Here is a 144,179-nt window from a genome sequence, read left to right on the forward strand (position 1 = left end):
TTACACTTATTATAAATTTGGCCATAATTTGGATTAAATTAATCAAATAAAACCCATTAAAAAAACATGACAAATTAAAATACAACACTGACAGTTTCAAAATGTGTGACATTCTCTTTACAGAATCTATAGTCTCAACCGATTTTGTAAGATAGTGACATTTGTATATTTATTCAGAAAAACTTTGGAGGGAATTCTTGTAGAAAGTGGCATACATAAGTGTGCATGAATTACTCTGTTGTTTTTATGGATTGTAGATGTTTTACCTGGTTGGTGAGTCCAGCGAGGGAGAGTCATTACAAGGAATAGTTTCACATTCTGACAAAGATCATTATTATTATTCACTTTCTTGCAGAGTGCTGGATGACAAGATTGACAACCTACCACTCTAGTTTTGTTTGTTAAATGTGAAGCTACAGCCAGGACACAGTAAGCCAGGGCTATACTGGGACAAAAAATCGGCCCTGGCATTTTTGGCCGAAGCGGCCCACCAAAATCGGTCGGATACCCCTCACCAATAGCCTACATCATTGATCCATTTAGGGGGTCAGATTAGAGGTGTGATGAAACACTGAAACATTTGCACAAATGGCAGTGGCGTCCACAGCTCTTTTACGCCTTCAGGTGCCTGTGCCTGCTCTATGCAGGGTACCGCAGCTGTTGAAGCTACTGCAGCCCCTGCAGCAAACATATTGCTTATTTTCGCACATCTGAAGAATGGGGCCTAATATTAGGTATGCAAAAGTCTTTTTTACCCTAAACAAAGTGTTGTAGTATAACCAGCAGTATATCATTAATGTGTAAGGTGATTTTGGGGGCGAGTTGGAGTTATTGAATATCTCTGCAGAATGTGTTTTCGGTCCCTGCGCACTCGTCTCACAGCCGGCTGCACGTAGAGACCAATGTCATTTGTTCTGCTCCTAGGAAGACTCATTTATGTGAAAATGTACTTGTAGCTCGTTGTCTACTTAACTACGATAATAAAGAGGCGTCGTTTGTGTTTTAAACACGTTTTGCTTACGAGTTATTGATCCCGGAAGCTCAAATCTGTGAATCTATTTCCAACTTTACTGAACTCAGTAATAAATGGCACCTTCCCAGTCATCTCTAATTACGAGATCTTTTCTCATAATTAGGAGATCCGGATCTCATAATTACGGGATCTCATAATTATGACATCTTATCTCGTAATTATGACATCTTATCTCGTTATTATGACATCTTTTCTCGTAATTACGACATCCTGATCTCGTAATTATGAGATAAGGCTTCCAATTTTTTTTTCTTTGGTGAATGCAATGCGCTTCCGTAGATTAGTATCTTTGTCCCTACTAGTTACTTTATTAACTACGATAATAAAGAGGCGTCGTTTGTGTTTTAAACACGTTTTCATTACGAGTTATTGATCCCGGAAGCTCAAATCTGTGAATCTATTTCCAACTTTACTGAACTCAGTAATAAATGGCACCTTTCCAGTCATCTCTAATTACGAGATCTTTTCTCATAATTACGAGATCCGGATCTCATAATTACGGGATCTCGTAATTATGACATCTTATCTCGTTATTACGACATCTTATCTCGTTATTATGACATCTTTTCTCGTAATTACGACATCTTTTCTCGTTATTATGACATCTTTTCTCGTAATTACGACATCTTTTCTCGTAATTACGACATCCTCATCTCGTAATTATGAGATAAGGCTTACAACTTTTTTTTCTTTGGTGAATGAAATGCGCTTCCGTACTAATCAATGTTTGCATACAATAATAATTCGAACCAGTGCAAGGACTCATTTTTTGTATGGTATGCTATAGCCTGTAACGATTCTTCCAAATTTAACGCAGAGGGAAGGTTGCAATTATTTGTGTGAAAAACGTCCTCTGGCATTAAATCATCAGACGCACCTGTTTGTGAACATCTGAGAAATCCGAGTTTATGACGAGTCCCTGAAAGCGGCAGGAGCGTCAAACCTCCACCCCTCGAGGAAGCCGAGCAACATCCATCAGACCCGTTGGACTCTCAGAGGTACGATCGAGCACTCCCCACACTGCACCCCATCAAACAGTCCGCCGGGTCGTCACACCGACCTCCAGGCACGTTTGGAGATCTCTGCGCTGATTTCCCTCTCCATAAGGACTGTGGAAGAGATGCGACGTCTCGGAGGAGGAGGAGGAGACGAACTGGCCAGGCAGCAGCAGCAGCAACAGCAGCAGCAGCAGACACCTGAGTGGAGGATCTGAGTTTGTTTCTATAACGTCAAAGAAAGGTAAGTGCCAAAGAGAAAAGAAGGAGACGTTAATCTTCCAGGCTCGGGTCGTGCCTGATGCAGATGATTGTTTGGTTGTTGTTTATTGGTGCGTTAGCGTGTTACTTGTCGTTTCCAGAGAAGGCAGGCGGTATGAGTCATAGCCCCGACGCAGGGCTGCTGGAAGATCTGCTGAGAAGTAAAGTGTCTGCAGCCACTAAAGCCACAGTCGTTTATCTGCACATGCAATGCGCTGCACCGTTGGCACTTTAGGCAAATTACTGCGTTATATGTCTGTGTGTGTGTGTGGACGTGATCTGCCATGCATTTTCTCTGTAGAGTTGGCATACAGTGTGTTTGTAGCTGGTGTCTGTGTGGGTGTGCATGCACGTGTGTGTATGAGCCTGCAATTCACGGGGGAATGTAAGAGATAAGGTGTTACTTGTCAGGTGGACATTCCTGTCTACTTTAGGTCTGGAGTGGTTTTTGATGGTTTAGTGTAGGCCCCTAAGTTCTAATGAATAGAATTCTATGATGCTACAACATACAGTGATATTTTAGACAACAGTGTTTCCAACTTTGTGTTAACAGTTTGTGTTTGAGCCTTCCCTCTTTCAACATGACAATGCCCCCCCGTGCACAAAGCCGGGTCCATAAAGACATTTTTCCACCTGTTGGTTGTGGGAGAACTTGACTGGACTGCACAGAGCCCTGACGTCAATCCCATCCGACACCTTTGGGATGAACCTTTTGGGAGCAAACCCCTGCAGCCAGGTTCAAAAATCTTGTGGAAAGCCGGAAATCAGAAGAGCGGAGGCTGTCATAGCAGCAGATTATATCACATATGGGTGTATATTTAAAGGCCCCGGAAACCTATTTTCTCACTCAGCTTCTTACTATGATTGATAGATTCCTACACGAAAACACAAGTCATAACAGTGTTGAGTATTTCATAGAGAATTCTCTTTTTTTGCTCTTCTAGGTAGTTTGAAGTGGCTGGGGATTAGTAGGAAAAAGGTGATGTCACATACTTCATGCATGAGTAGAATCAGAACACCCGCACAATCCCGATGAAGGAGATTAGCTGTTTAGCCGTTTCTAGAGAAATACTTAAGATTTGAAGCCAAGCTTTAGGCTACTGCACTTTGTTTGTGTGTCCACATTATTTCGCCCACGTAGTTGTATTTCCTGTTTTTAAAAGTCTGGCTGAAATATTTTTGGGAGTTTTAATGTTAGACCGGAAAATAACTTGAACCAACTATCTTTTTTCAGTTCTCATACTTTAAGCAGAATGTATTTAACTGTGGCCAGACTCAACCACAGAAATGCCATTCTGGGAGTAAAAGTCGAGAGAGAATGGCGTTCCTGCTCAGATTTGGAAAATCTATTCAATGTTTTTGGAAAAATTGCTCTTAAATCAAATATAATTTGTCTGTGCATGCACCACAAATCCAGATTCTGCCCATACAGCCAATGGTAAGGCGTGACATCCAGGGTCCCTGGAACCAGTCCCCAAAGTAGGGTTTCTTTGTCAGAGCATATATTTACTTTGCTATTGTAAACATTACTGTTGCTGCTCTAGAAACAACATTTAATTCTATTTACAATATTCAGTCCTAATTATGTACTGAATTTATTGTTTTTTAAAGTATACTTTTTTAAAAGCACTTTCAGTAATGAAAACGTATTGATGAAGAAGTGAACCGATAACCGTATTAAAAATCCTAATTAGACCCATCCTTAAACACTACTACAATTTGTCAAAAAAATGTGTCTTTAATGGGTACCCACTTAATTTCCCTGGGACCCAGTCAAATGACCACCTGTGGGTGCTGGGGACTAAATTGAAAACCTATGAACATCACTGAAGCTGTCGAGAAAGTCATTAAAATCGATGGTGGTCGTTTGCTTTCTTCGAACATTGGTGGCACCTTTGACATATCTTGTCTCGTTAATGTTATGTTAATCTTGATTATTTGACAATACATGTGTTTATTGTTGTTGTTGGACAGGAGAGGAAACAATGCAGTGTGTGAGGAGAGCAGAGTTAAATCAATAAGAATTGATTTTACTCACCACCGACACCCACCCAAGTATAGTTCCCCCAGTAAAATGTGGCCATTTCCACCACTGGATAGCCTGTTTCCCTACTGAAATGCACCATGGGAGTCATCGTTTACCTCCCCTTACAGTTTTTATGTTCACAGCTTTTACCTTTCACTTTTGATCAAAGAGGAAAAGTGTGCTGTTGGTCATCTAACATTGTCAATGGAAAAAAAACAAAACAGGAGTGTTGCTGAGAGGTAACACAAAGCTTCTATCTGTGTCTGATTATGTCTCAAAAATATCTGTTTTTAGATTATATAGGAAGTGGGCGTGGCTCATTCTGGAGGTTTTTAGATAGTCTGCTTGATTTTCTGCATTAAATCAATTTCAAAACTGCCATTTATGCTCTTGATACATATATCTATAAGTTAAGCTGCCAACAAAGTAACATAATATTCTGAACATGTGCCTGAATTAATCACATAATAAAACATTGTTTGTATTTGAATGCCACCTTGAGTCTAAATAAAAGCTGAGTAACTGTTAATGATCTGGGTGGAAGCCTAGATGAATGTAAAGTCTGCTATAGACAAAATATTGTCCATAATAATCCTTTTGCCTGAATGCGTATTCTCTTAAAAATAATAGGAGATTGTGCATGCAGTGGGAGGAAATCCAAAAAAATCTATTTTGTTTGAAAATGTCTTTTAAAAAATGAAAAAGATATTGACAAAACATTTTCGCCCATTAGCATGCACTTTTGAGATAGTCCCTAACTTCAGCTCGTCCGTTTCCTGTCTTCTGTCAAGTCACGCACAGCCTCAGGCTTCATTATTGTATCATGAGGTAAAAATAACACCTGTGGAACATCAGCCAAGCTTTAAGTGTTTCTGCAAAAATTCAAGTGTTTTTCGAACCTGTTCAGAGCGCATTATCTGTCTGAATAATGTCTTTGCAGAGACTACACATGTTCTCAGCCTGTAAATGTGATAGGAAGCTTTGTGTCTGTATAATAGTTTGCAGCTTCTGTCACAAATCAACCAGTACTTTGTCTGCACTCGTTGCTTGTTTTGACTTCACCGTAAACTGTTCAGGTAGGTGTTTCCCTGAATGAGAGACGATACTTCAGATAAACACACGAGGAGCTCCCCTGCCACTGTGACAGTAATGGAGTATCTCTCTCCGTCCCATAGGCAGACTCTGGGTATTTGTTGACTCATAAATCAGTTTGTAAACAAAGATGGAAGGAGCAGAGGTAATTAGTGGAAGCAGCCTTTATTGGTTTGGTAATGCACTCTACGTCCCTTGAGCTGCTGGCAGCTTTATTGTTTTGTGTCTCCAGTATCAATCCAAGTTGATGGACTCGTAATGGAAATAACAGATTACATTTGGCTCGTGGGGTTGTTATCTCTGCTTGTATTATTGTACACTGAAGGCCTCGGCTTCCTCAAAATCGCTATTCATTTGTTAAAATTTCATAAACAGATGAATTAATCAACAAAACAGCGCAAAAGTATGCCAGCAAGTTGCGAGGTTGCAGCAGATTGACATGCGTTTCATCCAGGGAGTGAGTGATGGTGTGTGAATGCAGTGAATGGTTATTTCTCCCCTATTTCAGTGACATTTTGCGTTCACACCTCTGAAGTGCCGCTGTTTGTTGAAAATGTTTGCTAATGCTGAGGAGTGTCTAAACAACATCCAGACCTTTCTGCAAAAGATTGACACTGATATTCTCTCTCAGATATAATTATGGGACATTATAGCAGTTTTGTTTTCATTTAAATGCAGAGCTATAGAATAAAAATGAATATTGGACACTGAGTGCTCAGTACAGAAATGACAGACTGTCTGCGATGTGGAGCCATCAACGCGGCCTTAATAGTAATTAACATTTCCCTTTCCAATCATGCAGACTTTATTGTTCCCATGTCTTCTCAGCCAAATTCTCCTCCTCCTTTTCCATTCACCCCTCCTTCCTGCTCTGTCTGCCACATCATCTGACGGAGATAACAATAATCTGGAGTCACAGTCAAACTATTTGTACATGTTCCATCATGTAGACCTTTCATGCCATTATCATTTAGTTTTCATGAGGTGTATCAGCAGTTTCCATGGTAATGTTTAAAAATTCTGGTTTATGACATTCATCCAGAGAGAGTTATAGCTGGCAAGAATACAGGTTAGGTGTTTTGCTGTGATGATTCTCTGTGACCTTTTAACTCTGGGATGGCTCTCCCTAACCACTATGCCCTTTTCCTCCCGCTCTCTGTCTTTCCCTCTCTGGCACAGCTTCTCTCACCTCCTCCTGCCGCCTACCTGCAGTGTATTGGCCAGAACCAGCGGGATTCAGCCTTCCTAAGATGATTAATGCATAGATAAGATTTCTACCTGATAACGAGGGCCTGCTTGCACTAACACTCCTCTCCAACTCAAGCGTGGTGTGTGTGCTTTTCTGATTGGCTGTCAGCAGAATTGAGTTTCAGTGATAGAAATGTTTCTTGGCAGCAATAATCGGGTTAATTAATAATTCTCTGGGGTTTTTTTTTCTTAGAACTAATGAGCTAAATTACAAACCAGAGCTGTAATGAATAAATGCTGGTCAATATAAACCCGCTGGAGCCAGGAATAATCACAAGACGAGACAAAACAGTCTGTTTTTGGTTCTATTGCTGCCTTGACTGTCACTTGCTTTTATATCCTGCCAGTCCTCACAAGAAAAATGGCTTATTTCCACCCATTTATGTTTTTTGAAGTCGTCAGGTATAAAGAGCGAGAAAGTCCATGTAGGGAGGTCGGTGGGATGGAAGGATGAGTGACTTATTGAGTGAGTGACACATTGAGGAGACTGTGTGGAAGAAGATAAGTTGACATGTTTTAAGGTACATAACATTTTGTAGATGATTTACTTCACGTGACTTGCATAGTGTGACTTACATAGGGTACTTAATTTGAACCCAAACCACAATCTTTTCCTAAACCTAACCAAGTAGTCTTGTTGTCTGAACATCACCAAACAACAAACTTTTTGACATTTTTCCATGGCTTAAACTTCATGCGACTTAGCAAGCACCAGTCCAGCTTGCCAAAACTCGTACATGTGGTTTTGGGAAACCTTCATATATGTCGTATTTTCCAAGCTGCATATGTTGTGTTGGAAAATTGTCTTGTATGTCATTTTGGGCGTGTTGTTTATACTCCACACTACAGAGTAGAGCTGAACGATTAATTGCATTTGCGATATTATCGTGATGTAATAAAACGAGATTTACTAATCGCAAAGGCTGCAATTACACTCTGGTCTGACGAAAGCAGTCTGACGAAGTACCTTGCCTTCTTGTTGTACACTGGCCTTAAGCTTGACAGAAGCTGACACTACATAATCCTTAGTTAAGTAGCACCAGCCACCCGCGGGTAACTTGGTGGTGGGTGAAATCGTCGGGTCATCCGCGGCTTTGACAGACAGGAAAAATGCACAACAGAAAGACACGTGTAGTGAGGTAAGGGCATTGTGGCGATCAGCGCCTGCGTCATACACACAGCCACTGTCAGCTCAGGAAATATCTGTGTAACTGCGTTTCAAACCAGTCTGTCCCGAGTTACAGCCTGGTTACAGCCAGTGCGCTGCTTACCCGCATCGGAGGCTGCGGGGGAACTCCGGTGTTGTCGGAGAATTACTAAGCTTGTCTATTAAACACAAGAGGCGTCACTTGGTTTTATTTTCGTTGGCCAACTTTTGAACTGAACCTCACACTGAGTATTTTTTGTTTGCTTATTGGGATACAGAAAGATGGACTGGATGGAGGAGATTTGAACTGAGATAAGGACTCATTAATTGGTGGTTGAACTGTGGGTTTATCTCTGGGATTAAAAAAATCGCAATTAGATTATTTTCCAAAACTGTTCAGTCTAGAGCCTCCAAATTCTCAAGAGATTGTATTATTTTAATAATTTTAAAAAGCCTTAGACCATGTCATTCATGAACCGTCACATGTGCAAGGAAGATGTATAATAATAGATGGCTGTCTATAAAATATAAGAAAATGCTAACAAAAGTAAGAAGAGTCATATTAGCTGAGCTGCATCTTGAGCACTTAGCACACAGACTTTAACAACTTGAATGTGAAAGGAGTCGCTCGTAGTGATGAACCCACAGAGAATTCTGCAATGTTGTGGTTCCCCTCAGCTCTCTGCAGCAGACGGACACAGTTAGACTAGCTGGTGAACATAGCAGAGCATTTAGCTTAAGTGCCTGACATTTGTCCCAGGAGTTGGTGGTGACCAAACCAGAGCTAAAAGGAGAGTAAATGCTGGACTTATATTCATCAGTTAGACAAAAGTCTAAGGCTGCTGTTGCTCTATATCTGCTGAATGTGTAAATAAACAACTGTTAGCTAATGTGTTTGTGTTTAAAGCTTGTGTTCACTGCCCTGGAGTGGCCAAAAAATCAGTTCATGTTTAAAATCAAGCAATTGGTGTTCGATTAAAAAAAAACAGACTGATAGACCAGTTAATAATGAAAATAGGCAGCAGCCATATTTGCAACCAGTCCAACCTCGTGTATTGTTTAAAGCTCTCTGTAACATTTGTAGTCTTTTGGTGGGAGGATGGAGATGGTGTGACACATTTAGGTTAACAATTTGATCTCAAGTGTCTCGCTCAGTCCAGCCAGTCAGTCTGCATAATTTACAGCTGGATAAACCGGAAAGGGGGTTAGGGAGAGAGCAAATTTAAAGGAACTTGGGATGACAAAGACAGAAGTGCATTGAAATTGAAGTGCATTTGTATGTGGTGAGCTCAAACAAACAACTCAGTGTAGCAGAAGAAGAACTTGATAAGAGTTTCAGAATCATCAGTCATAATGACTTAAACAGACTCCATGTTTGCTTAGAGGCGGACAAACTATGTAATGTATATGTGGTTTCTAGATTAGTTCAAATATATATCTGACATTTCTGTACATCACATGTTATTTATTGGCAGGCATATCTGCTGATACCCATGTATTGGCCAGAAGCAGAATTAGCCATGCAAATTTATTAGTCTAGCTCTATTCCTGAGACTATTAGATAGAAAAATCATTCCTAAAAGTTTGCTATGCCACAGAGAGAGACAGAGACTTTGACTGAGAAATGGACTGATTGAAAGAGTGAGAACAGAAATCTGGGTCTGAGTGGAGGATCAATAATGTTCTTCTTGAACTGACTGTTCTTCTGGACAGTAAATCAGCTTGGCAGTACATTCTCTCCCCTCAACCTTTATCCTCACTCATAAATATTACTACTTCTCATGACGGGGAACTCATCGCTGTGCAGTGCTGTTTTAATGATGGAGCCTAATGTTGATTTATATACAGCAGAGGCACATTGTTCTCTGAGGGATCTGTGAGATAGATAGATGCTGTTTCTCCATCCTTATGCTGTGTTCTCTGAGCATCACATCAAGCTGCACTACTGGATAATATGAAACTGTGCGGTTCATTTTAAACAAATTAAAGGTTTGTTTATTTATAAATGAATGATTAACACTTTCCCCCAGTGATTGTTATCTGTGGACTGCCTTTTCATGCGTGAGCTAAATGAAATGCTGTTTTAAAATGTTACTTCTCAAATGCTTTTTACTCATTCCAGTTCCCTGTAAGCCATATTTACACAACTGGTATTAAATATCTGCTTTCTTACTCATTGATAGTAACTAGGGTTGGGTAATGTTTCAAATTTTACAATACCAAAACCATTACCCTTAAATTGATACCGATACCAATAGAGTGCTTCAATCGATACCTTGCCACCTGTTGAAGCCATAATAGTTCTTTGGTATTATTTTATCAAATAATTGTTGTATAAAAATTGTTAAAAATGTTTGGCTGCAAACAAAACCATACAAATAGTAATTTATCACCCCAATTTGGTTACAAAAAGGATCAAATGCAGTACTCATTTGACTGGAGACGTTTCGATACTACTCCATTTTCGGCTGTTTGGTATTGAGTCGCAATGACCATCCCTGATAGTAACTGAAAATAATGACATAATATAATACTTTCAGGGCAACTTTCAGCATGTCTGCTAATGCCACTGTTTTCCCCACATATTTCACAAGCTTGTGGTAAGGTCAAAGGTCAGACGAACCAACAAACATTCACTGTATGTCCAGGAAGCATTTACTAAAATCCTGTTTATATTAAAGCAAAAGATTGTTTTCTTAGATCCATATTAGTTGTTACCTTGGCTACTCGACCTGGGGTCCATAGTATGTTTTCACAGCCAACATCGAAACACACAGATTGAAACACAGCAATATACAGAAAAGGGCAATACATAGAGTCCCTATAACTACATTCATATATTCCTGCACACAACATCGTAAGCAACGCAGTTTGTTTAATGCGGCAGTGGCAGAGGGGACAAAACTCCTGCTGAAGCGTAGTGTCCTCAATTTTAACGTCCTGAATCTCCGTCCAGATGGCAGTAATGTGAAGTGATGATTGCGGGGGTGATCTGTGTTATTTGCTGTTGTGAGGACTAGGTGTGTGATGGCTCTGCCGTTCATGTCTAAGTTTGGGTGTGGGAAGGGACATGATTTTATGTGATGCTGGTAAGTTTGTTTTTGTTGGGGATGGTGGAAATGGTGTAGAAGCAGGGCCAACAGTACAAGAGGATGGGTTGGAGTATGCTTTCAGTTTTAAAGCAACAACAGGAGGTTGGGGGGCAACAGACAGTGAGTTTACTGATAACTTAGATTAGAATGAATGCACCGATTGCATTTTTCCTGGCCGATTCCAATATCTGATTTATTTGTTTTTTTTAAAAAACCTTTTCATCAATGGAAAATCTTTTTCTTTATTAGGATCCCTATTAGCACCAGCATACGCATTGTCTATTCTTCCATTAATTTGTATTTTCATAATAACAGCAGCAGGTGAGCCATGTGGAGGAGGCTTGTTTTTAAGGACATCGCGTATTGAAACGATCAAAACCACGGTGGTTCCGAATGACATCGGCACCAACAGGTTTGTTTACTGTTTTTACCAATATTGAGATTTAATATGCGATTAATTTTTAAGCTCTTTACCTTCTGTATTATTCAAAACGGACAAGGTGTAAATCGGTGTATAATATGACCAACACAATATTAGATAGATTAAACATACACTTTCTTGTGGGTCAGGCCTGTGTTATGATGAAATTAGGTGATGGATGAATTATTATTATGAGCAATGGTGGAGACGAAATGTCAAATTTTAATAATATGAGAAAGATAATTTGAGTAAAGTCCTGGCATTAAATAATATGATATAATATCATCAGGTTGGCCTACCTACAGACAACAAGACCCGCGGGTGGCGTGTGCTACTTTCATTCCCTGTGAGACACTAAAGTTTCTGTCATGTCAGCTTCTGCCAAGCTTAAGGCCGTTGTACAACAAGTCAAGGAACAGCGTAACGTGCAAAGTTGATGCTTCGTCTGCAGACTGGTTTACTCTTGCGTGTCGCGTGACTAGAGTGTAATCGCAGTCTTTGCGATTAGAAAATCTCGTTTCATCACATCGCGATAATATCACAAATGCAATTAATCATTCAGCCCTACACGTAATATCAGAGAAAATATCTCTTTCTCTGTCAAATATACGTTTATAATATAATATTTTAATGTACATTTATACATAACTGAGTTTTGGAGGTGCTGATGTAGGCAAATATGTCAAGTTTGTTGGTCTGTTGTTGTGGTTGGTGGTAAGGTTGGCTAGAGCATCAGCAAAGTCCAATAGAGCTAAAGCTGCCTGATCAAGGTCCAGTGAATGTCTCTGGGTTTACCTGCTGTGGTGTGAGCCAGTCTTTGGTGAGAAGAGGATCAATGAGGATGCAGCCTTGTCTCACTCCAGACTAAACAGGGAACCACTGAAAGATGGTTTGGATTCCGACAATGAGATGAGACAAAGAGGATTACCAAAATAAAAGGGACCTATTTGAAAATGGGTAAGAGTATTTATTTTACAGAAACCTTGTTTGCAATATCACAGTATCACAGAAACCATTTTGCAGCACGGCATGACAGATGAAAATCTGACTAGCATGAAGTTGTTATTCAGTCCCATTTTATTTCAGTACCCTCTAACACTTGGTGAAAAAAGAGTCACAGACAACACTACAGTACTCAAAAAACAATATTACAAAATTAAATTTTAGACATTTACTGTGCATTATCATTTATCTATCTGCTTTTCCTTGTTACATTATAGTTAATTGACTGTCTTTCAGGTTTTGTACTGTTGGTCAGACAAAACATTTGAGAACGTATGTAAATTGGAAATTGTGATGGGCATTTTCTCTGTTTTATAAACCAATTTTTTGGGGAAATAATCATTAGTTGCAGCTAGGGCTGGGCGATATGGCCAAAAATGTTATCACGATAAAAACATTTCATATCATTCGATATCGATAATTATCACGATAAATGTCAAATCATTATTTCTTCCAAGTTTAAAGGCTGATTTTTGCTCCTGAGTGAAAATTGAAGAAACCAGGCCCGTATTCATAAAGATTCCTCTCAGAAAACTCTTAATTTAGAAACGTTTAAAAACGTTTATGTAACAGTCTGAGCTTAAGAGCGATCAGGGACTGATCTGAGGGCAACTCTGAGCAAGGAAATGTTCTTTATTTACCATGCTGTTAATTTCCTTAAGGTATTTGATTGGCTTAGAATGATAAAAAATATTCCACTCTTTCCAATTACACCTATTGCTGCCATGTCTATTTAATTGGTGGTTTGAATGTTGGTTTTGCGGGTGATCAAAACCAAGAAGGGCCAGAAAGCCCAACTGGACAGAGGAACAGTGTTTACTGTTAGCCCAGTTAGTGGATGAACACAAGGCCATTCTAAAAGGAAAATTCGGGCTGGGTGTCACAGCACATGGCAAGAAGCAGACGTGGGAGTGTATAGCACAATCTATTAACGGTTCAGTTTTTTAAGCCTGCAAGGTGGGAATGTCCAGTGGAAACGAAATGAACAATAAGAGGTTCTGAAAGTGCTGTAATTGTTTGTGTGATCACTCTGCTTACAGAAGGTTGTGACAGACCCAAATCATCACTGCTGCATTGTTGCATTTTCCCAGTTGCCAAATATCGTAATGTAGTGATTACTTTCATTTCTGGCGCTACGGCATTCCTGCGCTGTGTCGGAGATGTTAGCGCGTCTCTAATAAGATCAGTCACAAACATGATCCCTGCACGATCTAATCTATAGCGTCCGATTAACTCACTGTCATCCGTTGTCTGCAACACATTTCTTCTCCCTCTTCGTCTTTCTGCCATTTTCTCCTCTACTAAAGAAACTCTTAAGCCTCTTAAAAGTCCTCGTCCGTGCTCCTAACAATTTTGACTTTAAAACCTATTTTAAGGGTTAAGATGCTTTCTGAATTACTTTTTGCTTTACTAGGATTTTTTCTTTAATTGTAAGAGTAAACGCCCACATTTCTAAGAATTTTCTTAGAATTTTGTCACTAGGAGCTACTCTTTGCAATAAGAGTTTTTATGAATACGGGCCCAGATGGTTAATTATGTGGTTAAACTTTTCTTTATGGTCAGAATGTGACAAACACTTGATGCCAAACAGTGGATCACTTCAGAAGTCTGAGTTAGAACATTTAAATCTTTTTCAACAAATATGATTAGTTCATCTTTTTTCAAAAAAATAAATATTTTAATAGGAAATGTAGGTGCCAATTTGTTTGTGATTGTGGGTAAATGATTTAGAGCAAATATGTATTGACGATATATTGAAAATTATATTGTGATAATTATTATTATTGTTTTATTGCCCAGCCCTAGTTGCAGCCCTAATAAAAAGATACAAGAGCCCAGGCATAAGCATAATCTCATGATGTAAATGATGAGGGAATGCAAGGCAATGACTTTTAAAAACTTCAATCACACTGAAATGGTCCTTGAGGCAGTACTAATAATCCTTGTAACTAAGCACATTATTAAATTATTGACAACCAGGGATCCAGAGATCATTTTTAGACAAACTGACCATAAAAACTAATGAGATCTATATGTCACTGCCAAGAATGCACCATGGGATTGAATGCCATCTCTACAAGCTGTCGCTTTCTCTCATCTTTCATTCATTATTTCACTTTGGCTTTCTATCTATCTGTCTTCCGTGTGGTAGGCTAGATTTCTTTTATTTGCAGCTAGAAAGAAGCATAAGGATAAATTATTTCCCGCCCATTTTTTCTGTTTTAGTTTAGTTTTACTTTTTCTCTCTGCTCTCTCCACTTTGACAGACAGGAGTCGGGCGAGGGCAGAGTGATCCTCTATTAAACTGCTACCTTGTCATTTAGTGATTTATTTAAAAACAGTTTTGCCACCCTTACTTTTTTTTTTCTTGCCGCACTATGGGAGGAAAAGGTGTAGCATTTCTGCAGAATTGGATTGATAGTTTCTTTTACCACAGAGCTAAATGAGCTTGGTAGACGAAAGTTAGCAAAAAGTGTAAAATGTTACTTTATTCAAGAATTAACTTGAAGTTGTAACTAGAACCCACTTTCTTTGATGTGCTTGATTTGAACGCAGGAGATACATCACAGCGGTATATTATCAATCCCCTGGTTGGAGGTTTTATCCCCTTGATTAAGGCAGTAATGTGGCCAGTGTTGAAAATTCAGTTCTATAAAGCCAGGCAACAACCTAACTGGGATTAGAGATTTAATCCTCTAATGCAAGGCACAAACACCACCAGTACGGAAATTCAGTTCTCTAGAGAAGGCACGTAGTGCAAACCAACAACATTGTCGTGGTTAGAAATACAGTTCCCTAAGAAATTGACAGTTATGGAGGTTAAAACATCCAAAAACAAAGCACTAAAATTGCCAGTGTTTAAATTTTTAATCCACTGAGTAAGGCACCAACACCGCTATGTTTTTGAAGTCCCCTAGAACAAGGCACCAACTGCAATGGTTGAAAGTTCAAGTCAAGGCACAAACACCAGTTTAGTTTAGTCCCTTAGAGCAGGCAGTAACATCCAGAGATGGAATCAGTGACAATTTTCAGTACATTTGGTTGGGATTTGAGTATTTGCTAAAAAGATTTAGATATATTTTTGTGCAGGGTTGGCCAAACCTTTTTGATTATGGGCCATATACTGAAAAATAGAAGAAGTCACGGGCCACATTCTCAAATTTTGAACATTCACTCGCTATCGTAGTTTTGGTTCCACCATGTATTAATTAACTCATCATTTCATCATTGTAGTTGTTCAAAATAACAGCGCCTCTTGAGTGCAAACTAATGCCTTGATTCCACTGGACACAGCTGTATAATGTTTTGCCTGCCTGATTTTGTTGACTTGCTCAGATTGTGTTGATTTTGGTCATTTTTTTGGAGCATCTGGTGGAATCAAGCAGGTAGTTGTTCAAGATGACAGCAACATCTAAACTAGTGTTTAACCTAGGATGTGCCATGTACATACAAGATCATGCAATATTCAAGTTTATTTATTTATTTAATTACCAAAAGATTAACAGCGGGCCATTTAAAATCGGGCGGTGGGCCATAGTTGGCACACAGGCCATGATTTTTGCCACGCCTGACTTTGTGCTTTGGGTACTTTTGACAGGCATCGTATAGGTCACTGTGTTGACCAAAATTGTGCACAGTATGTCTGTGCTGTAAAAGGAAGCAGCAGATTAGAAACTAATGGCAGCTTATTAATAATGAATGCAACCAGCAGCACTGGATGTACTATATTCACAGAAAGGCCACTCTGGGGATTGCGGGGTGTGTGTGTGTGTGAGTGTGTGTATGTTTTGTTTTTGTCTAAAATGTTGGATCTTCCTCTTTTTGTGTGCTTTTGATCAAGTGCGTGTGTATAAGACTGTTTTTGAGGCATATATGGATATCAGTGTTTCAGAATAGTAAATATCAGATAATTATAAATCGGCTAATGTTAATTTTTTAAATAATGAAACAGACAATGTAGCTCATGGCTTTCAACAGGTGTTATAAATATGATTTTAGAGGGAGTTTACTTCTCTGAAAAGTAGGCTGATTCCTGAATTTTTATATCTACTATTTATGGGTAGAATTTTTGTTCTGACAGGTCTTTAATGTCTCTAATTATATGAAAAATTCAGACAGAATTCTGGGGTTACTTTGACTCATGATCTCCGTCAGTATTTCTAAAATCCTGGCTATGGCCCTAAATGTGGCCTACTTTGCATTAAAATAAAACTGAGACCATCATAATAGATTAAAAATCACCAAACCACTTTCCATAAAATGAATACTGGATGTAATTGACTATTATTCTAAGTAAAAGCCAAGCTGAAAGAAGTATGTTAAATTGGGTAACTCATCCACAACTGCCTCAATAACCCTTCAGAGCTATAAGTGGTTTTATGTCTCAGTAATCTAATAAGAATTTTTGTTAGTATACAACTGTAAACTCATTAGGAAAAAAAACCTTTTCAACCCTGACTTATTTTCCTTTTAAAGTTCTAAGGGCTGTGAGGTTTGTATATTACTTGTGTTGATCCCTCATCTCCCCTCTCTAGCTGTGAGGAGTTTGCTTGATGTACGTCAGTAGTCTCTGCATGCCTCATTGTAGCAACGGCTTCAAGGGAAAACTGTGCTACTTTGGATACAAGCGATCCCAAAGACAGATGAGTGAGAGAGGGGTGGAAAGGGAGAAGCTGCAGGAGAAGCGAGTCAAGGATGAGTGAGATTCAAAGAGAAAGAGAGGAGTAAAAGGCTGCGAGAGAGAGATAAAGTGAAAGAAAGGATGAGAGTAACATATTAAGTTGAAACGCACTGCAAACCAAAGAGTCAGAAAGAACAAACACTGCCGCTTTAGACATCCAGTCACATCCAGTCAGTTATTACATACTAGTTAGCAGAGTTTTAATCAAGACCACCTGAACCAAGACTCAGTGAGTCCCAAACTGTTTGACACACTTAAATGTGGAACATGCAAACTATAGGCTCTCCTCCAATTGATCTGAAAGATCCATATTCCCATATAAACACCCATAGAAAACAAGACTCCTCTTCCTCGACCTACCGTGAGAAATGTCTTGATAAAATAATCAAAGGAGAATGCAGAGGTGTATTTTATGTTGTATTTTATGACTTCCTTTTGTTTTCTATGAGCAAACGCATTTAAACACTAAGGAGCTGATATCAACGTAACCATCTTTATTTAACACTCCTTCTCCATGTTTTGCTATCCACCTAACTCTATACATTTTTGTGTACTAAGTACAGAATGTATCAAACAACTGTTCAATACTCAAGTCTTCACTTTTCCTAAACAATATAGTACGTCTTTTTGTTATTTTTGAACCAACAAGCCTTGTTTAAATGTGTGCAATTTGCCAACAACATAGCTAAATCTAGAAAATAGAACATATAATGCCAGAAATTCAAAATTGAAAACTTACAGAAGCTGTAAATACCCAAGATATACTGAAGTCTGCGGTTTCTCATTTTAAATTTATTCTCATCATGTTGACTCTATTCTTGACATTTCGGCTTTATTCTCGAAATACAAAATAAATAAAAATTTCTTCATCCTTAATTTGTTCTTAATGTGGCCTTAATTCTCTGTTGTAGTAATGAATCTAACAGTTGGCCTACTTTTTTGACAGTGACAATGACAGGCAAATATAAAGTGAGGACCGGGTTCACGACCTGCTTGTGATTAGGTGTAGGCTACTTGGTTAATCCTCAAAGACCTAGAACAATTTTTAGCGTGCCTGACTGTATTTATTTTATAACACCATTGGCCTGTATAGTTATTTGTATACATACATGTATACACCTCGCAAAGAATTCTGCAGTACATTTTTTGACTTTGTGTCTCAGAGAATATAAACAGCAGTAACAAGATAGTGATGATAATTTGGTTTTCATTACATAAAAAGTTCAACGTTGAGTGCTTAATCCGGGATGTTGATGAAGCAGATCTCGCAACAGTCTCTGAACTCCCATTGCTTGGTCAGCCTGAATCTCATTTTGTCCAGACCGGAAATCCGCCAGGAGCAGACTCAAGTCCAAGCTGGGCCAGCAGCGCTCCTGTCCCAGCTCGCTTTCCTTTAAGCACTGTGCCCCTCTGGGTGTTATGTCCCTGCCTTTTAAGGGTCCACACAACTCTGCCGACAGCTCTTCCATGAACTAGCTGTGAGATATGGGCATAGACTCTCACTGCAGACCCACCTCTGCGCAAAATATAGCTGTTGGTTGTAACTTTGTCGATGAAGTGGTAGAGCAGTGTCCTGTGCCAACTGTTGGCATGGAGTAATACTGGAGGAGCTGGTTGCTGTAGTCCACCACTCAACAATGTGCTATGATGCTTTTTTTCTGCCATTTCTCAGTTTCTTTGTTGTGCCTGGTGACAGTGTCTCCATCAAAGGATGGCATTTGCATTTGTTTTTGTTATAGGTACCTTCCTGCATGAGTTACGAAACCTACCACATGAACACCATTATTTCATTAATGGCAATGTGCTTCCTAGGCTGCCAAGATGCTTTGCATGCCTGTTTTATGGTGGTGTAAAGTGGCTGGTGACTGTGGAGACGATTGGAGAGTCTGGGGTGCCCTTTTCCCTGACATTCTCAATGTCACGTTCTGGATTGCTCATGTGTATGGTTTGGCTAATTGCCAAGGACTTGTCTGTGGTCATGACAGAAACAGGATAGTGTACACTTCTTCCTGTAGTCTCTAAACCCATGGCTGTTTCAGAAGTGCCATGTAAATCATAAGGCCCGCATACAGCAGGAATTTGAATCAGAAAATTTGTGATCCAGCGGCTCTTTTGGGGGGAAAAGTGTGGAAGCTACTGGACCACGTCTGTCACCTAAGGTCCATTCTACCCAGCTCCTGGCTTCTCCTGGCCTGAGGTGTTGTATCTCCCTGCCCACCTTCTGCTTCATGACCTCTCAGGCGCGCTGGTATGAAGGAAGGGTATGGTGTGGACCTCTGTCTCCTCTGCTGGCAACACAGACCCTCCTGGACACATTCTTCAGTCTGTCTGCAGGAGGCATCCTGGTGGCTACAAGGGATCATTGCATCCCCTCTTTAATCCTCTGGACTAAAATAAAAAGGGAAGAAAATACACAGATATCAATGTGCCTATAATGTCTTTTCATGCCTTTATTTCTCCAGTGGATTTGTCAACCTACCTCACACACACACACACACACACACACACACACACACACACACACACACACACACACACACAGATTTCTAAACCTTTGATTTGACGTGCACTCTATGTGCCTGCTAAGATTACTAGCTAATTTGACGGTATAAGCATACAAAGCACCTAAAATTAGCAACCTTATAACAAACTACAAAAAGGCAAGCCTGATGAAGCAATACGTGAAACGCGTTGCTTGCCATGTCTTTTGAAAATAAATTGTACATTAATCTAACGGTAGTGGGTCTTGAGCTTCGTTTGTGGGTTGCAAGATGTTTTTTTACTTGACCTTACAACAAACTTATAATGAATGGCCATCCATTAGATAACTTCAAGGATTAATGTGTTATTAATTAATAACAAACAAGATACATACATATATATTGTTCCCTGGCAGTACTACTCCACGCTGTATCAGGTATGTGCGTTGGAATCTGAGGATTCCACCACCACATCGTCTAGTGACTCAGAAAGAATTCATTCCAAAGCTTCGTCAACTGTGTACCATTGTTTTGCCATCTTGGTTTTGTTTTAGTCTGTGATCAGTCGTGCAAATTTGTTTGTTTCCATACAAGCAAACACGAACCTACTTGGTCTTGGTTTCCATCTCTGCATATTGAAGTTTCCAAAAAAATACAGTTTGATTGTTGAAGTAGATGATGGACAAACATAAGCTGTGGGGGTGGGACTGAGCATCTGCAACCATTGCTAACTGTTTCAGAGGAGGAAACTACATGGGTTTCCTTGATGAATCAATGCTGCTGAACTTGATAAAACGTTCTCTCCGTTCTCCAAATGAGACATCTGCTTTACCTGACTTTTTAAAGCATATGGATAGGATTAGAGGTTCACAAGTTATTTAACAGAACAATAGCTAGTTTTAGCTGTGAGCGGTATATGAAGGATGGTGATTATGGGAAAAAGTCAACATATCCTGTGTCGTGCTTCAAGTTAGCATTGTCAGTATTTAACTAAAGTGACATCTTTACCAAACCTTAACCGAATGCTTTGAGTTAAGTTTTTTTTTTGACACATATTATAGCAATTTTATGTAATATAATACATTTCAGGAAGAAATAGCAGAGAAAACTTGTGACGAAGAACCTCACCCCTGGAGTTATTAAACAGAACCATATAAATGTTCGTCATGCCTTAGTTGCCAGGGCAGATATTGTAGCAAACAAATAAATTACATTGGCAGAGAGGGTTATGCACACATGATGACTATGAAAGCATTATTATAGTTTACATATTCATACAGCATTTATTTCACTATAAATGTTTCCTGGTCATATTGACAGAGTATAAACTCTACATCTAGCCAGGGAAGGAGGGAGTTTTAATTTATGAGGAACAGGGGGAGTGACAAAGAGAAAGAAAGAGAAAAAGCAAAGAGAGGGAGGAAAGGCTAGTTGCCTGGTGACGGAGGCAGAAGGAGAGAGAAGATGAAGAAGGGAGAGAAAAGAGGAGGAGGAGAGGTATGGAGTTGTTTTCCAAGTGCAAAGAGTTACTGGTCACGATGTTACATCTGCTGCTTCCATCCCTCCCACTGCGCTCTCTCTGGCGCTCTCAGAGGATGAAGAAGAGGTGTTGGCTCTTAATTTTAAGTTGTGTCTTAGTCAATGATTAATGGTTTTAATTGTTGTAATGGGGGTGCATTTTCAAACTGGTAAATCAGATTTGCATCATTGCATTTTTCAGACTGCAGCCAGATAGCTTTTACAAAGGCTGGCTCAGGATATCCAACTTTATTCAAATAAAGCATTCACAGACGGTGTGAGCCAATCAAAATGCTTATCTCTCTCTGGCCCCCAATGTTCTATTTCAACATGAAATACATCACATGCAAGATAATCATTTGCAGTTAAAGTTCCTCTGATTTTCTATAGCAACAGTAAATCAAATCACTACCTGTTATATTTAAGCAAAGCAAGAGCTAAAATCGGAGACTGGACTGCATGCATAAGGTGGACACACACACGTCTGTAATGGAAAGATAATGAAGCTCGGTCTCTGCTGGATGTGGAAAAAGGCTGTTACTATTTGCTGTCATGCTATGCCAAGAAACATACAAATAATGCAGTCATAATGCTTAAATCTGTATAATAATTGGGCAGTAGAAGCTGTGAACCCAACATAGAATACCATTGCAATATCATTGCAACATTATTATTCATTTGGAGTTGCGCTTCTGGGCATCTCCCAACCCCTGAGGGAAATATCTGGGTCTTTACCTGCTAAATGCTCCAGTTTGTTCAACAGCTAGTCTCTTAACTGTGTCTGTCTGTTGTTTGGTGCTGAGCAGGTAGTGTGCAGTGGGTTTTTATAGACCATTTTTACTGAAAACAGCTACCTGCTGCGACTGAAAACAACACTATGAGAGCGGCGAGAGTGAACCAAAACAGTAAAGTTGTGGTCTGGACAGCTAGTCAGTGAGCTGAAACTCACTACAAAGCTCTGTAAAGCCAAGCGTCAGATTCAGGTGATAATTCTCTGTGGGTTGGTCACTACGAGCGACCTCATTAACATTGTCATTTGATATGTTGTATTATAAAATGATGGATTACATCCTCAGTTCTTGGTGTGTGTGTGTGTGATTGTGTCTGGATTTAGCCTCTATACTTTTCTTTTCTCTGTACTATCGTCAGTCTGGTTTTTCATCTACTGGGTTTTTTGTTTGTTTGTTTGTTTTCTCATGTCCTTTTATTATTTTTTCATGATCTCTCTTACATGGTATCCCTCCTGTTCTCTACTCTACTGCAGTTCACTCCTTTTTCTCTCTCCTTCTGGTCTTTTCGCAGCAGAGATTCAAACTCGTCATAGTCTGTAAAGCACCGGTGTTAAAAAAACATTAACGATGACTCTGTTCAATTCATGCATCCCAGGAACACCATGAACTATACCAGCACCCTGAAACTTTAAGGTGATAAGCTTAACAACAACAATACAATCTGCTTTAAAGGAGATTCCAAGGGCCTCCTCCAAATGCCTGCCTTTAATACTTCACAATGACTTCAAACAGCTGTCTGAAAGTTGACGCAATTCGGGTTTGTAGATCTTTTATTTCGACCACCACTTCTCCCATAAACCCTCAGGATTTTTTAAAGAACAAACAACAGTGGTATTTCTTCCTCAACAACAGTATCTTTGGCTGCGCATAAATGGTACAGACACTGGCATGCAGAGAGCATATTCACCAGACACCAGCCAAGAGTTTTGCAGTTTGGCCCACTCACAGAGTTAATGTTAATTAGCTACAGCTGATTAAATTTGTCAGCGATGGTTCTCATTACAGTATAGCTTGTGAAGTCAACAGTTATCAACTAAAACGTTCACCCCCTACAGTTGAGCAGCTAAGAAACTGTTGTAGAAACTGTTGTAAGTCAGTGTTTTCCAACCTGGGGGATGGGACCCCTCCAAGGGGCCACAAGATAAATGTGAGGGGGTTGATTGCAAGACAAAGATTAACAGGACAGGGAAAAAAAATGTGGTTTGTATGTTTATTTGTCCCCAATCTTTGTTTTTTGTTTTTCTTGTGGAAAGGAAACTCTCCTCACCATTGACTGACTTATGTAAGCAATCATAATGCATGTTGGGGTCCACTGATGTACATTATAGTTCAAGTTGTGATTTTGAAAAATGAAACTGATTAATCATTTAGTTTTGTCCTGCTCTTTCTCCCTCTCCTCCTCCTGTGTCCTGTTCATCCCTTTTTATTAACTCTTCCTCCATCCACATTATCATCCTCTGTTTTTTCTCCAATGTATTTTCTTTCCTTTCCTTCATCACATACTTATGAAAGATGAGGAGGTATTCACTTTCAGATGAGTTGAAATTCAGAAGCCTAAGGAATGCAGTCAGACACATTTCCCTCTCTGAGTGGTTTGGAGGAGGAATTAACCATAAACTATTTATGGCTGAGCTTGTTATAGACCTGAATCAACTGGGAGTCACTGTGGTTTCCATCTATACATCCACACTTTAGTTGCTCTTAAGTCATTTTCTAGAGCATGGATATATATAATATTTTAATGCCTTTTGAACAAGTTGACAAGCATTAAATTTTTCTTATATTGCATGTGGAGAAAGTGAATAGATATTTCAAAAAAATTTGAAAATCTAACAAATATTATCTGTTAAATGGAGAGATACTTTTAATGCTTTAAAATAGAGATCAATCATTACAAACTAATTCATTCAAATTAGTTGTGTGCCCTCACATTAAAAGTGGTACTTATTTTGTTAGCTTAATGTAGTAATTTTTACCCAAATTACTTAATTTGTTCGCTCAGATTATTAAATTGTGCTCTCCTTGATATAATACTGTGCTCATTTGAAACTGTGGGGATGCAAAACCTGCAATCTGCAATTTGTTTTTAGCTTGTTATATCAACCCCTTAGTATCTAATTTTGTCTTGCTGGTATTTCTTTTTTTTGTTTCATTTAATAAAAGAAGCCACGTTTCTCAAATGTATTTTGTGGAATACTATTGAAATTTCCAACAGTAACTCATGATATTTCTCTGCCTCATAAAGGTGGGGTAACTTGTGCGATTCTGGAGAAATCCAGTACCAGAACAAATACCATGATAACAGAGTGAACAACGACACAGCAAGTAATGTAACTAACGTTAGCTAAGTTAGCTAACACGAGAGGATGAGATGGTCCCAGAGCAGCACAGCTGCTCCACTACAACTCTCCTGCTGCTATAGCTAACATCACAACAACAGCATTTTTTAGTAAACTAGAAAGTAAGCTGAATGTCCGGGGATAAGTCATTAAACATTACCTGTCCAGCACATCATGCCAGGAGCTAGTGTCATGTGGCTCAACAGACTTCTCTCTTTGGTATGAGCTCCTTGTTTTTGCTCGCATGCTCTGATTCCTCCTGTTCAGTATTACCCAGTTCTGAGTAAGTTTTTTCCTCTCCTCCACGTTTGTTTATTCTAAATGCAAATTTCTTTTCCGCAACACCAGCATATTTGTAAGAGAGGACCGTGGTGAAGTTTGAAGTTGTGTATTAGTTTTACATCGGACATTTGGCAGACGTCTGTCGACAATCCAACGTAAAACTAACTTCACCGCGGGGCAAAGGGGGCAAAGCCCCCTTTCGTCCACTGACGAAAATATGACGATAAAGTGTGTCAAACAATATCATCATATTGCACAGCCCTACTTGAGTATGTGTGTATCCCCACGGGGGCCATGTGAAGATGCATCTGCATAATGCAATGTTTCATAAATGTAAGGAGAGTAGAAGAGAAAGGATAGAGACAGAAGTGTCTGGTGACTTCTGAGATCACTGAACACAAACACAGGTCATTTGTCAGTGGTCACATGGTCAGCGCGTCTGTTGCTAGCATTCTTGCAACTAATATCGGCACAGTTGGTACAGTACATTGTTTGGAGCAAATAAACACAGCGAACCTTGTGTCCATTTGTGTGTAGTTGCCTCAAACCACTCCATTTGCCAGCTGTTTTCTTCTCCTCTTCCTCATTTTTTTGCCATTTTTCCCCCTTCTCTTGGTCTAATTTTCCTCTTGCTACATCTTCTGTATCCTTCTCTTCTTCTATCCTTTCCTTTATTTTCTTTTCTTCCCTTTATTCCCTAATCATCCTCTGTATTCTCTCTGTTGTTTCCCTCCTCTTCCTCTTTTTTTCATCTCCTCCTGCTCCCTCGCCTCTTCCTTACACCCCCTCTTGCCCACTTGTTACATCTTCTTATCTTTCCTCCCCTGTTCCTCTAACTCCTTACCCTCCTTCTCTCCTTGTTCCCCCTTTCATCCTCCTTGGTCACCTCCTCTAACTTATGTCTTTCCCCCCCAACTTGGCTGTGTTTTGTTTTCCTCTTCCTCCACATTTGGGGACTCGTGACTCTTGCACTGAGCTTCAGCTGACAGGGGCATCTCTTTCTCTATCACGTACATAAATATTATCAGCAGGAAGTGTGTGAAATGCGAGAAACAATAAAATCCTCTGGTAAATCATTAAATGGCGCGCACACACACACACACACACACACACACACACACACACACACACAGCGATAATAGCACCTTATGCAAGATGTCCTCAAGCAGCTGAATAAAATTATCACTACATCGCTTATGTTTACTTCATCCTTAACTTTTTGTTTTTTATTATATTTTGTTCTTTAGTCTGACTGTTAAATGCTAACACACACACACACACACACACACACACACACACACACACACACACACACACACACACACACACACACACACACACAGAGAGAGAGGCAGTCTGCAGTTTAAAAATGTATGCGTCTCCAGCCTATAGCAGAGTTGTCATCAGCCTGTTGTTCCTCTCTTCAGCATTCAAAGTTCCTAAGTTAAAGGTCATGTGTTGTCTTTTGGACTGATGATTTGATGCTAATGAATAAAGGAGACTGCCATTCCAAGAAACAAGACCTCATCAATTGTTAGTGAAATTGCCTGGAAATGACCTATATTTACAGTTATGACTTCTAGTGGCCGTGGAAATGGCTCTTGTCAGTTGGAGAATGACAGAGTTTGTGTAGGGTGGAGGTTGCGGTGCTTGGATTGGTTTGAAAGAGCGTTGGACATTGGAGACCGCTCTTTGTTTTCCATTTCCTCTGTACAACCAACGTTGACTCCTTTTTAATCATGGCCAAAATTATTTCCTAACCTTAAAATCATACACGTTAATGGGGATTTGTCTGATTTAGTAAATGGAATTGCCATTAATCCGTTTTTCACTTCACACGTCAAAGTGCTGAAATCAGCAGAAATATTAAGCTCAATAGTACAGCATACGATATTTCTCACGCCTTTGTTCAAGGGGGTCTTAATTCCTCCAAATTGCTGTTCTCTTGCTTTGGAAAGAAACTTTTCAACAGCTAATTTGAATCTGAGTTAATTAAAAGTCCTATCTGTTGCTGACATTATCCTCACAGACTGCCTTAATCAATAAATAAAAATTCTTACATTCGTCTCCATGAATGGATTTGCTATTGACTGTTGCTGCGGCATTAATCCAAAAGAAGACAAGAAGAATGTGGTCATTAGATCCGCATCTGCCGTTTCTGCTGACTTGTCAACATCACGGCGGCCTGTGAAGAGAGTGACATTATTACACGATGATCAGGAGTCGAGCTACAACATACTCCATTGTGCTGACAACAACAACCATGGGAGCGTTCGCTGAGTCACATTTTGCCCCGGTGTGTCTAAACAGTAAATACCTGTTCTCAGTTTGTGAGAGGCTTCTCTGTTCAGACTCGGCACGTCAATGTAATGCAGAATGTCTCATTTCAGAGGTGGTGTAACCAAGCTTTCGCAACAAATGTGAAGTTCTATGTTTTTTTTCATACTTAATGTTACATTTCACTTCTGAGGGGGAAAAAAAACCCCATCTTGTCCAAATCTAAGCTCAAATAGCTTTCTAAATATTTTGAGAAACAGATAATAGGGATGTACTGAAATGAAAATCTTGTCCGAAGCCAAAACGGAATAAAATTAAAAATTCCAGAATGCTGAACAAATGAATTTTTCACACTTTTTCCCCATTTATTTGGCCTTTTAGTTTTTTACCACTGCATAAATTAAATAGCAAAAATGTTTTGCTAATTAATTTATGCAGTGGTAAAAAAAAAAGTCTTTTTACTCAATGTTTCCCACAGGATTTGGAGAGACTATGGTGGGTGGGTCTGAGGCCCGAGAGGGTCTGGTAAAGTAAATTACATGTTTCCATTTACATTTAATGTAAACATGTAATATGTTTTATACTTTCCATCCTGTATAGACAGCTTATTTCAAAAACCGGACGTTGTCACGTGTATCCTTGTGCTATATTCATGAAGTCCGACCCAATTTGATGTGGGTTTGATGATAATGTTGTAATAATGTTGTATGTGTTTCTCGTATGGCGTAACATGAAGACTTTAGAACTTCTCTTCAGGTAGGACTGTCATCCTGCAACACTTGTCTTTGTAAAGAGAGAAGCTGACAGGATAAAGCCTTTAACCTGCCTGTCAGCTCGCACTGGTCTGTTTCAGTGGATTTACCATAAAGGCTTGAATACGTGTGCACTCCAAATGTAGGTGTGGCTAGCTTAATCACCTTCTCAGCAACACTCAAAGCAGGTCAGACCGTTTGTTGCCTTTTCTCAACCACAGATGGAATGTATGCGCTAGTAGACAATTCACCACAACAGAGTCCGCGAACGGCGATTTTTGCGTCTTTCTTAGACACTTTAAAATGCTTCCACGCTGCCGACATGTCAACGTAATTGTTCGGTAAAATTTCTTCGGCCTTTTGACCACCGAAAGTGCTATATTTGCTATTTTCGGCTGATTAATTTTGGTTGCCGAACATTCAGTGCATCCCTAACAGATAACATCCAACAATATACTTGACTTTCTTCCTTGACTAACTTTTCTAATATTAATGACCTCAAGATATGTTAGATTTTGTGACTAGATAGCAAACTTTATATTTTACCACCTCATGATAACACTTTATATTTGCTGTACAACTGCTTGAACGACATCTATCAACTCTGCATGTCACAAATGCCTTGTTGTTGAACAGAAAAAATGATTCTTGTGTGGGATCCAGGATTAGATACAGCAGATACGTATATACAATACAGTAAAAGGAATCCCAATCCCAGGCCCAGGTAACAAGTAACAGGGTTAAAGAGTTTATAGCCATGCTAGCACCTCTGTGAGGCGTTCGCAGTGAAATGCTAACCATGCAATGTTAACGTAATGATGTTTAGAAGGTAATGTTCACCATATTTACTGTTTTAGTTGTGCGTGTTAGCATGTTAATATTAGTAAATTAGCACAAAAGACAGATCACGGTAGAGCTGTGGTCAGCCTCATGGAATGCCATTAGTTTTGCAGAAATTAGCTCAGAAACTTTGGTGGGGGGGGGTTGACCTCATCGCGCCGCCAAATGAAAAGGCAGGTGTTCACGTTCTGAAGGAGCATGAGTGTGTGTGTGTGTGTGTGTGTGTGTGTAAAACATTTAATTGCATATAACCAAATTATCCGTTAGTTGTGGAGACATTTCACTTTAAACCAAAAATGTCAGCCTCATGGTGGCGACAGGAAAAGTAATTAAAATTCATCTTCATACCAGTCAGATTCTCAAACATCACCACTGGCTACCTCTTCATTACAGAACTGACTTCAAGATCCTCTCTGACATGCTGCAGGCAGATTGTTCTGGTCACAGGAGAGCTTCTCCAAAGTGTGTGTGTTGTTGTATTAGGGTCAGCCAACGACCACTGAGCCCTCTACCAACCGAACATTGTGATTTAAAAGCCATCAATACAAAAGACTTCACAGACAATATATAAAAAGACTATAGTACCTTTTTTATACGAGTAGTTCACTTCACAGTCCAAACAAAAGTACCAAATATTTTATGAACCTTTATAACATTTCGTTTTTGTCTCCTCACTGTTAATGGACAGGTTTTGTGAAAATTAATGATTCACAAGGGCACATCCCCACTGCAGCACATGACATGCAACACCTGCATCCATTGTTTTATTTGCAAGCTGTGCACTCTGGAGTTGCATTGCCAATTGATGCAAATGAATGTGCTTCTAAATAACACTACCTGACCTGACTGGTGGTGTCATGCATATTTATAAGAAGATAATAAATGAAATATCCCTGCTTTCTCTCTATATAGTAAGGAGCAGCTTTGTCTTCGTGCTGGGATTTGCACTGGTGACCTTTCACTTACAAGCTGTCGACTTTTCTCCTCTTAGAAATAGTTGTTGTGTTCTGCTGAGTGTCTATCCCTGGGTAAACAGTTTTAAATAGGAGGGGACATTCCTTCAGTGTTTTTAACTCGGCTGTAATAGAAACTGCATGACTGACTGGTTGTTTTCCACCTTCAGCTCAGCTGAGACCTTAGTGGTGGTACTGCAGATGTGTTTAGATGAATCAAGAGGACATTCTTAAATTTAGAACTACAACATCTTTGGGGCCCATGTCTACCAAAGCGTTTTTTAACCAGCTGAAAATGCCAGCTGCTCTTCTGAAAACGCCTAGTTGGGAACACTAGGGTTCGCTTTGGAGGCGCAGCGTTGTTTTCAGCTGAGACGGCCTACTTGCTCCGGCCCTTGCTCTGCATGAAGAGAAGCTTGAAAAATGTAGAGCGAGGACTTGCCATATGTGGGTTCATGAGCTTTTGCGGTTCAAAAGCTGAGATGGCTCGGTGTGGTGTTTGTCCCGCCTCTCCTGCACTGTAACTGGACGGCCGGGTACAAAGTGACAGTGACGAGCGCTGCGTTTCAACTCTCGACGACCAGAAAAACACACTCAGCGCCTCGTCACGCTAAATGGACAAAAGTACTGGGACACCCACACATTAATTCCATGTCCATTCCAGCTTCTGCTCTTCTAAAAAAGGCTTTCTACAGGATTTTTGTCTGTGGACAATTTTTGCCCATTCATCCAGAAGAGCATTTGTGAGGCCTGGCTCAAAATCTCCGTTCATCTTCATCCATAAGGTTTTGGATGGGGTTGAGGTCAGGGCTCTTTCTTTATGGAGCTGGCTTCGTGCATGGGAGCATTGTCATATTGAAACAGGAAAAGACCAAACACTAATCAGTATGTATCCTGAGTGGCGCAACCCAGGCCAAAAAATGTCCCTCCTGCTTGTCTTGTTTACATGCCCTCTGGAATGACACATGAAGCCTTTCCTATCGGCAGGACGATATCATCAGAAGTTGTTCTTCTGAAGCCAAATGCTCTCTGGAGGGCCAATTTGTGATCTGACCTACAGAGATAAATTTGTGTGGTTAAGTGGAAATGAAAGAGTCTCCAGTATCATCTAGATTTTATCTGAGGGGACATCACATCTGACAGAAATGTGTGAGATAAATTGTAACAGGCACATAAAGACTAGAGGAAATGTCTCTACTGCTAGTTACAGTTTGTCTCCTGTGTCGGGCTGTTTTTACTACCGGCAGTCATGGAATATTGTAAGAGACACACACCCAGAAAGACACACAGCATTCCCACTATTCACATTCAACCTTGATAGCAGCAATTACTGTTGTATGACAAGTGGACCCTGTTAAACTCATGCTAGCTGTCTGTGTGTTGTTATTGTGAGAGGTAGCATTCACCCTGAACTAATCCACGTCACCATGTCCGTTGAATTTTGTATTTTTCTGTGCCAGTGAGACCCAGCCAATATATTAACACAGTTCATTTTAAGGCGCTCTCTGTTTCTCCCTGGTTTACTGGGAATTGTGGGAATTGCTGTCCCCGATTCAGAGCATGTTAATGCTTAATGTCAAAGTCTTAGCAGATTGGATTGGACCCCGTTGCCCTTTCACACACAACCAATAGGAGTTGAGGGATTTTACGTTTTTTTTAAAGCAATGTCTTTGGGGGCAGAGTTCGCTGCCAGTACGTGCATGTATAACGTCTGTGTACGGAAGAAAGAAAGAAGCAGTAGTCAAACCACAGTGATGTGAGTGGTTGTGTTGTCTCAGTAGATCCATTGTTTGGTCCAGTGGCCTTTCTTGTCTCTGCCTGCCCTCAGTGCATTTTCCTATTAAGCAAATCATGTGGAACGGAATGAAAGGCTGAACTAACCATGGAGTGATGTCACTGTACTGCCGATGCCTCCATGTTGGCCCCAACTGTATTCATCCAGTGAAACACTGACCGGACTGCTGCTATTTGAATAAGGGATGCTATTTACTTACAAACCTTCTGCTTTCAGTTTCAAGTCATGCAAAGATTGAATGGGAAACATTTAAAGTCTACAAATTATTAGTTAATCACTGTAATGTTAGAATGCATGCCTGCAAGTCAAAGCTACAATTAGCTTCATAAAAAAACCAACTTGAACTAAGTATATTTTCACAGTTGATTAATCTGTAGATTTCCCAACACATGGTCCAATTTCTTTGTATTTCCAAAGCTTTCCGTCTCATGGACTTTCTCTGTGGATGGAGTTGGCATTATGTGACCTGATGTGTCATGATAACAGGTGATCGTATCGCCATTGTCGCCCTTGTCTCTGCTCTGTTACACACTTAGGTCATGTTATTCAAGAATCAAGGATTTATTTTTCTCATACTCATATTTCTCAGTATGTTCAGTGAAGTGTGGGATTGGCATACTTACTAAAAGGTTTGTATACAATAATGACACTACTTTGTATTCCTACACAACTCTTACAGCCAGTCCTGAGCTGCAGGCTTTCTGGTTCAGAAATGACCTTACCGTAGGGATGATATTGTTGGCCAGTGTTGCAATGAAGCTTGTCATTACTTCAGCCAATTTGCTGATAACCATATAGCTACTAAACCAAGGGTTTTCTGTCTGAGACTGTGCCTCCCCTCAGACAAAGCTTCGGCAAACTACTGAATCCCTGAACTATCTCTCTTACCAAATCTCACAAATTTAGGCTATTCTATGTTATCTACTTTTGATAACTAATAACAATGTGATGAGAAATATTTTTTCACTTCTATTCACTTAGCCTCCGCTGAAACAGTTTGGAGCCCCCCTGCCCCCCCACTTGAAAAACCTGAAAACCTCTGAACTAAACCACTTCCGTGATAACTAAGCAAATACAAACACACAAGATGTGGCTTAAAGCTTCGGAAACATCTAGTAAGTTTACTATGTATTGAGAATGTGCTATTTTCAATGTCAAGAATTAGGTTTTGATGAATTTTCAGACTCAAGGTGACATCTTCTAATTTCTTATCAGTCCAAAAACCAAGATATTCAATTTATTATATCAAACAGACAAAATCAGTCTATCAGTAAATCAATCAATCAATGCAATGATGTTCTACAAACAGGTTGTACCTCACTTTGAATTCCAGCTTTCATATTGTGGTAGAAGATTTAGGGTTCCTTGATCTAAGCTAAATCACTATAAACCTTCATTTATTCCCATTGCAATGAAGCTTCCCATCATCTAAACATAATGTGTTGTTGGCTGCAGATGTTGTGCAGTATGTCTTCAGTGGGCAGATGGGATGTGCAAGAGTTTCCCCATGGGAAACACAATGGACAATAAAGTATATCTATGGTGGCCGGTCAATAGATGTGTGGCGCCCCACCAGCCACAAAGTTTGATTTAGAGTCAGCAGGCTTAATAAATTATTAAACATTTTAAATATGGCCTCAAATTAAGTTATAATGTATGAAAACCGCAAAATAATTTCTATTTTATATTCTCTTTCCTAATGGATGCGCTCCCAGCCATGCAGTATGCACTAATTCAATGCTAGCTTCCTATTTTATACTGTATATACCAATATTTTTATGTTTATGACAAACCGTAAAGAATGTAGATTCAGCTTTTATGTTAAATTAAATGTTTTAAATTACATAACCTTAAAGTCTTAAAGGTTTGTTTTGTTTTCATGGAGAATCTTTGAATCTCCTTGTTGGGAAAGAAGACAGTCAGATGAAGTAAGAAGCAGAGCTGAGCTGTTGGATTGTGTCTGCTTTTCTGATTCAGTTGTTGAGTAAATGTAATGGTCTCCTGCAGTTGAAGTCAAAGCTTAATGCACCAAGATAGACAACCAGGTAGTGTGTAAGCAGAAGCTCTCTCTTCCTGTAGCCCCACCAGCTCGCTCTGGACAGGATAACCAGTGCAAAATAGTCAGACGATCATGGATAATGGGAGAAAATCTTTGTTTGTGTAGTTCAGCCACATCGAGCCTGGTATCATGAAAATGAAAAGGAAAAAAAGAGAGAGAAATGAATAAAGTCTGATTTATATTGTCTCCTGCTTGCAGAGCCAGTGATAGATCTTGTTTGTAACTGTGTTGTTGTTAGGTGGCCTTTAACGTCGCCTAAAGGTCACCAACATGAGCTGCATGATGCTTTCCTGCCTGGACACAAATAGACTCCAAACCAGATGAGAGAGGACAAGAGATATTTTCACTTTATTTATTTTGTAACTCAGGAAGCAATAATATCTGTCCAGTCACACATTTATAATTTATCTTATGACATTTAAAAAATGCATGTAAGTCAGAGGTATCTGGGAAGGCACAAATAAAATTTACAGTATGTGTGAGAGACAACATGTGCAGTAAATCCGCACAAATGTTTAGTGTCGAGTTCCAATTAGGTGAATTTAATAACAATTTGTGCAGTTGACCAATAGCAAGCTCTCTTGAAAGTGCTGAAAAGTAAAATGGAGGAAGCTGTCGTGCCTGATTAGCGGTGTTGCACCATCCACTATTTCTTTCCTCTGTCATGGAAAACTGCTCCACAACTGCAGACATTTTTGAGACAGGAGTTGATGGTGTGTGGAAGGAACTATCCTAACTAAACGGAGCTTGTCAACTGACAGCTTACAATGCTGAAAACAAAAGGTAAAATGCAGAGAAAATAGGAACACGCTTGGACAGCTATTGTGACTCACTAGCGCTAGGATGTCCCTAGCTGGCTGGAGAGTTAGCTGCTAGCTTGCTAGCTACAGTAGTTTACGAACTACTCCTGCCGGTATTCTCTTTGTCACCAAGCTTCTAAAATCAAATGTTTCACAAAAACTTGCAGATGAATTTCGCTGTGCCACTTTCTGGTCTGACCAGGCCACATAGCATAATGAAATCACAAAAATGGTACAATGAAGAAGTTGACCTGTCAGCCATCTTAGTTTGTTTGTCAGTGTGAACCAAAAACTGACTAGACTTTTATCCCATGTCCAGGCCAAATGAACCGAACTACAGGTGTGAAAGGGACCACTTTTACAAACATTCATTTAAAGCTGCCTTATTGTATCCTCCCCCTGTATCCTTTTATCCTCCTGCCATCTGCTCGTCATCAGTGTTGGGCAAATAACTTAGGAGGTTGGTTTTGGAATTGGCTTAAAAGTAATATTACTTTACTTATTACTTGGTATAGAAAGTTATTAGTTACACTTTATTTTACTATATTACTTTGTCCTCCCCCCCTCCCCTTCCGAAAAGGTGACAGACAACCCGTTTAGCCTGCTCCTTTTAGAACTGAATCCATAATAATTTACCTGACAGGAAGAGTCAACAATCAGCCAAACTGCATAACTGCAGTGTATGTATATATTTATACTTTCTTTTTAAAGCAAGCAAGAGTCTCTCTCAACTTGACATATTAAGAAAGGCCCTAATGTTCAGAAAAGAAACAATGAGTGCATCTCATTAGCAGAAGCTTCTGAAACCTCATATCAGACAGTCAAGAGGTGAGCGCCACGCCGACTAAACTAAAAGCCGCTCCACAGAGAGTCTCAACCTCATACCCCCCTGACCTCAAATGATCCATTATATCTTTTTCTGCTGAGAAGCTGTCCTCGGGCTCTATCTCAAATATAAAAAAAAAACATTTCATCATGGCTGGCTGACGTCATGGACACAGAGGCAGGGGTCCTCTGCACGAGCAGCTGTGCGAGACTGCGGTCAGAATCTCCCTCACAAGCTCTCTCCTGCCCTTATCTCCAAGCCATCGGGGTTTAAACTTCAAACAACTCGCAGCTGCAAGAAGTGAGAGTATGGATGGCCTGAAAAATACAATTTGATTTATTGATTTTATACTTTTTATTTTCCCACAGGAATTGCCACTCCTTGTCGTTTCAGCACATATTTCCCAGTTTAAAGCACAAGTTGTTCAGCTCGTTCATGGGGATTTATGTTTTTCTGGCCTTGTAAAAGGAGTTCCAACTTGTGGATGACGGCACCGGCAGCTTTCTGTGGTTGACTTTCTCCACTTATTGTGATGCAACTTGACTTGCCTTGGCCAAAGGAGCTGTGTATTTTGTAATGCTACTCCTATACGCTGCCTTGGTGTCTGCACAGGAAGTTAAGTATTTCTCAACAACACTCCTGGAAAGTAGGTTAATTGTATGCGACGCATACACAGGGGAAGAGGAAACTGACCATCAGTAAGGAGAGGGCTTCTGTGAAATCTGTAAAATCATCTTCGTCTCGTCACGGTCTTCTTCCAGTTCAGAATCAGACTCTGTATTGACAGGCTGATATATTTTGAACACCTTGGAAAAATTTTATGCACTGTTTGTCACAGTGGCTCCAACTTAGCAAGCAGTTCATATGATGAATGAATTAGTTCTATCTTGGCAGCTAGAACATCAAATGTGTGCCTGCCTCTGATTCTTTTACATGCTGGCATGGTGGCAACGTTGCGATCTAAAGTGGAACTGCTGACTCAGAGAAGCTTTTATTGTTATCTGTTCTGATGTCAGCTTTCTCTGTGGCAGCTTAGCATTGCTCTTTGTGGGCAATTTTTCTATAATCCTCTAAAACATCTCCTCTGCAATATACCCAGTGAGAAGTTTCTTCAGATTTGGTCCACTTAACGTCTCTCCACCACCGTGTCCTGCTCTGAAATCCAATCTTTGTTTAGCTGGAGTGTGACAACAAAGTTCTTTGCATCTTTGCCTGAGACAAACTTAGGACAAAAGCAAATTGCATTCTGGCAACAAAGTAACGCAGCATTACTTGGATTAATAACTGTAATATAATTACTGTGTGGGAAATTGTAATCCCTTACACTACTTGTTACTTGGCATAGTGATAATGCTCACTGTTATTAATTATTGGATGATTGACGTTTTGTTATGAAGCTGTGATGGCTACCGGCCAGCTGAAGACACACAGCTGCTACGATGTTGCTCAGGGCAGACTGACAGAAGTTCAGGACTTAAAGAGGTGCTATTATGCTTTTAGGCTTTTCCCTCTCCTTTATTGAGTTATATACCTTTTTGTGCATGTAATAGGTTCCCATCTCCCACAGAAAACTCTGCTCTGAACTGCCTGAAAACAGCTTGATTGTTGTCCGGACACTTTCCTTTCATCCTTGTGACGTCACAGGGATGAAAGCTAAATGCGCCTCATATAACGCTCGCCAAGCGGCTACTCCGACACGCCCTCAAAAACACCAGTGGAAAAACACTGAGCTGCAGCACACAGCTCTCCTCTCCCTTCCAAACACTAGCTACCCTCCAGGCAGTCAGTGGACATAAAGTTGTTACTGTGATGTAGAGACAGAGCTCAGTTAAAACTTTATGGATGAAAGATACTTTTGTTACAGATTAATAACTCACCCCTCTGAAACTCTTGCTCCAGTCTATGTTGCTAAGCTGGTCGGCAACATGTACAGCTGAACCCAAGCCGTGTTTACCGGCTTCTCACTGACCTGCCCTTTTCTGCTTCTGATTGGCTAGTAGTCCTTTTTTTTTTTTTTTTTTTTTAAACCTGTCCTGCCCAGCAGCCTGGTATAGAGTATAATGACCTGGATACCATATTGTGCCAGACAGATTTTACTTTAACAAGAGAGTATTAAAATACTCCTTTGTCTGTTTTATTATTTATTTAATTATGTATTGATTTGTCACCGGGCCGGACAGGGGGGCAGACACGGGGATGGGGGGGCACAAACAGACAGCACAGAGAAAGGACAACACCTGCAAGAGAAGGGGGAAAGGGGGATGGAGGGTGGGGACAACAGGGAAAAGCTGTGGGAAACACCAATTGCAGAAAGCAACGAAACCTGCAAGAGAACAGAGAGGGGGCTTGGGGAGGAGAAAAACAACAACAAACAAACACAAACAAAAAAAAATAAAAATAATAATAATAGTAAAAGAAAACCAGCCGAACAGCAGCAATAAACAGCTGACATATTAATGACATATTAAGACAACTAAGAGAACAATGAAAACAAGAAACAGTCACACACACTAAATAAGCAACACAACACAGCCACGAGAGCTGGAATAATAATTAATTTAAATAAGTAACTGAAAGAAAGGCATCAGGAATAATTCTACCAGGGACAACCTAAGTTTGTTTGTGTCTGTGTGGGTGAATGTGTCTGTATGTGTGTGTATGTACATGTGTGTGCGCATAAGCCTGTTAAAGAATGTAGTTGTTAGAGAGAGTGGGACGCCACGACTGTAACAGGCAGGCAAGAACCCCAGTAGCCAATAGGGGTGGAAGAAAGAAAAAGAATAAATCAAATCAAAAAAAAACAAAGACTCCCAGATGCACCGCGATGCAAACGCAGAAGACCCCGACCCAAATGCCAGTTGACAACGTAATGCCGACGGAACGCAAAAGAGGAAGAGCAGCGCCCGGACCGACCGCGTCGCAGACACAACATAGACCAGTGGCCTCCCCCATCCAGCACCCCACCGCCGCGCAGCAAACAACCACAATGCCCAAATGCCACGCAATCATCAACACCAATGCACAAGTGACGAGCCCAACGCGCACACTGCGCGAGCACGGCGACACCCATGCCCAGCAGCCCCCCGCGAATCCCGCGTGCGAGGTCGGGCAAATGAGAGAGAGCAAACGGAACAACACGACAGCGAAAGCCAGCGGAGAGAGACACCAGCAGCAAGCCCCAGCCCGGCAGCAAACGCGCCGCACAGGTCACCGTGCACCCGCCAATAAAAGTCCACCGTCCCCCCAACTGCCGGAAAAAACTAAGGCCGCCGGCGCCAGCCGACATCCCCCATGCCCAGCGCGCCCCCCGGCCGCCATGCAACACCAGCCAAACCAGCAACGAGGCAAAATCAACTTGCTCAGCTGCATGCCACCAACAACCCACCCATCCATCAAGGGCCGAGAACTCCAGGCACAAACCCAGAACAAACCGGAGCACAGCCCTGCCCCGCACCCACACTGCACATCCCGAAAACTAACTATATACCTCAGTATCCAGAGGGGTCCAACAACTGGCCGACAGAGAAATGGGCAAGCACGGATCCGAGGCCAACGAAGCAAAAACAGGAACGCAAACAGGTCCCTCCAAGCCAACGAGGAGATGGCTAGTAGTCCTTAACTACTGCACATGTGCAACTCCCAACAAAAATCATGTAGAGGCAAGATGCATCACTCATAGCTAAAACGAAGCCTTCAACACAGGGTGAAAAGAGGAGCTGCAGCAATGTGCAGTATGAAAAAAAAAAAGTGGTGTTAAACCATGTAAACCTGTTCTGGTACAAACCCTAAATAGGATTTTGAACCTGAAAATGAGCATAATACCGCCTCTTTAAATGTTTGTTCCAGTTTGAAACAAACCCCCCCAGGGCGGCTGTGGCTCAGGAGGTAGAGCGGGTTGGCAAAAATTTCCGTTTGAGGCTCAGTGTATGAATGTGTTTGACTGGTGAATGCAGATGTAGTGTAAAAGCGCTTTGAGTGGTCGAAAAGACTAGAAAGGCGCTATACAAGTACGGAGCATTTACATTTGCATTTACATTTTACCAGGGTAGAACTGCTTTGGAAGTTGAATTATTCTCATTGGGTGTGGTAAATATCAGTGTGGAGCCAAAGAACTATGATCTACGTCTAAGTCTAAAACTGGCAGAAGCACAATCACAAATTATCTGAAACAAAATAAGCAAGTAGTACATTCATTTAAACTGTAAGTAGGCTAATGTAAATATAAAACAAATTGTAAAAAATGCAAAATGAAAATATATGTTGTGTATGGTGGATTGAGTACTGTATCCTTTAGGAGACATATTAGACTATATCTTACATAACCCTGTAGCAAATTACAGTTATTTAGTGAAACTGTCTTGTAGCAGTTGAATCATTCAGGAGTCTTTTGTTTTTCTGTGATGAGAAATATGGAGTCTTCATGAAAAGTAAACTCAGTTTGACATAGAATACTACAGTGAGAAAACCAGCAGCTCCGCCCACTGCTCCACTGAGTAAACATTAATTAATATCTCCTATTTGTTTTAGTATATTCTCAATCCACTCTGAAGTTGCTGTCCGTTGCGCAACCTGTGGTAGACTAGTTGTGTTTGGGCTTTGGATGACAGATAATAAACAGAATGCATTTCCTCTATTCACTTATCTGGGGCTTGTATTGCATCATTTCATACAAACTTCCTGTTTTACTGTTGCTAACTAAACACACACACATAGTTTCCTCCACCAGTATGACCTGAGGCTACCCTGTTCTGCCCTTACTAACTGATAAGGGTGGGTGGGTGTGTGTGTGTGTGTGTGTGTGTGTGTGTGTGTCATAGACTGTATATAGCTAGCTTACGGTAGCTTGGCCACACCCACCCATTACACAGAGACTGAGAGAAGCAGAAAATAGCAGAGAAGGAAGAGGGGAAAGCTAGTCTACTTTCATAGTTGGTCATGAAATCTTTTAGTCAGTTAATCAGTTAGTCGTCCGTTTGGATAGTCAGTCAGTTATTTAGTTGGTAAGAGAATAGTTTGCCAGTTAGTCAGTTGATCATTTAGCCAGTTATTCAGTTTGCCGATTATTTTGTGAGTCAGCCTTTTGAGTAAGTTGGCCAGTTGGTCTGTCAGTCAATTAGTTGGTTAGTTGGTCAGTTAATGAGTCGGTCCGCTGGGCTGTTACTCCTGCAGCAGTTCAGTCAGCAAGATGACCGCCAAGAAAGTAAGCAAGTTAAACCAGTGATCCATCCCTCCAGCCAGGCAGCGAGTCAGCTGGTCGGTGAGGGAGTGGCTTCCTGCTCTGCTGCCTCCAGCTGAATGGTATTCAGCAATCCAGCGACCCAGCCTCCCGCTCAGTCACTCCATCCGTCAGTCAGTCTCTCAGTGGGTGTAGATGCAGGGCTGCTGGTCAGCTGTTCCGGACGGCTCGTATCACCCTCAGGATCTCACACTGTTGAATCAGCTGAGGAGCCACTGAGAGGTAAGGAGCTCAGACGTTCAGCAGGATGTTTGTTTGGCTAGTATTTGGCAAGTACATTTCAGAGCTGTTTGCTGACTTTTTTTGTAGGCATGTGACTGGCTGCAGGGTGACCTGGGAGCGACATGGAGGGTTTGTGTTCATTTGTAAGGGAAAAATGAGCAACAAAAAATCTTTTTAACAGGGAAATGTGATTGGTACATAGGTGGCCGTTTTTACAAATCGATAAGCAACATGGGGGCTGTGGCTCTGGTGTTAGAGCAGGGATCACAGAGTTGGCGGTTCGATCCCCACCTCCTCCTGTTCACCTGCTGGAGTGTCTTTTCGCAAGACACTGAGTGTGTGTAAATGGGTGAATGAGCTGCAGGAACCTTATAACCCTGGATAAATGTAGCCGTTTACCATTCAACTGTTACGGTGGTGTGTTGCAACTCATCGGCATCATCCAGGCAGCTTGGTTTCTGGGGGGACAAAAGCTGGTCATAAATTGTCTGTCATGCTCAGTCTCATGATAGTAGTGATGGTATGTAGGCTCACGGCAGTTGTTTTCTGCTAAAACCTTCTAAAACAGTAGCTCTACAGAGAAAAAGACCAAACCAAAACCAACAATGGATTTATTCTACCAACAAGTATTTGTGTATAGTCAGAATTAGATGGCTTCTTCCACTCCACTGTACCATAGAGCTCCTTTGTTGAGGCTCATCTTCGCAATGGATGACATGTTGAGCCATTTAAAAACACTTATGTTTTAGGTAGGAACTGATGGTCCTGGGACTGAGAGCAACAAGCAAGGTTCTCATAGTATTGTATCGTTGGTTTTGTTTTTTGTCATTTGATTTGTTGACAATGGAAAAAAATACAGAATTCGTTAACCATATCCTGTGGGAAACTAATGTGATGTCTGTTTTTCATTCAGTCCTCTCCTTTAACTTTCTCTTCTCATTCAACCAGACACAACATATAACACACTCATTTGCTAGTGCAGAGATGCCATCCTATGCTGTGGCTGCCCAATAAATTAAACAACATTTACATATAAATGTGTAGGTTTCTTTGATGTTTGGTGTTTTTAATTTTCATCCAGGGTGCGGTTCACAACATTTCATTTCACTGGACACTTTTTGAATGTGTGGTGACCTCAGCTGGAAGTCTAAACACAGTGATAGGATCACTGGATGTGACTGAAAGTTTTGATGTGAAATTTTATGTGTGGAGATAACAGTCTCTTCCTCCTGCTCACGTATCAGGCATTTCCTCTTTCATGATTTATGACATGCATCCGTATTGGTGAAAATATTGACGTTATTTAGAAAAATAAAAATTATATGAGCGTGTTTGTTTCTAGGATGCAAACCCCCCTGTTGTTATCTTGCTCTTGACCAAACTTTGAGGCACCAAAAGAAAAGAAAAAACTTTATGAGAAGACCTAAAATGCACTGTTAATGTATTCTCTCAGTACTTACCAACCTAAAACGCCACTTTACGATTTACAGCTGAAATAATTCATCTTGTGTCCTTGGGCAAGACACTGAACCCCGGGTTGCTCTGCAGCCACTAGGTGCACAAGCCAGTGCATTCCTAACTGCCAGTCCCAAGCCTGGATAAATGGGGAGGGTTGCACCAGGAAGGGCATCCAGAGCAAAAAGCCAAAAATGCAGATCATCACAAGATTTATTGCACTCATACCCCCACCTCTCCTATCCTCTCTTTATCTGTGTTTAACGAGTTAGGCATGTGACATATTAGAAGTGTAAAACTCCCGTCTGTCTATTCATAGCAGAGGACAGAGACGTGTGTGTTTGTGCATGATAGCGGCATTGTAACGTGGAGTATTTTGATTAATTTCACCTTTCCCGAATGTAAACAGCCCTGACAGGACTACAAAAGATATAAACAAACATGCAGCAAATTACAAAAACAGGAAATGCAGCAGGCTGCTGAACTAGACGGAGACTAAATAGAATGAAAATTAAGAGATTTTAGTCTGTGCTGAAATCTCATGAACAACAAGTTCCATCTGGAGAGTTTTCTTCTTCTTAAAGAATTAAATGAATATGGTAGAATTATCTACATTGTCAGTATTTAAACTATGGCCAGGTTTTCACTGACGTTGTAGACGGTATAGTATGTAAACCATTTCCTGTTGGTAGTGAATGTAGCATAGATGAGGCCACAAAGCAGGACGTCACTATCAACCTCAAAGAAACCTGGTTTAGATCCCTCCCTCCCACATAATTTTAGACCAATTTCAAAACTGCCTTATTGCAAAGATTCTAGAAAGAATTGTGTCCAAACAGCTGGTCACTGTGCTGGAAAATAACAAATTATTTGAAAAGTTTCAGTCTGGTTTTAGGAAGTACCACAGCACTGAGACTTCCCTGCTTAAAGTCACCAATGACCTTTTAATGTCTGCTGATGAAGGTATGTGCTCAGTCCTTGTACTCCTGGACCTTAGCGCTGCTTTTGACACCACTGATCACAACATCATGTTAGACAGACTGAGGCACTGGGTGGGGATCTCTGGTACTGCTCTAGAATGGTTTTCATCCTACCTGTCAAATAGGAAGTTTTGCGTGTCTGTAAACAACTATGTCTCTTCATTCTGTCCAGTTAAATATGGTGTGCCTCAGGGGTCGGTCTTAGGACCCATTTTGTTTTCCTTGTATCTGCTTCCCCTTGGACATATTATCCATAAACATGGCATTTCTTTTCATATTTATGCTGATGACACACAAATATACTTGCCCGTCAGATCCACAGACCCTGGAATGCTGAGTTCACTTAACTGCCTTTGTGAAGTTAAAAAATGGATGTCAAATAATTTCCACCAGCTGAACTCAGACAAAACAGAAATCCTGGTCATCGGGTCTCAGCAGATGGCAAATCAAATACTGCCATCTGCTGGTTCCCTAGTAAATCACATTAAGCCTGTGGCAAAGAACCTTGGTGTTTGGTTTGATAGTAATTTAAATTTCGAGCAGCACACCACAAAGCTTGTTCAATCATGTTTTTATCAACTTAGAAATATAGCTAAAATTCGATCTATGTTATCTTTTAAGGACACCGAGACCATTTTACACGCCTTCATCTCATCACGCCTGGATTATTGCAACAGCCTTTTCACCTGTTTAACCCAAAAATCTATTGATCGACTCCAGACTGTCAAGAACTCAGCTGCCAGGCTTTTAACCAGAACAAAGAAATATGACCACATTACTCCTATTTTAGCTTCATTACACTGGCTCCCAGTATGTTTTAGAATTGACTTTAAAATTCTATTGATCACTTTTAAAGCTCTTCATGGCCTCTCGCCTTGTTATATTTCTGACCTTTTAGTCCCATACGCACCAGCACGTACCTTGAGATCCTCGGGCAGAGGTCTGTTGTCTGTTCCAGAGTCTCGACTGAAAACTAAAGGGGACAGAGCGTTTGCTGTCAGGGCCCCGAGGCTCTGGAACAGCCTGCCCGAGGAAATCAGGTCGGCTGAGTCAGTGAACTCTTTTAAGTCCCTTCTTAAAACATACTTTTATAGGAGAGCTTTTCCCGATCTTATTTGACTTTATTTTATCTCTTTTATTTTATTGTATTTTACTAATTTTATATTAAATTTTCATGCTCTTATCTTTTTTTGTATTATTCTTTACACTTGTTAAAGCACTTTGTAACTTGTTTTTGAAAAGTGCTCTACAAATAAGGATTATTATTATTATTATTATCACCAACTTCACATCTGCCACACAACTCTCACTGATGAAAATGTGTGACCTATCAGATTCTGTGACCCAAATGCGTCAGAGGCTTTGTTGACGTTGTGAACCAGATGCAGTTTGGTTAGGTTTAGGCACTAAAAGTACTTGGTTAGGTTTAGGTACCAATGGACAATGGCATCGTCTATCGGCTCAACCGTAGTTGTTGTCTGGGCCAAATTACTCTTAGAATGATCCAGTTACTCTGAAGGAAGGTCAAAGGTGAAAAGATTTCCAATCCCAAGTCCCAAACCCTTAATTAGATTGAGAAGCAGCAAACCAGAATTGAAGTGATTATTAGATTTTGTACTTGAGTGTACTTAGTATACAGACTATCCATGGTCAAAAGGCAAAAAACACTTTCTCTGCTTGTTTCCATCTGTTAGTTACTGAAACACATGACAACAGGCAGTTATTGCTGGACCTAAATATAGTGGAAAAGGAGAAAGCGACTCAAGTCCAATAATGGAGCATATGATAAGCCACTAAACAGTGTAACAAATATTAAAAACACTGAATGTGCATATTTTGTAGCAGTGAGCCTAATAATTTTGCTTTAAGATGCAGCAGACACCGGAGAGCAGGGCGGGCGCTCCAGCTAATCATGATGCTGTTTTTTTCCTGTCCTGGGGCGAACAACAGGACCACAAATTCACTCAGCAGACTGATCACATGTCCTGTATCTCAATAAGCAATATAAACAGAGTACATTCAAGGAAGAGAAGTGAACAGCTGTGCACAATACAGGAGAGAATAGTCCAATAAGCGTGAAATACAGGAGAAATGTGATGTGTAAAACAGAAGTGAAAAGAGTGGTTGGTCAGAAAGGAGCGGAGTAAAGTAGAAACCGAGATGAATAGATTATAGATGTTTCTCACAGGGGACATACTGTTAATAATAACTAATTCTATTCTATAAGCTGTGCCTGTTCCAGGCTCACTGGAACAGACAAATGGAAAGGACCCATTGTTATTAGTTTTTTGAATTTGCATCTGGGGTGAATGTAAACGGCAGCAACCAGATGATAATATGAAAGTTTCATCTTTACAATTAGCAGTCTGACATTTGGGAAACAGAGTCCATCTTGAGTGAGTTTGTGCAACAAACCAATCCTCATCAGTCCACCTCCTCTCATCTCGTCAGAGTCTTGCGCTGACAGCTCGGAACATGGACCACCTGCCAAGTGCTTGATCTGGGATGTAGATGGGCCAGGTCTCTGGAACGATGTGGCCACAACATGAGTCCCATTTTGTCCACACCGGATCTTTAGGAGCAGAATTAGGTCCAAGCTGGGCCAGCATCACTGTGCTATCATCAATGTGATTAGTTATACCTAGGGTTAGACTTGGAAAGCCGATCCCATTTAGCATCCTGTTCTAGGATGACAAAATACACACATTTACTAAACTCCAAGGCTAATTTATTATTTTGTTCCTTTATCCTGCCAAAGATGGCTTGTTGGAGAAAGAGCTTTACTATTTAACACCACTCTAGGACCATGAGTGGACTGTGTGTACTTGTAACTCAACAAGATCAATAATGGGTATATGGTAGCCATAATGCACTCTGAGGCTTGCTGAAAAATAATAGAATCAGAAGCTCTTTGTCTAAACCTCCAGATTACAGCTATCCCACACTTGCAGCAGACAGTTCTTGCACAGTGGTTTGTTTTTTAGCAGCTTGTTGTGTACAAATCTACAGCTGTAAAACGAAATCAGGTTAAACTAAAAACATCAGGACTATTGGAGTCATGAGACATGCAGATTGCAGCACAATGCACAACACTTATGTCTGTCCACATGAGTTTGAATTCCACAATAACAGTATTCTGTTTGATTGTATTTGATCAGGTTTCATGTGCCTAGATTTAGTAGAATTTAGGTCCTGCACTTGAAATGGTTTGTTTATTTCTATCGGGATAGGAGGAGCTTGGCAGTTGGAGTTTAAAGATTGCTGGTTCCTTTTGCACTGCACCGGCCAAAATCTCTATTCAGTCAAACAAACTTTTCTGCAACATTTGCCTTTTCTCTTGTGCAGTTGGAGTTTCATTAGCTATAACTGTCACGGCTAATGAGAACTACAGAATTATTCTTTCGTATCACAAAGAAACCATTAAATGCTAAAAACCATCACTTCCTGGGCAGCAGCAGAGAATGACCAGATGGTGAATAAATGGAATTGCTTTTATGAATTGGATATGCTGTGAGCTGGGTCACTGCTGTGTTAAAGCAACCACTGACAGAGAACAGCAGAACATATGGTTTAGATGAAAATGTCACAGGTTTTTACTGCAGCACTGTAAACACAATCTGTTCAGTCACTGATCCCTATTTGTAGTTGTTCAGAGTGGAGATAGAAAAGTAAGACATGAGTAGGCCGTTTTATTGCTTTATTAAATCATCTAATACAGCATGGGTTCACACCTAAAAGTCCGGTTCCTGAATCGAACTAATATGAGGATGATACATTGTTTCAGTTCTCCAACTGGTCCGGTTTGTATTCATAAAGTCCTTATAGGCAGGTCATGCCACTCGGCAGCCCTTCTGGCAACGCCTCCGGGCAGCTATTTCGGACTAACAAGACCAGGCTCCTATCTGAATGAATGAGGAGAGAGCCAGAACTGCACTTTTACTGGTCACGTGAACATAAAAACTACATGAAGAGAATCAGCAGTAATAAAAATCGCTAAAAAAGTTTTACAACTTTCCCCCAAAATAAGTTTTAAAAAGCGTTTATCCCTACCAGTTATATGCATCACTACTATGATGCATGCACAGTAGAAGTATAACAGACCCATACGTCAGTGGAACCACATGATTGGCTGAAATGTGTTTCCCGCTTTGGCTGTTAAAAGCAGACGATTGGCTTTCTAGCGGGAGGTGCGAGATAATCGCCATCTTTGCTGTTACGGGCTTTCCCCATAGACATGTACTGAGGATGTGATTGAGTGGCATGTTTCCTCTATAAAAGTCTCTGCAAAAACTCAAAACGGTCCAGAAATTGTTAACTTTCACATCATACTGCACAACTCTGCCCTGGAATCCAATCTCCTTCATTTAATTGCTGATTATTTTGAATACCTCAGTGTTCTTATGCAACTTCTCTAGTAACTGAGGAACTTTCTCTTTAGCACAAATATTCAGGAGGCATCTCACTACGTCCTGAGTCCAGGTTTGCCCCCTGCAATTGCTAATTTGGTAATGTTAGTAAACGCACTACTAGTTCACCTATCACGAAAACAGGAAGAGGACATTTTTTTTAACAAAAATGACAAATCCAATACTACACTTCCTTGTATTGGTTCGAGTGGTGTTCACACCAGAAATGAACTACTCCAGAGTTCATAGTTCTTGACAGCAGTCTGAAACCACCACTTTGAGGCTGACCAGAGAGTGGTTGTTTGGTTCGCACCAGAGTTCGAGTCCTAAGTATTGTATTAGTCGATTATCCAAAAAAGTGGTCCACCAGAGTAGCACTAGAGTAAAGTTTATGTAGTGCTCAAAATCAAACGGTTCATCCATTGAGTTTGAATGTGCTCAGTATATTTTTATGAAAATACTTGAGACCTTTTATAAAACATTTGGCCTGATGGTTGCACTAGTTGAAATGTCAGGGGGGCATCACAATCATTAGGATTCATCCTCTGAGACCAAGAATATCCACATGAAATGTTATGTCAATCTAGACTAAAATAACAAACTTTAAATAACTACCACTTTTTCACAATATCCTGGTCACCTCCAGATTTGAACAATCAACCTGCCAATGCTAATTTCTTGCAGTTGACCTGCAGCACAAGCCAGACCCATCTTCCTCCTCCATCCTCTTCCGCCTCCCAGTATTCCTACATCCATGCTGACCTTTCTGATCCAGCTGTGTGGGCTGTCTGTACAGATGTTAGCCCACCTCCTGCTGTGGGATTAGGGAGGGATTGAGGGCGCCCTGCTGGGACTCGCTGATGGATAAATACATTGATACAGTACACCTGAGTCCTGTCTGTCATATTCTGTCTGATCCGGGCCAGAAGCTACTGGACTCATGAATGTAGTCAGATTCTGTTGTACCACTTTAAAACCAGTTTTATATTCTGGATAAAAGGCAGAGCCAGCAGATAAGTTCTTTTGTCATCAGTCACACTCTATACATGTACCGAACTACCTGTGGATAAATCTTTTTCTGTTTGATTGGCTTGGCTATATAAGAATAGCCACAAGGAATAGTAGTAATTGCAGTTTTTCTGGGGATACGCGGTACACCAGGCCGCCCAGCTGCTGTTTAGGTTCACGTCCTCGATCTTTCCATTGTGTCGTCTCAAACGTGGTCACTGTTTTGCCAAGTGGATCTGAAATGCTAAAAGGTTTGAGAGGGTATACCTGTAGGATGTTTGGACAAATTTGATAATCAAGGGTCAATCTTCATCGATGTTAGCGGTTATTGATCGTTGACTCTGGATAATAGATTGGTAACGAGATCAAAGAGCCTCAGCAGAGTCTTCAGAGCAGATGGAAAACAAATCAGTTGTCTGATCTGTTTAAAGTGATTTAGTGGCCACAACATTCAAACATAAAGGTCTGACCTTTTTATACATTTATAGATTATTAGGAACAGAGGATGTATCTGAAATACAAGTGATTATCTAACCGTTTATCCTTCTTTGGTACTGAGCAAAATTGGTCTTTATTATTGTTTATCTGTGAAGTAGTGACAGCCGTCATCAAATATCTGGTTTGATTAGTAATCTTTACTGCTTCTTTGTTCAAATTGTGTCTGATTTGTATCATAATTTAGCCAATTCAGACTATTTTATTTGCGCAAAGTCCTTGTTCAACTGCTTTTTTCTAGACATTTACCATTTGAGAACTGTGGCTTCATATGTTTAAAGTTATAATCCTTCAGATGTTCATTATTTCAGACCCCAGTTTTTCTGTAATAGAAGAAGAAGAAGAAAAGAAACTCATTATATAGTTTTCCTCAATGTCAGTGGCATGCCATTCAAGTGCTTACATTGCATGTACATGCAATGTTGCTGTTATTTTATCTCATTGATAAAAGCCTCAGTCCTCCGTGAAGTGCTTTCCTACAGCCATAACATAGCTGTATTCATTTCTGCTAATGCAAACCAAAATTTCCTCCTGCTGCTGTTTCACATTAAATGGGTTCAACTGACAAACCTTGCTGTGGCCTTTATTGTGAAGCAGCCACTGAAAAAGGCAGCAATAGGTCTTCTCTTTTCCTTTTGTTCTGTTGTATTTCTGATAGTGAACGCTCAAAGCTGTCACCATTGTAATGAAAAGTAAGCAATCAAAAAAACTAACAAATAAACCTACAGAAATTTAATATATCTGCACTAGTATCCAAGATTTTCAAAAACTTGTGTTTTAAGATTAAATTTCTCATTCAGGAAAGGATCATTCAACAATGATTTTACGTGACAGTTTGACTTGTCTTGCACTTGAAATTAGATTTAAATTGAAAACTAGCTGTTTTGAGAAGTCTTTGTGATTTTAGTGTTAAAACTATTTTACTTCTCCGTTGGGAGCTCCTTTGGAAGAGACAGATTAATCCTGGCGGTGTTGATCAATAATTAAAATAGAAAAGGTCAAGCTACCATCACTCCTCTGCTGCTGTCAGTAATAGAATGGAAATCTTTAAAATAAAAATCCATCCACAGCTTTGCCTGGGATGTTTCTCTCTAAAAACTAGTGTTGTTAGATTTGAAAACTCACTTAAAATACATTTTGCTGATTATGTTTAAACCTTTAATTGATGTGTTGTTGGTGGACTCTCCTCAAAATCCTACAAATCTGTTGGCCTCCTGTCATTTAAGCTCTGAAAACTAACACGTTGTCATGCAGCTATAAACTCTACAAGACGTCCTTTGTTCAGAGCCATCTGGTCTTATGAGAATACATTTAATTTGGAAATCCAACTTGGTTTTGGACAAAACCGTATTCAACTGATTTGAATTATTTATTGATTTAATTAAAGGATCAAGGTTGCATTATGTATAAAGATCTAATGAACAGCCTCTTTTATCATCAGCAGTAATTTGTAGATATTGAGCAATAGAGGTTAACAGGGTAACTACAGTCTGTTGTTTCTGTCTAACTCTCGCTAGTATAGAATATCCAGTACCAGATTAAAAAAACATTTCATGAAAAGCAATGAATAATCATCTTTCTTCCTCTGTCCTTTTCCACTTTCTTTTTCCAACCTGAATTATTTGGGGTTGAGAAATCTCTCTTCAAACCAGATTACTGTTCATTCATAACAATTAGAAAGCATTTTTTAATTAAGGATGTTTTATGCAGTTAGGAAAATAAATGACAGACAAAACATAGGCAGCATCCAAACTGCTACATCGCTACAACAAGGAAAAAGAAGTTGTAAAAAGACTTGCATTCACAGTAAAGTAAGTAATAAAACATACAGAAATTCAGAAATTAGCTATGTAAAAAAAATATCTTAATAAAGGAAAGAAAATGCATTAATGAGAAGAGAAAGAAAGGCATTACTGTAATAAAGGTGCAAAGATTTGAAAGCATGCATAACTCTCACTGTGTTACTGAATGATAGAAATTATGTAATGTTGTATTAGGGCTGTCGCGGTGAAGTAATTTCCCCCAAGGTACTATGTTGGGGCTCAACATAATGTATGCGGTATTATCGCATTTTACATAAATATAGTCATTTGGTGCCATATAGCATAGTAAGAAGAGTGTCTGTGGATCTCACCTCACTGCACAGCGAGCCGCTGTTGTGAGCAAGCTAGCTGCTGGGTGCTAGTCAACATTGCCAAGCAAACTCATTTTTGTATTTTGACCGTGTCTTTTTGCACACGTAACGTTAGCTATATCGTTGTCTTCAGGGCATGTCTATTAAGTCAGTGTAGATACTGCAGCAACGCACATTATTAATGTCATCGACTGTCCCTCTGGATTACAACGTTAGTCCAAAATCGCAGAGCCTGCTAGCCACATTAGCCGCGCAATATGCTAACACCAAGTTAGCAAACCTACTAAAAAAAACAGTAAAACAACACAAAACAACACAGCTTTCAAGTTTGAAGTCAGGTCATGAACTGCCCATGGCGATCTGTCCTTGAACCATTACAGATCTTGTTATGGTTGTGGAACTTTTGAAGCACTAATTCATTAATTTAACATGCAGTGCTTGTCATCCTACGCGGTAAGCTTGACCAATAGTGCGCTATCTCAATTTTTCGGTTATCGCGACAACCCCAATGTGTACGCACAAAAATATTCTTGAAATGTGGTGTATGTGAGGGAGCGCCTTGTCTGACCCTTTAACGCCCATAGTTGCCTATAAATGGTCAGCGAAATGCCCCTCATTTACATTAATACGTACTGACTGCATGAAGAAGGAGGCAAATTCTGCCAGAAAAGCTGCAAAAAGAAATTTAACTCGGTGACATACTGATGTTCGTTTTTGTGAAGTCGAAGCATGTTGTTTGGTGGGTAAAACATGCACATACGCATGGTGAGGAAAGGGGGCACTGGAGCTCCATCCCCTTATAACCGGTCTGCAGGAAGGCGCACCACTCCTGAGTAGTGACAGTGGTGGAGAGGGACACATACATGCAAGATGCTCCCAGGTACATAATTTGGATTCCTTTGTTTGAAAATAAAAGTAAAGCAAATGCATTCCACTTGTGTTTAAACATTTATTTAGGCTACACAAACACAGCCAATGAGTTAAAAGAAATATGACTTTTTTTTTTTGACACAAGCGGTACACTGAAAGATTTACTTAATAAATAGTGTTATATTTCCATACCGTGTTTTTACAAGCAACGCATCACATCCACACGCTGGCGCACAGCGTTTGGCTCAAATAACATAAGGCAATGAACAACTGATAACTATGCACACCTATTTGCTCGACGGAGGTAACGAAAACGGCATCAATTTAAATGTTAGGGTTTTTTGTGCGCGACAAATGATTTTAAATTATGTTTTTTATTCCGCACTTCAGGGAAAATCAATCAAACGGGTGTTTGTTCAGTCTGGAAAGGCTTTAATCTGTTTGGCAAATGAGCAGCCAAGTTTTCTTGGCCTTTAATACTCAGTTATTTTGAATTTATGTTAGGAGTGAGATGTCAGAGTGGCTGTATTTGCTTTGAAAGGTGCTCAGGATCAATGACCAGGACATCTGCGTTGTCAAAATGAAATTACAAAAGTACAGGTACATCCAGTCTTTAACATTATCTATGCAGTTAAACCAGATTGCTAAAGTCTGAATTCTCCTCTTATAACGGAATCTTGTTTGTACAACATTGCTAGAAACATGCTGTAGGACTCGCCCACAATCTACACTTCTTCTTCTTGCTTCATTCAGATTGAATGTACAGTGTATAATAAACCTCTGTGTGAGCAGCACAGCACTGAATGGTGGAAATTACACTCAGGGTCCGTCAGGTGGATTTATGTTTCTTCATGGGGGTGCAGATTCCTCTGGTGTTGGAACTGATTTATACAGTAGTTTGTTGTGTGTAGTGTGCGATTTAACCTGTTGATTGTGACAGCAATAACACAATACAAGATGGATGTGTTGTACATTATCAGGCCATGTTGTGCATCCATTATATTTCTTAAGTGCTGTAATGGAGAGTAATGAAATGGTTTTATAAGATTGGAGAAAATACACTTGTAGCCTCTGTGGAGAAATGCCGTCGAACAAGATCAATTTCCATAAACACAATACACGAGCCTTTGTATAACTGTGCTATATTCAGATTTACCAGATAAACAATTCGATGTTAACATAAGCACCATAACGGCACTGCAACAGCAGGGCTATTATTATCTACAACTAGAAGGCTGTTAACCCAACAGATTGAAATTTTGTTGTTTAATTCCAACTGGTGGAATGGTTAACTTGAAGGTTAACATGTGACGGCTGGCGCCAGACGAAGCTGATATTTGGCATGACTCTAAAATGAGTCGTGCGGCTCAAAAATCTGGTCAGAAACGGGCTCAAATTGTTCAGTTTGCCCAGCTTTAGTCTTGTTTGCTACCTACTTTGTTTTTCTGTCATGTTATTATCAGCTTGCTAGATAAACGTGTGAGCTGAATGGACTCAATTTTCAAGGACAGAAAGTCAGTATTTTGATGTGTCCTGATGCTCTGAGGTCAATCATCATAAAGATGAAGGTATGGAGGAACATGCTGTTTTGTATCCGATCTGATGCTTTAGATATGAAAGTAGAGTTTTTGCTACATGCTAATCCTGTACTTAAAAGCTGCATTACCATTAGTGCAAATAATACAAGTGACAGTCCCGATTTTAAGACTTTACTTAAGTGATGGTGTGAAAAGTAGACACGTTCTGACACATTTTACACAAAACAACACAGGCCTTTACTGGATAACCCAAAACTATACAACTTTTTATGAATCTGCAGACTGTCTGTGTATTAGAGTCTGACTGAAAGCAATGTTTTTATCTCACAGATGTAAAGGATAACAGAGGAGGAAGAAACACAACTTCCTGATAGATGTTCTGATTGAGAATGATGAGCTGTCCTCATACAAGCTCTCAAGTCCTCTCTTCTCTTTGCTGCAGGACTGGACTACACAGTTGCGTTCCCTCTCGCCTACTGTGTGTGATGGTTCATACATTTTTAATGTCTTAATGTGTTTTATGGTTTTGTTCTTTCTTGTTATTGGGATACTGTTTAGTAGTCACCGGGGAAAACCTTTTCTCCACAACCTGTAGCAAAGCTGTAAAACACTTTTTCTTTTAGTTGGTATAGATTTCTGTCACTAGGTACACCTAGCCAAAAAGTATTGCAGTCTAATTGAATATCCCTACAATAGATATATCAGTAAGAGTAGGCTGAAGATTAGAAATCTGCAGTTCACCACTATCTTTCATATTTAAATAAAGGGTTAGTTGAGTCTAACAGTTAGATATATTTTCAGATAAAAATTTTACATAGAAGACCTATAATGGGAATATACAATTATATATTGTCAAGTAGTAGCATCTATAAAGTGTGGAATTGAAAGTAAGCTGAACCTCAACCAGCTACAACATTAATAGTAATGTTATAGTAAAAATAATCTCTAAAAAAAATTATACTTTTACTTAAGTTCACTTGGAGGTTATTCTGTATAAACTTCAAGCTTTGTTTCGAAATGTAAAAATTGCTGCTTTGGACAAGGGTTAGGGGGATTTTTTTTTTAAAGGCGATTTGCAATGACTTCCCCAATCCATACGCATAAGATAGCTACAGTGGCCGACACAGGACAAAAGAGAGTAGGCAGTCAAGACGCAGGTTTCTTTAGATGGATATATCAAGAAATTATATTATCAAATACGTTTTTAAATAGGCCTAGGGGTGGAAAAACGATCAATATGTGGCGGTCAGCGTTGATATTGTGGCAGGCCACCACAAATAAACGTATGGGGAAACACTGGTCTTGTTATAACGCTGTTAGCAGTAAAGTGTTTTCCACCATGGCAGTAAAATGTGTAGTTTAGCTGGCTGATCTGAACTTCCATACTGGATCATTTTATTTCCAATAAAAATCAGCTGATTGTCTCACAAACTAACCGACACCCACGTAGCAAAAGCAAGACACAGTTAAAAATTACAATCCAACTAACTAGTGTTTCTAGGGCAGTAAAAGTTTAGCTGGCTTATCTGAGCTTCCATCTACAATGTTAGGTTACAGTTTTATTGCCAATTAATCAGCTTATTATCTCACAGACATAACTGACATATTTATGTCCACGCAAAGCCAAAGCCTAGAGAATAACTAACGTTACATGACATTACAATCCAACTACATAGTGTTTCTACCAGGGCACTAAAATATGAAGTTTAGCTTCTATGCTGTAAGTTATATTACCATTTTATTGCCAATTAATCAGCTAATTGTCTCACGAATGCGGCACATTTCTGTCGACAGCAAAGCCAAAACACACAGTGAAGAATAATCTGAATGAAATTACAATCCAAGTATATATTTCACACCACTGACAGGGGAAATGCATCACTTCTCTTGATGATTATGGCCAGCTTCTAACATTAGCTGAAGCTATCGAACAACAGCTTTCATTTGCATAGCTAACATTGGACTAACCTGTCCAGCAGAAAACAAACAACTTCAGCGCCACTTAAGATCGAAGATCCACAGGCTGCCGGCTTGTGCTAAATAATAGGTGTAGTCCTTCATTTGTTCAAATTTCACTTCTCTTCTTACTTCTAATAAACCAGAAGACCATCAGAGACTGTGTATTATTATTATTATTATTATTATGTCCTCTTCTTCTTCTTCGTACACATTCAATGTAGTGACAAGCGTCTACCGGTGTCTATTCTACCAGAATTATACAAGCAGAAGAAGAACACCGTGCTGACGAAATGCGCTTTGTTGCGCTGTTTCTGTTTTCGGCTACTGTAGAAAAATGACAACATGGTGATGTCCATGGAAGGGGGGACCCGCGGTTATGTAGATAGAAATGTCTCATTCTAAGGTATAAGGTTTTTATACACCACTGAAAACATAGTTATGGATCTTATATTGCATTTCTGTCAATAAATCCTCAGAAATATTACACACTTGACCTTTAAGGTAAATCCAAAAGTAAAAGGCAGTTCAGTAGAATCCAAAAGCTTGTGCTTGAGCTCAAACAGCCTGTGCACATCTTCCTGAAATGAAAGACGTTCTTATTAGTCAGGTATTTTCCATGTATATCCATTATGTCTTTCATAGAGCTGGATCTCATCTTCTTTACACCCACGGAGCGATTAGCAGCATAAACAAGGCAGAGATGGGGGCTTTTCCATGTTTGTTCAGAGGGGTGTAGCTGGAGTAGGAATAGCTCACAGATTATAGTGAACATAATACATTTATAGCGATCGCTAAAATGCTGTGGTGGAGCCAGTACAGATACGATTTACCCTTACAACCGTCTACACTAATTACTGGATGAAGAAAATGTATAGGTTAGTATCATAACTTCAGACACAGAGGAATTGGCAGCCGGATGTGACAGGGGAGATGTTGAATACATTATCTTTCCTATGAAATATTATTAATGAATAAGAATCTATTTTATCAATTCAGAATCAAACCGCCTTTTAAAATAATCCCTCCACCACCACTACTATGAATGTGAAAACACGTTTTAAAATAAATCCTTTCTTTATTCTACTGTATTTTGTTCTCCTGTTTGTTGTTGCGGCGACTGTGGGTCGTGCTGTTCTCTGCTGTCAGCTGACTGGGCTGCTGTTAACTATACTGTACCCTCAGGGAGTCAGGGTATCGCACTACAGACATTCCTGGTTTTCCACCAATGATGTCAGACCAATAAGCTCGACCTTCTCCCCCTTGTGTCACCCCTATCCCCAGAGGGCTTCATCAGTCTCAGGACTGACAGATGCTAAATGTGTGAAAGCAAGAGAAGAAAGGAAAATCATTCAGTTTACTGTCATGTGGCCAGTGTCTCCTCAAATAAGAGAAGTTAGTAGAGGAGTTATAAGGAGTTTTTTCCAAACTAAATTAAAAGACCAGATAAGAGAAGAGCTGAAAATGTGTGGCTGCTATTGCTCTTTACATACCAGAAAACAGATAGTGGTGCCGGAGGAAAGGCCATGTTGGTATTGAAATCAAAGAGGGCTTCCCTCTGTACAGTGGCAATTTTTAGGACATCTTACTATATATTCAGCTTGTCAGGCTCAGCTCTACACTGTCAAACTAGCTCTAATTTCACCAATCTAAGATGGATTTTATTAGCCTCAGCTGTAATTTAAGCTAAATTAAAGAATGAATGGATATTAAAATGTTTGCATGTAACCATGCAAACATTAGAAGTGGTAGTGGAATGTGTACAGAAGAAATGTGAAATATATTTTGTTTGTATGTGTTAGTGGAACATGCTAATAATTAGGATGTCAGCACATTTTCCCTTTATCATGACATGTTATGATTAATCTCTACAATCCATGCTGAAATCCTGATGTCACCTCAGGGCAAGCCTCTCTTCCACTTGCCTCTGTAACTCAATAAAATATATTATTTATTCATTCATTACATTTTTTGATGTTGTTTAAGTGAAATGTTCCAGGGGTTTACAATCCATATTCTAAGAGAAATTAATATCTGTACCAGCACTTGCTATTAAAAGTTTAAACCATTAGTAATATTACCAAAAAAAAAATTAAATTTATCACTGCAGCGACCATTGAAATTTCGGTTTAATGTCCACAAGTGATCAATTTTAATCTCGTTTTCCCAATGTTTAAAGTGTAATCCCTGCTGCTGACAAAATGTCTACTCTGTTGGGTCCCGTCTCTCTTGTTGTTGTCTCTGTCCTGCTGTAGTCGAGTAGTCATGGCTCAATTCCATAGACTCGCCTCTCCTGCCAAGCTGGTGAGGGTTAACCTGTGATGGTAGACTGGTGTTTGTTAAAGGGAGCTATATCATATAAACTATAATATCACTCATTTTTTGTTTTTTTTAAAAGTGCTCCCCTTGGTGGGAAACATACTGTTGAGTGAGGCTATGTTCCAAGGCTGAAATTCAATTCATCAATGTTGATGTGAGTCTGAATGTAGGGCATAAAAGTCAAATGTGTCTGCAAAAATGATTGAATGTAATGTTGTATTTGTGCACACTATAGTTGCACTAGCATGCACATCAATCTTTCTGTTCTATATGACGGGAAATAAATGTATACATACATGTATACAAACCTAATTGGGAATAGTGAGATGTAATAAGGACTGAGCGCTTGTTAAGTGTAGTACTTTCTTTGCTTCAGTCTGGTTGGTGAATAGCATTACCCTGATTCTCAGCGTACTGTCTGAGTTACAGAGAGGTTATTGTGGGGCGATCCGAGCTCCTGGTTAATCACCATACTCACTGTAATAAAGCACAGTGTTATAAATGCTTCTTCTCAGCTGAGTGAATTAGAGTCTTATGATCCTCTCTCTAAATATACCACATTTAGCCATGACGCAAACAGACCCCAGTTTACAACTCGTTGGAGACATGAACAGTCAGGAATTTTTCGTGGAGACTGCCTTACTTTGCCAAAATAAATGGACGCCACTGATAATGCACTTTCTCTGCACAAACATTCCTCCAGCACCACTGGTGATCAGAAACGCCACAGGATACCTTTGAGGACAATTACTGATCACTTGTTGCTGCTCAGATATGGATAAAAATCATAAACGGCAAAGTGTATCTGTCAAATAATAGTGCAGTAAAAAGATCATTCTCTTCTGAAATGAAGTCAGGTAGAGGTGTAAAGTAGCATAAAATTGTATCTTGAAATTGTACCTGTATTAGAGTAAATGTGCATTATTTTCCACCACTAGTTTTTTCACGTGACTTATATTTGTTTTTACTATTTAAAATAAATACAAACTCCTCAATTTCTATTGTGATTACATTTGCTGTATGAGTTTGTCTATATGCTGCCTATTTTTCTTTCAGTACACTATATTTTTACATGTTTTTGCACTGTCTGTGCCCCCCCCCCCCCCCCTCCCACACACACACACACACACACATAAATATATTTTCCCAGAAACTTGTGTTCTAGTCTGGACGATCCTCTGACCACACTCCCATAATTCAGCAGTAGTTCAACAGCAGAAACACACATGTAGTATGTTTTCTTTTCATTGGCTTTTTCATCGTCTTTTCTTCTGTTTTGTTCATGTCACATTCTACTGCTCACCCACTCACACACCCACCATGTCTATGGAAACTTGAGCTATGAATTGTTCTCTTTTTTTAATGCGTGTCCGTATGCTAAAATACATCTCTGTTTGTTGTCCACAGGGTTACTGTGGTCATCACTATGACTGATGGGGATTATGACTACCTTATAAAGCTCCTTGCCCTGGGGGACTCCGGCGTGGGGAAGACCACCTTCCTGTACCGATACACAGACAACAAGTTCAACCCCAAGTTCATCACCACAGTTGGCATCGATTTCAGGGAAAAGAGAGTAGTGAGTTCTGATCTCTTATATTTTGGGGGGAAAAAAGCAGGGAAATGAATGAAAGTCTCTGGTTTAAGATATTTCTTTTGGTCTTTCTAGTTTTTGAATCTTAAGCTTCATCTCAACTAGACATCTGTTTTCTGATACGCAGACTTCCACGCACAGGTGATACAGACTTGGTTACCATAGTTACTGTGACATTTGCCTAGGCATTTTCTTTGGGCTGTACTTATCAAAGAACAAACACTGGGTCAGGTCAGGTCGGGATTTTCTGCTGCTTTTCTCACTGAGCTCCCACTGCTGAGCTGAGCCACGATCATTATTTTAACTTGTACAGGGACGTCAAACCTGGCTCAAACCAGGATCAGTTATGTGTGAAAAGATGGTTTCAGTGCTTAAAGTGAGCTCTGTAAAGTATGATAATATGCTATGTTGGTTGGGGTTAAAGATGAAACATTAAAAAGTGTGTGAGCTTACCAGACCACTGTAGCCAACTCCTCATCTTTGCTTCAAGCTATTGCTGCTTTAAGCTAGCCTCCAACTAAACTGTCGGTGGTAGAGTTGCATTGTGGGTATAGTAGGTGCCAGGTTTTGACAATAAAGAAGAATGTGTGAAATCAATTTTTTTTTTAACTGTCATTGTGAGTCTGCGGTGTGCTAAATCAGTGGAGAAATCTTCTATCCCCAAATCTTTTTGAGTACTGAAACCAACAAGTCGTCCAAACTAAACGTCAAAGTAGTTTGTTTGTCATTGGCCTTTGATAATGACCCATATGAGTCAAACACCCTTCCAGTGTTTCCCACAGGATCTTAAGAGACTATGGTGGGTGGGCTTTGAACCCTGTTGGGGGATCTGGGGGCATGCCACCTCGGAAGAAAAATTTTCTAAATGTCAAAGTTAAATGCATTAATTTGGTGCAAAATTAAATGCACACTTGTAAACAATGTTGTGCTCTAATAAATTATTTAACCATAAACCCATTGTATAGCTATAAATAGTGATGAAACAGCAACAAAAGTCAACAAATTTATTTTTATTTTATTATGTTTTTCCAAAAACCCTAAATCAAAGAATAGAAAATATAATAAGTAACTTCCCTAACATTTTATTGTTGTTGTTGTTGTTGTTGAGAGAATATATGCGCTTCGCTCAGCTCTGTGATCAAATACGATTCTTACCAATTTTAATCTATATGTGGCGGTCAGCGTTAATATTGCCGGCCGCCACAAATAAATCAATGTGTAGGACATAAATAATTCACATGACCATTTTCTTACCTGCTACTGTTATGGTTATGTTTTGTAAATGCACAACAACTACTTGATGAAGGTTACACTGACAGCATCATACAGACTTAATTAGTCAAGGTATAGTAGCCGGGATGTCCTCATCCAGGGACTAAATGTGATGAAACAGCTGATTTTCTGAAAAGCTGATGTGCATGACCACTGAAATATGAACGTGACTTAAGGCAAGAGTGCCTGTCAGCATAAGTGGCAAGAAATAGTTAAAACATTTAACTCCCAGTGAAATCCAAAAGTCTCATTGTTTAACATTTCTGTTTGAGCATGGATTAAACAAACGAGATATGGCACGTTAAATAGTGAGCTTTAGAGTCGCTCGTAGGTGGAAAGCCAGGCTAGCTGTTTGCTGACTATAGCTCCATAATGATGGTATCTCATCTCACTCTCAGTAAGAAAGCAGTGTCAAATTATTCCTTTAAGAGGCTTTGGTGGATGTTATTTTTCCAGTGTAATAACTTGCCAATATTAGAATGATGTAGAATGATAAATCCAAGCCTACTGCTGCTGTAGTTCTCAACAAATGTTTTACAGCTACCTTTCTATTTGTGAGTCTAGAGAGGAGTTTATGATGAAAAAATTGATTTTGAGTGGAGTAGCACTTCAAACTGTCACTAAGACCTGAAAACATTTACTACGCTGTTGCTAGAATCTCATCAGGATAAATGCACCCAGATATCCAAGTGTAAGATGCAGTTATCTGAATCAGAGGCTTGGTTTGGTCAGCGGTTTGGCTGCTCTGCCTTCGCATGTCGGAAATACAGACGATGCTGCTTTAATCCCAGAGCTCCGGGTGACTCATAGTATTCATTATTGTTCCTCGCCTCCTTCGTGTGTGAGATCACACCCCTATTTCAAAGAGTCAAACAGGAGCAGACATGTGTGATCACAGCTGTAGTTCAGTGCTGTCAGTAGCTCCTCGTCAGGGTCTCTATGGAACCTGAACACTGAATGTAGACTACTTTTACGTTTATTGTTTGAACCACTGAACTAGAATTTGTAGACAAAAGTCACATGACTCCCATTTGGGTCATTTATTGGATAGTTTTGGTAAGATGTGGTGAAGTCAAGTCTCTGTTTTTTGGTGCTCACGCGTGAAAAAACTGTGAAAACGACCATGCTTAGTTTGTTCTGTTGGGTTTTACCAGCATAAATACCTATAGCTTATTGTCGCTAATGTTAGCAACATTTAAATCGCTAACTGTTGTGTAACTCACATTACTGAGTCAATTCACCCGACTTCATTGACTTCTCTTTGCTTACGCTACTATTAGGGCTGCCCGATTTAATTTTAAATTGCAATCGCGATGTTGTCATGTGCGATTTCATAACAGCAAAAAGTGTGTGATTTAAGCAGAAAGTGTGCTATTTGTGTGAGACTCTCCTCTCAGTTTGCACTGCGGTCTGCTCATTATCTCCGCCCACACCGGGCTCTTGCATGTCCCCCTAAAACAGATAAGTTTGAACCACAAAAAGTAATTAATGGGCAGTGAGCGAGTAACGTTAAGACAACAACCTACCAAACCCCTCCCCTCTCCGCCCGGCCGCTAATGGTTCAAAATATATCCGGACTCGCCGGTGGGCCGGTGTCGATTTATGCTACCTATTGAGATGTGCTACATAGCTGTTCTGCGCATGCGTATGACCCACAAGCGTGGAAAGTGGCTGATCATCAGTAACATCAAAAATCATTATTAGTCTATCAGAATACGCTACCCCTGATATCTTAAATAAAGATGTCATAATATAGTATTTCAACATGCTCCCCATCTCTGTACAGTACACATGGAGTGAGTAGTGGTGCAATATAAAATGATTCTGTAATGTGAGCATTATTTGATAGGGGATATTAGTCATATTATCAGAATACGCTACCCATGAAATTATGTTATAATATAATCAAAAAACAGAATATGTCATAATGCTGTGACAATTATAACTTTATGGGATTGGAAAAGGGAACACATAAGGTAGCATTTTTCGATAAGGCAGAGTGACTCGATAGACTAGATAGATAGAATTTTTCGACAAGGCAGCATAGATCGTCAGACACACCGGTGTTATGCCGAGTTTTGCATGCCTGCGAAGAATTGCATGCAAAACTCTGCTACTGCTTTTAAACGCTATAATATCCTTCGTGGGGTTCATCAATGGTGGTAAATTGAGACAGAGACAGTTACAGTAATGTTACGTGTCGTCGGCAGCTAAAGCGGTAAGACCGAAGAAGAGAGGGATAAGATAAAAAAAGTTTGGCTTTGGATCGCTGGTCAGTTAACGTTAGCTGTGTTGCTGCCTTTTGTTTTTCAACTTTTCATAAATCTATAAAGCCGATGTCAGTCACTTCTCGTCAACTGACCAATCAGCCTGGATGGGCCGGGACATAATAAAAAGTTTGATGTACTACAGCAAATCATTAAATCAATCGCAATATGACTTTTTCTCCAAATCGTGCAGCTGTAGCTATTATTAGCCAATGATATAGCACACACCATTGTGTTGTAATTACCATTTGTGGCCACAGTGGGCACTTTTCACAACTTGCATGGGCGCACAGTAATCTCTCTCTCTCTCTCTCTCTCTCTCTCTCTCTCTCTCTCTCTCTCTCTCTCTCTCTCTCTCTCTCTCTCTCTCTATGAGGCTGGCTGTTTTTAAGACTGTGGGATGGGCATCGAAAACTAGTTCCAAAATTCTGATACCAAAGGAATAATCAATTCCTAAAAAAATTTCACTCTCAAGCACAGTTTTCTGCAAACACCTACCGTGCTTCTACAAGGACCTTGCTATCTGTGGGCACATCTCATCTCCCATCCCATCTGGGCTGGGAATAAGATTGCTGAGGGCTGCATTTGGGAAAGTGCTCCACTCAGGTTTAGCATTACATTCTCCAGCATACTGCTCATGTAAACTGTAAACTAATTTGTTTTTAGACTCATTTGAAGCGGGTTTCAGTGTTACAGTTGCAGTACAGTGAGTGAAAAATTTACAGATTTTTGTTGAATCATATTATTTAAGGGCATATTTAGTGGCATTTATGACACAATCCAGAAATCCAATCCAATAACAAACTGCACCACAGGTCTCGCTAGAGACGACCGGTACTGTCAAATGTTCAAGTGTCATAATTTGGCACCTGACGTGAAACTCAGTTATCACCTTGAAACCATGCTAGAATTCAAACTACCTGCTATATGACTATGATTGGTGTGAACTACGCCTGAAACCAGTGTCAGAGAAAGTGTCTCATCTGGGAGAGTAAGAGGTGTGAATGACACCTGAGACCCAAGCAGCTGCAGCACACAAGAGTTCATCATAACAGAGACAGGATCACTGTTAGTCTGTTGGTTAGACCATGCTGAGATATTACAGTAAAGCAGTGGAGAGGTGAGAAATGGACATACGGGCATTCCGTCTGAAAACAGCATTGTGTTAAAAAACACAAGGAGCCGTGGTGGTGGTGTGTCACTTAAGATACAAGTGAGATCAGAATAACAATCAGCTTTATTGGCTAAGTATGTACATATACGGAGATGATGAAATATGATCCTGGTCAATGTCAGTAACACATCCTTGACTTTTAAGGCTTAGAAGACGCTAAAATGCTACACAGCTGTTTAATACTATGTAGAAGGATTTTACAACTGTGGAAACTCACACGAACAATCTTCGTCGCCAGGGAAAGAGTTGAATTACACCATTCACCTTACAATTACAATTTACCAGGAAAGTGTCTTTGCTTTTAGGGCTGGGCAATATGATTCATCTGCTTTTGCTGTTTGTGTTTCATCAGCCTGATATCTGCAGACAGCTGGATTTTTTAGCATTAGTCACCCAGCAGGTAGGATAGACTAGACTTGCATGTCTGCTGGTCAGGGCAAGTTAGCCTTAATAAGGTGGCATGTTTTTTGCAGAACTGTAGAAAGTGTGACAACAAGCCTGTCAATATTTAAATATAGTATGTATTGAAGCAAAATACTTTTCTTAGCCAAAGTCTAAGCCATGAAATATATTGTATGTTGTGGTAGGATTACCGCTAGTAACTTCAACAGTAACGAACATTAAACAAACATCATCAGTAAAAAACTAGCGAGAGTTATTTGAAATTGTTTTTACAAAAGCACAGTGACTGACGAGTCACAATATGTTTGTATCAGATGCAAAGCAAACAAGGAACTTAATGCCTCCGGTAACATTTCGCAACATTACATAACTTGTATTTTTAGGTCTTCACGGACAAATACTGTCATAAAACAAACACAAAGCAAATAATGTAACTACTCTTAGCCAGTAATGCTGCGGCAAAGCTAACAAAGCTAACCAGTTGGTATCAGCTATCACAAACCTTAGCAAACGGATAAGACAGTACTGACCTATCGTTTGTGTGAAACAGCAATGCTAACATTGCTGAACTGTCGAGCATTGAAACACCTTGCCGATGTTAACACGGGTCTTCGCCCTTGCCTGGTCATACAACTTGTTTCACAATGTGCATTCTTCAGACATTTTCCTCTTTGATTGTACAAGGTATAGGTTTTTGTGCAAAGAGTTAATAGGATTTAATAGTTTTTTGCTGGTTTTAAGTCTAAAATGGGTCTTCCTCCATTGAGGAGTCATCAACACAGATGTGTTTATTGTATCTGATGGATAAAAACTAAACTAGTGTTTCTTCCTCCTCAGGTGTACACCGCATCCAACCCCAATGGCACGACCGCAGGGAAAACCTTCAAGGTTCACCTTCAGTTGTGGGACACAGCTGGACAGGAGAGGTGCGCTGCTTCTCCCAGTCAGACAGTTTTTTATTACACACATTTCTTGCTAATATCCTCTCCTAATGACCACTAGATGTTGTCCAAGATTTTGTCTGATTTTAAATAGAACTACCAGTTGTCTCCCAATAAGTTAATATACAGCCTATTACAATATAAATTTCAACATTTAATGCTGTAAATAAACATGTAAAAAGAATAAAATGTTAAATGTTAAAATAAATGTTTTTAAAGTGCTAAACCCTAACCCTGGGTTGTCAGTGCGCATATGTAGGCGTAGCGTGTTGCAGAAGAGGAACACTTGGTGAAGAGACAAAGCCCCGGCTTCACTGGTGTTGTGCCGAGGTGTCCGCATCTCGCGGGATTTCAGATCATTTATCACTGTTGATAAGCCACACAAAGAATATTTTATGGTTTTTCAATAGCCGGCTACTTGAAATAGACACGAGGAACTGCGGCTTGCGTGAAGTTGTCGGCAGCACGGAATACATGCAAAACTCTGCACAAGACCGGTGAATGACGGGCAAGAGAGAGAAAGAAAAGGGTCTTCAAAAAGCCTCAGTTTGCTGGAGTTAAAATACTGCACACCACTTACTGGTCAGAGGGAGTGGTCACTAGACTCGTCACCTGAGGGACATCCTGCACAAACCTGCCATTTTGCAAGACCACAAAACCACGGCAATTGACGAAGTGCAGATGTTCCTCGGTATGGTTGCCGATGGAAGGGTCCAGGAATGGGAAGATGATGATGATATCACCGCCGTCCATGAGGTGGAAATCCAACACTCCTGACTCGTCCCACATTGTGTCTTGCTTGTGCTGTAAAGCGTCTTGACTTGTTGGATTTAGCTTGAAACTAAGTAGAAGATGCCTTTCACTTCATTCTTAAAGACTTTAATGTGATAAAGCTCATTGCTGAAATTGAGCAGGTATCATTACACTGGATGGTTCGAGGGAGAAACAACAGAACAGTATCTCTGATTGTGTGTGTGTATGTGTGTCTATGTGCCTTCTTGCCTGTATACACAGTATGTGTCAGTCATGTCAGTACTGTATGTGTCAGTGTTTGTGTGGTCTTTAAATGGACCTTGCCTCGATCTGGTGACTCACTGCAGGATGAGTCAGTGTTTGTTACATCATTTTAACTTCATTTTTTTCAGCTCAGCGTCACGGAACAATTTCTATTTTCACAAACTGATCTTTGTGATTTAGTCGAGCACCCAGTCATCATTCCACCTGTGTGATCAGTTTGTCACACTGTTTGCTCTAGATACACCTTTGATAGCTGATGCTTTATCCTGATTGTTTGCATGTTACATATTTGCTCATCAAGCTTCATCAGTAATGTTTACACAGAATTATGTTCCTCGCTGCTATCACACCCAGAAGCCCAGCATGCCACAGAAAATACAAATTAACTGGGGAACTCCCATTACTAACTGTTGTGCATTCAAATGGCAGCACACAACATGTACCCTTTGTAGCCAGTCACAGCTAAGCATTATTCTCTTTGTGAGAGAATTCAGTTTTATCAGTCATACAAAAAGCAGGTATAATAAGCAGACACTGTTCTGCATAGAACCATAGTCATAGTTTCTCTGTCTGTAAAACATAGGAAGGTCTTTTAAACATACAGTAACAGATTACACTTCGGGCGGGTGGAAACAAGCTATAAACACAATACAGATTTTTTGTTTATGTGGCAAACTTGTTATGACAACAGTTGCCAATGTACAAATCCTGTAAACACAGAGCAACATTGTTATTCATTTTGTTGTGTTTCTGAATGCTGTGTCTATGAGTCCAATGTTCCCTCCTTTTAGCTCTGTTTTGGTGTCACCACTAACTTCTGAGAAAAATATCTACATCTTCAGATGATTAATGCTCCACTGTGTTAGCCTCTGGTGTCTTAACTGTGTCTGTCTGCTGGGTGGTGCTGAGCAGGTAGCATGCAGTGGGTTTTTTTAGAGCTTTTCTCTGGAAATAGTAGCCTGCTGGAAACAACTCTTGCGAAACTGCAGTCGGATGATACTCTGTTCAAAAAAATAAAGGGAACACTAAAATAACACATCCTAGATCTGAATGAATGAAATAATCTCATTAAATACTCCTTTCTTTACATAGTTGAATGTGCTTACAACAAAGTCACACAAAAACTATCATGGGAAATCAAATTTATCAACCCATGGAGGTCTGGATTTGGAGTCACACTCAAAATCAAAGTGGAAAACCACACTACAGGCCGATCCAGCTTTGATGTAATGTCCTTAAAACAAGTCAAAATGAGGCTCAGTAGTGTGTGTGGCCTCCACGTGCCTGTATGACCTCCCTACAACGCCTGGGCATGCTCCTGATGAGGTGGCGGATGGTCTCCTGAGGGATCTCCTCCCAGACCTGGACTAAAGCATCCGCCAACTCCTGGACAGCATCAATGCCTTCCTCTTGCAGGAACTGCTGACACACTCCAGCCACATGAGGTCTAGCATTGTGTTGCATTAAGAGGAACCCAGGGCCAACCGCACCAGCATATGGTCTCACAAGGGGTCTGAGGATCTCATCTCGGTACCTAATGGCAGTCAGGCTACCTCTGGCGAGCACATGGAGGGCTGTGCGGCCCCCCAAAGAAATGCCACCCCACACCATTACTGACCCACCGCCAAACCGATCATGCTGGAGGATGTTGCAGGCAGCAGAACGTTCTCCACAGCGTCTCCAGACTCTGTCACATCTGTCACATGTGCTCAGTGTGAACCTGCTTTCATCTGTGAAGAGCACAGGGCGCCAGTGGCGAATTTGCCAATCTTGGTGTTCTCATCCTGCACGGTGTTGGGCTGTAAGCACAACCCCCACCTGTGGACGTCGGGCCCTCATACCACCCTCATGGAGTCGTTTTCTGACCGTTTGTGGCCTGCTGGAGGTCATTTTGCAGGGCTCTGGCAGTGCTCCTCCTGTTCCTCCTTGCACAAAGGCGGAGGTAGCGGTCCTGCTGCTGGGTTGTTGCCCTCCTACGGCCTCCTCCACGTCTCCTGATGTACTGGCCTGTCACATTGATGTGCCATCCTGGATGAGCTGCACTACCTGAGCCACTTGTGTGGGTTGTAGACTCTATCTCATGTTACCACTAGAGTGAAAGCACCGCCAGCATTCAAAAGTGACCAAAACATCAGCCAGGAAGCATAGGAACTGAGAAGTGGTCTGTGGTCACCACCTGCAGAACCACTCCTTTATTGGGGGTGTCTTGCTAATTGCCTATAATTTCCACCTGTTGTCTATTCCATTTGCACAACAGCGTGTGAAATTGATTGTCAATCAGTGTTGCTTCCTAAGTGGACAGTTTGATTTCACAGGAGTGTGATTGACTTGGAGTTACATTGTGTTGTTTAAGTATTCCCTTTATTTTTTTGAGCAGTGTAATTCTCTGTGGGTTCCTCACTATGAGTGAGCCTGTTCACAAACACATGAAAATATGTCATTTTTATTATAAAACTATTATTATTATTGCAGCTTTAAGCTGAAAAGTAGTCCCCCTCCAATTATCGCTGATCGTTACTTTACTTAGATGTTGAGCTTTACTGTGCAGAATAATGACTCTCTAATAATGATTCTTTACTCTTTATGGACTGTTTTCACATTCATCTACTGAAGGTAGAAAGTTTCCTGCGATCACCTTAAATCTGAGTGCAACAATGATTTTGTGACATCAGTTTGGAAGCCAATCATGGTCCAATCATCGTCAAGTGAAGAGCTGAAATCTCTGCCATCTCTAACATACCGTTGTTTGTGGCCTTTCTGCCTTAATATCCTCATGTTCAAAATCATCACTTGGAAAATCATTATAAGAAGTGAACTATTCTGACCAGACCCTCTAGTAGAAATAATAAATTAATTTCATATTCCTACAGAAAAATTAGTTGTTTTTCTTTTCTTTGCTTCTATATTGTGAGTTTTCCTGCAGCACCATTAGAGGAACTGCAACTTCAGACACTCAGCTTTTTCTGCGGTGTGTTCCAGGTTCCGCAGCCTGACCACGGCATTCTTCAGGGACGCCATGGGGTTCCTGCTGATGTTTGATCTCACCAGCCAGCAGAGCTTCCTCAACGTCAGAAACTGGATGAGTATGTTGTTAACGTCACATTTTCTTTACACATTGTGTTCTTTTAGCCTTCATCTTCTGATTATGCTATCAAAAATTACTCTACAGTGCCACCAGTGGCCAAAAACTGTACAAGGGACAAGTTTATTATATTTGCACATAAATGAATATTTTTATGCCCAATGAAGTTTATCTGAAAAAAGCATGAAATAAAACGCAGTGGGCTAAACAATTTTTCTCTGTCCCTGTCACACATTCACGTATGCAAAGAGACAGTTTTTCTTTATTACATTCGCTTTTCTCATTTGTTTTTTTATTTGTATTCATTTTCAGGCCAACTACAGGCCAATGCCTACTGTGAGAATCCAGATATTGTGTTGGTAGGAAACAAGGCGGACCTGGCCGACCAGCGGGAGGTTCAGGAGAAACAGGCCAAGGAGCTGGCTGATAAATACGGGTAAGTTTGAATTTCATGTACAGTATTCAGTGCATGTATTTTATTTGGAGTCGGGATTACTGGAATATTAAGAATATTGGAAGGAGTGAACATAATGCTTGTCAATGCTTCAACAAACATGGATTGCATGCACTATTGCTGATCATTTTCCAAACCATCCATCAGTTTATACTGTAAATAGATTTTCTGACTCGCAGGCAGCCATTGGTTTCAGTAAAGATTATTTCAGTGTGCTGTGACCTCAGTTAGTCAAATTTAAAAAAGTTAATTATCATAGCTACATTAAAATCATGTGCATGAGCAGAGAATGTTTAGAAAACTCACTGTTATCTCATTGACGAGAACCCTAAACCTGCTAGTCCTTGCTAGTCCTTGCTAGACAAAGCTTCTTCAGCCGCACACAAAATATTGATTTGGAAATCTGTGCGGGCTAATTGCTCAACTGAGTAAATGGAAGGGATCAATGTGGCAGTCTTTGTTCACAGATTAAGGGGGGAAAATGTGGAGGAGCGCTCAGGATGTGTTAACGGTGAAAGATACAGCTCTGATCTTCAGAATTAAAGGTGTGGGAGGTTAGACAGTGGCCCGACTGGCTCTATAAGCAAGTGATTCACCGAGTCCAATTGAAATTCATCTAAAAATTGATGGAATTATTTGCAAAACAGTCTTAGTGTAATTTGCTAAAACATTCTACTGTTGTTGCTGCTCACAGGATCCCGTACTTTGAGACAAGTGCAGCGACAGGAGTGGAGGTGGACAAGGCGGTGATAACGTTGTTGGACCTGGTCATGAAAAGGATGGAGCAGTGCGTTGACAAACCGCCCGCCGAGCCAGCCAATGGGAACGGGGCCACAAAGCTTGCCGACGCGCAGCTCAATGAGAAGAAATGTGCATGCTAGATCACAAGGCGATTCAGGAAACGACCTCAGTCGTCTGTCCTTTCTACTCAGCACATTCCCTCCTTCTTTTACCTTCTCTGTCATCTTTGATTGCATGTTTCTTAATCTACTTCTGTTCACACTCTTCTCTTCAAGAGTAACCTTTAACTACCTTCGGCTCCTCTTTTCATTCTCTTCCTCCCTTTATGCTTCCTTCTCCTCCCAAAGGGTCTGCCACTTTGGCAATTAAACAACCCTGTCCCCCTCTGGTGGATATTTAAGGTATTACAGTGTCAACGTGTCAACCTTTGAGGAAATTAAAACAGGAGGGGACAGTTTCACCACTGTCAGACAAATAATGTGCCTCGTTTAAAACATGCAGCCTGGGAATAAAGCTCTGAACACTCCCAATTTCTCCACTTGCAAGTGGTTTGAATAATTTGAATAGATCTAAACAGACAAAAAGAGATGTTACATTTTTACTCTTTAAAGTATGATTTGTTTATCACTTTGAACACAAGGGAAAGATTTTGCTTCCTGTTTAGGCTGTCACTGGATGACAGCCTATTCGGGGCCATTAAGAGTTTAACACCAGGCTGTGTCTGTGTAAATTAAGTCATCTCCTCTCCTGAAACTTTTCCTCCAGGGCCGGGCTGAGCAACTGCGTGACCGCTTTTTTCTTCCCCCCCCCCCCCCCCCCCCCCCCCCCCCGTTTCACACTGTTTTTGATGCTGTATCCTTATTGGCCACATATGGTGATTTTTCAGTGTTTGAAGCTGTTTTGTTTGGAATTTTGCTAGAAATGCAACAAATTGTGTTGTAGTTGTTGGAGGTCTACCATGGTATCTCTTTCTGATTCAGATTAATCAGTGATTGATTTTTATTGTCAAGCCAATGTCAGCTTTTTAGCTTCTATAGCTAATTTTAGGATATGGAATAATAGCTTAATCCACAATGAGCTGGGCAGATAAATATTGGACCTATATTAAACTTTATATTCCTAACAATAAACAAACCAACCCAAGGCGGAGTACATTATTTTTCGTAACTAAAAACAGGTCAGGGTAGATTATTCTGCTTATGGCCACCTGATAGAGAGTATTCATATTTTGGATCAACAACCTTGATAAATGTAAGATTTGTGGTGAGACTGCCTTGATATTAGGAGAACGTGTAGCAACCTTCCATCTTTAGCAGTGGCTAAATGTGCTAATATTAACAAAAGCGGCTGATGAGTTTTTTGGAGTAAAGAAAAATTGCAGTGTTTCAGTAGCTTTTATATGTAAACAACTCAAATTGAGAAAAACATATCAGTAGCCTATACCTCGTAGTATCAGTCCTCACCTACTTTAAAATTTTCTCTGAATTCTGTCTTTCTATCTGACCTTTGATTCCAAAACAAAAGCATGCGGTAAGTTAAGCTAACGTAACCTACCATGCTGTCCTTTTTTTGCTGTTTAGACTGCCATGTGATTGATTAGGAGTAACATTGTTTGAATAATCTGGATACTTTTACATTACGGTAGTAACACTGAATTGTGATTGTAATTTTGCTAAGTATATATACTGTTTTTATTTCCCAGTTCTACTTTGGACTGAACAGATTAGCAGACACAACAGTGCTTCAGCTAGCTTTCTGTTAGAAGCCCAGTTTTTTTATACTTTGCTATTGTACAGCTGACTCTCATTAGTCCTCCATAATGGTGCCAGACTTGGCTGACTACAGATTTGCATATAATATACCATTCATATTGTAGGACAAATATGGGTACAGCATGACACATGTGCAATGGAGAAAAAAAGCCTACATTGTACATCATTAGTAGAGTGTCCCAGATCAGGATAGATGTATTGGTCCACACTGATCTACTGCCTTGGCTTTTAAAGCTTTATTCCACTGTAGTGGAACAGAGTTTAATCTCTGTGGGAGTTTGAGATAAGTCAGAGATAAGAGGATGCAATGTCACCGCAATTTGCTAATATTTACAGAAAATGAAATGATGCTAATCAATAGCCTAAAAAAGACAATGGCTGTTTTAGAAATAGAACAAACACTGGTTTTAAGTCAGTATAAATGCATTTAAAAAGTTAAATTAATTTGTGAGTGGAGAGGATAATTATATCTAATCAGCATCATTATTTGCCCTAACCTTAAGATCGGAAAAAACTCCAAATGTCAGTTAGGTGACGTCAGTTTTTCGGGGCAGCTTTCAGATGTTGACCTCTTATCTCTTTATAACAGATTATCAGGCAAAGTGAAATATTGCTTTAAGGCCCCATACATGACCAATGTTGTTAGACCAATTATTTATATTAAAAGAAATGTAAAACATGATTATTATTTCTGTTGTCATATTTTTGTTATATTCTTTATATGTCATACACCTTCTTTTTTTAAGTTTCAGGTCTGTCAAGAGAAAATTGTCTCAACTGCATTTGCATTTTTTATTGCAGTAGTGCTCTTACTTGTCAAATTAACCCAAAAATTACAACTCTAGCAACACAATGCGTCTTTAACATAAAGAAAACACACTATTATAAGCGCTTGAAGAGGAATAGTAGAAGTTGTTTAAGGCTTTTTTACCTTTGTTATGAACTTGACTTTTTTAGTTCAACACTTGAAGATACTGTGGATCAACTTTTTGTTGTGTTTTGTTGCTTAACAATTTTTTTTCATTGGATAACTGACCATTTAAAAAGTTGCTGGTGCAGAAAACCTAATGAAATCATGTTTTAATGAAACTGAAGTCAACTGAGTGCTGTGTGATATGTACCACGATGCTATGCGTGAGCACAACAAGAAACATCTGTATTTCGAAGTCTTTTAGACATAAACTTACTAACAGTCTATTTCAATGTCAAAAATCAGATGATCTTCTGAGATGAACTCTTTTGTTTAAAGTGCAACTCAATAATTTTCCTAACATCAAGTAACACCTTGATCTGCCTTACTTTTTCTTTAGCCCAGTTGAGGTGCACCAGAAACAAGTGAAATTGTCTATTTGCTTGCCACCTGCTGGCAGCTAAGTCCTTACTTCATCCTTCAGTGAGCCAAGGGGAGGGTTTACATAGCAGTCCCAACTCACAGCTGCATAATTTTAGGATTACTGCAGGTTGGTTTTCAAAGTATAAGTGAAACCTGTGGCTGCCAAATTATTTGTTGTTGTGCTCCATTAAAAATCCGTAGTTAAATGGTCATAGAGCTTTGGCATCACCTTGTTGTCACCTACAGTATATTAAATATGCCAGTTTGCCAAATAAAAAAAGGAAATGTCACAAACAACTGTTTGTTTTTAAACGTAAACCTCATTCTGCTGTTCACTCAGAAAACAACTGCCTTCACATACACACACACAGAATGTGTTTTTATTTTGTGTGTTCTTAATTTGTTCAAAAGCCAAGCAGAGTCGTCTGCCAACAGCTGATCTCAGTGCCATATTAAACACCCATTGCTGTTTTAATTTATCAGAACATTTATTTGGGGATTATAAAGACATAAGGAGATGGCTCACATTGTAACATTCTCCCCTGGTTACTCCCCTGGCTGCATTATTGTGATAATGTTCCCAGAAAACACTGTATCTCTATAGATTTGTTGCAGCTGATCATCTGCTTACTACTTTTGGTCCAATCTGTAATTAATTTTGGTCTAATAGTATATCATGTAATGATAATGTACGGTTTACATATTTCCAAACACTTACAGAAGCAGCCTACTGAAATCCTCTTAACAAAGGGATTATTTTTATTTTGTGTATTTCCTTTGTTCTAACTTTCGTTAATGTCCTGTTACTGTTAAGCAAGTGATATTTCAGCGGAATTGTATCTTTAAGACCTTTAAAGATAGTTAACACTGCAGTAACTGAACTTTTTTGACCACTTGGGGACAGTGGAACAAGCTGACACCTTATAAAATTGTTGAACGTGAAAGTAAACCGCTGCAGACACAGTAACATTTTGTTTGTGTCAATCTGAAAAATCTAATTACGATATTTACTATCATTTTAGTTCTGCTTTGGTCTCCACCAACTCCCTAGCTGCTAGATGTTCCATTCTTTGTCTGTCTGTTGTCTGGTGCTGGACAGGTGGTGTACAGTGAGTTTATGAAAGCTTGTTTGCTGAAAAGAAAAAACCCAGCTGCCTGCTGCTGCTGGAAAGGGGGTTGAAGAACTTAATCATACACTAAATGTGCCAAAAAACCAAATCAATATGCTAAAAGAGGCTAAAATGCTCTGTATTGTGCTGCATAATTCTCTGTGGGTTCACAAGGAGTGTCACCGTTCATATTACACAATAGATTGTTACTATAAAGATAGAGCAGCTTTAAAATGTCTCTAAAAGTCTTTTAAAAAGTTTACCAAGTGTTCATTTCGTTAAAGCCAATAATCAAGTGTATAACTTTTTCTCAGTTCTCGAAAAATCTACATGTTTTTGGTAAATGTTTGGTGAAACATTTCAATTATGGCTTTGATTTCTCTGTAATGCACCTTTATTGATCACAGAAAACAAATTTGGATTCAATTGCTGCAAAATGTTTTTTTATTTTAATTTGATTCTATTTTAATCTTAATTTATTGATTTTGCATTGACACAAAAAGATTAAACACGGAAATTAATATTTAAGATCGACCTAACACTCCAGATCAAATAAAGCAAGATGAAAAACTTTGCTCATAAAAAGAATCAACAGGTGGTTGTGTTGAGTATTTGAGTCCAGATTCCAGATTGCCTCACCTCTAGATGGACAACCTTTTTCCTTCACACGTAGAACCAATTGCTTTTAATTATGACAATCTTCAGAACCATTTTGTCAGCTTTTATCTGAACCTTTCTTCTTAAGTTGCTCATATTTTCTATGTAAAATTTCAATTTTGTTTATATAGTGCCAAATCACAACATAAGTTATCTCAGAGCGCTTTTCATAAAAGAGCAGGTCTAGACCGTACTCTGTGATGATATTTACAGAAGCCAAACAGTTCCCACCAAGAGCAAACAAATGTTATTGAAATTTTAAGAATATTTTTGTCTTCTTGTGCCCTTTTGCATCATGTTTTCTTCAAGCTTCTCTTTCATAAGTCTTAAATGGTTTTGCTAGTTTTTTAATTCACTTTCAAAGTTTACACTGTTTGAAGAGTCATGTTGTGCCTGTTATTAACTTTTCTGTCTGATCCTCTGTAAAGTTTGTGAGCTACTTAATATTTCAAAGCATTATTGATTATAGATTACAAAGCAGAGGCATAAGCGACCAGAAGTCATGATGTTGTTTTTGTGCCCGATATATCAAAACAATTATTTAATCCAAGTACCTCTAAGAGCTTTTATTTTTGGAAATCCTCTGTGTGTGAATTCTCTCTGATGCCTGCGGTTTGTACACGTTTCTTCAGTTTTCACCGTGTGTATCAATGGCTGTGTGTTTGTTGGGTTTGTTGCACTGTCAGCATGTTTGACACAATGAGAATGAAATGACCTGTGATGCGTTTAATGTTTCTGATGTCAGAGCTGCAAATAAATCTATGTGTTTGTTTTATGCTGTGGGTTTATTTTACTTCCAGAAGTGTCTGCTTTGGTTTTGGTAAAATTAAATTGCTTAAAGGAGACCTATTATGCTTTTCCATATGATTTTCCTTATCTACAATGTTACAATGTTTGATGTTTATGTTAATGTAGCATTTCTATGTATGATTTTTAATCCAAATTATGAATATTAATATTTCGCCCAAGGACTCCCTGGTAATGTTATGGGTTTAATAACTACACAATTATTCCTAGTGATCAGTAAGTAGTAATTGCTTAATCATTTTAATAAAATCAGTCAATCTCATATTGTTCACAGTGACCTGGAGTTAAACAATACACACACAGTTCCTTTTATTTAGGAGAAATTTATTAGCTAACTAAAGGGTGGATATAAATGTGGTTAAATATACATCAAAGAAGTAAACAATGGCTAAACAGACAGAATGCAAACAATGAGAATGTTGTGGAGTTCAATGTAAACTGAGTTGTTCTATTGTGGGGAGAATTTGATTCATAGGGAGAAAGAGAACTAATAAGCGCACATTATATGACACTAACTCGGTTAAATTTGTCTAGCAGTTTTAGGCTGGAATGATTAAGGATTAAAGCTAATGGATTAAAAGACTATTGGACATCAACTCAAGCACAAATGCCGTTTGTTTCTTACTGCTTGTTGTTTCTCTCAGCCGGGATGATGGTCGGCGGCCTCACGCTGGCTGAGTTTCGTGCGTTCTCGGTTGAGACGGCTTAACAGGCCGTCGGCCGGTCGCTTCCTCTGCCAGGGAATTGCTCCGGGAGGTCCCCCTTGGTCGGCTTATTGAAGAAAACTTGCAGGGATAGGCTGCTAACCTTGGCTTGGGTAGTCGGTTTGATTGTCCTTTGATACTGCTCGCGTAACTAACCACGTGGCTGGCCTCCCGACTTCATTGTCGTGGGGAGGAGTGACATAATAACGAAACAAAGCTTAAAAAGAACTTGGTCATTCTTGAATAAAATTGCGTGACTTAACACTCAACAAAAGAAAATAAGATGACTTTACAAACAAAAGAACATGATAAATTCAACGAAAGTTTGCTGGAAGACAAACAGAACTTTAGAAATCATGGCGCCACGGTTTCTAGGAGATGGGAAAACGCTGAGCGCGTGCCGAGAGCTGCTGAAGAACCGAAGTAGCTTACAAGAGAAGAGAGCGAGCGACAAAGGAGGAGGCTTCGGTGTATTCATTTTTAATATGGTCCTAAAGACTATATACGAGTATTTTAATCAAATATCTTCCCACAATCAAACCTTTAATGTCAAACAGTTATACCGTTCTTAGTTTTAAGCATTTGATAAAAGGGAAAGGAAAGTTACTTAATTGTTGTAATATTAGAATGGTTACCAGTTAAACACATTTTCAGGATTTCAGAATGAAAGAGTCTTAACTCAATATTTCCTGGATAATATTGGCTGTTACACATTCTTACTTAGAGAATATAAGCCAGTTACACGAACATGGCATCAGATTACGAACAAATAAGTACAGAGTAATGCAATTATACAGCAGAAGCAGCATTTCAGAACGATGGCATGTAATACTTAGTTTGTCCTCTTGGGGGACACTGGTTCCATGAAATAATTAAATAATTGAACACTGGCTGATCCACTACATTAAACATTGCCAAACCTTCGAATAATGAGGTAAAAGTATTTAAAAGAAACCCCTGTAAGCCAAAACCTCAGATTTCCTCCTGTTCTTAACGTTCGGTTTTGAACAGCTTTTTCTACCAACGGCTCCGTTCTATGACACATGGAGCTACACGGAGTCGGTATTACAAATACGGTCATTTACTCCGAACAGCAGCACTCAGCAGCATCAACAGCCTGGTAATGTGCAGGTCTTGGCCAATCAGAAGACAGAGGAGGGGCCTTAAAGAGACAGGAGCATCTATTGCTTGTTTCAGACAGAGGCTGAAATGAAGACCTACACGAAGAGCCAGTATAAGATAGAAAATTATTTTTTTGAACTTTAAATCACGCAAAGCTGCCATACAGAAGTCACAGAACAACAATATAGGACTGGAAATGCAGTATAATAGGTCTCCTTTGACAGGGAATCAGAATCAGAAATACTTTATTGATCCCCAAGGGGAAATTCTTTTGTCACAATTGCACTTGTCATAGGTAGAGTACATAAATATAATAGTATAACAAGTATAAGACAAATATGTATATATTGTACAATAATGTATGTATAGTATGTACAATATTTATATTATTAAGAATTATTATGGTGAACCAAAAAGGACTAGTGAATAAATAGCAGCAGAGAATATTGCACATAATTATTAAACAGGTAATATTGGACAGAAAATAGATAATGTGGTCTAGTTTAGTAACTGACTAAGTGTCAGACACTTAAAGGGAGGAGTTATAAAGTTTGATGGCCACAGGCAGGAATGACTTCCTGTGGCGCTCTGTGGTGCATTTTGGGGGAATGAGTCTTGCACTGAAAGTGCTCCTGTGTTTGAGCAGCAAGTCATGGAGTGGGTGGGAGACATTGTCCAAGATGACATGTAGCTTGGACAGCGTCCTCCTCTTTGACATCACCGACAGAGAATCTAGCTCCACCCCCACAACGTGACTGGCTTTGCGGATCAGTTTGTTGAGTCTGTTAGCATCCGCTACCCTCAACCTGTTGCCCCAGCATGCAACAGCAAACTGGATAGCACTGGCCACCACAGACTCATAAAACATCCTCAGCATCGTCCTGCAGATGTTGAAGGACCTCAGCCTCCTCAGAAAATAGAGACAGCTTCGGCCCTTCCTGTTGAGGGCCTCAGTGTTCTCCCAGGTATTTGTAATCCTCCACAATGTCAACAGGGACCCCCTGGATGTAAACAGGGGTCACTGGTGTCTTGGCTCTCCTTAGATCCACAACCAGCTCTTTAGTCTTTGTCACGTTGAGCTGCAGATGGTTCTGCTCACACCATGTGACAAAGTCTCCCACCACAGCTCTGTACTCAGCCTCGTCACCCTTGCTAATACATCCAACCACAGCAGCGTCATCAGAAAACTTGGCAGGACTCTGTGTGGTAGTTGAAGTCTGTGGTGTAGATGGTGAAGAGGAAGGGAGAGAGGACAGTCCCCTGCGGGGCCCTGGTGTTGCTGACCATGCTGTCTGATACAGTGTTGCAGGTGCACATACTGTGGTCTGCCAGTCAGGTAGTCAACAATCCAGGACACGAGGGGGGCATCCACCTGCATCGCTGTCAGCTTCTTACCCAGCAGGGCCGGCCGGATGGTGTTGAAAGCACTGGAGAAGTCAAAAAACATGACCCTCACAGTGCTCGTCGGCTTGTCCAGGTGGGCGTAGATGCAGTTGAGCAGGAAGATGATGGCGTCCTCAAGTCCCAGTCGGTGCTGGTAGGCGAACTGTAGTGGGTCCAGAAAAGGGCCGACCATGGGCCGCAGCTGATCCAGAACCTGTCTCTCCAGGGTCTTCATGATGTGGGAGGTCAGTGCCACGGGTCTGTACTCCTTGGAGTCACTGGGATGTGGCGTCTTTGGCACAGGAACGAGGCAAGATGTCTTCCACAGCACAGGGACCCTACGGACACTCAGGCTCAGGTTGAAGATGTGTTGAAGGACTCCACATAGCTGGGGGGCACAGGCTTTGAGCACCCTGGGACCGTCAGGGCCTGCAGCCTTGTCAGAGTAGAGTCTCCTCATCTGTCTTCTCACCTGGTCAGCAGTGAGGCACACAGAGGTTACAGGTGGGGGGGGGGGAGAGGAGGAGTCGTCAGGCTGGTGAGAGCTGTTAACCTGAGAGCCAGAGGAGGGGGAGGTTGGTGTCTCACAGGAGAGTGGGGGATAGTGAGGAGGAGGAGGGTGGGGTTGGAGGTGTTTGAGGTGAGACAGCAGCTGAGTTAGTGGGGGAATGGGCGGGAGCCATTGAGTCAAATCTGTTAAAGAACAGATTAAGTTTGTTGGCCCTGTCCAAGCTGCCTTCAACTCCTCTGCTGCCAGTCGGTCTGAAGCCAGTGATGTTCCTCATGCCGCTCCAGACCTCCCTCATGTTGTTCTGCTGATGTTTGGGTAACAATGGACAGTCTTTGCTGGGACAGTGCAGTCCACACAGAAGTTGATGTAATCTGAGATGCTTTCAGTAAACCCATCTATGTCCTCTCCATGTGGCTCACAGAGTGTATCCCAGTCTATCACTTCAAAACATCCCTGAAGTGTCTCATAGGCCTCCTCCGACCATCTCCTCACTGTCCTTGTGATCGCAGGCTGCCTTTTCACCAGAGGCACATAGCAGGGATTGATGTGAACCAGGTTGTGGTCTGACCTGCCCAGTGGGGGGAGGGGGGAAGAGCTGTATGCATCCTTAACGTTAGCATACAGCAGGTCCATGGTCCTCTCCTCTCTAGTATGGCAGCTCACATACTGGGTGAAGTTAGTAAGTGTGGTGGTCATGGTGACGTGGTTGAAGTCACCCAAGATCACTATGAGGGAACTCGGGTGTTGGAGTCTGGAGTTCAGCAATGGCGGTGTGGATGAAGTTACACACCGACGTCGGGTTGGCAGAGGGCGGAATGTGAACAGCTACAGCGATGGCATGTGAAATTTCCCGTGGCAGATGATATGGCCGGAGTCCCACAGCAAGCAGAGCTAGGGCTACAGATACGCTGTTTCACCGTAATGTGACCAGGATTACATCATCTGTTGTTAACTAGAACGGCAAGCCCCCCACCTTTACGCTTACCGCTCTCGGTGCAGTCTCTGTCGGCCCAAACAGTCTGACGTTGTGGTCAGGAATATCCAAATGTAGCCAAGTCTCCGTGAAGCACATTAAAATACACTAAACCACTCTCTTTCCACGCTGTTTTGTTCCTCCTCTGCAACCCCTGTGTGTCCTCCTCCAGATCTCAGTGGGGATGTCTGTGGGCCTGGGCGCCCAGTCGTTTCTGTGCAACGGTACCGTGGCTTACCAAAACATGCATGATTAGAGGGCTTATATCCTAACATTTAAACAAACATTACACAGCTAATGTTTTATAGAAATAGTCATAGATTTAATACATATTGTATTAACATGTTAGCTAGCAGTCAGGGTGTCTTAAAAATGCCTGGAAACCTTGCTGCTTTGAGGAAAAATAAATAGTCAAGTCACTGTTTGTCAGGACCTTAATCAAAATGTTCTGACAGCAACCCCCCGACAATCTGGCACCTGCTGAATGTGGGATCAAATGAACCATTGAAGTATTTGGAAAATTGCTTAAAATGTAGATTCAGCTTCTACTACTTGTAGAGTTAGGTGTTTGCACTTTTATAGTAAATTTATCATTGTGGGACCGGACAGTTGCTTAAAGATGACTTAGTACTACAATAACTTTGGAATCAGTTGTATTTGTTCTTCACCCTTTCACTCTTTGTGTGTGAACACAGCTGGTTAGTCACATTGGTTGAAATAAATAGTTGTTTAGCTCAAGTCTTGTCCTGAACACCGCGTTTAGTGTTCCTCTAAGTCAGAACTTGAATATCCCCAGCCTGGCGAGCGAGTTTACACTGGTTGTAATTAGAAACATAAACACCATGATGATTGCCTTTGAGTCACAAAATGAGCAGCAATTTTCTGTTGGTGCAGTGGATAAGACGCATGCCTTTGGTGTGAGAGACCCAGGTTCAACTTCCCACCGTGACACATCCACCAATGTGTCCCTGAGCAAGACACATAACCCCTTGTTGCTCCAGAGGCGTGCGATCTCTGACATGTATAGCAATTGTAAGTCACTGAATAAAAGTGTGCTAAATGTAAAAACAACAGTAAAGGTGGTAGTGGTACAGACATCAATGAAAATGAATAATAGTACAAATAATGATGGTGATATTAATGATAAAAATAGGAGTAATAATATAATAATAATTGTAGCAGCTGGTGTCGAGTACGGAACAGGGAAGGCAGGTGGCCCACAACCACAGATCCAGACTCTAAACCTCTGGAGGCAGAAACACCTGCAGAAAGTGACAGAAGGAGAGAGAGAAGAGAAAGAAATCTACTGGACAGTTAAGAAATTCAATTAGTAACATGTAACATTTTCTTGCCCTAAATCATTTCAAATCATTTTCTGTGAGTAAACATGTCCTGCACGCCATCTCATCTCAACAGAAAATCTAAATATTAACATGAAGGCATAATAGTGTAATAGTAATAGTAATAGTAGTTTTAAGTATTTGTTTGTAAAATTAATTTTCCTCACAAAAAACACACACAAGACACACAGAATTCACATTATAGAAGAATTTATTTGCGTATTGTAGGAACTTCTCACCAAAAGAGAGAATATGAAAAACAAAAATAAATACCCGAGAACAGCAGAACCAGTAGAATGTGTAGTTACAAAAATAAGTCAGTGTATTCTATTTCTTTTTACATATATGTAGGCGCCATCTCTTTCTTTTGTTATGAGAAAAGATAAACCAAAATACACAGTGGCACAGCTGAAATAGGAAACTCTTTCATGGACAAAACCTTATGCTCTTGTTTCCAAAAAAAGCAAAATACACCAACAAATGTAAACAGAGAATCCAAACTGCATATGTTGTAACATGGCTGGGTTCAATTTAATCACAACTCAATCAATAGAAGGAAGTGAGATTTCCTTAAGTATTGATGAACTTTGGTCATAGTTAATATTTGAGAATCAAACCAGTGAATATTCTACAGATTATTTGAACAACCCAGCCGTGTTTGCTCCAGTCTGTGCACTTAGTTTTCTTTTGAAAAACAAAAAAGTTATTTCCTCCAAAATATGAGCATACAGAACATCAGACATGTTTTTGTCTGCCTCTTCCATACTTTGCATGAACACATATTTTGGATCTGAACTGTATTTAGACATTTATTTTACTTCTGAGAGCTAAAACGTCTCAGCTGTCCTTTTTTGTCTGGTTTGAGTGAATTTGAATAAAATACATTTAACAAGAAGCAGATTAACGCCAAGTGTCTAGTTTTTTTTAGGGAGCAAACCCCCTGAAAAACATAAATCATGCAAAATTACATTCTCTAAATAAAATTTGGTAATCTGCAAATCATAAAAACAACAAACACAAAAAGGTTTCAGTATAAATAATCTAGTAATTGTGTGAATCAAAACATTTGCTACAAGCACATCCAAAGATCCCTGCTCCGCAGTTAAACCATGTTGTGTGTCATTACTCTAAACATATTCCATAGTGGTTGCTGACATATTACAAACACTGTAGATGAATGTGTTGTGATGCCTCCTTATTAAAGAACTGTCAGCAAAGCTCACTCTGATAATAAAAAACTTGTCAAAGCTTGTCAAATTTAGGAGGAACCAGTGATTCTTTGAGTTTGCGCTTTCTTTCAAAGTTCAAAGTGTGCGTTTAGACTTTAAGGCCATAAAGCTTTTGTGAAACTGCATGATATATAAAATGGACACTCTAAAATCTACTTCTGGCTGTTTAAAGCTCATTTGAACAGACGCCAGCTGTTGTAGCAACTATAAGAAGTGATTACAAACTACAAGGCGGATCCTTGTTACCTCATTATTGTCACTATTAAGTTTTCCCTTTATGTATATCAACATCGCTCTATAGCAAACTCATGTACATTTAATTTATTTGGCAAACAAGCAAACCATGTTATTCTGTGTAATAGAAAAGGAGAAAAGGGGAATATGACTTCATTGTTGAAAGGTGTTTCGATCTGTTGAGTCTGTCACGCTGACAGCGATGCTGTACATCTACCAGGAGCATCTCTCTACAGAGCTCTGTGATTTGTTATGTAGGTACCTTTTGAAATTCATGCTGGTCACCAGGAGAGGGCGTTTCTTGGACTTCAATTGGTACACTTCCAATTCATTTCAATTCATTGCACTTTTTTAGTCAGTGTATAGGAGGTCTGCTAAACATGCAAACAATCCAAATTTGTCGACAAGCAGGCTTACTATTCAACATATGAAATTAAGTTTCCAATAATAAATGCATAATGAATTTAGCCTTGAGTTTAAATAGAGAAAATCTCTATTTTCCCTATAATTAGTACCAGACTGCATTGTTCTTTTCAGATCACCTTCTAGGAGATTATAAGGGAATAACAAGATCTGTGAAAAGTGGGAAGAAACATTTGAACCAAGATCCTGGTGGGTTTGGTCATATTTTTTTTTTTTCTTAGAAGACTGGACTTTGTGTTGTGCACCCTGCAGATGCCTCCTGCCTACTGTGATAAAGTGGCAGGGCAGGTTGAAAACATGTCACGTCAACACACCCTAGTGTAAAGATGTAGCCGGTTTTATGCTTTTAAAAATGTACATATACACACTTGTTTTGTAATGAGAGAATGTGGAGTGCGATGATTTAGACTTTGGTGAAGTTGTTTGGTCGTTGCTGCAGCAGCCGATCGTCATCTTCGTCACTCAGGTCATACTTCAGGTTGTCCAGAGTCTGACGAATCGCCAGAGTCTCCTTACGCCTGTTAGAGAGGCAGTGACAAGAAAGACATGGGGTTTTATTTTGTGCCATGAAAACAACAACATCACTGTGACATACTGTAAAAACGCAAGTTTCAGAGAGGTTGGCAGGTGTCTGGACATTTAAACAACTGTTAAACCACTGTTAACCCTAGTAATCACACTAATGATTCACGCCATGTCACCAAATGATACATCACTAAAACAAAACCACTGAGTATCCAAAATAAGCATATGTTCACAGCTACTTTAACACCTGTTGGTAAGATGAATGTGTGGGTGTAACAAGATTTTAACCAACAGAATGAGGACATTTTGGTCGGTCTTCACAACTTAAAAGGGCTGTTTGAATGTTAAGACTTGGTTTTAAAGGTTGGGTCAGAATTAGGTTTAGGGTAAGGGTTAGGATTAGTATTGTATTTGTGATAGTTAAGTTTAATGTAAGGGTCCAGGGAATGCATTATGTCTATAAGGATGTGTGTGTGTGTGTGTATATTAGAGTATGTACTTTGTCTGCATGTGTTGGTCGAGCAGCTGCTTCTGCAGCCGGCCGCTCGTCTCCCTCTCCTCTGCCAGCTCTCTCTGGGTGTGGCGGTACTGCGTGTCCTTCCTGCTCGCCTCCTCCTCTGCTTCATTCAGCTGACGCTTCAGAGAGCGGATCCTCTGGTTCATCTGGAGGACATATTACAGAGCTGTTAGTTTGGACAGACAGGACTAAACAATTATTATAATATTATTAACAGTAGCGACTGAGACATAAAAACCACTAAGGTGGTTGCTGACAAATGAACACCCTATTTGCTTTTGTACTAAAGACACTGGCCATGTTTTTATAGGACAGATGTTTACTAAAAAGAGCAGACGACTATACAAAAACAGATAATGTCCAAAACAAAAAGGAATTTCCTTGAAAGAGAAAAGAGACCTGGGCTCTCAGAGGAACTTAATATTTTAAATCTCATTGGTTGGCATGAATAACAAATGTCAAAAATATCACATCTGTTCCAAAGTATTATATTAAAAAAGAAAAATATAACATGTAGTATCTTTAACTGTCAAATATGTCCACTACTACGCTAATATATAGGCACTGCGTGCGTTTGTGTATGTGTGTGAGTGTTTGTTACCAGTTCTTTCTGTTCAGTAGCTATCCTGTGTTCCTCTTCCATCTGATCACTCAGCTCGTTGATCTTCCTCTCCAGTTTACTGATGGTGTTTGCCAGAACTGACTTGTTCCTACACAGAACACAAACACATTAGCCAACAACTAGATACAGCAACAGGACCAGAATTAGATTGATACTGTAGCATGTTTCAGCAAATCCACTGCTTACAGCTACAGGTACATATGGTTTATATCACAGCTAAACTACACTGCTGTGTTTTGCACATTTGGATGTGTTTTTCTACCATTCTCGGCAGCCACTCTGTGCAATTAGAAATTAAAACCAATTAGCAGACCTTTGAAATTTACTAATCCATCGCACTCCACAATATTACATTATTGTATGTGTGGTGTTCGGTAAAGTAGTTCAAGTGCTGATTGATGTTGGCTCTAAATTATTACACAACTTAGGCAAGTTTCAATAGTCTGCTTATTCATTTTCATATTGTACAGAACTGAAGGGAAACTAGTGGCTGCTTGGAAACGGAAAGCTACAAACCAAAATGTCAAATCTGCTGTACAGCTAGCATTTGAAAGTGATCAACAACAATGTAAAAGTATACATGATTTGTAGTTACAGAGCTAAAATCTGCAGAAACAAAGCAGCCAGTTTAACCCTCCTGGACTAAAATGTGGGTAAAATCACCTCTGGTTATATCAGTTTCTTGCCTATTTGAATTGTATTGGTTTGCCTTGTAATATGTTGTAAAATGCCAAGCGGACCAACCACAGAATTTTCTCAGAATAGATGAATGACTGAATGCATGAATTCAAGTACTGAACGACTTTTTAATCCATCTGTAAAAGCAATGTATAGGCTATATCTATGCAACATATCATTTGGTAACCATTGTAACACCTAAGTGCATCAGTGTGGGAATTTTTTCATAATTGAAAAGCAGCTCTTGTGTTTATGTTGAGTCTGTGTCCTACTTTGTGTATTTTAGCAGTTCCAGAACTAAATAATTTTTGCCAGACCAAATGATCTGAAAGTGACCTTAGAATACTGACAGAAAACCTCAGGTTTTCAGAAATTCTGAGAAAAAATGCTTGGTGACAAAATACACTTTGTTTAAAAAGTGATTTGACTGACCTCTCCTCGGTCCTCAGAGCGTTCTCCAGCTCTTTGACTCTGCTCTCCGTCCTGGAGATGACATCCTCCTGAACTCTGGAACTGTGAAGCTCCTCCACCTCCAGACGCAGCTCACGCAGCTATAGGCCGGGAGAGCGAGAAATATTTTCATTAGAGATAAGGTATTACTAGCACTTTGCTCACTTTTCTTTTGTTCCTGTATTGTTAATTACTTACTACTTGAATGTACAGTATCTTTAAACCATGTTCTTGACTGTAATTTGACAGTAACCTACTGTATCTCCATTATAATCTGTTTAGAATTTGTCCACCAAAGAGTATGTTACCCCATCAGAATTCCTTAATAATCCCATTTACAGGATCCTCCTCCAAAAAATCTTTTCCTTAAAAAAAACAACAACTCTTAAATATCATAATCAGTTCAGAGCACACCAGTGCACTGAGACCGCCCTCATCAAAATCAATAATGACCTTCTCATTGCTGCTGATTCTGGACATAGTATCCTCATTCTTCTAGATCTCTCAGCAGCCTTTGACAGTTTCTCACTGTCCTTCTCAGCCATCTATTTGAATGTGTTGGCCTCACCGGTTCAGCAGTCTCCTGGCTCCAGTCATCTCTCTCCAATAGGGAACAGGTTTATCACCTTTAGAGAGTATAGCCCCCCCCCCCCCGGCCCCAGTCAAACAAGATGTGTCTCAAGGCTCAGAGCTTGGACCCCTCCTTTTCACCATTTACATGCTCCCCCTCGGTCAGATAATACGTCACCATGGTCTCAGTTTCCACTGCTATGCTGATGACACACAGCTGTATATCAGCACCAAACCATCCACTCGGCTTCCCCCTCTGTCACTTGTTGACACTGTCTGAATGACATAAAAACCTGGATGTCATCCAATCTACTCGAGCTAAACAGCAGCAAAACAGAGCTAATAGTAGTGGCTCCCAAGCCGCTGCTCCAGAGGGTAGGTGATTTACTCCTTAAAGTGGATGGTTACTCCATCCCACGAAGTCTGTAAACTTGGTGTCATTTTGGACTCCACCCTTTCCTTCCAGTCACATGTCAAACTCATTACCTAATCTGCTTTCTACCACCATAAAAATATCTCCAGACTTTGATCACTCTCAGACTCTGTGCCTCCACCACCTCCTGCTTAGACTACTGTAATGGTGTCCTGTATGGGGTACCCAGCAAGGTCCTGGACAGGCTGCAATATGTCCAGAAGTCTGCTGCCAGGGTTCTCACACACACTAGGCCGTGGCAGCACGTCACCCCAATCCTCAGCTTTACTGGCTCCCGGGCAAATTCCGCATCACTTACAAAATCCTACTCATCTAAAATCTCTCCACGCCACTGCCCCCTTGTACCTACTGGACCTTCTCCACACCCTCACGGAACCTGTGATCCACCGACAAGGGCTTGCTCTCTGTCCCCCACGCCACACTGCTGACTTTTGGGGATGGAGCCTTGAGCATCGCAGCCCCCACCCTCTGGAACTCCATTCCCACAGACATCCACAATGCTCCCTCCTTGGACACTTTTAAAAATCTGCTAAAAAAAACCACCTCTTTACCATGGCATATAATCTGACCTCCTTTTGTTGTTCTGTTGTTTTTTGTGTCTCAGTGGTTATGTGTAAAGTGTCCTTGAGTCCCTTGAAAGGCGCTATAAAAATAGAAGTTATTATTATTATAAAATCCAGTATAGGTCTAATGAATTTGAATTAGAGAGAATGAGTGAGGTATTGACAAAGATGGTTTAACTGTGTTCAATGCAGACTAAAAGGGGAAGTGAAACCACATACACACACACACACACACACACACACACACACACACTAACACACAGTACCTGTCTCTCCATGGCGGCCTTATCAGTTTCCAGTAGGTCGTTCAGATCTTTCTGCTGAATCAGCTTCAGCTGCAGCTGCTCAGTCTGACAGCAAACACAGAAATGTCTTAATAACCAGTCAAATAAAATCAGTCATGATCAATCAGCATTTTTTTAATCCTTTGAATGACAGAATATTTTACTTAACTCACTTCCTGTCACCAGTGTGTTTACCTGTTCGATAGCTCTCTTGTGTTTGGCGGCCCATCTTTGCTCGCTCTCATGCAGCTCCTCCAGATCGCTCTCCAGGTCAATCATCTTCTCCTGAAAGAATCAATTTCAATTTCAAAACACTTTATGTACCCCTGAGGGGACTTAGCAGAGGCCCATTAAATCTATGTTTAGGAAACATTTATGATAAAAAACATTTCATAATAAATAAAAAAAACCCACATATCATCATCGTCCAGTGCAGCATTACTGATTGAGACGTGTACATTATCTGACATGCAGTGCAAAGGTAGTTATGCACAATATGAGAAGAAGAGTCAAAAAAGAATAAGTCATCATCCAAACAACTAAAGTAAACTTTTTTCAGTCAGCCTCTGATCTGAGGTCACTCTTCATGATGTCAACAGTCTGTTGTCTCATCAGCAGAACACACTCAGGTTATTTAGAAATGGGACGGATTAAGTATCTTCGGAAATAGCAACATGATGAATATTTGGGATTATGGAATTAGCATGTTGATTGCTAAACATGATTTGCATAATTAATACCTCATTAACCCCAAACTCTGATGGTTTAAATGGTTGATTAATTAAAGTGGACATCTCTGCTTGAATCATTGGTCATGTATGCAAACACACTGTGGATACTGTCTGATCTCCAGCTGGAACTATGAGTTCACTTCAAGGATGAAACCTTCAGGAAATCAAATTTTTTTTTTTTTATATCATCCCAAATTGTTTTTTTGTCATCGCCAGCTTGGTTAGCAGTCTGAAATCCCATACAGGTTGATGCAAATATATATTTTTGTGTTTCTATTATAATTAATCTTGTCTCTACGACGTCTAGTGAAATTCTATACTGTATTTTTTCATATAGTCAACAAATCCCATGAAGAGACACAAACCAACAATGAATGTACTGTGTATTAATTAATCCATTACTGGAAATAGTCCCTAATAAATGCTCTATTCACTCTTGTAGTTTTTAGCAAATATTCTTCGTGTCCAACTGTTTTAGGAAATTAATAGTTTCTTAAATCACCAGGTCACCAGAACACCCCAAGTCCCCTGTCATGGATTTTTTTTCTTCTACAACATATTCATGTTATACACTTTGAAATTGCATGTGAAGTACTTGCCTTGCCATTGAAACTATTTGACTATCAAATGATTTAAACCAGTACCTGAGCCTGCTTAAGTTGTTTGACCAGGTCATCTTTGGCCTGGTTGGTGCTGTGCAGCTCCATGTGGAGGTCGTCCACCTTCCTCTCTGCTTGCTTACACTGCAGCTGTACCCTCTCTCTCAGCTGGATCTCTTCCTCCAGGGTCCGCTCCTTATCAATCAGCTTACCAGAGACCTGCACGCACACACACACACAGAAACATACAGATCCTGAGGCTGCATTTCTACCAAAATGTGTTCTCAGCTATCATTAAAAATCAGCAGCTTCATATCTTTTGAGTTTCTTTCATTTATCCAACAACATAAAACCCAGGTGACACCAAAGTATGCTAGAAAATGTGACATGAATGTTAACAGGCTTGTGCTTAGTAGAGTGTGTTGTATGTAATATGTAAGTATAGAAGTACTCAAAGTATGAACTAAAAGTACTGGACAAGTGGGAATACCTCCCCCTGCAGTTTGCTGACGAGGGCCTGCAATCGCTGCAGCTCCTGCTCCTTCTCCAGCAGAGACTCCTCAAGCTCTTCCTCCCTCAGCTGGCTGTCCTCTCGCAGCTTCTGCTGCAGGTTCAGCTCTGCTGTTGCCTGCGTGGACGCCTGCAGGGCCTCCTCCAGCTGGAAAAAGACAGGGTAGCTCTAAATACTCTGAAGTGTCACTGAAGGCATCCTTTGTAGAAGCACTACGATATTTTGGATGATCTTTTCGATGACCAGAGGCAGTTTTGACATAAGTAATGAAGCTGATTACCACCTTGAATGTTTGAGTTTGGAGTTCTAATTTTGCAAACACAATTACTATGGTGTAAACAAATCCCTGCAGAAAAAGGAAAATTGGAACATTGAACCAATTAGAACCAAAAAAAGTTTGGGGAAAGAAAAACGCAAACTTCCTTCCTTTATAAGAGAATTTACTTGTAAATCATCATCACCAATAAAGTTTTGATCTTTGTTAATTTGCAGGAATGTAACAGGCTACAGTTATAGTATCATGTACCACCAACCTATAAAATAAAATTTTTATTATTAACTTGTTTTCAAAAGAAACTGTCATTGTACCTCTGCCTCCAGTCTGATGACGGTGTCGTTGAGGTTGGACGTCCTCTTGTCTCTTGTGTCTTTATCAACCCCCAGCTCCTCCAGCTGTCTCTCTGCTAGCCACAACTTCTCAGCCAGAGTCTGGGCATGCTGCGTCTGCTTCTCCAGGTTCTCCTGAACACAACACACACACACACACACACATAGTTCAGAGCTCTGCTTTCTCATATACCGTGTGTCTGTGACTGTCAGAGAGATAGCTCTCATATCTCAACACCTGAGTGCTCAAATAAGAGTTCTGATGACAGCCCATGTTCACAACTGCATTCCCATGTTGCCAAATAAAACATCATATTGACTGCAGTGGATTATTTATGGATTTTCACTCATTTCAACATCTAAAAACCCACTGCATTGTCTGCAAGGGCTGCAAAGGGCTGTTTAGCTTAGCCCAGCATTTTGAAAATACATGGTTTTGGCTGTGACTATTGTTTCTGTATCCACAGTAATCTGCAAAAAAACAGTCAACACACGCTTGTTTATTATCATATTTCATTAAAGGTGCAACAGGCTACATTTGCAGGTTTTTGACAGTGACAATGACAGGAAATGTGGTGGAAGAGAATGAGAGGGGGATGACAGGCAACGACCATCTGGTACGTGGTGCGCGTCTTAAACCACAAGGTACAAAGACACAGGCGTTGTGTAATCTGACCTTAAGTCTGAAGTGTAAGTTTGTGTTCAATAGCTAAAACATACAAATAAGACGGCTACACACTGAAATGACTAAGTGTTCCACATGATCATAAGGATTTAAAGGATCCTCTATAATATAGACATATATAGATGTAGGAATCCAAATCAGCCTTTTCACACATGAAAGTGCATTTTTCATCTTTATATTTTTAGTTGCTGGTGAGTACCTCAGCATCCTGGATCTTGTTTTGGAGGGACTGCTGGAGAAAATTGAAGGCATACTCCTGAGCATTGGCTTCCACCATCATTTCCCGGGCCGTCTTCACCTCCATCTGCACAGTACAAGAGAAGAGTCAATCGTGCAAACACATGGATAACTACAGGATCATTCCATCCAGCCAGCCGTCCGCTCACACCTCCATCTCTCTGTATCTCTCGTCCATGGATTGCTTCTCTCTCTCCATCTCTATCATCTGCTCTCTCATCCTCTTTATCTCGTTGGTAAACTGAGTGTTGGTCCTCAGCAGGTCCTCTTTGTTCACAAGCAGGCCGCGCATCTCAAACCTTCACAGGAAGACAGTCATCAAATGGAAATGTGTCAGACTCGGGGTTTACATTGAGATGACAGAGAGGAGTGAAGAGTAACTTAAAACCAGCTTAGAATCCTGTTTTGAAGGATGAAGTGAAGTAGAAACATACTGGGGCCGTGGTCAGCACACTGTTACATCACTTGTGGGTGTGGTTACAGGTGCAAAGAGGCAAAACAGTCAAACAAAGCTTTTCAGCTCAGTGTTATAATAGTCTTCTCTAAGAAAAACTTGAGTGGCACAAACTCAGTACAGATTATTTAAGCAGGAGCTTGGATGAATGAAACGGTTGAGAACCACTGGGTTAAAGGTGTCCAGTCCGTCACACACACAAAACCACACCCACCAGTGAAGTCACAGTGTACCGACCACACCCTGCAGCACCCACTTTCACTGCAGCAAGGGGACAAATTCGACAAGTGGAGGTTGTTAAAGACAGTTTCATAAAAAAGAGAAATTATGACCACTGGGGAAGGACAGCAGGAAAGACAGCAATCAGAAAGTAGGAAAGCAAACAGGAAAATAAGAAGACAGAAAGAAATATAACATAATGTCCGACCTTATCTGGTTCCTCTCCTTCTCCATCTCCACACTCTCTGCCTCCAGGAACTGGTTACGCTGGAGGGAACACACACAATATAACGATTAACTGCAGCACCATCTAGCGGTCAATCTGGCCCTGAGACTTCTTCTACAGTAGGTCTGCTAAAATAGTAATGGTAATATTGCAGTTGTTTAAAAATAAGAAGACTTGATCAGGATATCACCACGGGTCACATGATTAGCTTCAATCCCATCTTTTTCAAAGCTCCAGGACTTTCTGTCTGGCATCTATCTGACATCTGTCAATTCTTACTTGTAGTAGGAAACCACATCCTTACAGCTGAACATGCGTTTGAATTCCTAAAGTAATGAGATTAGGCCTACCTTCTGGCAGGCGTCTAACTGTTTGGTCAACTCCTCTATGTAGTCTTTTTTATTGGGCAGAGTGGCAGAGCGCATGCTGTAGTGGGTGGGTACCACCTGTAGCAACAAAAAAATATATGTAAGCATATAATGTGGACATGATGATAGAGTGCGTCTTATCTGTGTGTGAGTAAACGTACTGTGTTGTTGAGTTCGGTCCTCCTCCTCAGAGAGTCGTAGGTGGAGAATCGGGTGCGGGAGGAGAGGAGTGTTTGCGAGGGCAGGCCCACTGGACTGGAGCTCCGACTGTTGTAGCTGTACAGGTTCATCTCTGAGGTGGTGGGAGAAATTCCACCCTGAACCTGGAGGTGTGTGGGGGGGGGGTTTAGTCTCCTACATTTGTCAATGTATGTGGAAAAGGAACAAAAACAAACAAGATACAGAAATAAGACAGTGTTTCAGTTTTTCCATCCAAATTACAAACCTTGAACTCAGACATTCGGTACATGGGGTTGTATTCCATGGAGGTGGCCGTGCTGTACGGACTGTTGAACACCCTTGGAGGGCTGTCAACCACACCATACTGTGAACAAACAAACAAACAAAATGACCAATCAATATCAAAAGAGAGAGAGTTTGCAATTTATTATTTAAAAAGGTTGACTGTATAATTGGCTGTTAATTACAAATGAACCATGTGGCAAATTACTGTTGGGTGAGTCAGTTTATTTATTGTAGCAGACAGTAAATACTGTATTATTATTAAGTACAGTAAAACAAGTCATATTGCAATTTTGCATGAAAGGTTCAGATACTGATTGGATTCAATTTGATGCAGGATAAAAGACTTTTGTCTTTGTATAATTCAGACTTTCTCAACCATCATTTAATTAGAATTTTGGATCCAAAAACAAATCCAGAAGAAGTTTAGAAACTGTTATAATTGTGGTAACAGGCAGACGTGGTTCATTAACTGGAAAGGAAATATAGGATGATACTAATGCTACATAAGACATGTAGCACTTGTCTTATGTATGTGTGTGTATATATATACTGTATATATGTGTGTGTGTGTGTGTGTTAAACGATTGCAGAAGTAGTCAGTAGATGGAAATACATGCTTGTCATTTACCGTATTACTGTCTGTTAACCATGTCATTTTGATGTGCTTTATGAAGTGCCATCTTTTAAAAAGAGTGGATTTAATTAAAGATAAACATAAATATATGAATAAAACATCTTAAATTAACATGAAACATTAACATGAAACTTGACCACTAATCGGTGGGGGTCTTGATAATTTTGAGATCTAAAAAGGGTGCAGAAGACCAGACAACAGTGAAAAACAGGTGTTAACATTTTCCAAAAAGTCATTTTGAAGATTTTCAAATAAGACAGAATAAGATTTCTGCACTAGAATAAAAAGTAAAATTACAATTCAAAAAGTTATTGCACAAGCAATTTGTTTCAAGAAATTAAGTCTTAGGTTTCAACATTAATATTAGGTTTTGTCCAGGAGATGGCACTGTTTAATAATTGGTTCTGTGTTTCTGGATTCACAGATATCCAGCAGTAAAACAGCATCTGATTATCATAAAAACTGTCTCTAATCTCCCTGATCTGAATCACACAAACATAAGTCCACGGTCTGCCTCACCCACCCTGTCAGACGAATTGTCCCAGTCCCGTGAGGCCAGGGACTCCAGGGACCCCCTGTAGTGGTTCAGTCCCAGCCGGGTGGTCTCCCATCGGGCCAGCTTGGGGCCATTCTCCCCCACTGACCCGGTGCCTCCTAGACCATCTGCATCCCTGCCACTCACCCCGTTGGTCTTCATCTCGTTGCTGAGGTACAGCTGATATTTCGGGTTCTGGCTGGTCGTCATAATTCGGGGTGTGGTGGGCTCCTCCTCTGACGGGCTGTCTAGGTGCTTGTTTGAATCAAATTCAGACTCCTGGAGGAGAAGGGCAAAAGAGGGATGAAATAAACCTGGATGACGACATCTGCTGAAGGGGTGATAACCTACAAACATGTACAAGTGATAAGGGTGAATCTACTGAGCATGTGCGGATGCTGTTAGTGACTGACAACAGAGTGAAAATGAATATATGGTACAAAAATTAAAAAAAAGGGGTTATTTTTTCCATTCTTACTTGGAATGACTTATAATATTCTCTTAAAATATTCTCCCCAAAGATAAGTGTGCAGAGAATCAACTCTTCTTCTTGACAACATAGTTTGAATCAATGCGACAGCAGCCAATCACGTTGCTTGATGAGGACGGAAAGCTTTGGTAGTGCAGACAGACAGATAATATACTTATTTAAGACTTGATAGTTTAGTACTTGAGCTTAGCTTGGAACTTGTCAGTCTTGACTTGGGACTTCATAGCCATGGTTTTCTTGGGCTTCCAAAACAAAAACTTTGTCCTACCTTTGCCCATACTGTAGATAATATGCCACAAAAAGCTGCTGGAAGCAAATTAACAGACAGAAACTCAAGCAAACTTATTGCAAAAATGGACAAAAGGTTCATGCAGCAAAAATCAACACAGTCATAGCGTAAAAGTTATTATTTTAGACCAAAGACAAAAATGGCAACACGTGAAGCTCATTCGCAGGGAAAGAATCAGCGTTAAATCTGTCTTGAGGCCATTTTGATTAGTACGATTAAAGAGCACTTGCTTTAGAATCTCGTTGTGGTTTCAAGCTGTTGAGTTGCCACGTTGATTGAGAACGGCGCTGTAATCATGCAAGGAGATGCGTTTAAAAACTTGCAGTGCCATGCTGCTGGGCCGTCTTCATGCAGAAAGGATGCAGAGCTTTTCGTTTCATGCAAGGACATCGGAATGTGTCAGGGGTATTTCTTTGCTTACCGATCCCATGCCAGAGTCAGCCACTGACTCTCTACCAGAGTCTGTGATTTGTGTTTTCTTCCTTGGCTGTGAATTAGGCTTCTCAGTGCTGCTTCCTACTGGACAATCGATTCTTGCAGTGATCTTACTGATTTTGGTGCCTCTCTGTGCTGTTTCAGTCCCGTTCTGACTGGTTTCCCTTAATGGAGGGGTCACAGTGATGCTGGGAAGTGCACTTTCGTCTTGTCCGAAGCTGCTTGGTGTGGACTGACTCGACTTGGATTTTGGAGTCACAAGGGCCTCTGCAGAAGCAGACTTTCGGACTTGTCTTGTTCCGGAGTAGGGGCTCTGCGGGTGATCTTGACCAGAGAATTTATTGATCAGATCCTTGATGCTGCCGGTTCGGTGCAGGTTTGACCTGCCGGACAGGCCTGGAGATGGTTTCTTGTGACTGGCTCTCGAGGTCTGCTCTGCCTCTTCTTTCCTGTCGGTCTGTTGAGGACTAAGTGGTGACTGGGATGAAGAGGACTCGGGTGCGTGCTGAAAGAGGTGAAGACAATAACAGATCCCCAAAAAACTGTTAACTGGGACTCTGAGCAGCAGATGTACAAGGTTAGCGGTGAGATACAGAAAAGATAAATTTACCATCCAGGTTAGACCACAGTAGCTAACTCTTTACAATTTCTGAGTGCATTTGATTATTGAGGGCAATGTTGCAAATCAATGAGGAGATCTGTTAATGGCAATGCTGTATTCAGTATGAATTTTCCATAAATGTGATGAAGATTCTTGACTTATATAGCTCTCTCGATAGCGCAATATAAAATTCCAAAGAGGATTTTATGATTATTTCCCTCTTTTACCAGATGATATATACTTCCACAGAAAAGAAGAGAGGAAGAAACTAAAGAACAGTTTACTTAAACAAAAGTTTTTGAAAAAGACCAACCAATGTGGCTACCAGTGGTAATTACAGGATAATTTCACACATCAGTGTCTTTTTACAGGTGATGGGAAGTACTACTGCATATGTATATCATAAAGAAGATGATATCTCTGGTTCTGCGGCATCAATTTTTATACTTAAAAACTGTCCATTGTCCACTAACATATAGGAGTGCAATGCTAAATCAGTGTAGCACTGAGATTAAGCGGAATGGGACCACATGCAGGAGACAACAGACATGTGTCCTGGTATGGTATGTTGCGCTTCCTTCCTATTTTACTTTAACCAGACCAACTAAGGCTGAATAAGCAGGAGAGGAAGATTGTGTTACTTCTTACAGATGTTACACCTTGAAAGCAGTTAGTTTACACAAACATCACTTTAATTTGAACTTTAAATTATTCCTTGAAAGCAGCACATTAATAGTTTGTTTATCTATCCGTATCTGTCGCCTGTTTTTACAGTGTATAGATATTGTTGACTTTTGCATACATAATGACATGAACACCAATGTGTGTGTGTGTGTGTGTGTGCGCTCCTATCCTGACATAAATCCCTCTTGAGAAAGTGCAACATCTGCTCCCTAGTCTGAAAAATCACCACCCTCCCCCAAAACACAACATCCCACTTTCTCACGTAGAAATAAAAAGGACAGATAGATACACATGGAGATTCCAAAACGCAAAAAAAGGGCACCAAATAAGAGGAAAATGGCAGCATTTTACATTTTTTGCCAGAAAGCCACTTGATTAAATCCAACTTTAATTAACAATCATAACAAGGAGGCCGATGCCACTTAGAGAAATGAAGTGGCGAATGTCCAGGGGTTTAACTTTCTGGGCTCGAGGGTCCAAAGCACCGAGTGGCCTTAATCCAGGGACTCGCCTGACCGCCTCCCCCAGGGACGGTGAGCCAAAACTGGGGTGGGAGAGGAGCAGGGGCCAGGGAGGACTGAAAGGGAGGGTGGGTGTCTGGGGTTTAGGATCACTGCTAATCACCATGGTATTAAAATGTTTACAGGCCGTGGTGGGATTAGGTCTGAGCTGATGATTTTTAATGTTATTATTTTTGCCCTGAGCCTCTTGGAATGAGGAGACAGGGACACACTCATTGGTGATGAAATGTGTGTATATTATATTTCTAAGCCTAATAATTAATATTAGTTAATATATTTATGGAGAGAGAGAGAGAGAGAGAGAGAGAGAGAGAGAGATGTTTTTTTTTAAGATATTTGCCTTTTTATTTTGATAAGACAGTGGATAGCAATGAAATGAGGATGAGAGATTGAGAATGAGAGTGGGCAACATGCAACAAAGGGCCGCAGGCTGGATTCGAACCCAGGACACTGCAGTAAGGACTCAGCCTTGTACATGAGGCGCGTGCTCTACCAACCGAGCCACCCTTGCCCCATTATTAAATATATTTTACACAATTCATAATTCTGATGCTGCAACTACCTGCAAATGTCACTTGGGTCCGGTTAGATGCTGGTGTGGTCCTTACACTTCACCACTAAGAACAGGCTGCCATTAAATGTAAGTTAGAGTGATCGATGTAGAAATGTATATAAGATGAAGGAAATGTCAGGAATAAGGAATAATTAAAATCATTTTCATTTGTCTTGTCTTGTTCTTTAAAACGACATAATAAATGTAATTTTAGGTAAAGAACTTGGGAGATTGAGAAAAAAAAAAAATCCTCAAAACAGAACAATCACACAGACAGACATGCAGAGACGGCCTCATTCAGGAAAACCGGGTCCATATTCCCACAAGTCCTGGACACACACATACACTATTGGGGCTCCATTCCCTGTGGCCTCACTACAGTACAGACATATGGCGTAGAGCTGTACACCATCTGACCCAGATATGTGACAGCAATGTATCCTGGGAAAAGCACTGAATGCCTCACTGATGTTTTTTGCAGAAGTGCTCAGGGGTTTGGCCCCGGAATAAAAGGTGAGAGAGGTGGTGAGCACAGTGACTGAACTTTTCTCCAGACTCAGTTATTCTGTTTTGAAATGATGATGTGCTGCTCTGATTTATTTATTTATTTTTTTTAAAAGTGAACACACAATGTTGATGAGCATGAAAGATCCTAATTACAGGCTGAAGACTTTAGGAACAAAGGAACAAGGAACAAAATTCCTCTACTTGCAAGAGAAAACATTTCATCTTCTCGGCATAAATCCGACAAAGACAACTGTCATTTCAAGTTTTTTTTAAAAACACACCTGGCATGATCAATTAAAACCCGTTCTGAACAGCCTGATCTAAACATCTGTTTTTTAGGCAAGAAAAGTCTGTGTTTTTGATTTTTGATAAGTGAAACCTTACATTTATCTACATCTATTAAAGGGGCACTCCACTGATTTAGTATTACACTTCCATAAAATTGGAGCGACTTTTGTGAGGCACATTAACAATATAATTGTCAAAATCGAACCAACAGAGGCTTATTTTAGTTGGGCTATAGCAAGCTCCAAAAACCCTGTTCCACTACATTGCCCATAATGCAACTCACCATAGTTTTTTGTTACATTCTCCCTGCCTGTTATCAACATGTTACAAACCTCCACACCTCCAGTTTGAAAATGCAACCTTTCAGCTAAATGTTGTGGACGCCAAGCCCCTGCTGATAACCCTGATATAGTGATGTCATCAGGGTCACTTTCTCAGACTTGGCGAAGCTCCTCCAGAGCCACAGAAGACATTATACAACTGGCTGAGTAATACTATTCTTGACTAGTTCTTCTTTAACTGCACACTGCTGTGGCTCCATCTCCTAGATATTAAAAAGAAAATCTAATTTGGTGTAGAAGGTGTTGGAAGTGAGTTTACATGGACTTCTCCAACGGACAGGCTGGTTTATCTAGAGGTCACACAGACGTTCAGCTCTTGGCCATCTGCACACCAAACAATAGAAAAAAACAAGAACTTTTCAAGCAGAAAACAACATAGATTTGATCAACTATCAGGACCAGTCCTGCCTCTTCTCAATTTTTAGAGAGAAGGTCAAACATTTCATTATTATATACATATGTGTTTATGGCCACTTAACAGCTCTGAGGATGATGTCAAAGATTTTTGGTCAGTTTTAGCAAAATAAAACATCTCACATAAGAGAAGTACTAATCTTTGGGAAGTAATGTTGCTTTCTAGCTTCTGTGTATTAGCTTCTGCTGCTTTCAGTTATTCATGGTTGTTTCCAACTGTTTCTAGCTTCTCCTTTGAGTGTTATCTAGCTTCTTTAGGGTTGTCCTCTATGTTCTGGTCAAGCTTTAAATTGTTCTTCTAGCTTGTTGTAAAGTGTCATAGCTTTTTGGTGTCCTCTGGATTGTTTTTCTAGATTCTCCCTTATTGGTTTCAAGCTCCTTATGTTATTTTCTAGTCACTTTAGGCTGTGTTTTGTCTTTTCATGATTGCTTATGGTAGCTTTCTGGCTTTTTAGGTAGTAGTCTAGCTTTCTCAGATTGTTTTGTAGTTTCTCCTGGTCGTTTTCAAATTTCTTTTTATTATTTTGTAGTTCGTCTTGGAATATATTTATTATAGAATGCTTTCTGCAGCTGAGAAAAGATAATTACGGTGATTGTTAACATTCCTGCTACTATCACATGTAGTCCGTGTATGTAGTGTGTGTGTAGTCTTCAATTTAAACTGTATTTTGAGAGTCTCTCAAACATGACTTTTACCCTCAGTGCTTCTTCAACTGTTGTCCAAGTTTTAGGTGCGACACAGATGTAAACTAGCAGATGCACTCAAACGCTACACCAAAGCAAAACTGTCACTGCACCAGAGAGAGAGAGAAAACAACAGCATAATAAAAAATAAAATAAATAACCAATTAGTGGCAGCAGTCTTGTGTTGGACACGTACGTGTCTCACAGAGAGCAAAACGTGGAGCTACGTTCAGCCCAAGGCAATCTGCTTGGCAATATGTTCCTGTGTTGTTGTTGTTGCCCACTGCTCCTTCCCTCTCCATGGCTGTAAATAACAGGGATTAATCAACCAACCGGAGCTCTGTCCGAGCCCTAAGGCCTGACCGTGTTCACACTTTTCTTAGTGACAATTATCCCTTCAACAGGAATATTTGTTACAAATCAGGCTGAATTCTGGTGAAACTAATCCTGGATGTATGTCTCTTACAGTGGGAATAACAAAAATGAGTTCACAGATGTACGATCGCTGGGTCCTTTTTTGAGTAAGCCTATCAAATATGAAAAATCTATTAGCGATATGTTAAATATGGAAAATAAACAGCTTAGTAAGGGTCCCACACGTTGTCCGCAGACTGTATAATGCACAAAGCAACAGTGGAAACTGTTCAAATTTATTCTCAAGTAAAACAAAATGTGAAATATACTGTATATGCTTTTTACAAGCAATACAAATAAATATGATATATCTTGTAGAACTGGAAAATTGATTTACAGAAAATGAATGGACAGATAAACCCACTGAATATATCCCAGCTTCTCACTTGTACACGTTCGCTGCTTTTCTATTTCTTATTTGATAGTTGAGAGTACATTTTTGGGTTTTGGGCAAAACAAATTTTAAGGAATCACCTTGGGCTTTTGCTAATTGTTTCACTAAATTTCACTTTATTTCCCTATTTTCATGTACTTGCACACTAAACAACTAACCAAGAAAATAATCTGCAGATTACAGATTACTTACAGTAGTCAATTGTCAATAAAATCTGAAAAAAAAAAACAATGAATCAAGAGAGATTCGTGAAATAAGAAGAACAGTAAAAAGAAGCTACTCTGACAAAATTATTCAGTACAGCTTGTAGCCAGTCACTTTATCATAATGTTTCAGTTTGTTGACTTTTTTGAAATAGTTTTTTAATGCACTTCAGGATCTCAGTCCTGCATCTGTCCTACACTAAAACTGCTAAACTACAACTACACTAAAACAAAAACCAGTACCTCCCATCCCACACTAATCTTTACAAAATGTATTTTTTGCAAACATTTCCCCATGAGCATAAAGTGCTATGGAGGCTTTTTTACACCTCAGATGTCCTCATCTGATGACTAATTGCACCTGTGTCCTATGTTTTATAGAATATTTTTTCTTTTTTGGAGTATTCAGAGGGATTTATATGTTTTTGATAATTTCTGTCTCTGAGTGCATTCTGAAGGAATAGGGACAGTTTAGCTCATCCAGCTCCTCCTCTCAAAATCCATGAAGACAATACCTGTTCTACACAGTGATGTACACATTTATAGTTATTACTTCAGCTCTTTATAATGAAATACATTATTATAAGTCTGTTGGGTGAAACTCTAGGCCGATTTGTTGTTATATCATTCTTACTCACAATGCTGTTCTACAGTATGTTGTGCACCTGAGGCCTTAACCTCTAATTATGGGTACTTTTTGAGACTGAGGATGTTTCAGTTTAATAAATGCATTCATAAATGTTAATATAAATATATTGATAGGACATACAGAGCTCGCTTTCAGCAGACTGTGCAAGGTTCATTTCACACTGATTTTTCTCCAAAAGTTGTTTAGTCCAGGATGGATCGCTGGATCTACAAAAACATCTTTAATAAATCCAATCTAAATATATTAGATTTATATCTAATCAAAATTATGTGTGATTATACAAATCCTGGCTCATTTCCTGACAGATTAACCACAAATTATCTGATAGAAATGTTACTGAGCCTCTTTTAGGGCAGAATGGCTCGCCTAGATTAGCAGGACAAAGCATGAGACCGCGGAGCTGAAGGTGTCGAGGGTTTGAATCCCCCCCACTCCCCCAACAGAAACAACATGAAGTCATTTGCCTCTTGCTTTTTTAGGCATTGGGGTTATAAAGTGTCACAAGCCAACTTCCGTAAATTCTGTCAGCTGTAAAATCCAGTTTTGTACTGAGTTGACCTATTTCCATTTAAATCCACTTCAGAAATGTCTTCAGCTGTCAGGGCATCAAATCAATGACTAGGTGACAGATGTATATTTTCGTCAAACTCTCAATGTCTTATTAATATTAGTTTTACAAATTTGGCCTAAATAACAATGTTTCTGTCCTGTAACGTTAATATTTTGGCACACAGTACAGAAACAAAAATACAAACTAACTTCAAACTTACTGAGTAATAAAAAAAAAGTAAGTGTGGGGCAACACCAGAGGCTCTCCTGGTAAAATCAGGACAGTTTGCAATAAGTAATTTGTACAAATAAAGGGAGGGGTGTTTGTGTTGTGCTTATCTATCCTTGAGAAGGTACCTGGCTGTATCAAGACATGGTCCTCTAAAACCACATTGTTCATCTGATCAAACAGCTTAAAACAAGTTTGATTAATGTTCAGAAGCGAGTGAAGCCCTTGTTTCCCGGCAAAAATTCACGTGCTGTAAACATGCATTGTGGAGCATTGCATCAATTGACGGCCTTAGCACAACTTTCACGTTGTACATACAGAAATAATGCAGTCAGTGCTTAATAACCAAGACTCTCCTTCCAAGAGTAGCACCAGTCATTTCAGCAAATACCTAATAACAACATATTTTTATGTTCAAGTGACAAAGACCTCCAAGCAGCTGTACAAAATATGACTTAAGTGGAGGAGATTGATGTTCGCTTCCCGTTTCCAACAGTCAACACTGGCTTCATCGTCGTACCCTAATCCAGTCTTAATAACGGTGTCAGAAAGAGAAAATGTATTCGGAAAAGGCAGGGAGTCAAATGATGTTGTCCTATTTCAGATCAGAAAACACTTACATGTGTCGTTCAAAGGGGGCAATTACAAACCATGAATTTTGTAGCGCGATTAGGAGTTTGACTTTGACCGCAGCAACAAAATTGGAGCATTTAACACTTAATTTCCTGCAGTCTGGAGACATTTTATGCTCCAATTTATGATGGCATTTATATAGATTGAAACAAAAAAAATTCAGCTGGCAGGTGACAAATATAAAAATATAACAGAATGACAATGCACATTTATTTCTTCTATATTTTAATTGCATTGCACGTTTTCTTATTGTGCCAATAAACATTTCTCATTTTCATTTGTTCGTTAAAAAGTGGTGGGGACATGTCCCCAAATGACACTCATGATCCACTGACATTTATACTAACTGATACTATATGAATTCAGATGGTGTGAAGAAGCAGACTACAAACTGCCAACTCTTAAAATCTACTCAAATGATGCATTTGGGAAGCAGTTTCACTTTTAGGGGAAAAGTCTGGTATTTCTCACTGAAAATGCGTCTGAACTGAAAACCATACGACTGCATGTTGTACTTCTGTGCAGGAGATGCAGTATGTTGGCAGCCGGCCTGTCTTCTGTTTGTGTTTAAGCTTCACGAGTTAAACTGTGATGACACTTTGACAGGTTTCCTGTTATAATAAGACTCCAAACCAGGTTTCTTCCCTCATCGTTTCCCGTCACAACCGTGTCAGTCTATTATGGGTTTTCTTTTAGGGAATGATGGTAAAAGAATGTGTGTGTATCTGTAGGTCTGCATTTGTGTGTGTGACAGACAGAGCCAGATGAGCAAGCAGATGTTTCCTCTGTCTCCACTCCGACTGTCTGAGAAAGACTGACAACAGCTGGACCAATGCCAGACACACACACACACGCGCATGGCCGCGTGTACACACGCACGCACACACACACACACACACACACACACACACAGGTAGACAAAGACACAGTTTTACTGAGAGGTTTCTTTTCGAGGTGGATGTTTGCTTTTTTGGTTATTTCTTGTCCACTATATTTAGACTTCACCTTGTTGAAACAAAATATTTTTGATTCAGTTATTTTCTCGCAGCTGATTTTTGTAGAAGTTTTTCCCTAAAAGTTCTCTTACAAACTTGTTATATGACGGACAGTTTTACATCTTTGTTTTAAAATTATTCAGATGAAATAATGTGAGGACTGCCAGCAGATATTTGCTTGTTCTTAGACACAAAGGTTGGAAACCACTGGTTTAGATGATGAAAACTCCTGTTACAGAAATTAAATGAAACATGGTTCCGTAATTTGGGTGGCTGGTGCTGCAACCAATTATTATTTTCATTAATAATTAACATATCAATTATGGACTTTTGGCTGGGGATGCTAGTGAACCATTCAGAGTTAGGTTTGTAGTTTGTGAAGTTCTCACAACATTGTATCACAGTTCTATTCGATGCCACTCACATTTGACTGCTTCTTTGCTCAATGTCATCAGTACTGCTCAGACATCATTTTATCAGGACGGAAGGAAGAATTTGTAGGAAATACCAAATGTCACGCCCAAGTCCTCCACAAAAGAGCTTCAGCCTGAAATGCTGCCATGTTGAAATGGCAGCATGCAACCATTGTCCTCGACACATTTGTGGACTTGAAAGAAAACATGTGTGACATGAAGGAACACATTTGTGCAGTGACTGACCCCTGAATAAAACTTTTATCAGCGATATTACAAGCGGAGATCTCTGCTGCCCAACTGCAAGCGCAGTCAGATTATAGTCACCATTCACACCACTGCCATCAGCTGTAGTGAGACTATAACATATTTGGAATGTGGGATTAATGAAACATTGGACACGGAAACCTCAATTCAGAAAGAATTCACTGTCCGATCTGTGAAAGAATGTGACTCTTTAGAAGGACACAAATAATACACTCATAATTGGGCCTGAACCCAACTACTTTGGAATAGTATGGCCCAGATCTCTCCTCGTTGGATATCATTACATTTGTGATTGTGCCAGAGAAAGAAGTCGTACAGATACATCATGCAGAGAAGAGGTCTCCCTGCCATGTCAGGGGTTGAGATATGAATTCATCTGTCCAATCCGAGTGAGGATAATATTCCCAGGAAAAGGAGGATAAAACGACTCCTCCACAATTTCAACACCTGCAGTGAGAAATATTACGGCAGAATTCTCACACCAAAACCGTTATCAGGCAAAATAGCATGAGACCATCTTATGCAGTGTGGAATTACCCCTTCCTTCCTGTTCCTTGTAATTGAAGTCAAGGTGCATTCTGATTGGGTCAGAAAGCGGAATTGAAAAATATCGAAACATCAATGTGAGCTTTACTGTGCTGATGAACCCTAATGCTACAGAATGATGATGAATTAGGTGTGAGACCAAAAACCCACCCACAAACAAACAATAAATACCGTTAGGCATTGTTTTTGATAAGTTTGACGGTGCCAAGGATGCAAGACAAGTTTAAAACTCCCAAAGCGAGGTGAGACAACCGGTCAGAGAGGAGCTGTGGACGCTGAGTTTGACTTTACCATGTTGTTTTCTTGTTCTGTCTCGGTCTTTCCCTGCATGCTGCGGTCTCTCTCTCTGCTGGTGCACGTTTCCTCTCTGTCTGAGCTGAAGGAAAAATATAAAAGTGAAATGTTTAAATAATGAACGTCTTTAGATGGGGATGTCAAGTCACAGTTTTTGTCTTAGAAAGTGATCTCAATTAAACAGGGCCTTTCACTACAATAAGCTAAAGTAAACGTTTGAAAAAAAAAAGTTTGAAGTACAAAATGTGATTTTAAACGTCATTTAAATTTTAAACAACAGGTTTTGAAATAATGTAAAGTCAATCAAAGTTTAATTAAACATTTTTTAAACGGCTACCTGTGGGATTGTCTGAGTATTTTCTGCGTGAAACAGGTGAGTCTCTGCGTCTCTTCCTGATACCTCTGCAGGTCTTGGGTCAGCAGGTTATGGAGTGCGCTCAGTGCCTCCTCCTGGAACACCAGCCTCTCTGATTGGATCAAATGCTCAGTGATGGCGCTCTGAAGCTCCCGACAAGCACACAGCTGAAACTGAATAGGAAAATAATGGACAAACAAGTTATACTAAGAGGCTTAACAGGAGCTGCTCTGAGCAAACACAGTGATGGCAATGGTTTACTTAAACACTCATGACTTCTCTCTTGCAGGTTCTGACTCCTCCAGACGCGATCAATCACAGCTTATTGTCGTTTCTAGTCTTATCTCTTCTTGTTCTGCCTTGACTTATGACCAGCTTTTGAAAACATTCTTCATCAGCAATGTTACAATGCACAGCATGCTCAAGCATGCATGTTAATACCTGAACTTTGGATCAGACTGTGTAACAAAATGACCTTAACTAAAGATCTACTAACTAGCTTTTTTTCTCTCTTGGTCTTAATCAGCAAATAAAGATTATACAATGCTGTTAAAAGCTCTGGTAACACTTAAGGAGCTGAAAAAAAAACATATTCTATTTTTATTAAAGCTTTTCACATGATCATTTATGTGTGCTTCTTTTACTTGCATGTTTGTGTGCTCTTTTAAAGAAGCACTTTGTAACATTGTTAAGAAAGGTGCTATATAAATTAAGATTACTACTACTATTATCTTTAGTAGAAGTAAAAGTAGTGGTAGCAGGATTATTATTATTATTATTATTAGGTTATTATCACCAAATATCACATTTTGGCAATGCCTAAGGTTTATATGCATTAACATACTTTTTGACATGATAACATTTTTTTTTAACCCCCTGTCTGACCAGTGTGTATGAAATCAGTTTCCTGCTGAGGTCACCTACAGTGGACCTCTGAAGGCTGGAGTTTCTCTTTGACTCTTGTTCGGTCTGTTTCTTCTTCTCCTGAAGATTAAGAATCTCACTGTTCAGCAGCTGTTGACGGCCTTTAATCTGCAAGATTCTGACAAGACACAAATACAAAAACATTTAGTTTACAAAATACACTTAAACTCCCACCTAAGCTGTTCAAGTAGAGTTCACACTGTGTCAGGTTTGACAGCTAAAATCTACTATAATTAAACAAATACTTATATAAGGCTGGCCAACATGACCTAAAATCTATATTGCAATAAACTGTCATATTCATCTTGATTACAATAAATGGAACAACATCTTTTTTAATATATCAGGGCATGAATTCATGCTAATTAATTACAGTATAACAAATGTCTAGAATTTCTGAATGGGCTGTTTGGATTTTTGGGTAGATAACATCAGCCTTTGGAGCTATCAGCAGCTTAATTATATGTGATTCAGGTAATTTATTCATTGAGAATATGAGACTCACAGGTCAGTAAGAGATTCATAATATTTGTTATTTAACACATCTGATTTATTTCCAGTCCTACTTTTATCCTTTACACCTCAATTTTGGACTAACCATGCATCACTGCAAATATCGTGGATTTTAGAAGAGTATTTTAGAAGTATAAATTGGCAGAAAATCATTACTAGCTAAATGTGTAAAAAGGACTGTTCATGCAAACATCAAGATGAAAAGAAGTGAAAACCCTAACCAGCAACATTCCCACATTAAATATTTGTTGAAACTGTTCCTTCCTTGAACAAACAACAGTTTTCATAAATACACAGCGCTGTACAGCTGATGCAGAGTTAGTGATTAATGCTCCATGTTTAAAGTCAACAGCAGCCAAATATTCAACACCAACACTCAGGAGACGCACCACCATGTACTCTTGTTTATATCAGCATTACACTCCATGACTCACTATTGTTATCTACTGAAATGTGATGTCACTTAAAACTGTTATATAACAGTATAGAATTGTCGCAGTACTACAGAAGTAATTGCAACAGCAGCACTATCAGTCAGAGTGAATTAGTAACAGCAGCAGTTTGAGTAATACTAGAAGCAACAGTACTATTACTGGCAGCAGTGTAGTAGAAGTGGTAGTTGTAGTCGTAATAGCTACTGCACTACCATAGCAGCAGAGGCTGTTGTAGTGGTACCGTTACTTTAGAAGAAGTACTTCTTGCAGTAGTAGCATTAATTATCGTACTAATTAGTAGTACCAACAGTAGTAGTACCAATAGTGATACCACAAGAAATAGGGACAGTAGTATCTGTAGGGTTGGCAGTAATAATATATAGTAAGTATCGTGCAGGATTGTTAATAACTATAGAAGTATTAGCAGTAGCAGCAGCAGTGTAATGATTACTACTTATAGTGGTATTAGCCTACAAGTATTAGTAATACTGCCAGGAGAATCAGTGCAGTAGTAGCAGCCATAGTCGCAATAGTATTACTTGTGAGTGTAGAAGTAATAGTAATGACTATAGTATTAGTTGTTAGCTGTAGTACTACTATTTCTAGTAGCTGCAGCAGTGGAACGGTACTGTAGTTGTAGCCCTAGCGCTAGTAGTTGTACTGTTCATACTGCTACTGGCAGAATAAGTAGTCACTACTGGTAGTAGACGTAGCAGCACCAGCTTTAGTAGCCACAGCACAGTAGTGATATAAATAGTAAGACCAGTATTAGCAATAGTAATAGCTATAGTATAGCTGAGGTGGTATTAGTAGCCTACTGCTGCTAATACTGGTAGCAGCAGTGTAGTATCAGTACTGCTAATACTATTGTTTTCTGAAAATTGTCCTCCTCCTTTGAACAGGTGTGTAGTCAGTGTAGTAGCAGTAGTAGAAGCTGCAACATGATAACTGTGGTAGTAGTACTGAGAGGGGAAATAAAGAATCTTTCTATATCTATACAGCCAGAAATGAAGGCTCAGTGTAGTGGACCGTCTGTCCACTGGGAGGCACTAACCCCCTGTAGCAGGGTGTTAGGACAGCAGGCGACAAGAGGCACAGAAGTGCTTTGTTTGTGAGGTAGAAGAGGAGTCTCATCTGAAGCAAGCCTTTGATGAACTAACTGAAGAAGTGACATCAACACGTAGAGAAAGACAAATAAGTAGAAACGACACAAAGAACAGCACAAAACCACAAAGGCCCTCTGGGAAATATATTAACATTCTGTTAATGAGATTTTCAAGGAGGCCTCCTGACTCCACTGTGTGTGTTATGAGGACTGTTATGAGGACGACAGAAATCGGAAGTAAACCTAAACGACGTCAATGATCTCTGATTTGTAGAATAAAGTAATTTATGTTAAAGATCATTTATTATTGTCATGATATTGTAATATAGATTAAATGCCGTCGTCTGCTCTAAAAGGATGCATGACAGTTAAGTTACACAGTTTTCGGAATTTTGTTTGCCTAAAATGAAATAAACTCAGCAGATGTTTTTCCATCGTGTTCACTACTGACCGGTGTCTTTTCTGAAGTCTGAGGTTTTAGGGCTAGTTATCTTTCAACAATGTTAGATATTCAGTCCCAAACGATGTCTAGTTTACATGAAGTTTTAGGAAATATCTCATCAAAGAAAAAGTAAACGTAAGTAAATGTATAAATATTTGCCCCGACATTTAGCAACAGTGAGCAGATGTATAATTCTATTTCTTCCCCTGCACGTTAGTTTGTAATTTAGTTATTTTAGTTTACATAGAAAATAATCATTTAAGCTTTCAGGACCTGTTTTTTCTACTGTTTGTAATTTTTTGTTATTGTTTAAAATACATTTAATTGTCAAATAACCATGCTATAAAAACACTAACAGCAATAACAGCCTTGGGTAGAAATAAAGATGTGATTCACCAGAACAGTAACAGCCTTATCATGGCAACCTGTATGTAGCCTACCACAGGCCTATTCCTGATCAATCGTGGGAAATCTTCTAGTATTTTAACTTCCACTCAGAAATCTACTGGTGGTGTTTCTGGTACCACCAGCAAGACTTTGAAGCTTCATGCAAATTATCTACTTTGTCACCTGTCAATCAAAACTGATCTTAACCAATGAAATGGCTTCATTAAAGTAAAGCGCAGCGTGTTGAACGAGGAACATCATCTATCAACAGTAATTACCTATGAATATCTGTGTGTTTAGTTTACAATTTGAAAATCACACACACACACACACACACACACACACACACACACACACACACACACCGTGCCAGCTGCTCTGTGTTCTGATTAGGTGCTTACATACAGAAAAGCGTAAATAGGGCTTCATAATTGCTTGAATGTATGTGACAAACACATTTCACTCCATAATAGCAGGTGAAAAATGTGTGGGTGTTTTTTACATTAATATATCTCACCACTTGCAGCCTGTCACTGAGTCAAGGATACACAGGATACATACACTGTGTGAGTATTTATAGCACAAAAACATACATTTTGGTGATTAAAATCCCCTTCACAAAGTGTTTCTATCATGGCCAAAGATGAGCGATGCTATATGTAAAGGAACACCAGTGTTCATGTATGATTCTACTTTTACTTCATATTGCACATTTTCTACATGTATATTAGCAATTAGAACTAAAACTGTGAGTATATAAGTTACAGTTTAAATATTGAAACAATTCTAGCTGACCAACAGAGAATTAATTGGCAACAGTTTGGACAATTGATTCTAGTCATCAAACCGTAACAATTTTTTTAAAAGGCAAACCTTTTTTGACAGATACCGATGAAGAAGATGGAGTAAAGAAAAACAAAAATCATGTTTAGTTATGTTCTGTTACACAACCCTGCTGCGTGTTCTTCAATCAAAAAGAAAAACAGAAAGATAGAATTTAAAGAAAAAAAGGCCTCAAATGACTGCAAACGCTTACTTCCTGTTGGGAGGCCACTGCTCAGTTCCAGCAGCAGTTAAAGATTCAGTGCATTACTTAGGGGTACCATTACAGCATGTTCTTCAGGAAAAAGACAATGTTACGCATTCCCCTGCACACACGTTCAAAGTCAAAATGCTGTTCTGAACAGTAATTTTTGACTATAAATGATCATCCTCTGTTTTCAGGTCACTGTGACCTCTGACCTTCATGGTGTCCTACAGAAGGATATGAATTTTTTATTTGGATAAAAAAAAGAAAACTAATTTAAAAGGATAAATCACTGCGGAATCTGAGCCTTTCCACCTTGTTAAACAATCTCGTGGTCGATATCAGAAGAATTTGAAGATATGAAGACGAATGAACAGATTATCCTTCAGAGAAGAAGAAGATGAAGACGAGGAGAGGGTTGACAGAGTTCAGCTGGCTGTTTTCCAAACCACCAGTCTGCCTGTTAGTCTTGGCAACAAGCTGAACTCGCCTTGCGTAACCAGACTAAAGGCTGTCTGTCTATCTATGGGAAAATACCACCGAAAACAACACACCAAATCCATCCCAACCAGAATTCATCTACTCCTCCACCGTGTGCTGCTGCTGAGACCATGTTGGACTGCTGTGTGTCTGTGTATGAGCTTTCAGGCCATCATGCACTGCTGTAGACAATAAAGAAGTACTTTTTAAATGTACAATGCCAAACATGTGGCCAGAATTTTAGTTTAAAATATTAAAAAAAAATTAACATAATCAACACAATGTGAAGAAGTGAAGAACAGCTCTGACATCACGGCCTGCCCTGGGTGCTTCCAGTAATAAAAACACAAAGTGTATTTATAAAATAGTTTCTGAGAAAGCAGGAAAAGAATACAAGAAAAGGAATGTCAGCCATAATTAAGCAAGGCAAGGCAAGTTTATTTGTATGCACATTTCAACAACAAGGTCATTCGAAGTGCTTTACAGAAAAACATTTAAAAGCAACAGGGAAAAATAAAAAAGTTTTAAAAGAGTTCAATAGAAAATAAAAACATGCAGGTCTCTCACCTTTGTTTATTTTACTCCTTTTTTTTTTTTTCAACAATAAGGGACTCTAACCCTTTAACACTTGGGGACTCTAAGACTCTAACCCTTTAACACTAAGGGACTCTAACCCTGAGGGGACTCTAACCCTTCTTTAGATACAGTCGTCACTGTAAATCCAGATTGTCCACGCTGCAAACTCTGGTAAAAGCGGTTGATAGCGGGCCCTGTCAACATGTTAACAGCGGAGAGAACAGGGACTCAAATCCTTGTAGTTCTACTCGGCCCTGTTAACTGAGGATCAGCCGTGTGAGATGGTACAGTCAAAAGAGCATTCTAAGCTTTTTAAATAGTGTTAATTGAAAATCTAAAAACAAAGACAAAGAAAACAGGACAGTAAATGTTTAGTGTGCCATATCCGTATATCGACCGTTTGTTTTCAATTCACGCCACTCCGTTACAAATAAAACAGCTTAATGAAACAAGTCTTAAGACTCACAAGCAGCTTGTCAACTGAAAAAAAGTCTAATTTCAGTTTCCATAATTTTATCTGAACATGGCAGACTTACGTCTTGGCTCTCCTTTTCTGTTCTGAATAGTGTCACTTCAGATTTCAGTGTGAACTAAAACAGCCACAACACACGCAGAGGATTTACTACTGAGATCTCATAGTTAATAAGGCAATAGCCAGTCGGTACAAGAAGCAAGATGTTCATAAGTCAAATCAATCTTTTATTTTATTTTTCTTCCTTTTTTTGTTACTGCCATTTTATTTGATTTCTTGGGAAGCAATTGGTGTAATGGATTATCAAGTAAAGAGCATAGAAAAAGAAAAACTATTGTGACTGTTTCCGTTGTAATTTAGTCTGTAGTTTCCATGTTTGCTGCTTTGTAGGATGGTAATGATGTATATAATGCTCTTTATCCTACACTCTACCTCCCTTAGCGTGAGAAAAGTTTTGTAGACTGTTAAGACTGCTTTAGCTTCACCACAGAGGCATGAAGGTTGGGACAAACAGTAGCAGAGCACTGGTTTAAAACGCATCATTATCACAAAGAAACTGAAGTAAAGCAGACTTTTAAACAACTGTTCCAGAAGTTCTCAGTGTTAAAGCTGCTTGCCTCCTTGGATCCTGTTAAAGGTCCATTTAAAAAAAAAAGAAGGATCTCGCCTTATCTCCTTTCCTGAATGTTCAGGATTGTAGCTCTGTCCTCTTTTCCTGTACAAAGCCAGTCTTGGCACTGACGTTACTGTATAAGCCCCCCGTAAAACCAAGGAAAACCCCAGTAAAATGAAAGCAGGGTGATGTCTTGCTCCAGTAAGCCAAGTGGATATGAGAAGTGGATATCATGTTGGGCAGGGCAACGTGATAGAGACATGTAACACTATTTATTGAGAACCTATTCATCTCCTTTAATTAAGCCTTTGATCCGAGCTGTGACGGGATCAGTCTTGGCGATGAGAACCACAATGTTGCAGAGAAATTAAGAGATTTCCTGGAAAATCATCAGAATAATGTGTGTGTGTGTGTGTGTGTGTATACAAGTGTGTGCGGGTGGGTGTGTGTCTGCTGGCACACCTTGAATTCTGAGATGTGTTTTCGCTTGTCTTGTCTGACAGAAGTGAGACCAGTTGAAGCGTTGTTCTGCCAAACTGTTCGTCATGGCAGGAGTACAGAGAGTACAAGCGAGCAGGGTGAGGCAGCAGCCACCTACTACCATCTGAACACTTACTGTCAACACACCACAAGTGGTAACAAAATCGGAAAATTCCCCAGCAACTTTCACTTTCTCACAGTTTTTATAGATTCATTTACCCAGGACTACAAACAGTTTCTAACTTTTTAGACACTTCTACTTTCACTTTTACCAGCAGGCCTGATGTCCAGGATAGAATGGTAGACAGAAATAAATATGGTTGTAGCATCTGTGATGTCACACACAGACCTTTGATTGGTTGGTTGATCCCTTTGGTTGTTATCAGCAAACTCAGCACTTTGGGTTTAAATACAACACTCTGCAACTGGATGTTGGACTTCCTAACAAACAGACCCCAGTCAGTTCGGATTGGCGGACTCGCCTCCTCCACTCAACACCGGAGCCCCTCAGGGCTGTGTGCTCAGCCCCCTCCTGTTCACGCTGTACACCCACGACTGCATCCCCCGATATGGAGAGAACTCTGTTGTGAAGTTTGCAGGCGCCACCGCAATCATCGGCCGGATTTCTAACAACAATGAGACTTCATATCGGGAGGAAATTGATCATCTTGCAGAGTGGTGCTCAGAGAACAACCTGCTGCTCAACGTCAGCAAAACTAAGGAGCTGATCGTTGATTTCAGGAAGAAGGAGACAAAGACAAACACTTCTGTCTACATCAGTGGAGCTAAGGTGGAGCAAGTGAACAGTTTGAGGTTCCTGGGAATCAGCATCACAGAGAACCTGACATGGTCGTCTCACATCTCCACGCTGGTAAAGAAAGCTCAGAAACGACCAAATTCCAAAAAAAGGGCCAAATTCCCACGCCAAGCTCTTGTCAGCTTTTACAGAGGAACAATAGAAAGCATCCTGACTGGAAACATCACAAACTGGCATGGGATGTGCACGGCATCCTCAGCACTGCTCCAGTGATTATTGAAAAGTTTACCATTTTTATAATTGCTTCTGTATTAATGTATATTGTCTGCTATGTAGCAGAAATAGCAGAGCAGAGGAGTTACAGTAGCTTCATTATATATTATATATATATTTCATTGTGACAATAAATGTACCTACCTACCTATCAGTGTCAGTACTGACATTATGATCATTTGCTGTGGTAAGTAAATATGGCTGCATAAAGCTCATGCTGATATTACACACCACTATGATACTAGACTCGAGACACGTCCTTCTAATGGGGATAACGCAGCACCATTTCGGAAAGTCAATACTAGAAGGCATTCAAGGTGTTGGACGCAAAATGTGACAGAGGTACTTGGGTGAAGAATGACAGATGTTCAAACCCTGCTTACTCTCTCACCTCCACACACCTCTGAATGGAGTGTGCACGGCTGTCAGATTGTCAGTTCCAGAAAGTTACAAAGATTGTCACAAAGTAACGTTTTTTATTTTGGTTTGTGTTGGGAAAAAAACGACAGAGGCAGGCACAGGTGGTTTGGTGAAGAGACGCAGTTGAATGGACACAGAGGACAGTTGAGCATGATGGTGTGTCTGTCATTATGATATTGATGTACTGTAATGACACAATTGAAATAATCTTCTTAATAATCTAATTGAAATTTGAAAAAGCCTAAGAGGATGTTGTTATAGTAAAGGAGTGATGTGTAGTTACAGTTTTGCATTACTTTACATAGTTCCAATCAGAGAGTTACAGATTATAAATTTGGCAAAAGAATGGTCATGGAAATGAGATTAGTTCTCAGTACAGTACAACTGTTTCATGCAACCAAACAAGGAAAGAGAAATGTAAAATAAAGATAAGAAGAGATTTGAGCACCGACTTTGCGAAGAGTATATGTAACACGTGAATGTAAAATTAAGGACACAATTTGATTTGATTTACAGGAGCTCGCATGCAAACAAATGTGTGAAAGAACAATTTCCATTGGTTTTCTGTCTTTTCCCGTCTCTCCCTGTCTCAGCGACACACACACACACACACACACACACACACACACACACACACACACACACGCAGGATTCTGTTGTTTTCTCCAGTGGAGCAGAACCTGCTGCTGTTATGAGATACAGAGAAACTCCCACATTCTTGTTTCAGCTCTGTGACAAAACCCCACAAACCAACACAGAGCTGCCTCCTACTCGCATGTTTAAATACTACATGACATGGTCCTTTCTATAAAGAGGAGAGTCCAGTTACAGAAAAAAGAAGTAAGGATATTGCCAAAATGCAACATACATCTATATAACTCTATTCTATTCTACTCTACTATTACTTACAAAATCTGTATTTTGAGAATCACAAGGTCATTCTTATGACCTGAAACATGCAATTTTATGAACAACCTTTTAAGAATTTCTTTAGTAAACAGGATCATATATTATAGTTTTTGTAGTAACAGGATTACCAACTTTTTCTTACTTAACTTTTTTATATTCAACAGATTTAAGAGTGTGTACTGGGCCCCAGGGTTGAGTAATATGCAAGGAAACTGTCCTTCAAACACAAGTCAGGTCCTCAATCCTCAGCAATCATCCAACCCACAGAAAATATCCTCTGTGCAAAGAAATTAAGGCTTTGTGTGCCCTCTCATACAGTAGCTCCCTTGTTTCACATACATAACATGTCATTGACTCACTGTGTGTGTATGCTGCTGAGCTCCTGCTCTGTCTGTCTCTGCAGTTGCTGGAGGTGAAAGGTCAGCTGCTCACTCAAAACGGCAAACCTCCACAGTCCTCTACCTGTGTTCTCCTCACACACCAAACCCTGATCACCAGAGAAGAGACAGAAGTTACAGAAGTGCTGTAGCCAACACATTCTAACTCCCGAGTCGTCACATATGGACGCACAGTCAAGACCTGTCAGCATCAGCTTGTAGGGGGGCGCCCATTAGTGTCATAGTTCAGTGCACGCACTTTAGCATCACATTTGAACGCTAAAGGATATATAACAGTAAAATCAGAGTAAAGAGGTGGTTGGGGTGGACATGTTGAAACCATAAACTGTATATGAAACATAGTATATCTTTGGGGATCCCCAGACTTTTCCTCTAGTGCTGCCATAGAGTTTTCTGGTTTTGAATGTAATATATCAACAACTATTAGATGGATTGCCATGAAATTTGGTACACCCATTCATGCCCCCATCAGGATGGACTGTAGGCCAAATAACTATGTGGTAATCAGTGACTTTTCCTCCAGCGCCATCATTAGGTCAAAATTGTCATTTGTCCAGTACTTTGTTTATGACAAGCTAATATCCCTGCCACCCTCAATTTTAATTTGTGTTTAGTGCTAATTAGCAAAGATTAGTATGCTAATACACTGGCGATCAAGGCAAACAACTAAACATCAACATATAACATTACTATTCTGAGCATGTTGCAAGATTGGCATTAGCATTTACCTCAAAGCACTACAGTGCCAAAGTACAGCTTTACAGAGTCACTAGCATGGCTCTAGACTATTAGTTTTGTTGGAGAATAATGGACACTGGGTTACCGTTTTATTAAGTGCATCTCTACTAATCTGAAAAGCAAAATATGTCCATCATCTGACGCTGATAGCACACACTGGATAAGCTGTTGAGATAGTAGAAGTCAAGATACAGAAACTGGCCTTGGCCAAATTCAGGGAGCAAAAAAAGTTTCTGCACACTGACCGCGTTTATTGCTGGGAAATAAGACAGTGCCATATCTTCAGGCTGGATTTATAACTATAGTTCTGTCTCAGAACAACACATCCTTTTATTTACCATGGTAAAAGGGAAGATACTGACTCTCAGAGCGAAAACAAATGTGTGGTGAAAACACATACCAGACGCTCCATAAGTCATTATAAAATATTTAGTCTGGAGAGTATTCATTATGAGAATATACCCATATAACTGTTCAACTCTCAGTAGTCTGCTGTCTCCATTTATTAGACATAGCAACATGTTGAGTAAAATAGAAGAGAGTGATGAATCACCAGCTGAAGGCAGAGAGTGAGGGTAGACAGACAGACGAGAGGAAAAAACAAAAAGAGACTCTCGAGGATGTGACATGTATAGATAAAGTTGGAGTGGAGTGGGTGACATCTAATCTGGCTGTGAGTCTGAACTTGTTGAGCTGATGGAGTTTTTCAGTGAGCGGCTGTGGGCTGAAAGACAACAGACCGATTGAGTCATTCTGGCAGAACATGATGATCACCCTCACCCTTGCCTATCTTCTGTCTGTCTGTCTGTTTGTGTCTATGTGACTCAGTCTGAGAGACAAACTGGCACTATGTTCACACAGCAGCCAAATAGGATTTGTTTTTCAAAATTAGGATCTTTAGTCCACACTGAAAACACACATTTTCCAGATTCCTTTGACTTTTCAAGGCCTCCAGAATCAAGGTTTTTTGTGATGATTGAATTTTCAACGAGCGCAGAATGCGCACACACACACACACACACACACACACACACAACCATTTCTACATCATTGTGCAAAGAACTGTTGTGATTATATTTCAGATTTAAAAAAAATGTATATTTCTTTACACAACCCATAATATAAATAAATAAATATTTCAGCTGACACCGATCTATCTGCAATGAGCTAATATCGGCCGGCCTCTAGTGGTAATACTTCAAAATACATTCTGAAAATGCAACTTTTTAAAACACTTACTTTTAATCATAATATGTTCCAGTAAGGGCAAAATGAGTTTGGGAATATTTTATATTCTTGGATCACCCTGTTGTTGGCATTCCTGTTGGGAGGGTGTCCTAGTGCTCTCTATCACATGTCATTGCCAAAAAGCTCCATAAACCTTTGTGTAGGCTAGAATTTTATTGACTTCAGCCCAAAAAGATGCATCTTAATATTTATAAAAAAATTAAAAAAACTTTGGGGAGGTGAAAAAAGTAAGATCTCACAAACTTGTGTTAATCCTTGCAGTTGCAAGAATGCAAATTCCAAATAGGGACTGTCACTTAGAGCATACAGCTTTTCCAGACATCATGCTCACTTCACAAACCTTTTAGAGAATTCAAACACAGGTCACCTGAGGGGAGTGTCATTAAACCCAAATGACTGGCACTTATAGGTTTAATTTGATTTTTTTAAATTATTTTAGGGCTTAAGAGAAATTACACTTATTTAAAAGGGTAGGGGAGTACATCAGGATTGAGATGCCTTTCTGAACATTGCCTCAGGAGAGATCAACAACAAGGGAAAGGAAAGGGAGAAAGAGAGACAGACAGTAATAACCTTAGAGGAATGGAGAGAAAAAGCAATTGAATTGCATAAAGAAAGTACCAATAAAAACAAATCCCGGCATAGACTATTAGGAGGTGTGCAGTTATGGGAGTGTTGAGCAATTAGCCCTGCCCCCTCTAGCACATATTCATGTTTTAAAACCATCAAGTGTCAGCAAAGACAAAATGACACTTGATGCCTCTCCTACACTGGAGATAATCATCTAACTGTTTTCACTGGAGGTGTCATGTTTCAGATTCCAGTTAAGTAAAGCTGCTCAAAGCTGCTTCGACATGCAAACTGAAGGAGCCGGAGGATCAAACAGACAACTTCCAATCAGTGGCCAACCCAGTATCTTGGAATTTGTAACATTTGTAACACTGTAATTTAAATGTATGTTTCTGTACAGTTTCCCCCCCCATTACCATAGACTGTATAAAAAAGGCCATTACTTAATTATAAATTTATAACATAGAAACTTGTACACTGCTTTTTCATTTCATCTTTGCACAGTCATTTGCTATTTGCCCTCGGTACAAGTTCTACTTGATCAATTCCCTCACATTAGGGTTTTCATACACTTAAGTTTATAATAATCTTTCCTGTCAGTCAGTTACCTGTTGCTCAGTGATGGGGGATTGTAGGATGTGAACTTTGTCTTCTATCAGCTGCCGTAGTTTTCCAAGCGAAGCAGGGAAGTCCTCTCTCTTTCTTTGGAACTCTGGAGACTTTAAGGAGAGACAGACAGAGTATTTTCATTATTTTATCGTTATTAACTTTAATCACAGTAACCCTCGTCCAGTAAATCTGCCTTATGTTTCTCAACCACCAGTTTTGGCAGCAACCAAACACCTCTGGGAGTCTGATCCTATTGGCCGCTGATGTGGTGAAAGCATCTTTTAAAAAACTCTATCTCCATTCTAAATGTGCACTGATTGTAGAATGTGTTTCATCTGAAGGACATTATGCAAATAGTTTTCCCTTAGAGTCTAAATGCCATCGTCAACCAGAATTAAGGCAACACCCAACTGGCAAAACTTCCTCCTCTGATTCTTTTACAAACCTTTGCACTGGTGTGGAATGGAGAGAAACAGGAGCGATGGGAGAGAAAGGCTGAAATGTGGTGAATCTTGCCCTCCAGACTCACTGGAGCACAGAGAGGACGTCCTAAATACCAGCACACAAGTGCATACCTTTAGCGATATAAAACACAGTGAATCTTGATCTTTGTTTATCTGTTAACCTGCAGTCAGAATCAGACAGACTGAGAAATCTGATTGGACTAAAGAAAGTCTGGAAAGTTTGAAGGAGTAAAATAATATTTTGGGTTATATAAATAAAATTGACTTAACATGATTGGATGCAACATGGCTATGCTACTTTTTTACTGTGTATCTTGTTATTTATTTGTGTTTTATTGTCTTTGCTCTTGTGAAAGCACTTTATAACATTGTTTTGAAAAGTGGTTCTATAAATAAAGATTATTATTATTATTATTATTATTATTATTATTATGTAATAAAAGACGCTAAACATTTGACTGAAATGTAAAATTTTAGAAATTGAATTTTTTGTATTGATATGACTATGATATTGTTTGTTTAATGCCTTGTGTTGTATTTTTGTTGGGATTAAATGTCTTTCAAAGAATGCAACTTTTCATTATAAATTCATTTGGTTTAATTTTTTTTATACAAATTAATCAATTAATTGAGTCTTTAAGATGTGTAAAACATATGAGAACATGTGATAAATGGCCATCACAAGTTATTAGAGCTAAAGGCGAAGTCTTTGAATGTCTTGTTTTGTTGTTTAAGATATACAATTTCTAATGACATAAAGCAAGACAAAACAAGCATCAAATCGAGGAGCTGGATTCAGAGAATGTGCTTTGATTGATTAAATAGCTTCAATTTAATTGGGGGACTCACGAAAGACAGATTAAAAAAAGATTGGTCAGAATGGAAACAGCAGATATCTTGACTTTAATACATCATATAGGTAAAAGTCCAGAAACACTCGGATCTAGATTTCCCATCATGCAACTTATCACCTTTCATCAGGCCTTCCCAGCCTGTTAAACCCCCATGTCTTTCCAACCCCGCACCCGAGATTATAACACGGACGTTATGTTAATAAAATCCAAGATGGGTAACTTTTGTTAGACTTTAGGAAGCTCCTCCAGAGCCACAGAAGACATTATACAACTGTTTTCTAGTAACTCCTGGTAACAAGTAAACTGACCTACATGTGTTAAATTGGGTGAGGGCCCCTAAAATAATGAAACATCAAAACATCCACACTAGGCTAAGAATGTACTGCGTTGCGTGATCAATGATTATATAACAAAGCACACCTGATTATATCTTTTATCATTTGCCATTGTTTTTAGATTAAAAAGCCAATATAGTAAGATACCAAAAGTCCACCCCAACCGTTACACCTAGCTTTCAATAAACTCATGTCCAGACTAACAGGCGGCGCAGTTTGTCATATGACATGTTCTTTAGAGACACGGCGTTCTAGGAGACATCCATTTCTACCTGTCAGCATGTCAGGTCAGTGACAGGAAGCAGGCAGTCATGTAAAAGCATTATGCTCGGCTAGTGTTTACTGTGATAGATAACCTTGCCCTGTGGGAGTCATTGTTCTGAAGCAGAATGAGCGACAGCAAATGAGGTAGAAACACAAAGTCTGAAATCTCCAACGACTGGGACGACTTTTTTCAAAAAAGAAAAAAAGCAAGAAAGCAAAAGTGAAACGGGAAAACTACAAAACCTTAATTCCCCCTCTTTTTAAAGCGAAAGTGAAGAATGTCTTTTACATCTTTAAGTTGGTTTCAGCAGTTAAGTGTCAAAGTGCTCCATGGTATAACATAAGAAATATTCAGTATTGTTCTGAAGACGAGGATTATAAATTTGCGGCATTGATAGACACAATACAAGTGCTGCTTACTGAACAGACTCTCAGCTGGTAGAAGCTTCCCACCCACCACTGTTTGAAACCCACCACCTGTTCTGAAGCAGCCAACCCCGGTGGCTCATATGTATGTTTTTATCTTCAAAGGAGGAAATCAATCTTCATATATATATATATAAAAACTACAAATGGACAGCAGGCAATTAATTCCCTTACTCACCATATGAGTGAATGCATTCACAACATGAGTGGGCTGGGTGTTCATGACACAGTGAGTCTGATTAAATGCAATCAATGCAAATCCATTGTGTTATAATCCCCCTAAGAACCATTACATGCATAGACAGGAGCTTGAGGGAGCAGAGAGGAATTTATAGTTGATAAGAGGATAATGGAAAAAAGTCTCAATATACAGTATTCAGGTAGCATGTGACATTCAGTGGACCCAACAAAGCTATTTATTTTCAAAAAACCTCATTATAAAGTAAAATAGTGCCTGGTGAATGTGGGATGCTGTAATTCTCTGCAAGTTACTGTACAACCCTGTCCCCTTTAAATTATGTTTATGTGCTGCTAATTTGTTTTCCTAATTACTTTTCCCAGCAAAACGTAATTGGGAAACCAAATTAGTAGTATAAATGCGTAATTTCTAGGAGACAGGTATGTACTTTCAGAATAACATAACCTGACATTTTTTAAAGTTTTAAATTAAACTCAAACTAAAACATTCCGGTACCATTATAAATGCTACTATCTGCTTTACCAGTTCTCTAAATGTTGGTAACCAAAAAGCCTAAACCTTTGCAGGCTAAACATCATAGCTCGACAAAAGATGCAAGTCGAGGGGGTTCATGGTTAGCTCAGACAAGTCTATAATACCAGCAGGACAGAGGGGAGCAAAGGCTGTACGCTATTCTTTAGCTAAGTCACTCAGTTTTTTAGGCTTTAACCTTTAGTAACTGTTACTAACTTTTCTAAATCATTCCAAATGGTGAAATTAGGTAAACTTCAACAAAAACTCTTCAACACAAAAACCTTAAACAGGCAAATTAAGTTTAGCAAACTTCTTCAATACTAAGACTTTAACAGGAGCTGCTTAAAGGCCACCTTTAGCTAACAGTCCAAATTTTTGTAACCTAGCCAAATGTTTCACCAGTAAAGTTTTAAAGACACACTTTATCTCACTGTTCTGATGCTTTTTAATATCTCTTGAGCTGTAAAATGTTTCTAAAATACTCACTGCAGGACTTGGAGAGAGAGAAGTGTTCATGATGACAGAAAAAACTAATTTCCTTACTGAGCTCAGACCACAGAGGGTGTCCCTCTTTCTCTGGGTGTGTGTGTGGGGGTGGGTGGGCAGCACTCCTGTGTACATAGAGATGACCCTAACTACAACCTCCCTACTGACCAGAATGGGGGGAGAGAGAGAGAGCGAGAGAGAGAATGATTGGGAGAAAGACAATGGGAGTTTGTTAGTTAATATTAGACCAGACTTTTTCAGGTTTCTGTGCCTGATTGATCTGTTTACTCAACCTCTCATTTGTGTGTGTGTGTGTGTGTGTGTGTGTGTGTGTGTGTGTGTGTGTGTGTGTGTGTGTGTGTGAGAGAGATAGTGAGTGAGTGAATTCATGGCAGTAAAGGTAATTTGAATTGAATTGAATGAGAGAAAAAAAAGCTATGCATGAAGGGAGGAGTTATACACTTCTACGTTGCTTAAATTTGATTTGTTCAGAAGCGTTCCACAAACCTGGACCAAACTACAGGAACCTCAAACTTAAGACCCCAGGATGAACTAAACATTTGGACAAATAATGAATCTCAATTCCAGACTACATTCAAATTCAAGGAAGGTTTTAAGTATGTAGTTTGTTCAAAAGGACAAAATGAAGTATACTCACTAAAATGCCCTTGATTATTATTACCCAACAATCCAGTGCATTGCATTGCAACTACCTTTGCAACTAACTTGTGGATGGTAGTGAGCTCTAGGAAAATTGTATAAACAACAACAACAACAACAACAAAATGGCTTTGAATAAAAAAAATGTTTCTTTCTCTGGAAAGTGAAAATTAATTGTCAGTAACATTCCAAAGTTGTTACTGTTTGAATGATGTCTGTTGATACACTTATTCCATATTGTCCTATAAGTGAAAAACAGTAAATTCATTGTTTTTATATTTTAACATCAAAAACTACTCTATTATTATAGTAAATACTGTTTATGATTTGTATGACGAAAATCTACATTTCTTACATCAATAATCATCATCATCAACTATTTGTCCAATATTAAGGCTGTAAAAAGAAAATCTTTAACTCTAAGTGTTAAATAAAATACAAAAGTCCATATAAACAAACTAAGAAAAAAAATAACCTTCTTGTTATGGGAACTCAGTCATCAAGTCCAGTCAAGTCAGCGCTAAGAAAAAATATTATCATCCTTGAGGACGGGTTGGATCATAGGGTTCCAGTTGTTAGCCCCCACACCACCCCGGGCTATGGCTGGGTGGGGCCTGATGACTGTGGCAGGTCGCCAAGTCAGACACACCTTGATAAGCTGGCAGGTATCAGGAGGGTGGAGCAGGTGCAGTAGCTCGCCCCATTTGCTGACTTTGTGATTTTCAGGCATTGTTTCTGTCACTTTTTCACACAAACATGCAACCAGGTTTGTTCCTCTATCCCCATGGGGACATCTCATTGACGTAATGCATTCCCTAGCCCCTTACCTTACCCTTAGCCATCACAACAACATGCCGAACTTTAACCCTTACCCTAATTCTAACCTTAACCCAAATGTAACCTGAACCCTAAAACCAAATCTTAACCTTCAAAAAGTGTCTTTACCGGTGGAGACTTGAGCCTGACCGATAAACCGCTGTGCCGAAATTATCGGCCAAAATGAGCTAATTGCAGATAAATCAGTATCTGTGTTTAGAACAGTGGATAAACAATTAAAAAAGAGAAGGAGAGAGAGAAGACGGATCATTCAATCATGTTATGAGTGTTGTTGCATAGTTTGTCCACCAGAGGGCACTCTGCAACTCCCCTGTTGGCAACATGCTATGTGTTTCTAAATGAAGGAAAAAATTTGAATAATGGCCAATATATCGGAATATTGGATTTTAAAATCTTCAAATTTCAAAATCGATATCAGTCTTAAAAATCCCATATCGTTTGGGCTCTAGTTAGGACCTCGATTTTTGTCCCTATAGTGACACGAGTCCCCATGGGTTAGTGTGCATTCGACGGTCATTACACTCCAAAATACAAAAAGTATTAGACAGAACAAACAACACACCATTGATATAGCTATTCTTAGAGCCTTACCAGTGGTGATAAAAAAAAATGCAAAGTTTGTCCTGAGGGTGACATTAAAATCTAAAGAGTTCATCTTTTGGGGAGCAAGAATGAGATCAGTCCAAGAGGCACACAACATGTTAAAATATGTTGTGCAAAAAGTCTGATTGTCATTAATTTATCATCATCAAATCTTAATTCATGGAACATAACTTTCTGTGGACTGAAGCATTGGTGATGTCTAATAAGCATTCTCTCAAATTTACTATTCAAGTTGAAGCCCTGTAGATTAAATATTATTCAAGTTGAGTTGAGATTACTTTAGTTGAAAACTACTTAAAGCTGCATTAATCAGTTTTCTGGGAAACCCTCCACAACAGGCTGTGCATTCCCAGACACGTTTGATATATTTCATCTTAAAAAAGTTGCTCTGGCTAATATGTCAGCAAGTGGCTGCCTACTTCCACGTCAAGCAGACACAGTGCAACATCATTTAGTCCACCTGTTTGTGTCCACCTGAAGTCCAATACTCACACTCTCTCTTTTTTTAGCTCTGTTTAGTTTCCACCAACTCCTGAGGGAAAAAAATGGCTCTTCAGCTGCTAAATGTTCTTTATCAGCCAGTTGCTAACTTTGTCTGCTGCTTGATCCTGGGCAGGTAGTGTACAGCTTGTTTGCTGAAAACAGCTGCTTGCTGCTACCGATGAGACTGAACCATGCAGTAAACGTGTTATAAAGCCAAAACCATGTGATAAGAGGATAACAAAGCCCATTATGATAATTCTCTGTTCAACAGTTACTACGAGTGACCCTTTGCACACTAGACAGACTCAGTTGACCAGTTTTTTCATAGGAAAATAGTGATTAGTGCAAGTAAATCTACAGCAGTGTCCCATTCTTCTCAGATGAGACACTGCAGACTCTCCCAGGTGAGGCTGATTCTCCACCTGCAGGAAGTTATGAATGGATAATTTCTGAATGAATCACTATTTTTCTTACAGATTATATAATACAGACTGTACCGGGTCCTTGCAACAGAGCCAGGCTTCATTTTTATCTTTAATCTTTTGTTCATGTTTTTTAAATCTCAGTTCACATTTCATTAGCTTATTGTCTATCTATGTTAATTTACAGTATTTTATAGACACGCATTCATAATGCATGGGCAGATTATTCAGAAAAAAACATAAGAAATGGGCAACACTTTCTACAAAGGGTTAGAAATATAAAATCCAAACTATTATGGACATTAGATTCTGTTTCTAATTTAACTAGTAAAGCCAGAGGTCCAGTCTGTGGACCTGCACTGTCATGATAATAACACGTCACTCAAATCTGTGTGTGGGCAAGTAGTCTTTACTACCCAGCATGCCTTGCTCATGACTCACAGCTGTGGTATTTCACGTTATGTGCTGGTGTACTTTGAACCAGCAGCAACTTTAACCTGGGAGTAAAGAGGAGGAGACGCCCTGAAGGCTCATATACTGACCAGGAATGTTTTATCATGATGGAAACAGCTTTTAACAACTAACCTCTGACCTCATTAACACTCTCAAAAAATTACCAATTCTCTTCTTGCATTTTTTTTTATAAAAAGAGAAGTGAAAAAGTGAAAAATGTGAGTACTTGCCCTACTTGTTTGTGAATTCAGTGGATCTTGACCTGGCTGGAATATCTAACAAATATCATTTTTAGGCCTGGCACACAGTCAGCTTTCCAGTTCATCCCAAAGGTGTTAGGTGGGGTTGAGGTCAGGTCTCTTTGGAAACTTTGAGATCCCCACTAGAATTTTAAATAAAATACTGTTCACATGAGTTTCTACAAATGAACCCAACATTTACATGGCAGGTTTGTCCTGCTGTGTTAGTTAATCCAAGGCCATGGCATGTAGCTGTCTCTATCCTTCTCTCTATAAACATGCCAGCTGTATATAAAACAGTAGAACCAGTTTGTACTCAATGATGTGGTGAACCAGCAACATATGACCTCTCCTGTATTTACTCTCTCCTTCTTGTCTCCTCCCGTGTTAATTGAAGCGGAGTTGAACCAGTTCCTCTGCATTTAACAATCACAGGAGTTGAAGATCACATCTCTTTCACTTTAGCCACTATCATTATATGTGTAAAACAGAATATAATTTTTGCACCATCACAGACATGGAACATATTATATACAACCATTTGACTTACAATAAATTGTATAAAAAAAAAAAAAAAAAGTGTTTTGGACACGTCTCTCTGTCCCCTGCGTACCGTGTACACTAGACTGATTAATGGCATGTTTTCACTGCATACAGGTATTACCACAGGTTATTTTAGGTTTGACATAACACAGCTCTCGCCACCACCCAACCACATCCCAACACACATACACAGGTGTGTAGGGCTGGGTGGCAACCTACTTACAAATGAGCTCCTCCCAAAGACTAATCCAAAAAGAAGAAACAATGTCTCTGAACTCTCAGACAGGAAAGGAGACTACTACTATGGTAGAATAACACAAAGACAGAGCATTTAGCCATGTGAGCAACCAAACATGCAGAGGGATAGATAGAGTCACATACTGTAGATCTGCATCGTTATGGCCAAACACAATGCACATTGTCTACACTGTCTGTCTTCACCAAAAAAAGCTCCAATGACCTGCTTATGTTTGTGGTCATGCAAATAATGACTTAAGTGAAGGTAGAAGTGGCGTGACATTATAGCACTACTAAACCTTTAAAGGGTTGGATATGCTGCAGTCAGTCACAAAATAGCTCTTTGTTGAGATTGTGGTTCTGTTCTGTACTATGTTGGGTGCCTGCATACATGAATGTGTCTGTAAGTGCAGTCATAACGGATGTACTGGGACTGAAATTAAGCCTGGGACTCTGGGATTGAGAGACCTTCTGGCACGAGCAGAAATATTTTTTGCAGTTTCTTTAATACCAGTAGTGTTTTTATGGTATTAAGGGAATCAGATTCTGCTAAAGACCTTCAAGAAACCTTAGAAGGACACCTGCCTCCTCAGTTTGTATAAACAAGTCATCACAGCACTGGTCACTGGTCAAGACCAGGTCAGGCAAGCCTGAGCTGGAACACTTAAGTCACAGTATACTTCTAACTACCAACATGTCATGTGTACAGTCAGCCAGAGTGCTAAAATAGCACTCAGATACACAATGTTTTTAAAAATATTCTCAAACTACAATGCAGTCCCATAAACTAGAGCATAATAGCGCATACTCAAAGGACTCACCTTCAACTCTCCCTGGCAGGGCATCCCCTGTACTGGACCCTGCCCCTGTTTGTACTGATTGTACAGTACAACTACATATGCATGAGTAGAACATCAGAAATATATCTGACTAACAATAATCCATTTGCTAATTCTACCTATGCATAATATGATTGCCTACCCAGCTCTGCACACTGCCAATATACCTGTCACTGTTTCTTTTTCTGGTTCCATTCTCCTTAATTAATTTGGCGCATTTAGCTGCCACTTGTGCCAACATTTTTTTCTTCCTTACTGTTATATTTTGCAGCACCACCCATTTCTTTTTCCTCTTTATTTCTTTTTGCCAAATTACACTACATACTCTGTTACACAAGTCACACAAAACTGAGAGAAAGTAAACTCCTTTGGTCAGCACAGTTGAGCCAAGGTTTCAGCAAAAACGAGGATCTGTCCAAGTTCTGTCCCGCAATATTGAAAGTATTAGTTTGGCCCAGTCTGACAGACACACAGAGAGCATTCCATAAGACGTTAGAAATTGAAAAATGAGAAACTCTTTGACCACTGGCCGGTTTGGCCTGTTTAGATTGTTTGGAATCGCCATATTGGATGGTTTAAGCCAATGGAAATGCTATGGTAATTACCAGCTTTGAAACTGTAAATACTATCCACATCAACATCCAAGTTGTAATACTGACAGATTTCTCTGAGCGGTCCGATATTCGACTCACAAATTTTTAATTTGGAAATGACAAAAAGTGTGGATTCCTCACTATCATCATCAGCCAAAATCTGCAGTTCAAGGTAATTAAAAGCAAAGGTATGTATATTATGACCCTGGCTGTACTGTTAACCCTCAGATGACTCACTCCGCCATCACACAACCATCATGAGTTGCCTGATGGCCATATGGCATGAACGTGGCATAAGGGTTGATGGCGGATAAACCTAGGAATATTGAACTGAAAAACAATGACAAATGTTGTCATTGTCAAATAATCTGGTTTGAGGTTGACAAAATTTTGCAACCACCTCACCTCACACACAGCCATATCCTCCTCCATCCTACTCACTAAGTGGGATCAACGTTAGCTAGCTAGTTTAACATTGCCTTTTTTAAATTCTTATTGTTCTTTGGCATTTTATAGCGGTTGGCATTACCGCCTCTTACTGGAATAAACAGTGCAAAATATTTACAGTGTTCACCCAAAGTGATTCCATTCACAACTATAGTCCGTGTAGTTATTTTTTCTCCTAGTTTTGTGTCTATAGTACCATTTTCGTGACCCCCATGGGACCCCCAGGGGGGTTACGCACATTGCAATTCTATCACAACTATTCATGCATCTTTGGGATGAATAGTTGCGATAGTGGTATCTTAAAAAACTACAATATCTCTTCAGATTAATGAATCTATATGCACCGACACTAGGCAGGAAGTCTTAAGCAAAATGTAAAATTGTAAGTTTTATTGTAGAAGCAATCACCACTATCCTTATAATAATTCCAAAGATACTCGAGCCCTAACGTATACAAAAACAACATGTGTGCATGTAGACAGACAGATAGCGGAGTAGAAAGATGTGCAGGTGAAGAACACTTTTAAACTCTTTCACTTTTTTATCTTTTAGTTCACTTCCATAACTAGAACATCGACGACAACAACAACAACAACATCTATTTTCCAAGTACTGCAGCACCTTCCCAGCACCCACCCAGCCTGCACCCACTTGGCCCTCCGATGAGGCTTAATGGGTAATAAGCACTGGGTGACCACAGTCTTGGAGTTAAGCCAATTTTCCCAGATGCCAAATTGAAGCCTTGAGGTACTGCAAAATGCAAAACAACACTCATTAAAACTTGGAGGAAAAAACAAGGAGCTATAAAATGCAAAAATGCACTAAGATGCATTCCAGGAGTAGCTCGCTGGCAGTTTTTAAATGACTGAGATGAATAATTAGGACTCTCAGGCCTCCATTAGCAGGAGAAATTACAAGATGTAGAAAATGGGCTCCAAAACACAATCATGACCCTAAAATCTAAACCGCTTGCCCCGAACATTATGGTAAGGTGAGTAATATGAGCTTTGGAAAGGCTGAAGAAATTTTATGAAAAGGCAAACAAGTGAGGCTTTCAGTGCAGAAACATGTTGAGAAGCATTCAGATGAGTTCAGTGAGACCATATGTCTGTTTGCAGATGAAGTCAGGAATAAGTGCATGTGAAAAGAGATTTTAAGGGCCGTAAAACAGGATAAATGGTTAGTGACGAGGCAAAATGTGACAAAATAAAACAGATAAATGTGTTCAATTTCACCGTTTCCCCTGCATTATATATTTTTGCCTCTATATTCTGTGTATGTCAAAAATGCATGTCACAACATCTTGTTAAAATCAGCTGACAACAAAAACATATCACCATATTGTCACACATGCATTTCAAACCTGCAAGCAATTCCCCTACATCCCATGAATTATCATGTGTTCTTATACTAAAAGAGAAAGGAACATACAAATCAAAAAATGTTTCCCTTGATCATTTGTACTGCAGTTTGCACAAAAAAGGGGAACAAAATGGGACAGCACTGCAACCCGACAAATCAACCTGTCAACATCCACTGGACCAGACAGGAACAGAGCTGGTCCCACATTTGTGACCTACTGTAAATCATAACTACAGTCAGCACCGCAATCCTGATTTATGTACGGCCCTAAAGGGAATAGTTCAAGTTTTGGGTTTATATTAGGGTTGTCAAACAATTAATTTTTTATTAATCGCTGAATTTCAATAGTTAGTCGCAATTAATCGCATTTTTATCACATTGAAATTCTATTATTATTGTTTTTATTATTATTATATATCTTAACTGTTTCAGGTCTGTATTAACAATGATAACAATTCTTGCCAGTGTGCAGAGTAATGCAAAAAAGTTAGTTTTTGAACTTGACTTTAAGATTTATTTGATTATTTCAAATCAAAATATGTGCACCGAGACTGAGGTAAAACAATTTAAAATGAAATATAGTCTTCCTTAAACTTGCTTTCAAAAATCCTACAGCAAAAGTGCATGTACAAAATGTACACACATTATTATAAAGTGCATAACATATAAAATACTCCATAGCGACATTATTTTTGAATTCAGTTGAAACCAATGAGACAGCACTTGCTTTAAGTAGGAGTTTGACTGCTTTCTCTGTTTCATACAGGCTATGTATGCGTGCAACAATTGTCCCCCGTGACGATAATGTATATAATTTGCACTCTCCAAAACAGTGCTTTGCGTCAGTCTGCTAGCATCAACCCGATTAGCTGTACTAGCAGTATGCTCAGCTCGTTGATGGTAACGTTAGCTTAAGCTCGAAGTGCTTTGCTAATATTTTAATTTTGACTTGTCAACGGAGCCGTCTGGGACTGTGTTGTTGTTCATCTCCATGGCTGCAGCAGGAGGTTGGAAGTGTCTGTGGCAGCAGGACAACAAGTAAGGGTGCATCGAAGGGTCAAAATAATAGCAGCCAAAGATCTTTTTAGCAAAGATTCTTTGGTAACAGCACCAGTGACGGTGTAAAATAAGAATATTTGACACATGCGATTAACATAATTAAAAACACGTTATGATCGGTCCTTAATCTCATCGCGATTAGCGCGTTAATGCTGACAGCCCTAGTTTATATGCTTATTTCTGATATCACCACCACATCAGTGGTAAGGTCAGAAACCCTTAACCAGAATATTTCCATGAATCAGAGTGCCCAGGTGAATCATGGGTATTCTGGGAAACGTCTCAGCGCCTTCAGTCTTTTGACGAGAATACTTAGATTTAGATCGAGTTATATAAAGTACCATAAAAAGTTCAATGCAGGAGTTATTTCATGTACGCATGCTCCGGCTTCTGATTTAGAAAAGTATGTTACATCATCAACAGCTTGATGTTAGTGTTCTCTCCTGGAATTTTTCCTTCACTCTCATTTCTGTGTTACGCAACATTGAGTTTTTTTCAGACCATGAAAGATCTTATCTAGGGGTTAATCTATCAGTTAAATCAACCACAGAAAACATGGGTGTAGTCCATGAAGGAAAACAAATCACAGTGGAAAGCCGGCTCAAATAGTTTTTATACAGTCTATAGTTATAGAGGATTTTTTTTGGGCCCACTCGAACAAGAGGAGGATGTGATGTCCGGTTGTTTGAGCTGGACAGATCGGATCTCATTGTGGACTCTGGAGACACATATTAATACCAGGGGTAAATGTATCACATCTAGATACAATCTGTACACGAGACCCATTTTAAAGCTTTGTGTAAGGGGTGTCAGAGAATCTGCTTAGAATAGATCCACTTGTCACATAGACTGTAAACTTGTGGCAATAACAACCCTACTCGGGTGTCAGTTACGAGGAACCGAGAAGACCTCTAATGTGTGTTATGGTGGTAATCTGTAGCCGCTTTCATACGGAGATCCTGCAAGAAAACTGGGAATGAAAATCCGCCAATACGCCACATTTGCTCATTCATACTAAACAAACTGTGCTTTCACATAGCACATTATGTGTTACACAACACTGGCATGCTGGTATTGGCTTTTCACAAAAACATCGTTCCGTCTCTGTCATTTCCAACGTTTCCTGCTCAGATGCGGATGAAATCTGACCCCCCTTTCTGGCTCTGTACCTTTCCCACACCACAGCAAAACTCCCGGAAAACAAGGCAGTGTGAAAGCAGCTTGTAAAATCTGCTTGTATGTTTATTTAGTCTCCACTTTTGTTGCCAAGCTGCTCAGAGATCACATATCAATCAAACCTAGTGGTCTGCACTGTTATTCTGTTCTTCAGCTATGGTAGCTATAACCCATTTACAGTACACTATGCAATTCTATTACAGAAACGTGGTGAAATCTGTGGACCTAGATCACTCTGTGAGACACACCCACACTCTGCTGGTTAACAGCTTTGGTGATTCATTTAATTTGAATTAAGTAAGACATGGGAGCAGCACAAATGGATGATGCAAGTTGATGACCTGTCTCTACTTGCATTCTTTCCCTATTCATATTTTCACCAGTCATCCGTCACACACTCTGATTTCTCTTTGATAGAGACTGTGTTTTTATTGGACTCACACACCTCACACAGTGTTATGCAGTGAACCTGTAAGAATGCTGTTATCGTACTGCATATGTGAAACCTCATTTCAGGTTGAAAATGTCTTTGAGCAGCTCAAAAAAAGAATACTGCTTCTAGGAAGGCAAAAGACATTATCTCACAGCAATGCCTATCCATGCAAGAGGAATATCAGAGACAGTTGGGTTTCTGCCAGACAGGTATGTATACTAGATTGGACATACCATCATCCTCCCTCCCTGCTTGTGCTATTTGAGTAAAATAACAGAAATGTTGTGATGTTAAAATACCAATTATGCATATGTATGTTAGCCTACCATTCGTTCCATTCGCGGCCCACGCCCTCATTCCTAACATACCTGCCATCTCCATCCACTTTCCTCCTTTCCCATGAGTCACTGTTGCATTGCAGTTTGTGACATAATGTCACATTCAGATAGGATCTGTGGCCAATAATAAAAATCAACATGTGTAACAGATCATGTTTTTATCACACTCAGTCCTCCTTCTGAGAAGAGAAAGTCTTTAGCATACACTGTGACAGCAAAGCATACACTATTGCTTTATCTTTACTGTAATATGGACTCAGCATGTCTGTAAAACTAAGGCTACTTCCTCACAGTGCACAAAAAGTTATTTTAATATATTTGATTGCATTGCTACAAAGATTGATCCCTAAATGTTGCATTTTTAGCAGAACTGTTTTGATCTAAATTGGTTCATGTACCTTTAGTAGTACAGTTAGTTAACATACATTAGCATAAATGTAGCCTCTTCAATTAACTTTTTATTAATGCCAGCAAGCTGGCAAACAGTAAGCAAAGAAAAAGATCTCACACTGACTTTGACAATTGTCCCTGTACAAAATAAAACAGTAGCTTGACAGAGTTGTAACACAGAGCGAAGTCTCTAATGAACCGCACAGCGAGGTTTAGGGAAGTTTCTCCTGCTATATACATGAATTCCATTGCGTTAATGATTAATGGGTGACAGATGCCACCTCGGGGTGTTCCTCATACCAGACGACTTTGTATTATAATAGAAATGAATGTCGCACACAATAGACAGTTTGCTTAGCAAACCTTTGGGGCAGCAAAGCTACATAGTTAGACAGGCAGAGGAAGTGGATCAGGCGTGCCATGCCTGCCTACACAGCCACACCCGAATACTGAATACCTACTGCAGTTGATCAGTAGCAGACAGGAATATATATTTTTATCATTAATAAATTGAATCATGTAATTTGTAGCACTACTGTCCTGTGCTTCCATCAAACCAGCTGGCAGGGGTAAACATTTACATTAAGGTGAGGAATTTAGATCTGTTAATGCTCATTAAGAACTTTATTTTTTGTGTCAGAGATTTTTTGTAGAGCAACTCAATTTGAAGATTTAGGATATCACTTCCTTTGAGAAAATAAATTGGTGGCTTAATTATTATTTTTTTGGATTTCACATGAAAAGGGATTTTAGAACATGTAATCATTTTTGTACATGATTTTTAAAATTCTTCCTCAAGTCAAGAGCTCACAAACAACAGATCTAATGGTTTTCACGATACAGGTATCTAGTGTATGCCTTGGGATGTGTGATCACTTTTACAAACAACAAAGGAAGAGAATGAAGAGAATGAAGGCAAACAGACATACTGTTCTCCTTTTCAACCATCCTGACAGCTGTCACAGAGGCAACACATTGAAAAACCACCACACAGCTATGGAAGAATGCTGTAGAATATATACAGAGCTCAACAGTACGAGTATTTCACTAGCATACGCCCCTAAAAATAGACATGTGCAATGCGGAAAAGTTATTTACAAACATAGTAAAGACTACAACCTACCGTAATCTACAACCACCCTCCGCCCTGCTTCTCGTTCAAACATAATTGGAGTGGCCACCGGCAGCACCGGGAGAAATCCTGGTGGGCCGGTCGCTTTGTGGGCCACATGAGCAACACACAAAATGAAATTGTCCAACTGGATTTAATAATCTGTATAGTATACTATTATATGAAATTTAAAAATATATATTAACATCATATAATTACTGTATTAATATTATACTCACAGTAAAATATTAAATGAACATTATTCATTTTATTTAATGTTATAATATTATACTAATACACTCATTTATACTAGTTACTCCTCCAGGTTGTTGATAGTACATCAGCAGTGGACAGATGTAGATTTAGCTAGATACAGTGCCATTGAGCCAATAGCTTGTTCAGTAAACTTGTTTACATAAAGTGTGTATGGGTTGCGTGGGTGTTGCTGTTGTCAGATTCAGATGTGCATAGGGTAAAGGAATATTTAAGGAATGTTTGAAGGGTGTGAGGATCTTCATTGTTCAGAGGAAAACAGCCTTGTTTCCAAAAAGCCACAAAAGATGAAAATATATATACTGTAGGGTACATCACTGTACATCCTTATTGATGAGGTGATGTGGCAAGTCGCAACCTTTCACCACAGTATGGACATCAAGACATCTGTTTTGAAGTCTGAGATCCTCACTTTGATTTTATGACATAGCTAAATTCTACGGTAATGGAGGTTTCGGTGAATGTGAGCGCACACACACACACACACACACACACACACACACACACACCCCCCATCTAAAAAAAACAATGACATCATCTATCATCTCATACCTTATTAAAATTTCTCTCCATCTCACTCTCTCACACACAAACAGATAGGTACTGAACTTATGAAGAGCTTTATTGACATGTCTAATAAATTCCATAATGCCAAGCCCTTGGCCCCGCACCAGCTGAGACATTCTCATCCACTGTGTGGGAAATATGTAATACATGGTGTTAGAAAACACGGATGACAAAGCATAAATCTCATCTTTGTGCAGCTTGTTTTTTTAAGAAACGTTTTGAGTGTGATGTCTTTATTATCTCATTCTAGTGCGACAAACCATATTGGGCTCATTACTGTCCCCTGTGGCTGGACAGCAGAAAACAATCACTGCAACAATGGTGGGTGAGAAAAGATCCGCTTTTGGTTTCACAAGAGAAGAGATTTACCGCAGACAATGCCTGTACCGTTATGTACCGTTTTCAGAACTTTTCTAGGGGAAAGTAAATTTCACAGTAAAGACCATAGACTGTAAAAAAACAAATGGATGTATCCACCATGACGTCACTCATTGGTTTGTGGACTTCTGATTGAAAGCCTCGAGTTCGGCCATCGCCATCTTGAGTTTTTTGGAAACATGGAGATGTGACCATATTTGGATGAGAGAGCAGAGCTAGCCAAGTTGTTAGCAAGGTGCATCCGTAATTTACATGAACAATGATATTAATTAGCCAATTATTTTGGCTAGCAAAAAAACGTATTAAAGCAAAATGTACTTACTGAAAAAAATGAACAGACAACAACTTAAAGTGTCTTAGTTAAACAAGACCTTTTTAGGCAACTAAAATGTTACAAATGCAAATCACAAGGTAGACACACCCTAAATCATACCCTGCTTTATCATCTACTTTCCTCTAAATGGGGCCTTCAACAAAATAAACATCATGCTGTATTGAATCAGCCATGAAACTAGAGATTGAGACAATTAACTTAATAGGAAAGTGTTTACTGATGTAGTAAATGCATTTAGACTTTTTTTTGCAACCAGTGGAGTTGCCCCTTATTTCTCAAAGTATGGTTTCAAAAAGTATTGATTTAGTAACAGTATTGAAACTTAAGAATGGTATTGGCAGTGGTATATACATTTGTTCATTATCATGCATTATCACTTACTTAAAAATGACAGTTCAGTAGAAATCAGGAAACCCTGGTGGGTTTTTAACAGGTCTCTCTTTCTGGACTCCTTCTTGGCAAGTGTGTGTGAGAAGTGAGGAAGTGATAGGGAGAGAGAAACAGAGAGAGAGAGACTGGGGTGGGTGTGTGCTGGGCCCAACTGTGAGAGAGAGCAGTTGTGTTTTCTTGTTGGTCTGGTTGGTTAACTGGGCCGGAGTCAAGAGAAAGAATGTAGTCCTATTAAAACACATGAGAGAGAGAGAGAGAGCGCTACTACTGCAGACAAAGATAAGTTGAATTTAAAAGACAGCGACAGAAGACAAGATTGAAGTCACTATGACAAAATAAAATAACACACATAAAAAGATCTACAAAAAAAGAAGTAAAATCTAAATCGTCACTGAGGCCTTGTGGTTTCAGAATTACAGAGAGATTTGGAAAAAATATGAGAAGAGTGGAAATAAGGTGAAAAGGTGGAAAGTGAAAGTGAACGAGGAGCAACAGAGGAGAGACAAAACAGTGAAGAACAGAAAAAGTGAGAATCAAGGGAGGGATATGCTAGAACACAAAGAACTGTGTTGCCTATGTTTTACTAAAGTTATATGAAAGGGGGAGATAAAGCCAATTACAGCAGAAAAAGATGGACAATAAGATAAGGAGGAGTAACATAGAAAGAGACAGACTGAAAAGAGGCGTAGGCCGAAGTCAGAGATACTAACAGCAAAAATTAGTCGGGCTTTTAGCATTCCTCAGGCAAAACATTTTCACACGCTGACTGACTCCTCTGTTTGCAGTGATTAGGACAGCTACTCTACAACCAGCTGACATATTATCTCCAATGATCTGTTTGAATATTGATGGGACAGACAGAAAGACAGCTACAGGCTGAAAACATAATCTCTTCTATTACCAGATGTCACTGCCAGAGGACGCAAAGTGTCACCATCACTGAACAATTACCCAACTTCCTGTTTTGTCCAAACACGTGAAGGCTGTAACCCTGCCATGGTCCAGCTGTAGTCTGGTCAGGTGGCGTTATTGTTGTTGTCATTCATTAACTTATACCTGACACTGTGGCTCCACGTGGAGCTGGTGTGAGTGACATTCACGCCCTCTGCACAGCTGAAATAAAGATAACGTCGCCTTTCTGCAGATTTGTTATCGGAGTACAGTCACTCGCCCTTTAACTTTAACACAACAGTGGCACAAACACAAAACAATTTTCGTGACAAATGGGTGTTTCATCGTCAGTGGTTGTTTAATTGCCACAAGTTTGGTCCTGCACAGATTTTCAGTCAGATGTAGTTTATAGCTCAAGTTAATGTGAGTGGAAACAACTCCACTAAAACACATGTGTAAAAATGACAAGACAAAACAACATATTCTTAGTTCATTTTTTCTCCTATAAAATGACCATAAGATTCCTATGATGTTCCTACAGCGTAAAAGATGTGGACGCTCCAACATTTAAGCCATAACTGACAGATGATCATCGCTGCAAAAAACGCTGCAAGTTCCTGTGCTGCTATTACAATCTGCACTCTTGATAGGAGGCTTTCTATAAGATTTTCCAGTTCCTCCTGAAGGTGTTGGAGGGGGTTGAGGTCAGGGCTCTGCACAGGCCTGTCAAGTTCTTCCACGCCACACTGGAAAAGCATTTCTGGACCTGGCTTTGTGCACGGGGGACAGGAAAGGGCCTTTCCCTGTCTGTTGGAAGCACATTATTGTCTAAAATATGATTGTATCCTGTAGCATTAAAATGTCCCTTCATTTGAACTAAGTGGCCCAAACCATGAACAGATCCTCCTGACCTTTGTTAAGACTTATAAGACTTTGTTATAGTCCATCCATCCATCCATCATCATCCGCTTATCCTGTTATAGTGTACACCCTAAATGTTGGTGGGCGGTGCTGCGTGAAACTGCCTGATCATCTACAACGCAATAACCCCCTTCACTTTTCCAGCAGCAGGTAAAACCACGCACACACAGGAGCTTTAGCTGCAGCCTTTTTTCACTGACAAAGCTCACTTTTCGCTCAACCACACACTCACTACGCCTCACAACATGGGATCAAATTACAGGACTGGTAAATAAGAAAAATGCCTCTGCCCTTGTTTGGGAGTATTTTGGGTTGTCCTGATGTCCTGATATGTCAGTATCTGGTGTAAGTGTCCAGCATGAATCTATGGAATAAGACCCTTATTCACTGTCTGTCCATTATTCTATTGACACATGTGTTTAAACCTAGCAAAACTTGTCTAAGTAGGCTAATTACATATTAGACACACAGCACTGCTAGACAATGTCATGCATGCTGCAGTGACTTTTATCACCAGCATCTCAGCTTTCACTACTTTTACTTTGTTTTTTTAACATTGTATACGGGATACACCCCTACGAAAGTTATGAAGGTATGAAAAAATAAATACCGCCTACACCAACTAGCACTCTAGTAATGTGAACACTGGCTTTATTCTATATTTGGCACTTGTCTGACATGTATTTGAAGCTCAACTAAATATGATACAATATTTATAAGACTTTAAATGTTGTTTAGTAAAAAATACTTTTTAGTATTGTTTCATCAGGTATATATACTGGCATATATTGCCTACATACTGTACATAGACATCTAGCTGGCTGTATTTGAATAATAACACTGATGTGGACTATATCCTACTTTATAGGTTTGATGTAGTTAGTATCTCCATTAGTAAGCCTAGTGCTAATATATTAACAAAATACAATGAATTTTGATGAGATACTATCCTTGTTGCACTTTGCTCTTATGTCCCTTTGATAGTTTTAATCTCAAGTAGTTCTGTAATTCCCTGCAGGTGTCTGTTCAGCTGCTGTCCCTCCCAACATTTCAGCAAGACTAAAGACTTTTGCCCACAATCAACTAATCTCCAGGAAACTTGCCATGAACACAATGAAGTAACTGAAATGCAGGATTTCTGGCAGCACTGAGCTCAGAGTCAGCAACAACTGCACAGGAAGCGATCAGTCAGGTAAAAATCCAACAAGCGTCCCGGTGAATGAAAGCCTCTTACCTGTTACTGCTCCCTCTACGGTGCTCTGTTTCCGACTGACAGGTTGCTGTTTGTGGCTGACAGGGGTTTTCCTTGTGGGCGGGACCAGGACTACACCTGGCGCACATGTGCGTAACGAGCGTCGTCGAAACACGCAGAATAGTTGCAGCTTTACCTGGCCGCCCGCGCCACTGATTAACAAGAGGGAAGAGAGGAGGGACGCTGATGTGAGGGCAAAGATTCAGTTCTCCGGCTGAAGTTAGGGAACATGTTTTGAAAAGCGTGTGAACCTCTCTCTCTCTCACACTCACACACCATTTTTGGAGATCTAGTGTACCAGTCTCTCACCAGAATGCAACTATTGTAACTATTTCAGGAATGTTCGCCTCTTGTGATGCATTTTGGTTTCCATGTTCTCCTCTCTGATGTCACTCATCAGTGTCACTGGAAAACAGGAGCTAAAAAGGCAGAATCATTTTCTGATGGACTGTCTTCTGGTGCTCTCTTTAAGTTTTCTATCCGTCTGTCTGTCTGTCTGCTGGTGTGTACATTAACAGGATTAGTGGAAATGCAGCAAAAGCAAAGCAAAGACTAACAAATAGAAAAAGATGTTTGACTCTTTGGTGTTGTTATTTTGCAGTATTGTGTTCACATGTATTAGCAAAGTAGAAAAGAAAGTAGAGAGAAAGGATTTTGTCATTATTTCCATTCCTTATTATGTATATAATATCTTAGATCACTGGGGAGTGGACTGCTAGTGGTGCCCAGGGCAAAATCTGAACAAGGGGAAGCAGCTTTTTAGTGATCATGCAGCACAGTGCTAAAACCACTGCCTCATATTGTTCTCAAGCACTTTTACCTAAAGGCCACGGCCTTATTGTCATTGTATTATTATTATTTTAAATCTTTTTGTGTATTTATCTTTACGTATCTTTTTAATCTTACTTCTATATATACATATAGATTTACCTCTATTATTCTGCCCTTCTTGGTATTGCGTTTAACTGAACTTTTTAAAAAACTTTTAATTGTGATGCAATTATAGTGAGAGAAACTCAGCAGATGAATAAATGTGAAAAATGTTTTCTAGTATCAAACACATATTGTACATCATTTAGCATTGAGATGCTCAAACATCCAAGTGGAATATTAATAAGTAAAACACATATTTGAGTAAAGGAGGACTTTAAAAATGATCATTGCTGTCAGTTTTTGTTAAGGATTGATGTGATATCTGAACATGATAAATAAAAAAATGAATCAACTTTGAAGAACCACTTTTTTCCAGAGGTCTGACACTCTGTGATACAGACACACACTGACCTCTTACAGTTGATGTTTAGAGTCTCCTGTTAAGATGACTCTCTGTTTGTTAAATAGCTACATGTTGCTATAGGTGTCAAACTGAAATGCTTTGTGTTGGGCAACACTGACAAACACACCTCACATTCCTCTGTGCTGGAGCTGAGAGAACACCCATTCAGTTGATGATACTATGGACTCTCAAACACACACACACTAAAATGTAAAGATGCATTCAAATGGCACTGAGCAAATCCCCTTTATCTTTTGTTCTGTTGCTATAAAAAGACTTCAATGAATATATATATTTGAATATAATTAATTCTGTCTGAAAGTCTCAGCGTTAGGTTGCAGGCCACACTCACTTAAGGAAATCTTTGTCTCAATCTGAACTGATAAAAGTGCAGCATGTGACACTTTATCATGTGTAAACCAGTGCACACGCCTGCTTGACACAAACTTGTTAGGTGTGGATTGAGACAAAATCTACACCTAATATACCTCACCTATATATGGTATAAATATTTATTTATGTTTGCACATTATGCTGATTTTCCATACTTTGACTGTTTGATCTTTTCCCCTTTGATAGCTTTAATAAAGTAGTTTCTGTGATTTCACTTTTTTCCAAAATCTTTTCTTTTCTTTTTTTTTGTAGCTGGTTGGGGCCCTGCGATGGACTGGCGACCTGTACCCCGCCTTGCGCCCGATGTCAGCTGGGATTGGCTCCAGCCCCCCGTGACCCTGTACGCAGGATAAGCGGTTGACGATGGATGGATGGATTGATGGATGGATGTAGCTGGTTGGTTGAATCTGTACAATTACACATTAATTTATTTGTTATATTGATATATTTTGTATTAATAATTAATGTGGTGGAGTAAAAAGTACAATATTTCCCACTGAACTATAGTGGAGCAGAAGATGGAAAGTAAAGTACCTCAAAATTATACTCAAGCACAGTACTTGTAACTGTATTCCACTTCTGAATACAAGGCAATAAAAAAGTGAATTTTGTGAAGTTTATGGAGAAAACATTTTTTTTCACATCACTGTGACTATATGACTGACTGTTAAAGTGTCCTTGCGCAACAGTTTGTGACAAAGTAAAGACTAAAAGTCAGAGCAAAGAGCAAGCAATTTTAAATATATTATGTTTGATTGTTACATGATATTAAACACATCTATTCATCCATTCATTAGCTATACTCTATATGAAGAATAAAAGTTTCACTGACCTGTTAGTGTGGCAGTCATTACAAAGGCATGCTGTGCAACCAGATTTAATTTGGGTGGCGATGGCGCAATGGACAAATTCCTTTGGTGTGAGAGACCCGGGTTCAATTCCCACTGTGACCCATCCACCATTGTGTCCCTGAGCAAGACACTGAACCCCTAGTTGCTCCAGAGGCGTGCGACCTCTGACATGTATAGCAATTGTAAGTTGCTTTGGATAAAAGCATCAGATAAATGTAAATGTAATTTAAATCCACGGAACATTATTCTAAACTCTAGTTGAGATCCCAGGTTTCCAAACTTGCCAAATGCAAATGTAAATTCTCCGTATTTGTATAGCGCCTTTCCAGTCATTGTGACCACTCCAAGCGCTTTTACACTACATCTGCATTCACCATTCACTCACATTTATACACTGAGCCTAAGTGCTCAAACAGAAACTAACATTCACATTCATACACAAATCATAAATATATACTATATATGTATACATTTATACATATGTATATACTGTATGTATATGTGTCTAAAATGATGCACATTACATTTAGAATATTCCCATTTGATAGAATGGTGCAGCCGCAACAAATATGGGTCTTGTGTTTGAATATTTCACTCATTGTAACAATCATACAACTTCATTGAAGAGCTGGAACAACATAATCCAGAATATTATGGGATGCTGTCAGACAGTGTGGAATAACAGGATATTTCCAAGGTTAAAGCTGCTGAGGGGGAAATGAAAGAGAGAGATGCTGTTTCATCGTTTCATCTTCTCACACATCTGTTTTCTCTTCCATGGTTGTGAATCACCCAGCAAGGAGCTGTACATGTCGTGTTTTGTGTCACCTGGTCGTTCAGGGTGTGACTGCAGTTCAAAGAAATGTGCTGCAGATGGGAGCGTCCCGGTGACACAACCTTTACTCACACAATAATTCACACTGCTGCAATAACTTATATAACACATCCGAGGTGATGCACTTTCTCATGCAGCTAAACTATA

General features: G+C 39.7%; 2 protein-coding genes across 5 annotated transcripts; one reads left to right on the top strand and one right to left on the bottom strand.

Moving 5' to 3' along the window:
- Positions 1-2,032: 2,032 nt before the first annotated feature.
- rab27b (RAB27B, member RAS oncogene family) lies at positions 2,033-75,919 on the top strand. Of its 2 annotated transcripts, none has more exons than XM_038733892.1 (6): positions 2,033-2,272; positions 58,737-58,908; positions 64,876-64,964; positions 68,976-69,079; positions 69,391-69,514; positions 70,227-75,919. In XM_038733892.1, exons 2-6 carry the CDS (start codon positions 58,756-58,758, stop codon positions 70,411-70,413), a joined length of 657 nt encoding a protein of 218 aa, XP_038589820.1. In that variant the 5' UTR covers positions 2,033-2,272; positions 58,737-58,755; the 3' UTR covers positions 70,414-75,919. The 2 variants fall into 2 exon arrangements, with proteins under 2 accessions (XP_038589820.1, XP_038589821.1); XM_038733893.1 differs by lacking the exon at positions 2,033-2,272 and adding an exon at positions 39,631-40,168.
- A 6,258-nt stretch (positions 75,920-82,177) lies between these two features.
- On the bottom strand, positions 82,178-123,491 carry LOC119914491 (cingulin-like protein 1). 3 transcript variants are annotated; one of them, XM_038733814.1, is made up of 23 exons: positions 123,447-123,491; positions 119,905-120,015; positions 116,702-116,829; positions 107,455-107,572; positions 106,513-106,703; positions 106,173-106,257; positions 95,983-96,501; positions 94,930-95,061; positions 93,594-93,692; positions 93,310-93,471; positions 93,131-93,226; positions 92,763-92,821; positions 92,033-92,180; positions 91,844-91,948; positions 90,942-91,094; positions 90,333-90,500; positions 89,888-90,061; positions 88,708-88,797; positions 88,495-88,578; positions 86,645-86,763; positions 85,514-85,622; positions 84,895-85,058; positions 82,178-84,388 (listed from the first exon to the last, which is right to left on the bottom strand). In XM_038733814.1, exons 1-23 carry the CDS (start codon positions 123,474-123,476, stop codon positions 84,274-84,276), a joined length of 3,159 nt encoding a protein of 1,052 aa, XP_038589742.1. In that variant the 5' UTR covers positions 123,477-123,491; the 3' UTR covers positions 82,178-84,273. The 3 variants fall into 3 exon arrangements, with proteins under 3 accessions (XP_038589742.1, XP_038589740.1, XP_038589743.1); XM_038733812.1 differs by having other exon boundaries at positions 94,771-95,061; XM_038733815.1 differs by lacking the exon at positions 95,983-96,501 and having other exon boundaries at positions 94,771-95,061.
- Positions 123,492-144,179: the final 20,688 nt, after the last annotated feature.

Source organism: Micropterus salmoides, unplaced genomic scaffold (assembly GCF_014851395.1).
Source record: "Micropterus salmoides isolate LMB-PRFRI ecotype aquatic unplaced genomic scaffold, ASM1485139v1 Ms_hic_scaffold_20, whole genome shotgun sequence".
In the NCBI taxonomy this organism is placed as follows: Eukaryota; Metazoa; Chordata; class Actinopteri; order Centrarchiformes; family Centrarchidae; genus Micropterus; species Micropterus salmoides.

What these genes read in the sequence shown, in the direction of transcription:
- LOC119914491 (XM_038733812.1), bottom strand. Translation starts at nt 123,476, where the DNA reads ATGAACACTTCTCTCTCTCCAAGTCCTGCA. An exon ending in AACAACTTAAGCAGGCTCAG is followed by an intron (nt 88,798 to 89,887) that starts GTACTGGTTTAA and finishes TGATTCTTTCAG; the next exon opens with GAGAAGATGATTGACCTGGA. An exon ending in GACCAACACATGCAGACAAA is followed by an intron (nt 84,389 to 84,894) that starts GTACATACTCTA and finishes CCTCTCTAACAG; the next exon opens with GCGTAAGGAGACTCTGGCGA.
- rab27b (XM_038733892.1), top strand. Translation starts at nt 58,756, where the DNA reads ATGACTGATGGGGATTATGACTACCTTATAAAGCTCCTTGCCCTGGGG. An exon ending in GACACAGCTGGACAGGAGAG is followed by an intron (nt 64,965 to 68,975) that starts GTGCGCTGCTTC and finishes GGTGTGTTCCAG; the next exon opens with GTTCCGCAGCCTGACCACGG. An exon ending in CAACGTCAGAAACTGGATGA is followed by an intron (nt 69,080 to 69,390) that starts GTATGTTGTTAA and finishes ATTCATTTTCAG; the next exon opens with GCCAACTACAGGCCAATGCC.